Source organism: Bufo gargarizans, chromosome 6, assembly GCF_014858855.1.
Source record: "Bufo gargarizans isolate SCDJY-AF-19 chromosome 6, ASM1485885v1, whole genome shotgun sequence".
In the NCBI taxonomy this organism is placed as follows: domain Eukaryota; kingdom Metazoa; phylum Chordata; class Amphibia; order Anura; family Bufonidae; genus Bufo; species Bufo gargarizans.
In genome coordinates, this window is record NC_058085.1 from 308,296,843 (window position 1) to 308,441,021 (window position 144,179).

The 144,179-nt window shown below is 45.4% G+C and overlaps 2 protein-coding genes across 3 annotated transcripts; one reads left to right on the forward strand and one right to left on the reverse strand.

Moving 5' to 3' along the window:
* Nucleotides 1-5,864: 5,864 nt before the first annotated feature.
* Nucleotides 5,865-98,024, forward strand: STAMBPL1 (STAM binding protein like 1). Of its 2 annotated transcripts, none has more exons than XM_044297033.1 (12): nucleotides 5,865-6,225; nucleotides 40,502-40,585; nucleotides 43,321-43,431; nucleotides 43,539-43,756; nucleotides 43,843-43,918; nucleotides 55,119-55,214; nucleotides 58,707-59,076; nucleotides 60,417-60,541; nucleotides 84,659-84,796; nucleotides 88,023-88,135; nucleotides 94,128-94,227; nucleotides 97,674-98,024. In XM_044297033.1, exons 4-12 carry the CDS (start codon nucleotides 43,680-43,682, stop codon nucleotides 97,728-97,730), a joined length of 1,152 nt encoding a protein of 383 aa, XP_044152968.1. In that variant the 5' UTR covers nucleotides 5,865-6,225; nucleotides 40,502-40,585; nucleotides 43,321-43,431; nucleotides 43,539-43,679; the 3' UTR covers nucleotides 97,731-98,024. The 2 variants fall into 2 exon arrangements, with proteins under 2 accessions (XP_044152968.1, XP_044152967.1); XM_044297032.1 differs by lacking the exon at nucleotides 43,321-43,431 and having other exon boundaries at nucleotides 5,865-6,052; nucleotides 6,144-6,225.
* Nucleotides 98,025-104,940: 6,916 nt separating this feature from the next.
* ACTA2 (actin alpha 2, smooth muscle) lies at nucleotides 104,941-112,885 on the reverse strand. The gene is made up of 9 exons (XM_044296302.1): nucleotides 112,733-112,885; nucleotides 110,166-110,334; nucleotides 109,093-109,221; nucleotides 108,890-109,000; nucleotides 108,464-108,548; nucleotides 108,064-108,225; nucleotides 107,780-107,971; nucleotides 106,033-106,214; nucleotides 104,941-105,248 (listed from the first exon to the last, which is right to left on the reverse strand). The coding sequence occupies exons 2-9, from the start codon at nucleotides 110,292-110,294 to the stop codon at nucleotides 105,105-105,107; spliced, it is 1,134 nt and encodes a 377-aa protein (XP_044152237.1). The 5' UTR covers nucleotides 110,295-110,334; nucleotides 112,733-112,885; the 3' UTR covers nucleotides 104,941-105,104.
* Nucleotides 112,886-144,179: the final 31,294 nt, after the last annotated feature.

The window sequence follows — 144,179 nt, forward strand, 5'->3', positions numbered from 1 at the left end:
AAACCATAAGGCTGGGTTCACACCTGAGCGTTTTACAGCGCGTTACTACACGCGTACGAACGCGCTGTAAAACGTCCTACGCCCAAAGAAGTACAGGAGCTTCTTTGGGGCGCATTGTCGCGCGTTCCCGCACATAGACCTAGCGGGAACACGCGCAACAATGGGCGTTTGCTTGTTTCCTCGCACGTATGTAAACGCCCGATAAGCAAGCTTGTAAACAGTGCTTATCGGGTACGCTTATGTGTGAACCCGGTGTAAGCATTAGTGGTCACTGGAACCCAAATGTTCTTCCACCTGAAAATGTTTCACAGGAATAAGACCCCAGTCAGATGCCAATATGGCCGCCGTGACCATGTTGTGGACTGCAAACAGCGGGTCTGCAAAACACTGGCCGTATGAACTGAATGGGTCCACAATTTTCAGCATACAGAAAAAGATGGGACATGTCCTATTGTTTGCAGTGTGGAGGCACAGACCCGGAAGCCCCCACTCCGTGACATGTCCTATCTTTTGACATATGTTGCAGATCGTGGACCTATTCAAGTCAAGGGGACCATACAGCAGCATAGAGTTAACATGGCTGGTGTATTGTGGACCCGGGGCCTTAGTCTGAATAATGGGGTGATCTTTTTAAAGAGGTAGTCTTCAAGAGAGATTTCACTCTAGATACCAAAAGTCACTACATACTGGTGTGTCTTCAAACAGTTAAGGCGCTGTACACAGTTGCATCTAGAATCCAGTAGCCTTAGGCCTCATGCACACGACAGTTTTTTTTAGGGTCCACAAAAACGGGGTCCGTAGGTCCGTGACCGTTTTTTTCGTCCGTGGGTCTTCCTTGATTTTTGGAGGATCCACGGACATGAAAAATGAAAAAAAAAAATCTAAGTCAAGTTTGCCATTGAAATGATAGGAAAAAACGGACACGGATCACGGACACGGGTGACAATCTTGTGTGCATCCGTTATTTTTCACTGACCCATTGACTTGAATGGGTCCGTGAACCGTTGCCCGTGAAAAAAATAGGACAGGTCCTATTTTTTTCACGGCCAGGAAACACGGATCACGGATGCGGCTGCCAAACGGTGCATTTTCCAATTTTTCCATGGACCCATTGAAAGTCAATGGGTCCGCGAAAAAAACAGAAAACGGCACAACGGCCGCGGATGCACACAACGGTCGTGTGCATGAGGCCTTATCCAGCATTGCCAGATACCATCGTGTACTGCTGGATCCTCATTGATTTTAATGGGATCTGGAGGAGATCTGGCCGCTCTCAGACAAATATGTCCAGAAAAAACCCCTGCATGCAACGATTTTTGACTAGCTGATTCTCGACATATACACTGGAAAACGGCCTGGCGCTCCGCTGGATTCCATTATAGTCAGTGGCACACGGTCATATCCGGCAATACCATACAAGGTGGGCTCCAGTACCCTAAAATCCGGATCAGGCTACTAGATTCTAAACGCAACTGTGAACGGGGCCTAAATGATAAAATCAGAATTGCTACAGGGTCCAAGAGACTCCTACAAACATGTGCGGCTCTTACAGTAGTGCAGATGCGAATATACAAACCCACAGCATATTCTGGATGTGTTAAAGAAATTACTGATGCACATCAGACCCTAAGGCCCCTTGTAGACGAGCGTGTTCGGACTAGGTCTGGATGCGTTGCAAATGCGTTCAGTGAAAAATGCGTGATTTTGCAGGCAAAGTCATTCAGTTTTGCCTGCGATTGCGTTCAGTTTTTATTGCACGGGTGTGATAACAAACTCAATGTATACAAGCAACATCTCTTAGCAACCATCCGTTAAAAACGCATCACCTCCGTACTTGCGGATGCGATTTTCATGCAGCTACATTCACTTCCATGGGGCCAGCGTTGCGTGAAAATCGCTGAAAATAGAACATGCTGCGATTTTCAAGCAACGCACAAGTGATGAATGAAAACCAACGCACATGTACACAGCCCTATTGAAATGAATGGGGACAGATTCCGTGTGGGCGCAATGCGTTCGCATCACGCATTGCACCCGCGTGGAATACTCGCTCATCTGCAAGGGGCCTAACATTGCCATGTGACAGTGGCCAAAACACTGAGGCAAACTGTAGCCAAAAGTAAACCTTTAATAATTTTTTATGGAATAAATTAGACGTCAATGCTCAATAGGTTATTGTTGTTAATACTTCCTGCCGCCAGATGGTGTCAGGCTAAAAGAATATAGTGGAGCACAACGCCATGTGATGTGCTGCTTGCAAACTATGAAGGTTTCAGCTGTAGGAATTGCCATTTTAAAAATCCAAAGAGCATGTCAAAATCTTCTTTACACTGCCCGGTGGTACTGTCATAGAACATTATCCTGAGTGAGAGGACCATGGCAAGGACCACAGGGTTAGGAGGAGAGGGTCGGCTAGTACAGCTCTCGCCTAAGCGTGTTGCACTCATCATGGATACAAATAAAATATTCTATAATAAGGCATGGATATGAGACTTAGGGTACTTTCACACTAGCGTTTTTCTTTTCCGGTATAGAGTTCCATCCTAGGGGCTCAATACCGGAAACTAACTGATCAGTTTTATCCTAATGCATTCTGAATGGAGAGAAATCTCAGGATGTCTTCAGTTCAGTCACTGAACAGCGTTTTGGACGGAGGAAATACTGCAGCATGCTGCGGTATTATCTCCGTCCAAAATTCCGGATATTTTACATTTAAATGTATTAGTGCCAGATCCGGCATTAAAAATACTGCAATGCCGGATCCGCTATTCCGGTCTGAGTATGCGCAGACCTTTTAAAAATTTGAAAACAAATATAGAAACTGATCCGTTTGTCCGTATGACAAACGGAGAGACGGATCAGTTCTTGCAATGCATTTGTAGACGGATCCGCATCTGGATCCGTCTACAAATGCTGTCCGTTTGCATGCAGATTGCCGGATCACTCTGCCGCAAGTGTGAAAGTAGCCTTACATAGATCGATGTTACTTTTATTGATGAATAAAATTGAAAAACTGTTTATTCTCTAATTTTATTGCGTCTCTTTTTCTTGTAATTTTAAGCCTATATAACGCTTGCCTATATTAAAAGGGGTTTTTGTGATTTTTGAACTGATTAGTGGGGGTCCGACAAGACACCCAGGACCCCCTCCAATCAGCTGTTTGATAAGCCTCTGTACACCCGGAACAATGGCGTACATTACACAGCGCCTGCGCTTGGAATGGCAGCTCAGCCCCAATCACTTCCATGTGGCTGAGCTGCACCTAGGCCTTATGGCCGATGAACGTGATGTCACTGGCCTGCTGTGAGAAGGCTGCAGCGCTGCTGCGAGTGCCGGTGCCCTCTCAAACTGTTGATCCCAGGTGTCGGATACCCCCTATCCTGAGGTCATCAGTTCTTGGAAAACCCTTTTAACTAATATTTATTATTATCACCATGTTTATTCCTATTTCTGAGGCTCTCTTTGTAGTATATTGTCAATTAAGGAGGGGGGGGGGCTAATGATCGACCTTTTGTACCCTAACTGCATCTTGGAGGTAGCACCGTGACGTCTCTCTTCTTCTCTTCTGAACTCTTGTTTTTATAGAAATTTGATAAACACATATTTTAAGCATTTGTAATGTTCACTCTTACTGAGAAGTAACAACCCATGTTGTGACAATAATAATAGTGTGTGGCGCCTGTAAATGCCAGAATAAGGATATATTACGGTACGTATTATGCATGGATTGTTGTGCAGAAAATCTACAGTTTAAGGCCTCATGCACACGACCGTTGTGTGCATCCGTGTCTGTTGTTCCGTTTTCCGTGATTTTCTGCGGACCCATTGACTTTCAATGGGTCCGTTGAAAACTCGGAAAATGCACCGTTTGTCATCTGCGTCCGTGATCCATGTTTCCTGTCCGTCAAAAAAATAGGACCTGTCCTATTTTTTTGACGGACAATGGTTCGCGGACCCATTCAAGTCAATGGGTCCGTGAAAAAACACGGAGGCACACAAGATTGTCATCCGCGTCCGTGATCCATGTCCGTTTTTTTCCTATCATTTTCAAGGCAAACTTGACTTAGATTTTCTTTTCACTTTTCTGGTCTGGTGATTCTCCAAAAATCAAGGAAGACACACGGAAGAAAAAACGGACACGGATCACAGAACAACGGAACCCTGTTTTGCGGACCGTGAAAAAATACTGTCGTGTGCATGAGGCCTTAAGTAGATAAGATTCTCAGGTAGGTGAGCGCGATGATGTCAGCGCAGGTTCTGCAAGAAGAAGAAAAAAGACGATACCGGATGCTCGATCAAATGGATGATGTGATTTTTTTTTGTTTGTTAGCATTCTGTATTAAGAATAACCATGTTACAAGGGAAAATAATACAATCTACACAGCACCTAACACAAACCTGAACTTCAGTGAAGAAGTCCGGGTTTGGGTCTGGTTACCACATTCAGTTTTTTATCACGCGCGTGCAAAACGCATTAAACCGCTTTGCACTCACGTGGAAAAAACTGAGCAACGCAATGGCAGACAAAACTGACTGAAATTGCGAGCGCACTCGAGTGGGTTTCCCACAATGCATCTGGACCTCACCCACGACGCTCGTGTGAAAGAGGCCTAAGGTTTGCGGTGCCTTGTGTCCGGCAATGCCCGATCCAGTGAGCTCTGCCAGAACTGCCTGACGGATTTACAAAAGCTACCGTGAACATAGCCTTACTCCATTAACTGCTACATACTACTCTAACATAAAAAGGAACAAATATGAATGAAAAATGGACAACATAACAAAATATGAAGCAAATTGTAAAAAACTAAATTGCACATCGCATCCTCTTTTTTGATATGCATTTAAAAAAAAAAAAAAATGCGTTGTGAAATCCGGCAGAGGAACATCCTACCAGAGTTCACAGTATGTGCCACAGCCAGATAATGCCACTAACCACCGGCATATGGCCAGATCCCTGTCGTATCCCATTGTAGGATCCGGCGGGTTTGCAGCATTATCCAGCTACGCCGGATAAAGTGAACTCTAGCAATCTGTTCCTCTGCCGGAAAAACCTGCTGGATTTCACAATGCAGACTTACGGCTCATGCACACAAACATATTTTCTTTCCGTGTCCGTTCCGTTTGTTTGCGGACCGTATGCAGCACGATTCATTTCAACGGGTCCGCCAAAAAAACGGAAGTTACTCTGTGCGCATTCCGTATGTTTGTATGTCCGTATTTCCGTTACTCAAAAAAAATAAATAAATAGAACATGTCCGCATTACGGACAAGGATAGGACTGTTCTATTAGGGGCCAGCTGTTCCGCAAAATACGGAATGCACACGGACGTCATCCGTACTTTTTGCTACAAAATACGACAGTCATGTGCATGAGCCCTTAAAATTAATTCACACACGGCAGATTTATTGTAGAGATTTCTGCAACTGAAAATCAGCTCCATTCCTCCGCGCACAAGTGGATTTCTACGAGCCCCTAGACAGTCGCAGAAATGTTTGCAACCAATCTGCCGTGTGTGAATGTACCCTTAAAGGTCAGGTGTGGCACAGAGTTTCCAGCAGTTTTCTAACAGGACTATCATGAGCCAGCTGAAATGTAATCAATAGGTTATTTTTAATTCATCTGTTTTGCATAACCCCAATGACACCGTATTGATAAATCCCCCCTTCCCTTGTATTTAGAAGCCATCATGGCCACAGTCTTCTACATACGCAAAGCCTCCAAAGATGACAGTGAAGCTGTGTTAGTCCTGTGATGCTGGGAGGAAGTGTGAGTGATGCATTCCTCATGGCTCCTATTAATAATGCCACATGAGGCCAGCAATAAGCAGCTGCAGACATTGTGCTTCCTGGAGAGGCGGGGAGAGGCTTTCCTCCCCATGCTGCTCACTAATCATCAACCCCAGGTTGCATGATCCTCAGGACTAGGAGCTCAGCCCTTCTCTCCCATATCCCATCACAGTCTCATATCCTTGCTGTAGAGACCCCGCTCTCTGAGCCAGGTGCACATTACTGGTCCAGCATTGTCACAACGTGCACATGAAAGCAACATCTGGTAAACAAGCCATCATATAGGGGGCAGGAGAGAGGTGGGGACACACCACCAGGCTGCTGTCATCTCATTTTGTTCTATTACAAAACGCCAGGAGCTGCAGTTCTTTCCAGCAAAAGCCAGAAAAGCAAAGAGGCTGATGAGAAGCGAGGGCTGCACCGGGGGCTGCGGTGTTGGTAAGTCACTGGATTATCTTTATGATAAATTGAAGAATGAGCCTGAAGGCGCAGACGATTTGTTTCCTATGTATTAAGAATCTATTTCTGTATCACCAGCCTGCGTAGATAGAAAGCGACAAATATTGTGGAAATGGAAGAAGGAAGGGAACAAGACCCTGTCTCGTAGAGTACGGCCGCACGGTAAGGTTTCCTGATGCAGCTTTGGAAGACAAAATCAGGAGTGGATCATAAAAGGAGAGAAAGTATAAAGGACAGATGTCATGTCTCTTGATTTTGGGTTCCAAAACTGCATCCAGGGACCCTGACAGTGTGGCCGTATCCTTAGAGCTTACAGTCTAAGTACGGGTTTAAAGGCACCATCTGTGTCCTTCCTCAGTGGTGAGAAGATGAGGGGGGGGGGGGGGGGCTTTACATTTTACATCTGGTGCTGAAACTCGTGAAGATAAGTCAAGTACTGTAGGTGGTATGCTGAAAGCTCTTGATGTCTACGTAGTTGTCAGGGGACATTTTCTGTATGAAACTAATCTGGTGCCGCAAGGTCCTCTTTCTGTTCTCTGTCAGTGGTGACATTGGTAAGGACAATTAATTAAAGGGGACTTTCACTTAACACTTTTATAGATGTGAAAATTAGGAAGAGGGTTTGTTTGTTTGCACCACATGCATGGAGACGGCTCTACAGTATACAGTGATGTGCATAGAAATGGAAAGACATTCTAACCTTCAAAAACCCCTCTCCCTAACCTTCCCCACCACCACAGACCAGTTCTCCTGGGCCCCGTTTTTACATCTTTTATGTGGCAAGGTAAACAGAGTAGATGACTAGGTCCTACAGGTAACCAGAATAGATGACTAGGTCCTACAGGTAAACAGAGTAGATGACTAGGTGACGGGTTCTACAGGTAAACAGAATAGATGACTAGGGGTCCCACAGGTAAACAGAATAGATGACTAGGTCCTACAGGTAACCAGAATAGATGACTAGGTCCCACAGGTAAACAGAGTAGATGACTAGGTGACGGGTTCTACAGGTAAACATAGTAGACAACTAGGTTCTACAGTTAAACATAGTAGACAACTAGGTCCTACAGGTAAACAGGGTAGATGAAGAGGTCCTACAGGTAAACAGAGTAGATGACTAGGTGATGGGTTCTACAGGTAAACATAGTAGACAACTAGGTGACGGTCCTACAGGTAAACAGAGTAGACTAGGGTGCCTTCATGCCAAGCAGATTTTGTTGCAGAAACTACCTCTACTGAAAATCTTTTCTATTAATCTGAATGGGATTGTTTGGGCAGGAAGCACATTGATTTCTGCAAGCCTCATTCAGGTGAATGGAAAATATTCTGCAACAAAATCTCCTGCATGTGTAAGCACCCTTAAACTACCTGCACACGTTGTGGATTACGTACGGATTCTTGTGCAGAAAAAATGCAGTGTAAGGGCGCATGCACAGGACTGTTGTGCATCCATTCCGTGCATTGGGGACCGAAATTTGCAGTCCCCAATGCACGGGCAACGTCTGTGCGGTGGCTGGGACAGATCCAGACCTATTCAACTTGAATGGGTCAGTGATCCGTCCGCACCGCAAAAAAACTCTGTAGTGCTTCGGTGGGGTTCCGATCCGTGCTTCCGTTACGCATCTCCGTGATTGCGGACCCATTCAAGTGAATGGGTCTACATCCGTGATGCGGAGTGCACACGGCCGTGTGCATGAGGCCTAATACAGTACCAGCAAAGTGTATTGGATTAAACAAATCTCATGTACACTTTGCTTTTATCTTCCATGCGGAAATCGTCCTATCGACCTGTCGTGCAGATTTTAAAATCTGGAGCATGTCCACTGTTTGTGCATTTTTTTGTGTGCGGATTTCACCCTTTATAGTGCAAAACCCAATCAAATGCACACCAAAAACCTCAAGTAACAGCCAAATCACAGCTCTGAAATAGTCTCGTAACTTGCAGGCAAGTCGACAAAGTGTCTTCAGCTGCACAACTTTTCTGTGGCTTGCTGTCGCCATGTAGCCCCAGCCTCTTATAAAGAAAGTGAAACCTTTGATGTCCTTTTTATGGTAATGACAGGATGATGCACTGTGTATACGTAAAATTACACCCATTTTCCATTTGGTACTTTTTGGGAATTTCTGCGCTATACATTGTGTAACTTTTTAATATATTCTATGGTACAACTCAACACTGATCTCAGGTTATGGAGATGTTGAAAGGAGACAGTAATAATTTCTCACAGGCTTTATGAACTGCTCACTGGCATTGATTTTCCTATGCATATACATAGATTCACCTTTCCTCCTCAAGCTGGGGACATCAAGCTGTCTCCAATGGGGCTCACAATCTAAGGTCCCTATCAGTATGTCTTTGGAGTGTGGGAGGAAACCGGAGAACCCGGAGGAAACCCACGCAAACACGGGGAGAACATACAAACTCCATGCAGATGTTGTCCTTGGTTGGATTGGAACCTCTGACCCCAGCGCTAACCACTGAGCCACCGTCCTGCCTGTAGATCTATCCGGCTGCTTTTCTCAACTCATCTTATCTTCTGCACAGAGTACAGACACCCCCCCGGGCCCCCCCTTGACCTGAGACTGTCTCAGACGTGACCTGACCCTCCTCCTGACCCGGCGCTCGAGCCGCTGGCCAATCAGCACAAGGCAACTCTCTGTTGAGGCAACTGCTGATTGGCCAGTGGGCGGCGCAAGGGGGCGGGCGGGAGAATCGACTCGAAATTCGCCGACGGCGACGGCTGTCACCCCACCAGAGTCAGTGCCTGCCCTGCCCCCTGAGCTGAGGAGAGACGAGCTGAGTGCTGACTGAGCCAGAAGGAGAGGGAGGAAGTACGGAAGATTCTGAATCTGAAGTGACTTGAGGAGGGTGACTGAGCAGTGTGCACCGTCCGTGTCCCTGGCTGGCTGGCCTGAAGAAGTAAGTCACAGTCTGGGGGGGGGGGGCCCCTCTATGTTTGGGGGTCTCCTCTGGCTCCGCTCCGCCTCCTTCCCTTTCTATCTGTCCACTCCAGGCACTGTAGGAGGAAAGCACACTGTCCTCTATGAGCCCCCTCCCCTGAGTCCTCTATGAGCCCCCAACTCCTAATGCCCCCCAAAATGCCAGGGGGAGAGGAGTAGAAGGAAAGCACACTGTCCTGAGCATTTTGGGGGGCATTAAGGGTTTGGGGGCTCATAGAGGACAGTCTGCTTTCCTCCTACTCTGTCCTGTATGAGCCTCCCCCCCCCCCTGAATCCTCTATGAGCCCCCCTTATGCCCCCATTACCCCAAAATGCCCAGGGGGAAGGAGGAGTAGGAGACAAGCACACTGTTCTGAGTCTCTCCGCCCCCCCCTGAGTCCTCTATGAGCCTCCTGCCTCCCAACCCCTAATGCCCCCATTACAGCAAAATGCCCAGGGGGGAGATGAGTAGAAGGAAAGCACACTGTCCTGAGCATTTTGGGGGGCATTAAGGGTTTGGGGGGCTCATAGTGGACAGTGTGCTCTCCTACTCCTCCCCCCGGGCATTTTGGGGGGCATTAGGGATTCTTTAATGGGGGTGTGGCATGGGAGGAGCCAGGACAGGAGGTGGGACGGGCCAGGGGTGGGTAATGGGCGGGGTTAGGGGGCCCAATTCAGATGCTTGCTATGGGGCCCAGTGATTTCTATGTACGCCCCTGTTATTGACCCAAACAATAACACTGAAATAAAACTATAAGACAGCGGCCTGAGATTGGCCATAGGGATAGAATGTAACAGGATGTAATAGAGTTAATGAAGTAGTAAAATGATGCCATAGTGGGAATTGTCAAACATGAATCTATTTTTTTAATTAAAATATTTGCCGATCTACTAATACTTACATTCATGTGAGATACCATTGGGTTAATCTGTAATAGTCATTAATGGCTTAATAAGTCTGAGCTGACCTGCAAAAATGTTGCCAGACTTCCTTTTAATTGTTCGTTGCCTCTAGAGGAACACGGAGGCTGACGGGGTGAGAGCTGACACCTCGCTGTCCTTGTGACCTGGGTGACCCGAACTGTTAATGAAAACTGCATTGCTAGATCAAGCTATGTACTCATCAGCAGGCACGTGGTGAAGCCATTTCCCATGATATGAAATTCCAGATGCTAGTCTATTATGGTATAGGCTGCCAGTGTTTGATGTATAAAGGCCCGCCCAGCGATATAATACCCGCACGGCATGGCACTGAATTACAGGTGATTTACTAGAGTTACAGCTGACAGAAAAGGATATTACAAAGACTGGTGTCGTCGAGCAGACCCAAGATAGCTGATCAGTGGGTTATGACCTGTTCTATTGTCAGGTAATAAACTGGACTTTGATTCATGGGGATCCACTTCCAAAAGGTGGCGCTAGAGAGATGGTTCCCTTTCCCTGGGAGATACCCCTTTCCATACTTTTTTCCCATGGAGCATTGTCAATGTCTCCATACACAGCTGGTCTCTTTAAGGAGTTCTATTACCCCCTACCTCACGTAAGACACATTATGGTTAGAAAACCATAAAATTCAACCATTGTATTTACTGTACAGTGACCGTACAATACGGACTGTCAAGTCTTCTAGGAAGGGTAAGGAAGTACATATTTGTATTAGTGTAGGTAAGAGCCTCAGCCTGATGTCTTAGGTGTTCACCCCACAGAGGACCACTCAGCCTGGACACTTAGGGGAAGATTTATTGCACTCACAGCCCAAACCTATAGGGAAATTTCCCAGTGAGCCAATGCACCCCAGGAACATCAAGATCTGATGCTCTCGGCATCAATTAATGTAGGACCTGGCCAGAGGTCATAGGAGCCCTTCTGAATTCACCTGTATTGCCATCCTCAGGGCGATGATACAGTTTCATACTGTGGTGGGCGGTAGTATTTTGTTCAGCAGTGTGTTATTTGGTTCTGCTGAGGCAGTATTTTGTACTGCGCTCTATTTGTTTCTGCTGGGACAGTATTTTGTTCTGCAGTATAGTATCGCTGGCCCCGCTTACTTCTGTTGTCCCTTCCTACTTTTGTTGCCCCTGCTTCTGTCAATTTGGACCCATATACATCATGGGGTCAATTTTAGATTTTTTCCAGGGCCACTTGAAGCTCCCAGTCTGCTTTCCACCATTGTATCAAATCCTCAGATGTCTTCAGCTTCTGGATGTACAGTACATAAAATGAGAATTGTCTAAACCTGAAACTTTGTAGTTGTTTTGAGACAAAAACAGGTCAGGTTTCAGCCTCTCTCGTGAACAAAATGTTTCAGTTATCTGACAACAAGCAGAGATTTAGCAAATGGTACGTAACATTTGGGGATTTATCAGTTACATACCTTCATTATCCAATTGATGCACTTGATCTTCTGACTTGTGGCACGTGACGCATATGGTACATATCATTTTCAAATTTTAGCACTTCCTACGACTCCCCTTTGTCCTTCTATAGCCAATTTTCAAAATTGTTGATTTACAGTAAGTATTCTGACACCTTTTGTCCCATTGTATACTATAAAGTTGTAGAAGTTTTCATGGTAAAATGAATCTTACTTAAAGAGAACCTTTCACTACTGTACAAACTAAAAACTAACTAGATCAGTGGGCAGAGCGGCGCCCAGGGGTCCCCCTGCACTTACTAGTATGCCTGGGCGCCGCTCCGTTCGCCCGGTATAGGCTCCGGTGTCTGCGCTCCCTCTGACTGATTTTTTTGTAGGAGGCGTGTCCCTTGCTGCACTGCTGGCCAATCGCAGCGCACAGCTCATAGCCTGGCTATGAGTTGTGCGCTGTGATTGGCCAGCAGTGCAGCAAGGGACACGCCTCCTACAAAAAATCAGTCAGAGGGAGCGCAGACACCGGAGCCTATACCGGGCGAACGGAGCGGCACCCAGGCATACTAGTAAGTGCAAGGGGACCCCTGGGCGCCGCTCTGCCCACTGATCTAGTTAGTTTTTAGTTTGTACAGTAGTGAAAGGTCCTCTTTAAATTAGACTGGACATCCAAGTTTAAGTATTGTGAAGTGGATTGCATGTTCTTAAAGGGCATCTGTCAGCAGATTTGTAGCTATGACACTGGCTGACCTGTTACATGTGCTCTTGGCAGCTGAAGGCATCTGTGTTGGTCCCATGTTCCTGTGTCCTCGCATTGCTGAGAAAAATGATGTTTTAATATATCCAAATGAGCCTCTAGGAGCCATGGGGGCATTGCCTTTACACCTAGAGGCCCTGCTCTCTTGTAACTGCCACGCCCTCTCCACTTTGATTGACAGGACCAGGTGATGATGTTTTCACTGCCTGCCTATGTCAATAATGTGCTCCTGCACACAGTGGTAAGTTTTTTTGCGGTCCAAAAATCACAGATCTGCAAAACACAGATTCTGGCCACTTGCATGCCACCATTTATTTTTTAACTTCTGTAGAAATGTCCTATCCTTGTCCACAAAATGGACGAGAATAGCCTATGTCCTTTCATTTTTTGAGAGGCCGTGGAATGGTGTGATGTCCGCCGCTTTTGTGTCCCCATTGAAATGAATGGTTCATCATCCGATCCAAGCATACGGTCGTGTGCATTCGCCCTGGAAGTGCAGAGGGCGCGGCATGTGATATATTTGTCTCAAAGTACTGAAGCAAAAACTTACTTAAGAAATTACCCTCATGATAAAGTACCCCCGTAGTGTCTCTTTGCACTGGAGGACCTTATAGTCCATATCAAAGGGGTTTTCCCAAGATTTTCATATTGATGGCCTGTCCTCGGGATTGATCATCAATATCTGATAGTGGAGGCCCAACTCCTGACATCCCAAGCGATTAGCTGTTTGAAGAGTATGTGTCACTCCGATTGACCACTGCAGCCTCTTCCTAGGCTTGTGACATCATCTTCATCGGTCCCATTCAAGTGAATGGGGCTGAGCTGCAATACCAAGCACAGCCGCTATATGATGGACAGAGCTGTGAGGATGCTGCAGAACTCACTGGAGCGCCGTGGCCTCCTCAGAACGCTGATTGGCTGGGGTGGCGCATCCCCAGTGATCAGATATTGATGATCTATCCTGAAGATAGATGGAAGTGGTGGAGGAGGAGAAGAGGGGAAGGGGGGGGGGGGTTGCAGCCACTAATGCACTAATGTAGGTGGTGGCGGAAATCCTGATGGAAGTAGGACCCGCAATCCTTGGCGTCGGTAGCACCTGTGCCATCCCAGGGTACGACTCGCTCCTGGCCTCCACAATGTTCACCCAGTGTGCCGTCAGGGAAATGTAGCGTCCCTGGCCACAAGCACTTGTCCATGTGTCAGTCGTTAAGTGGACCTTCCCGATAACTGTGTTGGTCAGGGCATGGGTGATGTTACAGGACACATGCTGGTGTAAGGCGGGGACGGCACACCAGTAAAAATAGTGGCGGCTGGGGACTGAATAACGAGGGACCGCCGCCACCATCAGGCTACGGAAAGCCTCAGTGTCCACAAGCCTAAATGGCAATATTTCCAGGGCCAGCAATTTGGAAAGGTGCGCATTTAGTGCTATGGCCTGTGGGTGGATGGCTGGGTATTTGCGCTTTCATTCTAAGGCCTGGGGTATGGACATCTATACGCTGCACTGGGAGTGTTTCTTGTGCTCTGGCAGCAGGAACAGTTTCACCGCTCCCAGGGCCACTGCCTGCACCATCAGCAGCTCGGCCACTTTCCCATCCCTTACTGCTAGCCTTCTACATCCATCAGGTGGGACAAGACAGCCAATTGAGACGTTTCAGCACATGGACCCCCCCCCCCCTATAAAAGAACCCGATCTGGCAGCCAGCCAGTGTAGGGAGAGGTTGCTTTGTGGAGCAGGGACAGACTGTTAGGGACACCAAACTCTAGCTAATAGGGCCACAAAAGTCCTTTTAAGGACTGGTATAGGTGTGCTATCGATAGGTGTGATATACTTATAATATACCTTCTAACATAGAAAGTATATTATAGTGCAATTGTGTTGTGTGCGGTTCTGCTGCGATACCACAACTATATAGAGGAACAAATTCTATTGAAATAACTAATTGCAACTGGTGATATACCTGTTGCCCCCAAAAAACTGATTGAGGGGTTTGCTATACCTACTTCCACAAAATACTGATTGAGGGGTGCGATATACCTGCTTGTACCAAATATTGATTCAGGGGTTCTATATACCTGTTTCCACAAAATACTGATTGAGGGGTGCGATATACCTGCTTGTACCAAATATTGATTCAGGGGTTCTATATACCTGTTTCCACAAAATACTGACTGAGGGGCGCAATATACCTGCTTCTACAAAATACTGATTTAAGGGGTTTGATATACCTGCTTCCACAAAATACTGATTGATGGGTGCTACATACCTGTTTCCACCAAATAGTGATTGAGGCCTGCAATACACCGGCTTTCACAAAATACTGATTGAGGGGTGTGATATACCTGCTTCCACCAAATATTGATTCAGGGGTTCTATATCCTGTTTCCACAAAATACTGATTGATGGGTGCGATATACCTGCTTCTACAAAATACTGATTGAGAATTGCGATATACTTGCTTCCACAAAATACTGATTGAGGCCTGCGATACACCGGCGTCCACAAAATATTGATTGAGGGGTGCGATATACCTGCTTCTACAAAATACTGATTGAGGGGTGTGATATACCTGCTTCCACCAAATATTGATTCAGGGGTTCTATATACCTGTCTCTACAAAATACTGATTGAGGGGGGCAATATACCTGCTTCTACAAAATACTGATTGAGGGGTGCGATATACCTGCTTCCACAAAATACTGATTAAGGGGTTCTATATCCTGTTTCCACAAAATACTGATTGATGGGTGCGATATACCTGCTTCTACAAAATACTGATTGAGAATTGCGATATACTTGCTTCCACAAAATACTGATTGAGGCCTGCGATACACCGGCGTCCACAAAATATTGATTGAGGGGTGCGATATACCTGCTTCTACAAAATACTGATTGAGAATTGCGATATACTTGCTTCCACAAAATACTGATTGAGGGGTGTGATATACCTGCTTCCACCAAATATTGATTCAGGGGTTCTATATACCTGTCTCTACAAAATACTGATTGAGGGGGGCAATATACCTGCTTCTACAAAATACTGATTGAGGGGTGCGATATACCTGCTTCCACAAAATAAAGATTGAGGGGTGCTATATACCTACTTCCACTAAATATTGATTCAGGTGTTCTATATACCTGCTTCCACAAAATACTGATTGAGGGGTGCGATATACCTGCTTTTACAAAATACTGATTGAGGGGTGCGATATACCTGCTTTTACAAAATACTGATTGAGGGGTGCAATATACCTGCTTCCACAAAATACTGATTGAGGGGTTTGATATACCTGCTTCTACAAAATAATGATTAAGGGGTTCTATATACCTTCTTCCACAAAATACTGATTGAGGGGTGCGATATACTGGCTTCCACCAAATACTGATTGAAGCCTGCGATATACCTGCATTCACAAATACTGCTCTTCTCTAGGGACTTTGGCACAGGGTTATTTTGAAAATGACAGGCAGATGAAGAAGCAGGCCGTTCCACAGGGGTGGTAGGGGTCGGGCACCAGGCCGCAGCCTAAGTGGGAAGTTGGAGAAGGTGAGTGCGATTACGTCAAAGAATGCACCAGAGTTGGTTGAGTGGCTCACTCAGCCTTCCGTTTCTGCATCCTCCTCATCCTCTGTATCTCCTCACTATCTGCTGTGTGTATCCCCACCATCACCACCATAGTTCCTCCACTCGAGTCAGAGGAATTATTTTCCCATACATTTTCAGACCTTACCGATGCGCAGCCATTCTTGGCATCGGATGAGGAAGAGGAGGTAGCAACGGCCACCACCCAGCAGTCTGATGACATTACCCAGATCAGCCCAAGGAGGGTGGTCCCCGCTGTTGCTGCCTAATCCGAGATCTCTAATGTCAAATGTTCGAACATAAAAAGTTGATTACGCTGATAACCCTCCAGTGTTTGAAGAGGGACCCCCGTATAAAAAGCATAAAGGGCAAGGACCAGTACTGGGTGGCAACGTATTTAAACCCCCGGTACAAACACAAAATTGTGTACATGTTACCAGAATCACAGAGGGCTTTCAGAATGCAGCATTTCCAGGACTTGCTGCGAGACATTCTGTATTCTGCTGTTGCAGGCGCTGGCAGAGGAATTTACACCCACAGCGAAACAGGTGCAGGTACCAATCCTACCGCTCCGGCAATAAGAGGGCGGTTTGAAGATGTAGCACTTCGGATATGAGATCATTCTTGTAGCCAACCCATCGAGAGCCGCCCTCCGGATCCTGCCTCAGGGAACGCCTAGACCAACAGGTGTCTGACTACATCGGGTTAACGGCCGATGTGGACGCTCTGAGAAGCGAGGAACCCCTGGACTACTGGGTGTGTAGGCTTGACCTGTGGCCAGAGCTGGTACAATTTGCTATGGAACTCTTGGCTTGCCCCTCGTCGAATGTCCTGTCCGAAAGGACGTTCAGCGCAGCAGGGGGGATCATGACCGATAAGCACACCCAACTTGCTCACGACAGTGTGGCTACCTCACATTTCCAAAATTAAATGAGGCATGGATCTCGGAGGAATTCAAAATTGCCCCTGATTAAAATACATATTTTTTGTGAGAATTTTTGCCATTGATCCCCCCTCTGGTATGTCACTGTCCATGTTTTGGGACTATTTGTGCACTTCTAGTAAGTATTTGGGGGCTGCAAATATGACCTGAAGGTTTTTCAGGTTCGCCTACTATTAAAGTGAATGGGGCCCGCCACGAACGCGTGGTTCGCGAACATTTGATCGTGAAACGTCCCGGCCGATGTTTGTCCATCACTATTTGTAAGTGTATGCGCAAATAAATTAAACTGAATGTCACCAGCGGCTAATAAAACATTACAGGGAATGTCACAGCTATTTGGGATGCGCAAACGTTATACAGGAGATGTAGCGCAGGTAGTGTAACTGTCCACAGCGGACACTGTCTACGGAAAAAATTCACTAGATGTCACAGATATTTTTAGTATGCGCACACGTTAAACAGGAGATGTAGCGCATATAATGTCGCTGTCCGCAGCGTCTATGGAAAATGTACACTGGATGTCACCGGTATTTTTAGGATGCGCAAACGTTATACAGGGGATGTAGCACAGGTAATGTCACTGTCCGCAGCGGACACCGTTTACGGAAAAAGTACACTGGATATCACAGATATTTTTAGGCTGCGCACATGTTACACAGGAGATGTAGCGCAGATAATGCTGCTGTCTGCAGCGGCCAAACAATTGCAAGCTATTTAGCGCAGGTTGCGCTAAAATATATATTACTGCCAGATACAACAATTGTCCTTAAAAGGACTTTTGGGTCTCCTAACAATTGCATGCAATTTAGCGCAGGTTTTGCTAATATCCTATATTGCTGCCAGGACTTTTGGGTCTCTAACACCAACCCTGCCTAACAAAAAAATGTAATTCACTTCCCTACACTATCTGCCCCTTCTACAGCACAGCTCTCCCTCACTAAGACTGAGCCGAACCACGTGTCATCGGGTGCTTTATAGCACCCGATGACGCGTTCCGGCCAGCCAATCACGGTAAGGCCAGTAACCAACATGGCTATGGCATTACAGTGAGTGGCAGTACTTACCTGCACGTTTATTGGCTGTGTAGCAGCCAACAAATGTGCGTGGAGGAGACTCGAGCATCGCGCTCGAGCACACGCGGTATTCGGCCGAACACTAGCATGCTCGATCAACACTAATTTAAATAGATTTTTCTCCCTCCGGACAAATTTTTTATAGTCTCTAAAAACCCTGTTAAACCTGCATTTTACATGAAATATAAAAATGGACAGTTGTGTTGGGTGGGGAATAACGTGGCATGATTTATTTATTTATTTACGCTTTCAATTTTAATCAAAGAAGCTACAGAATGTCTTGTTTGTGGGCAACCTGAGCAGTAACGAAATATGCAGCGGATACGTTTACTATTGTAACTCACTGACTGGCTTACGTTACATACATAGAAGGCTGCACCTTGTGATACGTATCTGTAGCTTGTGTAACATTTTACACATTAGAAGTGATTTGTTAGACACATTGTCTTACCTTACTGTTTAGCCATGTCCTAAGGGAAACCTTTCAGTGGTTACCAGGTCCCCTGTGTACACGTTGATGTTACAAACTAATTGAATAGAATCTAACAATGATAACAGGATATAGTATAACCATAGTCCTACACCAACCCTCTCTGCTCGCCCTTTCTCTGAGTCTCACTGACATTGGGAATTTTTTTCCTAATGAGGGCTACAGAGGATCTGTCAGCATACCAAGCTGACATTCTTGTCATCTCAACCTATCCTTTCATAAAAGCAATCCAATGTGAAGATTGAAAGACATTTCAGTTCCTTAAAGTTAACCTGAACTGAAACAACATATGCCTTAAATGTCTAAGGCTGGGTTCACACCTGAGCGTTCTGAAAGGAGCGCTCTGTATGCGCGATTGTACCGGCGTTCCCGAAAGTCTATGTACGGGAACGCGCGACAAAACGCTCCAAAGAAGTTCAAGAACTTTTTTGAGCGTAGGGCGTTTTTCAGCGCGTTCAAACGCACTGTAAAACGCTCAAGTGTGAACCAGGGCCATAGGGAAGCATTGGTTTTCATGTGTTGAGCGTTTTACAGCGCGTTTGAACGCGCTGTAAAACGCTCAGGTGTGAACCCAGCCTCATACAGTAGTAGGTCCCACCTATCCCTGAAACCCTGAAATCACTACCTGTGGTAAGAACAGGTCTTCCCAGATGAGTAAGGCTAGGTTCACGTCTGTGGTTGAGCAATGACATTATATGTGAAGATCACTATTTCCTTGCATGTTCCTGACCTGTGTATAGGAGCAGCTTTGTTGCTATAAATTTGCCATCCAGATTTTCCAGAGTATTGAGTTTAGGTTACATCTGTAATCAGTATTTGCTTAGTGTATATTTGATGACAGTGACATTGTTTTCTGCTAATACTCAACAGGTGAAATGTAAAGTTTTTTTTACATGAAGCTAATATATATCACTCTAAAGGCCCCATACACACAAGTTAGTTTTCTTCCTAACCTGCGATTTCTGATGCAACCAGCTGACAGTCTAATGAGTATGTGGCGAGGAACTACTGACTCTACTGAACAGATGATATCGGGTGAGAAAATGATTGAGTGATTTGAATTTCCACACCCGACCCTGATATTCTTCCTAGCATTCAGCTGGCATTTATTAAAGGTGTATGGACACACTTAGACCCACCAGCAGTTCAGATAACTGTATGTTGGGGAGTTTCTTTATAAAGTATTTAATTTTACCAAAGCTCTGTGTTGGACTGGCTTACAAGGGTAAAGGTTGGCCCCTGAGCAAGGAGGGCCCCTAGTCCCCCCACCCCCTACACAAGTGGCACATGGCACAGTAGAGTGACTGTACCACTTATAGATATACAACATCTGAACCAGCTTATGTACATGTACAAATCTGGGTAGATTACTGTATCTTAAACCCTATAAGACGCACTTTTTCCCCCGGGGGGAAATGTCCATACATCTTAGGAAGTGATTACTAATGAGCTCTTGTGGAAGTGCTCATTAGTACAGCAGGACCAGGGAGCGGTGAATGCAGCGCTCCTTGTGCTAGCTATGTACTCACCGCTTCCTGGTCTTCTCCTGCAGGGCTCCGCACACTGTACTGTGACCTGCGCACAGCTTGAGGATGTCGGTGCTCTGTAATCTCACGCTGTGCTACATCAGTTCACAGAACTACAGAAAGACCAAGAAGAGTGCTGGATATTAGGATCATTTGCAGCGTCAAGAGCAGGAGAGGTAAGTTGAGCTTTGAGCATGGAGCTCTAAACAGCGGTCTGAATGGGGGTCATTCACATTGGGGGTCTGATCTGAGGTCTGAATGGGGGTCATTCACATTGGTGGTCTGATCTGAGGTGTGATTGAAGGTCATTCACATTTGGGGGTCTGATCTGAGGTCTGAATGGGGGTCCTATTCACATTAGGTCCCTGATCTGAGGTCTGAATGGGGGTCATTAACATTGAGGTCTGAATGGGGGCTTATTAAGATTGGGAGTCTTAGCTGAGGTCTGATTGCGGGTCTTATTAACATTGGTGGCCTGATCTGAGGTCGAAAAATATTTATTTTCTTATTTTCCTGCTCTAAAACCTAGGTACATCTTATAGGGCAATATGTAACAAGCTGATCAGTTGATTATTATAGATGCACTAGGTGGCTGAGGTGACTTGTAGGTACAGTGGAAGTCCAGCCTGTTCTCTCTTTTTCCATGGGCCCGCCTTCTTGAAGTCGCTGCAGGGACCCCCATAGTCAATCATCTTGTAGTATCTTGCTGCTGTGTGAGCAGGTACTATTTGCATGTATCTGTGCAGTGAGCACCCAGAATGAATTTTACTGGTGAGCCCTAGGCATTGTAGAATTGTAGAAGAATTCTTTAGGTTGTACATACATGCTGCTAAACCTGTTCTGACTGTACTTTGAAGTGACTTATATTAGATCGTCACCAACGTTTCCAGATATACAAAACTTCAGTCACCCGGATTGTCCCCTTCATGAACTAGAGAGATACGTGACCAGTACTGTGGCTCTGTGATTAGCATTGGTGCCTTGCAACGCAGGGGTCCTAGGATCAAATATGACCATGGACAACATCTGCATGGAGTTTGTATGTTCTCCCCATGTTTGCATGGGTTTCCTCCGGGTTCTCCGGGTTCCTCCCACACTCGAAAGACATACTGATAGGGACCTTAGATTGTGGACCCCATTAGAGACAGCAAGTGATGATAATGTCTGTAAAGAATATGCCAGTGCTATATAAGTGAGTAAAATTGGGAGAATATTAGCAGAATATAGGTCATTTAGTGTAGTCCATATTTTGCATATGGCACAGGGAACAGGTTGTTTAGAATATATCTCATTCTTGAAGCAATGGGTGACAATATATTTGACAAGAAGTCTACAATTATAGTACCTGAAGAGTATTACGGACTTCTGACTTGTACTTACTGTGTATATTTGTCTCTTTGTTAGGAGCTGCTATCTTTGTCTTTTGCGGCGTACGTTACACAGTATCTATGCTGAGCTGTACAGAATAGCCAAGGTGCCTGGGGAATCAATGAAAAACTCTGCTGAACACAGCTGGGCCCCATTGGTCAAACCAATAGGATTAGCCATCAATGTTAAAGTCCTGGAAGAAACCCTTAAAGGGGCTGTTTCAATGTTTTTAAAATGACTGATATACTTTTAGTATGATAGCTGTGCTGATCTTCCGATATTGGCCCGGATCCGCTCCACTTCCAGATTTGTTCCAGGACAGAAAGGGAGCCTCCCCATCCCCCACAGAGATGGCAGGTGACTGGTTATGTTCTTAAAGGGTGGCTCACTTCAGTAGCTAAGCCAGCCTCTCTGTTACAGCTGATACAGAGGCAGGGTATGGTATGGTATGTCACTAGTCATATGTTGACACTATGGGGGATGGGGGGGGGGGGCCTACCTGGAATTGAGACACAGCTATTGTAATAAAAATTCATCAATAAGTTTAATCAATTTCTAAATGATTGAAACAACTTTTTAATTTTGCTGAACAACCCATTTAATGACCATATTTCCTATAAGGATATATCTATTACATGTCAAAATATATGGGGAAATTGATTAAAGGGGTTGTCTCACTTCAGCAAATGGCATACATCATGTAGAGAAAGTTAATACAAGGCACTAACTAATGTATTGCGATTGTCCATATTGCCTCCTTTGCTGGTTGGATTCATTTTTCCATCACATTATACACTGCTCGTTTCAGTGGTTATGACCACAGTGCAATTCATCAGCGGTGGTCATGCTTGCACACTATAGGAAGCATCGGCCTATGCACTCCCACAGTCCTGGCCATCAGAGTCGTCTGCACGTCCTCTCCCCTCTAGTGGTGGTGTGGTGTAATTACAAGTACGCACTCCTTTTAAGTAAATAGAGTGAGTACTTGTAATTACGCTGCACTTCTGAGATGATGGGCAGTGTAATGAAGAGGAAGTGGTGCTCACATGGAGAGCCGCCTCCTCATCAATCAGTTGATCGACGGGGGTGTTGGGTGTTGGTCCCCGCCAATCAGATACTGATGACTTAACCTGTGGATAGGTCATCAATACAACCAGGCTGCACCACCCCTTTATCTTTGTCTACATGATAAATGCCATTTGCTGAGGTGAGACAACCCCTTTAACAGCTGAATTACGACTCCTTACAAATAGGTCTTACACTAGGATCAGACCATGACAGAGTCATGCAGCCTGCCTTATAAGACCACTTAGTCTATCTGGCATCCTTAAAAAGGTTGTCGCACCATAAGAACATATCCCAGGATATCAACAGGATAGGGATAAGCAGCTGATCAGTAGGGGTTACGACATCTAGGACCCCAATCGATCAGCAGAATGAAGTGTCGGAGACACAGAAGTTCATGGAGCGATGATCCTGCGTGCTCCGTTCAACTCAGTGGGACTGCCGAAAAGAAGTCAAGTGCAGTGCCCGTCTATCTCCGCAGTCCTATAGAGTTGAATGGAGTGGCAGTGTACATGCGTGACCTCTGCTCCATTCACTGTGGAGACTCCAGCATCTCATTTTTGTGATCAATGGGAGTCCCTTAGGTCAGACACGTATCCTCTACGTATCAACTTGATGTCAATCAATGGCTCTGTCCTAATAATAAAGATATTTTATTCATTTCTAAAATGTTTAAAATGAAATATTTTAAAATATCATGATTTTTGTTACATTTACATATAGATGTTTCATAACATCATCATTTTGGTTACTTTTACAGACATTTCTTCTGATTACAGCGATCTATAGTGCTGGTCATCCTGAGCTGCCGATTCATATATATATATTTGTGTGAGGCGCTTACGGTAGTACAGTGAAGAACCCTAGGAAATCAGGGAATAAGCGTAGTCGGTTGTGGTGTGCCGAAACCGAGGATGAGGTAGGCCTGAGAAAGAAGAGGGCCCACCCAAGGATAGAGATATGAAAGAAATGAGTTGTAAATGAGTGGAGTGGTGGGAGGGTCAAAGCTCAGACCTCGGACGGTGCAGGAGCCAGGTAAAGGGGGTGCCCTAAATAGGCTGGAGGCGGACCTCAGCCCCTCCCACAAATCCAGGCAAACTGCCTTCACACTTGTGTGAGGCGCTTACGGTAGTACAGTGAAGAACCCTAGGAAATCAGGGAATAAGCGTAGTCGGTTGTGGTGTGCCGAAACCGAGGATGAGGTAGGCCTGAGAAAGAAGAGGGCAAAAATGAAATAACCAGTTATTGTAGTCAAATATACATGAATAGCTCAACCCGACATGTTTTGGAAAGTATCTCTTAACTCTTGTGTTGGATTGGGAATGTATCGCGAGTAAGCGGATGACTTCCATCGCCCCAATTCCTGATGACATGAGTCGGGGCGTTTGCACTGGAGGCCGTGGACGCGGCTCCAAAGCGAAAGGAGTGCCCTGAGTAGTTGGCTGCGTTGAGGCCCAGTTGTGTGAGGGGTGACCTGACATGGGTCCTGAAGGTGGTGGTGGTGAGTACCGAACCATGTAGTGAAGTAGCGGTTGAGAGGGTAGAAACTTGTGACGTTGTCTGTAAGCATCCAGAACCCTGACTGGACACCCTCTGTTGTGCGTGGGGTGATATGAATGTTGACGGGTAAGTGCTGACTACTCTTGGAGTGAGGTAAGGTCAGGACGTAATGATCCATGTGTCTTGCCAAGTGGGAGACAAGAAGACAAGGTGTGGCTTGGGTCGTGTAGGTTGTAGTGAATTCCCCGGGCCTCAGGAACCGTAGAAGGCCAAGTAAATTGCTGTTTGGGAAGGAGTTGGTATCTGCTTCAGAAGGCTTGGCGTCTAGTAATTGGGATAATGCCTTGAAAATATGATTGTTAACGGGTAGCCTCTGGGCTGGACGCGCGGGTTCCGTTTTCTGAATACCTCTGAGTATGGTTTTGATTTGGTGAGAGGCCACGCAACTGATGTTATTAGGGTGTAAGATTAGCATGTGGTGTAAAATGCCAGTGAGATAGAGTATGATGGCGTTGTATGACATTTGAGTTTAAGGTGGCAAAAAGAAGCAAACCCCAGAAGAGAAGACATGACAAAAGTGGGCGTGATGTTATGCTCCAGGAGGAATCTGACAACCTAGAAATTAAAAGTCAGAGAAAATGATAACGTGAGAGAGACTCTAATGGCGCAAGCCACGCGTGCGAGTCACCACAAGATAATTGTATTGCAAGCCACAGATGACCGAGCCATGCGAGCGGGTCTGAAGGCAGAAAAGACATGGAACCTGCTGGTTGTGGGACCACGCAGCCGGCCTCGACTGGCGGAGTTATGTGTGTGGAATTTGAATGGGGAAGCGATACGTGAGACTCTAATGGCGGAGCCATATGTGTGAAAGTTGACAGAGAAGCCATGCGTGAGAGACTCTAATGGCGGAGCCATGCGCGAGAGAATCTAATGGCGGGGTCGTGTGTGTGAAATTGAATACGGAGAAGCCATGCGTGCGAGACTCTAATGGCGGAGCCATGCGTGAGAGACTCTAACGGCGGGGTCGTGTGTGTAAAATAACAAGGAGAAGCCATGCGTGAGAGACTCTAATGGCGAAGCCATGCGTGAGAGACTCTAATGGCGGGGTCGTGTGTGTGAAATTAATACGGAGAAGCCATGCGTGAGAGACTCTAATGGCGGAGCCATGCGTGAGAGACTCTAATGGCGGGGTCATGTGTATGAGATATATGCGGAGAAGCCATGCGTGAGACTCTAATGGCGGAGCCATATGTATGAACATTAATACGGAGAAGCCATGCGTGAGAGACGCTAATGGCGGAGCCATTAGTGTAAAAATAATACGGAGAAGCCATGCGTGAGAGGCTCTAATGGCGGGGTCATGTGTGTGAAATTAATACGGAGAAGCCATGCGTGAGAGACTTTAATGGCGGAGCCATGCGTGAGAGACTAATGGCGGAGCCATATGTGTAAATGCGGAGAAGCCATGCGTGAGAGACTCTAATGGCAGAGCCGTGCGTGAGAGATTCTACTGGCGAAGCCATATGTGTGACATCAACGGAGAAGCCATGCGTGAGACTAATGGCAGAGTCATATGTGTAACCTAACACGGCAAAGTGATGCGTGAGAGACTCTAATGGCGGAGTTATGTATGTAACACTGAACGGAGAAGCCATGCGTGAGACTAATGCGGAGTCATGTGTGTGACACTAAAACGGAGAAGCCATACGTGAGAAAACTCTAATGGCGGAGTCATATGTGAGAGACTCTAATGGCGGAGTTATTGTGTGAAACCAACGGCGAAGTGATGCGAGAGAGTCTCTAATGGCAGAGTTATTGTGTGAAACCAACGGCGAAGTGATGCGTGAGACTCTAATGGCGGAGTTATAAGTGTGACCTAAATGACGAAGTAATGCATGAGAGTCTATAATGGCGGAGAAATGTGTGTAAAACTAAACGGCGCAGTAATGCGTGAGAGTCTGTAATGGCGGAGAATTGTGTGTAGCCTAAACGGCGAAGTAATGCGTGAGAGTCTGTAATGGCGGAGAATTGTGTGTAGCCTAAACGGCGAAGTAATGCGTGAGAGTCTGTAATGGCGGAGAATTGTGTGTAGCCTAAAATGGCGAAGTAATGCGTGAGAGTCTGTAATGGCGGAGAATTGTGTGTAACTAAAACGGCGAGGTAATGCGTGAGAGTCTGTAATGGCGGAGAAAAGTGTGGGAAACTAAACGGCGAAGTAATGCGTGAGAGTCTGTAATGGTGGAGAAATGTGTGTGAAACTGAACGGCGAAGTGATGCGTGAGAGTCTGTAATGGCGGAGAAATGTGTGTGAAACTAAACGGCGAAGTAATGCATGAGAGTCTGAAATGGCGGAGAATTGTGTGTAACTAAAACGGCGAAGTAATGCGTGAGAGTCTGTAATGGCGGGGAAATTGTGTGTGACCTAGAACGGCGAAGTAATGCGTGAGAGTCTGTAATGGCGGAGAAATGTGTGTGCAACTAACCGGCGAAGCAATGCGTGAGGGACTCTAATGGCGGCGTTATGTGTGAAAACTGAAACGGAGAAGCCATGTGTGAGACTAATGGCGGATTGTATGTGAAACACTAAAATGGAGAAAGCCATGCGCGAGAGACTCTAATGACGGAGCCAGGCGTGAGACTCAAATGCGGGGTCGTATGTGTGCAACTGAACCGGAGAAACCATGCGTGGGAGACTAATGGTGGAGTCGTGGGTGCGTGCTAACCGGAGAAGACCCGCGTAGGACCAAATGGCGGAGTGCTGCGAGTGAAACTAAACCGGAGAAGCCATGCGTGGGCGACTAATGGCAGAATTAAAAAATTATTATAATTTTTTTTTTTTTTAGTTATTGATTTATAAATTTTTTTTTTTTTTTTATTTAATTTATTTATTTTTAATTATAATTTATTTATTTAAATTTTTTTTTTTTATTTTTTTTTTTTTTTTTTTTTTTCCTTTTCATATGGCGGGTTTAATATTATTTTTTTTTTGTGGGTTTGTTTTTTTTTTTTTCTTTTTTCCATATGGCGGGTTTCTTTGGTGATTGTGTGATGCGTTTGAATGGTGTGGATTTTTATTGTGGTACGAAATGAGCCCCCGTGACGTGTGATTCGCAGACGGCCGTTTTTTTTTTTTTTTTTTTTTTTTTTTTTTCCTATGGCGTTTTTTTTTTTTTCATATGGCGGGTTTTTTTTTTTTTTTTTTTTTTATGTGGCGGGTTTTTCTGTTTTTCCATATGGCGGGTTTATATATATATATATATATATATATATATATATATATATATATATATATATTTTTTTTTCCTTTTTTCGTTTCTATTTTCCCATGCGGGTTGTTCTGGTGGTTGTGTGTAGCGTTTAAGGTTTTATTGCGGTGGATTATGGTACATGGATGTGGCGCCCCCCTCCTGAATGTGCTGGCTGATGGAGGGGAGCGGTAGCCGAATCTTGAGGTGCCTGGTGCAGGGGTGTATGTGCGGCACCCCTCGGCTCCCCCTCCCCCCCGCACAGCGCACGCGCGCGGCATCCGGCCGGCCGCGGCATGCGCAAACCGGGCGTCGGGACGCGGCGGACGCCATTGGCAGCGTGGCAGGAGGACGGAGACGCGGGGAAGAGAGGGACCGTGGTACTGGTGTGGTGTGTGGAGGGGGAGCGTGGGGCAGTCGGGTTGCGGTGAGCAACTGGTGACTGTGGGAGGGCGGGCGTGCCCGCTGAGCTGGGCGAGGGGAACAACTTGGCCAACAAAGTGACAGATGGTGTGGATTTTTATTGTGGTGCGAAATGACGGGTTTTTTAAAATGAAGGGGGCTGTGGCCTGGTGTGGTGGGGGGTGTGGGTGTGATGGGGAACAGTCTGAGCCCCTCCTGGGTTGCGCCGCCTGTGGGAGGGGGGCAGTGGCTGCAGCCTGGGGCAGAGTATTGTGGTATGGACCGGGGCCGAGCGGACCTGTGGCGGCCCCCTCCCCACACACCAGCCGCACCAGCGGGCGGCCGTCGGGACACCGCGCATGCGCCGACGCCGCCGCGCATGCGCAGTACCCCGGCCGCGCGTGCGCAGACCAGTGACCGGGACGCGGCCGGCCGCCATCGGCAGCGCGGCAGGAGAAGCAGCGGGACGGGCCGGTGCAGCGGTGGGGAGAACGAGGGGAGGCATGATGTGAAATGAGCAGGAATGGGGGGGGGGGGTGTGAGCCCAGGAGACAACCAGCCTGCTTGCTGCAGGGGTACAGACCGGAGTGGTGGTGTGGTGTGACCAATCTTCATGTGAACAAGCCTGCTAGACATGAAATGATGGTGACTGTGACGAAAATTGTGACCTGAATGTGTGTGAGAGAGATGTTGGTGAGGAGGGAAAACGGCGTTGGTGGCCGCCATGGGAACCTGGTACATGTGCTGGTGGTGCTAGGAGTGGGGATGCGGTGTGGTACGCGTGCATGCATGACCGGAAATGGAGGCAGACATGAAAACCGTGACTTGGAGTGAAACTGTGACATGGTTGAAATGAAAATAGTGAAATGGATTGAGCTAGCACAGAGGGCAACCGTGAGGCCCTGTGCTGTACCGCAGACATGAAATGATAGTGACTTGTAACGAGAATTTGTGACATGAGTGCAAAGTTTGGTGAAATGAAATGAGCCGGTACAGGGGGCAACCGTGAGGCCCCAGCTGTACCGTATGGATGACTCATAGTATACTCAGCAACTCGTAGGTAACTCTCCAGTAACTCCACCAGCGACTTCCTCCTTCAAAGCTCAGACCTCGGACGGTGCAGGAGCCAGGTAAAGGGGGTGCCCTAAATAGGCTGGAGGCGGACCTCAGCCCCTCCCACAAATCCAGGCAAACTGCCTTCACACATATTTACACAGACGTAATAATAGGACAGAGGGATTGAAGTCAGGCTTCTTATAAAGCTGGATGACACGGCTATGGGCACAGTCATCTTGACTGGTTACTGCCCTGCATTATTGAACCGTCAGTACCCGCTGATTGATAGCCATGCAGGTGAAGAACACAGAGGTAGTTTTATTGCCGATGGTGGAAGAAGAAGTACAGCTTCCAGTGCCATACATCTGTCTAGCTGCTCACATTTCTACTTTACAAATATTGTTCTTTGCATGAAATGTCTTTTCCCGGGTTGGTATACTTTATGAATATTTAAATATAACAGGTGGCTTATATAGATGCTGGGAGGCACATCCATTTTTAGTGTTGGGAGGACTATCATTTTCTCTTCCTCTTTTATGTTCTGTTTTTACAAGAACAGGCTACAAGTTATGACCCCGATTTATCACGAAAATGGTGCGCTAAGAGTCTAATAAGAGAACTGAAGATCACTGTGTGATGTTCTACTAAATACTTGAATTCCCCGTGAAATAACAAGCCTGGAGTATCTTTCTTTAGAACTCTGTGTTCTGCCGTTCCTCTATTACTTCTCCTTGAAATGTATGAATAAATTGGCATGACTCGTTGGAGTTCTATCTGACCCTGTCCAGTATTTAGGACGAGTATCGGAGGAACAGCACAATGCAGAGTTCTAAGAAAAGGTATAGCAGGAGTTTTATTTCATGGGGAATGTATTTACTAAACATGTCAGGAGGGACAGGATCTCTTTAAAGAGGACCTTTCACCGGTCCTGACGTTACTATATAAATACCTGGCAGTGTGTAGAGTATGTTGATGAGATGTGATAGCGCAATTTTTTTTTTTGTGAGCTGCTCCATTCCCCTGCTGTGCCCCCCCGCTCTGGTTTCCCGCCCTGTATGTAAATCCATACCATCGGTACAAGGAGGAGGAGATGGCCGTGTTTCTCATGGGGCGTCTCCTGCTCCCTGGCTGTGAAGCTCTACACTGCGATTGGCCAGCTCACAACCAGGGAGTAGACGATGCCCCCTGAGAAACACGTCCGTCTCCTCCGGCCTGTACCGATGGCATGGATTTACATACAGGGCGGGAAACCAAAACGAGGGGCTACAGCGCCCCAACGCAGCGCATAGAAGAAAATATAAGCGATATTGCATCTCATCAATATACTCTACACTGCCAGGTATTTATATGGTAATGTCAGGACCGGTGAAAGGTCCTCTTTAAGTCTTGCTATTGCACTGGGTTCCTTTTCTTATAGTGGTGTGAACAGTCATCCATCTCATTCTACCACACTGTTGTAAAAAAGTATCAGTAATTGTATCGGTAAATAATTGCGTGTACATTAGCACAGGGGTGTATTGGCCATAGACCCTACAGCAAAATATGCCCAGGGGGCCACTCAAGCCCTCTTGATGGCCGCAAGCCAGGTAGATAATGATGCTCAACAGCTACAGGTGCCCTCTTGAATTGAATACTGTGGTTGGGGCAGTAGTATTTTGTGCTGCTCTGTGGTATTTGATTCTGCTGGGGTGGTATTCCGTACTGCACTACGGTATTGCAGTCCCTTTTGTTTTGTCCCGTCTTCTGTCAATTTGGACCCACCTACAACATGGAGCCTCTTTTAGTTTTTTTTTTCCCAGGGTCACTTAAGTTCCCAATCCGCCCCTACAGCAGCATATAAAACCTCACTAGGCTATTGGGCTAATGCCCAGTGGCTGCAGGTTTTGGCCTTACGACAGCCATGTCAATGCTACCTGTGTCGCCCTTCCCTTATTGTCGAATCACATTGAACATGATGCTTTTTAGCCATTCATTGCTTGGTTCCATTCAAGTCATCACCAAGACTTCATTTTATAAAAAAAAAATATATGTTGAAAGTTCCATCAAGCAACTTATCTTGGGCTAAAAAAATAATTTTCCAATAGTTTTTTATTAAACATTTTCAACAGTTTGTCTTCTACAGTCGCTGACTTTCACTGCATCTGCAGACTGTTTCTTCTCCTTCCTAATAAAACCTTTTAGAGTGCTGCTCTGATGGCTCAGTTTGTAGTCCTTATCTCTTCACTCCTGACAGCGCATAAACACTCATTTAAGCTAAAGTCTTCTCACGCTCATAAGAATTTAGCTTAAATGTTTGTTCATGAGATGTTAGGAAATGAAAGATAAGGTCTACAGATCTAGCTATCAGGGCGACGCTCTGACAACTTTAACTGAGAAGGAAAAGCAACAGTTTGCAGATGCAAGAAAACCCCAAGGAAAACTGTTAAGAATTTTTAATAAACAGCAAATGGAAAAGTGAAAAAAAAAAAAAGAAAAAAGGGTTTTCAGCCCAAGATAATTAGAATGCAATAATAAAAATTGCCCCCAATGGTGTTCATAGCCTATAAAAAATAGTACTCCTAATGATCACTGTCAACGGACATTAGTGCCTTTATAGGGGAATGCATTGCCTATTTTTGAATGTTAAAAACAATTGTAACCATGAGAGGTCGAGATGGGACTAAGTAGTTCTTTAATTAAGCTGTTACATATTCTAAATACAGGGTGGGCCATTTATATGGATACACCTTAATACAATGGGAATGGTTGGTGATATTAACTTCCTGTTTGTGGCACATTAGTATATGTGAGGTGGGAAACTTTTCAAGATGGGTGGTGACCATGGCGGCCATTTTGAAATCGGGCGTTTTGAATCCAACTTTTGTTTTTTCAATTGGAAGAGGGTCAATTTCACAAGAAAAACAATGGTGTGCTTGGTTTTAACGTAACTTTATTCTTTCATGAGTTATTTACAAGTTTATGACCACTTATAAAATGTGTTCAATGTGCTGCCCATTGTGTTGGATTGTCAATGCAACCCTCTTCTCCCACTCTTCACACACTGATAGCAACACCGCAGGAGAAATGCTAGCACAGGCGTCCAGTATCCGTAGTTTCAGGTGCTGCACATCTCGTATCTTCACAGCATCCGTCAGGCTTTCTCATAGACTTCTATTATGATGGGTCAAAATAAGATGCCTCTTAAAGGCTTCCATTTTGATTTCCGTCATATGGATTCCATTATTTTCCGTTATAACCATGTTATGACGGAAAGTCGTAACGGTGATGTGAACAATCCCTTATTTATCACGGTTTTGGTGCATTCTTTTTGTTGTTGTTGCGGGTCTTCTGTTTATGTAAACAACCTCATTGCCATCTATGGGGCAAACCACTACAGAAGGTGCAAAATAACATGAACACTTGACAAGCTGCGGTTTTTCAAAATCCGCACTGCAGGTCCATTTCTGCAGAGAAGAAAAATATGTCAAATCCCATTCAATTTGCTGATACTGTATTATGCTGCAGTTTTTCCTCACGAAAATAAAATAAAAGGAGAAAAAGTACGGTATATAGAGTGATTGAGGTAAAATTAAACTATTGGGTGAATGAACTTGTGAATTCAGCGTTAGGATTTGGCCTAGTATTGCTTGCACAGTTTTATTTTTTTATGAATCTCTCGCCATTTCTGGGCGAGTAGTCGAGTGTGATCTAAATTGTGCTACTTTTACACAGTAAATGTCAGAAATGGCTCCTTTCATGCATGACCCCCGACTGTGTTTTAGATGATAATTGATGTGTTCAGCTAATCCTGTGAATGATGCTATAAAAGTCCACAATATGTCGATCAAATACGAGAATGTGTTTGTAGCCTCCAAAGGAGAAAGCGATAATTGCTTTTCGTACAGATGACTAATACATGCCTATGACTCATTCATTTTTGGTAATGAGCTGCTATGTCTTGCTGGAGTGTAGAGATGGACGCCCCTCCCCCCTTTTCCATCCTTATCAGGCAGCTCGCTGTAACATTATACGAGAGCCTCGCGGTTTTTCTGTCAGTACCTTTTGTGTTAGCTTTATATATTTCTATATAGTGCCTAGTGACCTATGTACAGACCTAAAGATTACAGTTCTGCCATAAAATCTGAATATTACAAATTTGTCTCTAAATGGAATAAAAAGCACAGCTCAGTTAAAAGTGTATTGGGTGGGCTGGGAACTGCAGCTCATCTTCCCTTCACTTCAGTGGGAGAGGAGTTGCAATAACCCTGTACAGCCACTACTCTTTGAACAGAGCTGTTCCAGTGCCAGAAGCTGCAGGGAACAGCTAATTGGTAGGGGTGCAGGGTGAGTGGGTGACATACCCTTACCGAACAGATATTAATGACCTATCCTCAAGATAGGTCATCAATATCAGGAGCCCGGAAAACCCCATTATAAAGGGATTCTCCGGGAATTAACAAAATAAAATTACTGAAAATACTTAAATATTAATTACAAATATATTCATAAATACCTTTCATTAGTTATAATGGCTTGTTTTGTCTGGGGAACAATCATGGGAAATAAAATGGCTGACGTCCTATTAGTCCACACAAAACCTATCCTAATCACACAGGAGGACAAGTTACTTCAGAACACTGAGCTAAAGAGATGCCTCATCCTCCTCTCCACTGTCAGATTGCGAGGGCAACTCCTGTGCACAGCCCTCTTCAGATCACCCCACAGATTTTCTAATCAGATTCAGGTCTGGGCTCTGGCTGGGCCATTCCAAAACTTTAATCTTCTTCTGGTGAAGCCATTCCTTTGTTGATTTGGATGTATGCTTTGGGTCGTTGTCATGCTGAAAGATGAAGTTCCTCATCATGTTCAGCTTTCTAGCAGAAGCCTGAAGGTTTTGTGCCAATATTGACTGTTATTTGGAACTGTTCATATTTCCCTCTAGCTTAACTAAGGCCCCAGTTCCAGATGAAGAAAAACAGCCCCTTGGCATGATGCTGCCACCACCATGCTTCACTGTGGGGATGGTGTTCTTTTGGTGACGTGCAGTGTTGTTTTTGGGCCAAACATATCTTTTAGAATTATGGCCAAAAAGTTCATCCATGGTTTCATCAGACCATAACACCTTTTCCCACATGCTTTTGGGAGACTTCAGATGTGTTTTTGCAAAATGTAGCCTGGCTTGGATGTTTTTCTTTGTAAGAAAAGGCTTTCGTCTTGCCAGTCTACCCCATAGCCCAGACATATGAAGAATACGGGAGATTGTTGTCACATGTATCACACAGACAGTACTTGCCAGATATTCCTGCAGCTCCTTTAATGTTGCTGTAGGCCTCTTGGTCGCCTCCCAGACGAGTTTTATTCTCGTCTTTTCATCAATTTTGGAGGGGCGTCCAGTTCTTGGTAATGTCACTGTTGTGCCATATTTTCTCCACTTGATGATGACGGTCTTCACTGTGTTCCATGGTATATCTAATGCCTTGGAAATTCTTTTGTATCCTTCTCCTGACTGATACCTTTTAAGGCCTCTTTCACACTACAGTATGTTGAATTCAGTGTTTTGCGTTCCGTTTTTCACAGATCCGTTGTTCCGTTTTTTGCTTCCGTTGTGGTTCCGTTTCCGTTCCGTTGTTCCGTTCTTCCTTATGGCATATACAGTATACAGTAATTACATAGAAAAAATTGGGCTGGGCATAACATTTTCAATTGATGGTTCCGCAAAAAACGGAACGGATACGGAAGACATACGGATGCATTTCCGTATGTGTTCCGTTTTTTTTGCGGACCCATTGACTTGAATGGAGCCACGGACCGTGATTTGCGGCCAAATATAGGACATGTTCTATCTTTTCAACGGAACGGAAAAACGGAAATACGGAAACGGAATGCATACGGAACACATTCAGTTTTTTTGCGGAACCATTGAAATGAATGGTTCCGTATACGGACCGCAAAACGGAAAAAAAAAACGGTAGTGTGAAAGAGGCCTAACAATGAGATCCCTCTGATGCTTTGGAAGCTCTCTGTGGACCATGGCTTTTGCTGTGAGATGCGACTAAGAAAATTTCAGGAAAGACCAACTAGAGCAGCTGCACTTTATTTGGGGTTAATCACAGGCACTTTAAATGATGGCAGGTGTTTGCTGACTCCTATTTAACATGATTTTGAATGTGATTGCTTAATTCTGAACACAGCTACATCCCCAGTTATGAGAGGGGAACCACATAATTTTACTTTTTTTTGTTCCCTTTACCTAAAAGATTTCAGTTTGTTTTTCAATTGAGTTGTACAGCTTATAGGTCACATTAAAGGTGGAAAAAGTTCTGAAATGATTTATCTTTGTCTCATTTTTTTACAGCAAAGAAACCTGACATTTTAACAGGGGTGTGTAGACTTTTTATATCCACTGTATTAAATTTAAGTATTTACATGTTCTTTATCCCCTTTAAGCCCGTCAGATATTATTTCACATTCTGAGACTCTCATCACCAATGGAAGTTTCTCAGTCACTACCCTCGCTACCTGCATGTAAAGAGGTTACGCCACAAGAGTGAGGCGAACACCGGATTGTTTAAATATATGATATCACTGTTAAAGAGGACCTGTCACCTCTCCTGACATGTCTGATGAAGCTTAGTATGCTGTATTGCATGCCATGCATCACTGTGCTGTATCACAGAAAGGACCATATGACCTGTATTACATAAGGCTTAAAGAATGGCACCTGTTTAAAACGATTAGGGATTTGGATAATCAGAAGCAGGCACAGTCCTTATTCTATATCTGGTTACAAAAAATCTGCAGGAAAGTTTAATACATTTTAATATATTTTATAGCCCACTTTATTAGTGATCAGTACCATATTTTGTATCACATAGCAGAATGGATAAATCACATGTTCAATCATATATTATAGAGAGTCTCATCTTGCAGGTACCCAGTCCCGATACCTGGTATTACACGTGGGGCACAAATAATGGGCTTCTCACTCCACAGAACGTCAACATTCTAATATTTAAAACCATTTGTTTTTTTTTTATCTGCAAACTCTTAATCCCAGATGTTTCTGTTTAACCTTCAAGGGATGATGTCCTGCCGCCTGTAGACATGTTTCCGGTTATAGGAAGAAGACACATGGCTTATAAATATTAAACAGAGCAGGAACATTGGGATCACTGTGCAGATCATCTATTGATTTTTCCATCCTGATCCTTTTAAGTCACTTATGTATGGCTTTTATGCCTACATTCAGGGGCGTAGCTATTGGCTCATTGGCCCTGGTGCAAGAATTCATTTTGGGCCCCCCCCCCCCCTTACCTTCTATACCATTTCCTAACACCACCAGACCCCTGCACGCCCACCGTGCCCATGCCCATATTGATGATAATATGCTGCCACTTGTGCTGGAATCAGTCTATGGCCGAATGCACACGGCCGTGAACGGTCCGTGGTATTCCGGCCTGGATTCCTGCTGACAGCAGGAGCGCACTGACGCCGTGCGCTTCATGCCGCCACTGTACTACAGTAATGTATAGATCATACAAGTGTATTACTGTAGTGCAGCGGCGGCATGAAGCGCACGGCGTCATAGCAACCAATGACGCCGTGCGCTCCTGCTGTCAGCAGGAATCCAGGCCAGGATACCACGAACCGTTCACAGCCGTGGAACACGGCCGTGTGCATTCGGCCTATATGTGTCATTCGGCAGCATGGGAGGTACTTAATTTTCCTTCACTTATCCTTTCAGTTTGCTTCATCATATGCCAGCAGGGCTATTAACATTGCCGCCAAGCCCGCCATTATTTCTCACACAGGACTGGTCAGCACTGGAAATATGGGATTGCAAGCGGCAGCTATATCATTAGTCACTCACGGCAATATGGTGACAGTCACTGCTCCCATAGGTGTTGCACTTGCAATCCCATATTTCCAGTGCTGACCAGCCCTGTGTGAGCAATAATGGCGGGCTTGGCGGCAATGTTAATAGCCCTGCTGGCATATGATGAAGCAGTGATGATGATGATGATATAGCTGCCGCTTGTGCTATGAATGTGATGGTCTATGGGCCATAGACCATCACATGATTTATAGGACTCTGCTGTGACATCTACCAGTACTTGTAGGATAGCAGTAGTGGGTCCTCTTACCTGCAGAGCTCATTTGCAGCTGCACATGTGACTAGAACGGTGCTAGTAAGAGGACCCACTACTGCTATCCTATGTGATGCTAGTGTACTCTAGCTACTAGCAAGCAGCCAGAGCAGAGACCTTCTCCGAATCTCTGCTAGTCACGTCGCCACGGCCGCCCTCACCTCAGTCCCTCAGGCGGCACGCAGCTTCTCCTCCGCCGCTCCAGTCACGTCGCCACGGCCGCCCTCACCTCACTCACTCGGGCGGCAAGCTCCACTTCTCGCCAGTACTTCCAGACGGGACCACTCCCTCTCCTGGCTGAGCCTGCGCAGCTGCACGCACGGCTCTGCCTCCGCCCCCCCTGTGAAGTTAGCCGCCGGCAAGTACTGTACTCTGCAAATCAGGGGCCAGGGCTTCACTCCGTCTCTCCTGGGGGGACCCGTGGGCCCCCCTGGCTTAGGGGCCCGGTCGCAATTGCGACCGCTGCGACCCCTATAGCTACGCCACTGCCTACATTCCATTGATACAACAATGTTGGATTCCTTGTTTCTGGATTAAAAAAACAATATAGATAAGAGCTGCTTCAATAAGGGTGATACACTGAAACCACTGACTGATGGGGCTCCTTCAGTCTTGTACACATCAGTTAGTAGAAGTTTCTAGTATTTTTGCTTTTGTTTAGTTTCTTATTGTTTTTTCTTTTACCTTCTTTCTCATCTCCAATAAATAGCCATAAACTGAACCTATAAACAGTTTTTTATTCCAGTCATTAGGGGATCCCTATGACTGTATTGTATACGGTGCCATCAGGTTCCCCAGATTTGGATAGTTGCCGTTTGCCTTTGTATACATTGTTTATAGAGCAGTGTGCTATTAGTTGTTAGCTTGGAGATCTCTCTATTCCCAAAGCTCTCAAAATTTGTGTTAACCAGGTGAGCAGTGAGTTACAGGGGTTGTCCCATGAAAAGTATTACTATGCAATGAGCAGTGGATTTCATACAAAGTATTATTGCAGTATACATGTAATAAAAATACAGTTTAAAAAAAATAAATAAAAATAAAATGTACTTTACATTTTATTCTCTAGTAGCGCCCCCTGCTGTTTATCTTTCTAGTTCACCTGCTCCTGCATTCAGTGGTGGTCTAACATGATTAGTAGCTTCCCTGCTTCCTTCCTTCTCTGTGTTGGCATGGTGATCTTCACTGAAGCGGCCTAGACAACTTTTATTCATTCATCCATACTTCTAAATTCCTAGAAGTAGATGACTATAACTGTCTAGACAGTGGAGAAGAAAATGACACTGCATATTATAGTGCTATTTATTACTGGAATTTCTCATGCTTGTTTGAGGACCCTTTGCAACGTTGGGGAGGAAGGGGTCAACAAGAGCAGATTGCAATGCACTGCTGCCTTCTCTAGTCTCCTCCCTGGCAGAAGAAGGTTCTGTGCCTAGGAAAGGCCTGAACTAGCTGTCCCTCTCTCTCAGAAGGCTGTTACTCTGGTGAAAGAGCAGGTGGCCCAGAGTCTGAGGCTTATCATCTAGCTGGCCAATTTTTTTTAACGGTATGGTGACCCAGGATCTGTGGCAGAATATCCCTGTCAGTGTCTTCTTCTGGTCACTCATGCAGTCTGACAGAGTCTCTTGAACTAAACACTGGTGCCTATCTGCAGACAACTAAGGACTCTAACGTCTCTCCTTATATACAGTTTCTAACTGACCATGAACCTTTTAGTGGGAAAGGTGGAGTGGAGAAGCACAGCCTAAACAGAAACAATGTTGCAATTTCAATCCGTCATAGACTTGTATAGAGTTTCAATTCAAGTCTTTGTGAATGACAAAACAATTTTCCATACATAAACAAGTCTTTCTATGTACATAACAGTGCTAAACCAGACAGTCAAAAGGTCAGTGTGTCTGTTTTTCCCCTCCACAACTCTGAATAATTCCTTATAGTGAAAGATTTCTAACTTCTCAGTGCATAGCTAGAAAGTCCCCAAATATCTTAGTATAAGTTGGCTGTGCATTAACCCTTTCTACTGTGCAGTGCAGATTAAGTTCAATAACAGTTCAAACAGGATGTATTGCAATAAAAGTATAAAATTAAAAAATATTAAATAGTATGTGCACAGAACAGCATAAGTGATATTGCAGGTTTATCATTCAAAGTACAATAAAGTAGGGAGTTGATGGCCTTGCATAGTAGTAATGGGGGCAAATGTTCACAAGCATCCACAATACAAAGTATCCTCGGGCAGTAGGGCACTACACATACAATAAAGTATACTTTCTAATATTATTATTATTTATTAAAGTGACATTCATTCCATGGGGTGCACATACCAAATAATTGCAATAAGCATGAACAAGACAAGTTACAAAATGGTACAGAAAAAAAGGGGACCCTGCCTGCAAGGGCTTACAATCTACAAAGGGACACATACAGTAGGTGAGGTTAAATCTGGTCATACAGGGGTATAGTGGCAGCAGGGTTACTGTAGGTTGTAGGCTTGTCTGAAGAGGTGGATTTTCATGTTTCTTTTTAAGGATTCCACTGTAGGTGAGAGTCGGATATGTTGTGGTAGGGAGTTCCAGAGTATGAGAGATGCACGGGAGAAATCTTGGAGGTGACCATGGAAAGAGGAGATAAGAGGACAACAGTGAAGTCTTGTGAGGATTAGAAATTCTGTGTGGGAAGATACTTGGTGATAAGGTCACAGATGTATGGAGCGGACATGTTGTAGACAGCCTTTTATGTCATAGTGTTTTGTACTGGATTCTCCAGGTAATAAGGAGCCAGTGAAGGAATTGGCAGAGTGTAGAGACAGAGGAGTAACAGGGGGGAGGTGGTTTCGTTGGACAACAGAGTTGAGGATAGACATAACATGAGAACCTATGGCTGATGGATGGCGTCCATCACAGGTATCCAGTAAAGAAAAGTATACCTTAAATGCATGCATTTTCTTTTAACATAAAAACCTGTGGGTGACTGATGTCAAAGGGAAAGGAACATTTGAGGCATCCGATGAGTTTATATCTTTATCCTTTCTTGTTTCTTTAATATCTTGTGCCATTTATCTCAGGATAATGCATGTCTGGTTTAGGGGCTAACAGGACAATTTCATATAATTATGGCAGTAATATACACAAGATTGACAGATGTGGAGAGAGGAGAGCATAGGACAGTCTGTGTATATCTGTTAACTGTTAGGTTACTTGGTGACCAAAGGCAGCTCAACGTAGCCTTCATAAGGCTGACCATGTTTGCCATCTCCGTAGAAAAAAGTAAAGTACTAGGTAAATTTACTAAGCAAGAACATTCAATGGCAACAGTTTATTATTTGCATTAGTAGAAATGTTTTTTTCTTGTATAGTGCCAACATATTCTGTAGAACTGCAGTATACCCAGGTGTGTGGGCGGAAACACACGAGAAGAAAGGGCAAACTTGATGCAGCTGCTGCCCTTGGTAGGATTCATGCCTAGGACCAAGGCAACAGGGTTACCATCTCACAGAAGAGATACCGTATTCCCTCGGTGCTAATGCTGTCAGGGATATTTCTATTCCTTCACTCTTCGTCATCTCCCCCTACGTTTTCTGTAAATCCATACATTTTATTTGAATCAAAGCAGTTTCTAATGAGCGCAGAATACGGTGATTGTATTTGCTGAACATCGGTGTCATGCCGCTCCTCCTGCATCTGAGGCTTGAGACCATTAAGACCATTATAATTTCGGGGCCACTGTATCGACCAATGATTCATACAGAACTGAGGAACTGACGTTATTTGATACTTGTGAAGCATTGATTTCCTTTGTTTCTCCTCTGGTTGCAGATGGACGGATTGTAAAGCTATTAGCAGCCCCTTCCCATCAACTCTGAAGGCAGCATGGAGCAGTCCATCTCCATTTCATCACTGGTGAATCATTTTGGTTTATTCTCTATATGTAGCATTATAATATGCATGTATTATACTGTATAGTTTATAGATGTAATATACTTTTCAGCAAGTTATGATGCAATCTCTACTTTCTACTTCTGGTTTGCCTTTACTCGCTTGTACTATTTCATTTCTATATAAAGCAACAGACCTTCTAGATGTGATGCACAGAGGTAGGAGGGCTATATTGGATGCAGCAGAGCTCAATTTGGAAACGCTTTCCTTGATGCACTCCTTAAAGAGTTAAAACGACAGCCAGATTTGTAACATCTGTATGTGGAGGACTGGATTGTGCAGTGTATAATATGCAATAGATCCAGAGATATTTGGGGGGGGGGGGGGGCGGAATGTATCTTCTCCTGTATTCCCCAAAACTGGTGTGCATAATTTGCCTGCTGGCCCAAGAGTTTCCAACGTTTTGGGGGTTTCAAGCCCCGTTTGCCTCTTTTGCCAAAAAGTGGGTGGAAATGGGTGATGTGGGGCCAGGCAAAACTTGTTTGGCATATTTATTACAATCAGGAAAATGGTGTAGATGATATCTGACAGCCGGTTCAGACCTGAGCGTACTGACCTGAGCGCTGTGTATGCGCGATTCTCCGGCGTCTCACATACGCGGCTCTGGTAGTATGCGAACGCCCATTGTCGTGCGTTCCCAGAAGTCTATGTATGGGAACGCGATCGTACGCGCTGTAAAACGCTCAGGTGAGAACCATTCCCATAAGGAATCATTGGTTCTTGCCTGTTGAGTGTTTTACAGCGCGTAGGAACGCGCTGTAAAACGCTCAGGTCTGAACCCAGCCTGAAATCTACACCAGCTCTCTTGCACAGATCTACAGAGATAACCCACAATTATTATACAGCGCCTCTTAGGGAACTTTCAGCGGTTTTCTTTTCCGGCCCTGAGTTACGTCAAAAGGGCTCAATACCGGAAAAGAACTGATCAGGCATATCCCCATGCATTCTGAATGAAGAGCAATCCGTTCAGGATGCATCAGGATGTCTTCAGTTAAGTCATTTTGACTGATCAGGCAAAAGATAAAACCGCAGCATGCTACAGTTTTATCTCTGGCGAAAAAAACTGAAGACTTGCCTGAATGCCGCTTTTTCCCATACGATTATATTAGTTCAAAATACCGGAATGCCGTATCTGTCCTTCCGGTCTGCGCATGCGCAGACCGGTAAAAATGTAAAAAAAAAAATACAAGACGGATCGATCTGTCCGCATGACAAGCGGAGAGACGGATCCGTTCTTGCAATGCATTTGTGAGACGGATCCGCATCCGGATGCGTCTCACAAATGCTTTCAGTCACATCCAGATCGGCGGATCCGGCGGGCAGTTCCAACAACTGAACTGCCCGCCGGATCACACTGCCGCAAGTGTGAAAGTAGCCTTAAATGGGTTGTCCAGAATTAGAGAAACATGGAGGCTTCCTCCAAAAACAGCCCTATGAGCTGAGCTGCAATACCCAGACACATACCATGGGCAGATGTGGCACTCTCTTTGCTTTCCTAACATAAGACAACCCCTTTAATAATTGTACCGCATCTGATGACAGCAGGGGATAGATTACCCCTTTAATAATTGTACTCCATCTGATGACAGCAGGGGATAGATTAAGAGTGGTGTGTAAAATGCCAGACTTAATAAATGTCCCCCTATGTTTCTGGCCTGATGAGCTTTAGTCTGTATTTTCAGAACATCATATGTTTGTTGTGGTTGCTTGCTTTGATTTTTGATGTGTGGACCGCTTTTAATAGTTTTTATAAATATATATATAAACAGCCATGCATATCGTATTTCTTAACTCTGACCCTGAATTACAGCCTGTCCAGAGCTCTATTCAGTTTTTCTAATCTCCGGAAACTGTCATCAAGCAACAGATGCAATCTGTATAAGAGGTTTCCAAGGAGAATGGAAAAAAATTGCCTACATTTGTAAAATTAATAAATTCTCAATATACTACACTCACCTAAAGAATTATTAGGAACACTATACTAATACGGTGTTGGACCCCCTTTTGCCTTCAGAATCAGAACTGCCTTAATTCTACGTGGCATTGATTCAACAAGGTGCTGATAGCATTCTTTAGAAATGTTGGCCCATATTGATAGGATAGCATCTTGCAGTTGATGGAGATTTTAGGGATGCACATCCAGGGCACGAAGCTCCCGTTCCACCACATCTGAATGGTGAATGGAAAGCAATCCGTTCAGTATGCATCAGGATGTCTTCCGTTCTGTCCCTTGTACGGCCAAAATCCCGGAGCAATACCGCACTTGCCGGATCCGGTATTAATTTCCATAGAGATGTATTGATGTCGGATCCGGTACCAAGTGTTCTGGAAATTGCCGAGTCGCCGGATCCGGTTTTCCAGTCTGCACATGTGCCAGGATATAGAAGGAGCTGCTTTCGCTTTTGATCTTTGAAAAAATTTAAATACCGGATGTTTGCATACTAACAATGCTAGTGTGAAAGTAGCCTAATCCGGCACAATACACTGTGATAGTAACCTACTCCAGTGTATTGTACTGTTAGTTTTACACTGACGTTTCGTCTGATCAGATCTTGCTTCTGGCAGAGCCTGGAAGGCTTCCATAAGTGGTATTTGGAGACATTTATTATTATAGTGTATTAAGAGACTTTAACATTTTTATTTTTATTTTAGTTGCTCTGATAATGGGGTGGGACAGTTATATTTTTTATCTACTTTAGATTTCTGTACAGTGCCTAGTATACAGTGGACATTTCCAAACATGCCTATCATCTGAGATAGCTCTTTGAAGATGGTTTGTCTCCCCACATTGCAGATAAACCCAACATACTGTAGGTTTTGGTCATTTACGTTGAAATATTACATTATTTTATTATCAAATTGTTTCAATAATGTGTTTATATATTTTTGTATTACTTTTTAATTGCATTTTTTGTAGAAAAAGCTGGCAGCTATACCAGATCACACTGATGTATCTTTGAGCCCAGAGGAGCGTGTCCGTGCCCTCAGCAAGCTGGGCTGTAACATCACCATCAACGAGGACATCACTCCCAGGCGCTACTTTCGTTCTGGAGTGGAAATGGAGAGAATGGCCTCTGTGTACCTGGATGAAGGGAATCTTGAAAATGCCTTTGTTCTCTACAACAAATTTATCACGTGAGGGTTTAGGGTGTGTTCTGTTTTACAGCTTTACGTCTTTAAGTTCTGCCGTAGGCTTTAAAATGTTTTTTTTTGTGCTGCAGATTGTTTGTTGAGAAACTTCCTAATCACAGAGACTACCAACAATGTGAAATCCCAGAAAAACAGGTTATATTAAAGGTAAGCAATATTTATAATTTCATTTATCATGACCTATGTATTTCTTTATATTCATAGGCTCTGGAAACATTCTATTTGCCCATTTAATTTGAAGGAATTAAAGCACCTGTCGGTAGGGTCAATCCTATTAAACCAGGAATACTGCCTGGTAGGGTTGATCCCACTGATAAAAATGATTCCTGTTGTGTGAAAATTGGTTGTGGCACTCCCAAGAAAAAGGACTTTGTTCTTTATTTTATAAGTGCGCTGAGAGGCGGGGCCTGGCCCCTCACCTCTCCGTTTTCAGTCACGCCCCTTGGAGCACTGAAGCCCTCATTTGCATATGGAATAAAAAAAATTTCAGAAACACCACAACTAAAGATTAGCAAATTTCTCCCAAATTCGATTCGGCCACTTCGCCGAATTTTAAAAAAAAATTTGGTTCAATCAGAAATATATTAGTGGTGAATCGCGTTAAAACACGGTTATTTCCACTTTTTATAGTGGTGTAGAACACCGTGCCTTGCAGTAACACCGCATAGTCAGTATGACATGCATGAATCCGTATGACATGCAGATGACAGGCATTGCTCTTAGAATCATTGCACACTTCACTTATTTGGGAAGTTGCGGGGCCAAAACTGAATAACAAGAAGAAGCGCACTCCTTTTACACCATCGGCAGCTGATTCCAAATAGATGTCTACAGAACCTGTTCTATTAAACGCTTATACAAGTAGAGCCCCCCGATGGAGTGGAGAGGGTGTCAGCAGTAAGTTTGTGTTGACGCCACTGATTATTTTGCCCTTCCTCTGATCTGTCAGAACAATAACCCCTAAAAAACGGATCTTGTCTGTGGAGCATCCGCCTTCACTCGGTCAGAATTTGATCAGTAATCCATCAGTATTGCTTAAGCCAAAAAAAACAGGAGTGGATCCAAAACAGAGATGACACGTGAATGGAATATTTGCATGTCTTTTGTACCCACTCCTGCTTTTGGCTACCAAATCATAAGCCAATTCTGATGCAAAATAGGCACCATGTCATGCAGGCCTTACAGCTGTTACATAGACATTATCCATTGTGCATCTCATTTTTCCTTCCTTCTGACAGATCAGAAGAAGGGTCAAATAAATGATGAGGTCAGCCAGGCCGAAAGGCAAAATAGTGCCCATTCATGAAGTGGAGAAGGTGGTAACAGCATGAGAAGTCCACAGAGTGGCCCTATGACATAGTGGTGAGGTGGAAGCAGCATGATGAGACCACAGAGTGGCACAATCACAGTGTGGAGGTGGCAGCAGCATCAGGAGGAGGCCACAGAGTTGCACAATGACATTGTGGAGGTGGCAGCAGTAGCATCAAGAAGCCACAGAGTGGCACATTCACAGTGTGGAGGTGGCAGCAGCATCAGGAGGCCACATAGTGGCACAATCACAGGGTGGAGGTAGTGGCAGCATCAGGAGGCCACAGAGTGGCACAATGACAGAGTGTGGAGGTGGCAGCAGCAGCATCAGGTGGAGACCATAGGGAGGCACAATGACAGTGTGGAGGTGGCAGCAGCAGCAGCATGAGGAGGCCACAGCATGGCACAATAACAGTGTGGAGGTGGCAGCAGCATCAGGAGGCCACAGAGTAGTAAGGTGACATAGTGTGGAGGTGGAAGCAGCATCAGGAGACCACATAGAGTGTAAATGGCAGCAGCATCAGGAGACCACAGAGTGGCAATGTGACATACCATAGTGTGGAAGTGGCAGCAGCACCAGGCGACCACAGAGTGGTAAGGTGACATAGCGTGGAGGTGGCAGCAGCATCAGGAGACCACAGAGTGGCAAGGTTACATGGTGTGGAGGTGGCAGCAGCATCAGGAGACCACAGAGTGGCAAGGTGACTTAGTGTGGAAGTGGCAGCAGCATCAGGAGACCACAGACTGGCAAGGTGACATAGTGTGGAGGTGGCAACAGCATCAGGAGACCACAGGGTCACCCGGTGACAGAGTGGGGAGGTGGGTGGCAATGCCAGTACCAGCTGAAGATGGTGGGTGAAAGAAGGAGTACTTGGCATCAGATGTCTGGCATCAGGCGGGTGGCAGTGTCAGAATATTAGCTCAGGCAGGTAGCCAGAAGAAACCGGTCTCTTTTGTCAAAGTGTTGGTGTGGCACCATGGATGATCTAGTCTGATGCATCAGACATTGGTGGGTGGAAATCCTGCCTGATCCACGCCTGATTCATCTTCACATCTTCAGTCTCTGCACATTTTGGGTGGATAGGTGAGTTCTTCTTGGGGTAACTATGGCCCCCTCCGCACTAAACACTCGCTCTGATGCCACACTACTGGCCGGGCAGAACGGCTTTTCCAGGGCAAACTCTGCTAGTTGTGGCCACAAATCCAGTTTGGATTCCCAGTAGTCCAGCGGATCTTCAATGTGGGGTGGCAGGGTGCTGTCCAAGTATCCCACCACCTGCTGGTTCAGGTCCTGCTCCAGGTCTAGCTGCTGCTGCTGAGTAGTTTCTTCACAAGGCGAGTGAAGAAAGCTGCTCAGCAGTGACTCTAGACTCAAGTTGCTGCTGATGGAGCTGGACCTGCTCCTGCCCCCCCACCCTGCCACAGCAGCCATGGCAGAGGAACGTCAGCGCAGAGAGCCCCCCCGGTCAGAGCTGCGAGAGGATGGACGATGGCGCAGATAGGCCGCCGCAAACTGGCTACATAGGATGTCTCTATAGTAGTTCAGTTTGTCCTCCCTCTCAGCGGGTGTAAAAAAGGCCCCATTTTGGACCAGTAGCGAGGGTCCAACAAGGTGGAGAGCCTAAAGTCAACCCTCTGCTGAATGGTGACAATTCGGCTGTCACTACGCAAGCAAGTGAGCATGCAGCGGGCTATTTGTGCAAGTGACTAGGAGGGACTCCACGCCTCCATCTCCACTGCATACTGCCACTGTGTGTCTGGGTCCTCTGCCTCATCTTCCTCATCGCCCTGTAGCTCCTCTGGCTGCTCCTGCTCCTTTTCTCCTGTCACCTGTGTAGAAACACCACCTATTTTGCTACACATTGCTTGTGCTCCAATGTCCTCCTCCTCCAGTTCAGCCCCCACAGGGCTCATGTGGCTGTGAGATCTAGGCGTGGCATGGCGTGACGTGGCGTCTCCAGTCCCCTGACCAGACAGATTTACCAGCATCTGTTCCAGTACATGAAGAAGTGGAATGCTCCCTTAGTCCTGGCGACTGACAAATAACGTGGCCTCCTCAAAGGGCCTGAGCAAACAGAAGGTGTCACGCATGAGCTGCCACTGACTGACATCGAAGTTACATTGGGTCATCAAGAAATTGTTTATGGCTTTGCTCTGTTTGTGTAGTCGGTCCAACATATGGAGGGTGGAAACGTTGCATATCAGCATATGTTGGGGGATGCCGTTCTGCCACTGCAGCTCAAGGAGGGTGTGCTTTGCAGTGTACGAAAGGCTAAAGTGCATGCAAACTTTCCTGGCCACTTTTTAGGATGTCTTTCAGATGGGTAGAAGACTTCAGGAACTGCTTGACAACCAGATTGAACACGTGTGCCATGCGGGGTGCATAGCTCAGCCCTCCTTGACGCAGCACAGACGCTATGTTCTTCCCATTGTCGGTCACCATGGTTCCGATTTTGAGTTGTCGTGAAAGAAAGCCAGGATTCGATTTCTTGATGAAGGACATGGAGCAGTTCCTCCCCTGTGTGACTTCGTTCGCCAAAGCAAACGAGGTGCAGAACAGCATGCACTGCACATGTGGTATGCTGGAGGGGCACTGTGAATTGTCCCTCCAGTGGAGGCTGAGGACACGGTGGAGGATGAGGAGCTAGAGGCGGACATTGTCGCAGGACAAACGGTGTGAGAACGTGGAGGAGGAAGCGGCGTCACCAGGCCAAGTTGCTGGTGTGGCTGTGCAGAAACCACATTCACCCAGTGGGCCGTAAAGGACATATATTGTCCCTGACCGTAGTTACAGCTCCACACGTTGGTGCTGCCGTGTACTTTGGCAGACACCGACAGGCTCAAGGACTGGCCCACCTTCTTTTCTACATACGTGTGCAGGCCTGGTACTGCCTTCTTGGCAAAGAAATGATGGCTTGGGACTCTCCACCTCGGCCCGGCACAAGCCATCAGTTCTCTGAAAGGTGCAGAGTCCACCACTTGGAAAGGGAGGGACCGCAGCACCAGCAACTTGGCCAGTAGCATATTCAGCTTCTGCACCGTTGGATGAGTGCAAGCATACTGTTGTCTCTTGGCAATCGCTTCGTTGATCGATTGCTGACGGAATGACTGACGAGGAGTAGGAGGAGGATCAGGAGCATTAGGACAAGTAGATGATGGGAAGGACAGACAGCTCCCTTCGGCTGAGGTGGTGCAGCCTTGACTGCCTGAAATTGGGTGTGTGCCACTGGGTGATGCAGCGGTTGCTGCGGCAGGCTGGACCACCACATCAGAGCCACAGTTCTCCCAGGCCATTTTATGGTGACGCTGCATTTGTTAACACAGGGCCATTGTGCCAACATTGGTATCCTGGCCACGCTTTACCTTCTGCCCACAGATTCTACAAATAGACATGTTCACCTCCTCCGGCCACATAACAAAAAACTGCCACACCGCCGAGTAGGTGATTTTTATCCCCAACACTACGCACTGTTTGACTGCTACCGCCGCTGCTTCCGTGAGCCCCTGCACCACTACTTTCTGGGCAGGTGGTCTACCCCGGGCACATTGTACTCCCAACCTCCCACTGCTGCTACCCTGCTGACTTCCGGCCACGCTAGCAACTTGCTGGCTCCACCGCTGCCTCACAGGCAAGCTGCCACCCTCTTCTCCCAATGATGATGAGGTCCCGAATTCACCTGGCTCCCAAGTGCAATCAGCTACATCATCATCATGAAGTACTGTCTGCATGTCACTGATGTCGTCCTCAACAGTCTCTGGGTCAGGAGCCTGACCGCTCGCAACACCAGCTCCCACGCCACTCTTCTCATCACTACTTGCCCGCCTACCGGAGGAATCGGCAGATGTCTCCTCCACATCTTGGCTGGCCATTAGCTGTTGACTGTCCTCTAGTAGCTCGTTCTCACTGTATAGTGGAGCTAAGCCCATAGCATATAATACTTCTTTGGCTAAGGGAACAGAAAAGGACAGAGGCAGGTTGAGGACAGGTGAGGGCAAAGGGCTTGCTCCCGGGCCATGCCAACTAAGGGTTGTGTCTGACGAACCTACCGACTCTTGGCTGGGGGTGTCTGATGTCACTTGGGATGAAGTGGATGACCGAGTCAACTATTCAGGAACAGCTGGGTTGCTGGTCAAGACATGACCCCTAGATGACACGGGGAGCGCAGGCCTCTCGCTGCAACGACCTGCACCAGAAACATTTAGGCCTCTGCCACGCCCCTGTGCAGGGCCTGTCACTTCTCTGTCTGACATATTGTTAGATCAAATAAAAAATACCTAAATAAATAAAAAGGAAATTAAAACACCCCAAAATAGTCTGTAATTTTCTAACTTCACCACACAACGGCTAATAAGCCCTTTTCTTTCCACTAATATACGCCAAAAAGGACACTAGACATGGTATAAATTTCACGGGCCAGAACCAGGTAGCTTTGCAGAATGAAATGCAAACACTGTGAGGGGGCACGTGTGAGCATTACTACTGTGAAGGGACAGATATCTGGGTATTTTTTCTGTAAAGGGGGAGCATCTGGGCATTTTTACCGTGAAGGGGGCACAAGTGAGCATTGCTACTGTGAAGGGGGGGGGCATATATGGGCATTACCCCTGTGAATAGGGCACATCTGGGCATTACCACTGTGAAGGGAGCATGTGAGCATTACTGTGAAGGTGACACATCTCTGGGCATAGCAACACTAAGGAGTGGAATGCAGGAAACTCTTTCTGGAAAAGCCTTGTGTTGCAAAATTATGAGTCTCCTCACACAGGCACGAGACATAGTAATCACATATTAAGGCCGAATGCACACGGCTGTGTTCCGCGGCTGAGAGCAGTCCGTGGTATGCCGGACTGGATTCTTGTTCAGAGCAGGAGCGCACGGCGTCATTGGTTGCTATGATGCCGTGCGCTTCATGCTGCCGCTGAACTACAGTAATACACTCGTATAGTGTATTACTGTAGTGCAGCGGCGACATGAAGCACATGGCGTCATGGCAACCAATGATGCCGTGCGCTCCTGCTCTGAACAGGAATCCAGCCTGGCATATTACGGACCGCTCTCGGCCGCGGAACATGGCCGTGTGCATTCGGCCTAAGAAATAGGCTCAGGTCCAATCACTTCCACCAGTACCACACCTTGCCAGTCACTTCCTCCACAGACCTCCTGCTCCCATCTGACTCATCCTCACCTTCTCCTTCGACGTGCTCTGATGCCTAGCTGAGAGTCCAGAGAGGGTCTGTACGGGGCGGGTGTGGGGAGATTGGGTCTTCAGTCGCCGCAAAACCAATAATAGTACTGCCCCACAGTATAATTAGGAATGGTGGCACAAGCGCGTCTCTTCTGCAACTGTGCGCAAGTTCCACCCTTCGGTCACTGCACCAGCCACATGACACAGCTTTGCGGGCCGGATGTGGCCCGCGGGCCGTAGGTTGGGCATCACTGCTTTAGAACATATAACAGCAGCACTGAACAGCAAATATATACAGTATATTTTTTTTACCACTGATACACGCCAAAAAGGGCTGTAATTTTCTCACTTCACCACACAACGGCAAATACTTTATTTTTGTGCCACTAATACACGCTAAAAAGGGATTTAGAACATATAACTGCACCGCTGAATGGCAAATAGGCCCTTATTTTTTTCCACTTATACACTCCACAATAGGCTTTAGAACATATAACTGCACCGCTGAACAGCAAATATATATATTTTTTGCCACTAATACACAACAAAAAGGGCTTTAGAACATATAACTGGACTGCTGAACGGCAAATATATAATTTTTGCCACTAATAAACGCCAAAAAGGACTGTAATTTTCTCACTTCACCACACAACGGCAAATACTTTTTTTTGTGCCACTAATACAAAGGACTTTAGAACATATAACTGCACGGCTAAACAGCAAATAGACCCTTACTTTATTCCACTTATACACCCCACAAAAAACTTTAGAACATATAACTACACAGCTGAACGGCAAATAATATATATATTTTTTGCCACTAATACATACCAAAAAGGGCTTTAGATCATATATGGTAACTGCACTGCTGAACGGCAAATAAACACTTATTTTTTTCCACTTATACATGCCACAAAAGGCTTTAGAACATATAACTGCACCGCCGAACTGCAAATATATATATTTATTGCCACTGATCTTTATCAGCGAAATTTCAGAAGGCCTCGATGGAAAGGTGTGTCTTTTTGCTGATGACACAAAGATTTGTAACATTGATGTTCCTGGAGGGATACACTGAATGGAAAAGGATTTAGGAAAACTAGAGGAATGGTCAAAAATCTGGCAACTAAAATTTAATGTTGATAAGTGCAAGATAATGCACCTGGGGCGTAAAAACCCAAGAGCAGAATATAAAATGAGTGATACAGTCCTAACCTCAGTATCTGAGGAAAGGGATTTAGGGGTCATTATTTCCGAAGACTTAAAGGTAGGCAGACAATGTCATAGAGCAGTAGGAAATGCTGGCAGAATGCTTGGGTGTATAGGGAGAGGCATTACCAGTGTAGAAAGAGGGAGGTGCTCATGCCGCTCTACAGAGCACTAGTGAGACCTCATTTGGAGTATTGTGCTCAGTACTGGAGACCATATCTCCAAAAGGATATTGATACCTTGGAGAGAGTTCAGAGAAGAGCTACTAAACTAGTACATGGATTGCAGGATAAAACTTACCAGGTTTATGCAAGTCAACAATTCTTAATTGTAGGTCTTCTGAGAGCTCTTTTGTGCGAGGCATCATTCACATCAGGCAATGCTTCTTGTGAAAAGCAAACCCAGAACTGGTGTGTGTTTTTTATAGGGCAGGGCAGCTGTAACAAAAACCTCCAATATTATTTCATTGATTGGACTCCAGTTGGCTGACACCTCACTTCAATTAGCTCTTGGAGAGGGCATTATTCTAGGGGTTCACATACTTTTTCCACCTGCACTGTGAATGTTTACATGGTGTGTTCAATAAAAACATGGTAACATTTAATTATTTGTGTGTTATTAGTTTAAGCAGACTGTGATTGCCTATTGTTGTGACTTAGATGAAGATCAGATCACATTTTGTGACCAATTTGGGCAGAAATCCATATCATTCCAAAGGGTTCACATACTTTTTCTTGCAACTGTATAGGGCTGTGACATCACAGGGCTGGCTGGCTGCTGATTGGCTGCATGCATGGCATTGTGGGTGATCCATCATTCCCAGAGTTCCTTGCTCCATGTCCTAACACTTACAGTAGCCATTTTAGGAAAAAATGCCATTCGTTACCACGAAGCAGGAGGAAATTCGGATTCGGTGCAAATCAAATTTTTCCTGAAATTCCGATTGAATTCCACTTCGTCAACTTCGATTCGCTCATCTCTAGCCACAACCAATTTTCACAGAACAAGTTTCATTTTAATCAGCAGAATCAACACTACCAGGCAGTATGGTTTAATATTGTTGATCCTGCTTTTTAACCAAAGAAAATACACAAAATAATAGAAAAATCTCCCAGCAATTCCTTTCTTCCATCATATTGTAACCAAAACTATTACTAAATATTCTTCTATATGTGTTTGAGATCAGTCAGCCACCTTCCCCTCTGTCCTGTCTGCACCAGAGGAGGACCCTCATTGATCTCTCTTCAATAGGTCCTGCCCCTCAGCCTCTAGCCGCTGATAGGGATCGGAGGAAATCGACATCTGTGCTCTCTATGGATAGGGGATAACTTGATTTAAATGGAATATCCCTTTTGGATGCTTCACATGTGGCAGATTTTGTTGCAAAAATTGCAAAACAATTCTATTTATGGCATTGTTTTGGTGGCAGGTGCATGGATTTCTGCAGGCCTCGGTCAGATGAATAGAAGTGATCTTTGCTTGCAGTAATTTTCTGTAACAAACTCTACCACATGTAAAGGCACCCTAGGGGGATATTCCAGTTAAATCAAGCTCTCCCCTATCCACAGGATCAATGGCAATAGTGTATGACTTATAACTAGAATACCCCTTTAAAAGTATAAAAGTCTGGCTTCCTTCAGCCGCCACTAGAGGGACCCCAATAATAACAGTGTGCGCCCTCTAGTGGCTAAAAGCAGGGGAATTGGAAAAACAGAGATCTCTCTTTAACCCCTCATTGACTTTCATTGTATATATCTGTTTGTGAGCGGGTGCTAGTTCCTGCACTAAAATGGATTATATTAAAAGGAGGAGAAGATTGAAGACAGCACCAGTAGTCTTTCCTACCAATGTGGTACACAGCAGAATGTCACAGTAAAATGGTGACATTAGCTAAGATATCACCCCAATGTCTGATAGGAGCCTACAAAGTGCTGCCCTTCATTCATTTGTATGGGAGAACCGAAAATAGCCAAGTGCTGGCTCAGCTATTTCCATTAGACCCATAAAAGTGAATCGAGCAGTGGCTGCACTTGCGCAGTGCGCTTCCCATTCATTTCAATGGGACTTCTGCTAGGCTATTTTTGGCACCCCCATAGGAATGAAGGGCGGTCTTGCATGCGCGGTGTGCCCGCTAGCACTTTGGGTACTCCGTTCTAAGTATAGGTGTGGGTCCAACTTCTTAGCATTATGCCCCCAATGTCTGAGCTGGGAATACCCCTTTAAATAATATGTAGCTCAAAGTGGTATGTCTATTGAATTGCAATGATACAATATGGTTTTATTGTGCAGAAGTACTAAAACAATAAAAATACTTTATGTATTTGGTATCACTGCAATCCTATTGAACCATCAAATAAACTTAAAGGGGTTTTCGGAGACTTTAATATTGATGACCTGATTGGGGGGGTTTGACACCTGGGAGCCCCGCCGATCAGCTGTTTGAGAAGGCACTGGCACTTGCTATAGCACCGCGGCCTTCTCTCAGCTTTCCCTAGGACAGTGACGACATGTTCATCGGTCACGTGGCCTAGGAGCAGCTCAGCCCCATTGAAGTGATTGCGGCTGAGCTGCAACACCAAGCACTTCCACGATACAATATATGGAACTGTGCTTGGTGAGCACGGAGAAGGCCACAGCGCTCACAGGAGCGTCGGTGCCTTCTCCAACAGCTGATCGGCAGGACTCCTGGGTCCATCAGATACTTTGATGACCTATCCAGAGGTTAGGTCATCAGTATTAGGCCTCTTTCACACTACCGTTTTTTTTCCATTTTGCAGGCCGTTTTTTGCATTCCGCATACGGTACCATTCATTTCAATGGTTCCGCCAAAAAAACAGAAAGTACTCCGTATGCATTCCGTTTCCGTATTTCCCTTTTTCTGTTCCGTTGAAAGATAGAACATGTCCTATTATTGCCTGCAAATCACGTTCCGTGGCTCCATTCAAGTCAATGGGTCTGCAAAAAAAATATATATATTTTTACCACACAATAAACAGTATGAAAAAAAACTAGAAAGAAAAATGTTGCAATTGCTGGGGGTTTTCACATTCTCACAAAAAACTGAATAAAAACTAAACTCAAAATGATAAAAGCTACCATGAAAGTTCCAAAAATATTTAAAAAAAACTTGGTCCAGGCCTGCTCAGCCTGGTCATTAAAGGGTTAAAAAGGTTTCTCGTAAAACATTTGCTCTGTTCAGAGTAATGAATGTAAGGCCTCTTTCACACGTGAGTGAATCACAGGCGTGTGCTATCTGTGCTCTCCATGGACAGCACACATACCCATTGATTTTAATGTGTTTATTTACATATCAGTGATCTTTTTTTAATACCACAGAGACGTACCATTTAGGTCTGTGATGTGGACCAAACACGCCCATGGAAGTCTATGGGTCCGTGAAAACCACTGATTCATCACGGATATGCCTAGCCTAGATGGACACACAGACCAAACACTGATCCTTCACGGACATCTTCACAGATGAGCCGCTGACCATCTTGCCACAGATGTCATCACAGACGTGTGAATGGGGCCTGAGACCCTCAGCGTTACACGACGGCACTAGTCACTCCCATGGTAGAAGGATATTACGCGATGTCATGTATTGCAAAGTAACTTCTTTATTTTTTCTGCTTTTCTTTAAGAAATTGAAGGAGGTTGCATTTCCAAGGACAGATGAGCTAAAAAAAGACCTTCTCAAGAAATATAACCAAGAATATCAAGAATACTTTAAAGATATAGTAAGTTTTATAGAAAGTCAGTATTACATTGGATAACTTTTTTTGTGATTGCTGTTACAAGGCTATCGATGTGCAATGTGATACAAACCTATGTATTGTATTAGTGACAGAGATCATAATGTCCAGGCTGAGAATAGAAATTATCAAAATATAAAAGCTAATTGCCCCTGACCTTTGTTTTGTTACTGACTGCGGCATCTAACTGGTTACATGTCCAGGGTGAGAGCATTGTGCCATCATAGCCAATGCCATGAGTGTGGAAGTCCTGCAGTACATCCAGATGTCTTCTACGTCCTATGTCCAACTTGTCTGACCCTTAATGGTGGCGTCTCTGAGGTGACCATGCTGATTTCAGTGGGTTGTCACTCTGTCTGTTAATGTGTTGTAGAACTCAGATCCCGCTGGTAGTGCTGGCTGGGTGCTACTAGAAGAACGGCACCACATTAAAGGGCATCTGTCACTGGAAAATTCATTGATAAACCAGGCACAATGCCTTGTAGGACTAGTTCAGCTGATACCCATCACTTAGTGATCTGTTGCTTCATTCCTGGGAAAAGTACTTTTCTTCCATATGCAAATGATCAGTTAAGTGCACCAGGGGTGGTCCCAAGCCACTCTGTGCACCCTCGTTCCTCCTGCTCCTTAAGCCAACCCCTCTCTCTCTCTCCTTCTTGATTGACAGGACCAGGTTCCCACATTTTGCCTGGTTCTGTCAATCAAGAAGAAGAGGAAGGGGCAGGCTGAGGGAGCAAGAGGAGCCAGGTTGCACAGAGTGGCCTTGGTGCACTTAACTGCTCATCTGCATGTGTAATAAAAAAACTTTTTCTCCAGAAGTTAACAACGGATTGCTAAGTGAAAAGCGCATTGCATTCAGCTGAGCTAGCCCTACAAGGCATTGTGTGGTATAACAATGAGTTAGGCTACTTTCACACTGGCGTTTTGGCGTTCCATTTGCGAGACCCGTTCAGGGCTCTCACAAGCGGTCCAAAACGGATCAGTTTTGCCCTAATGCATTCTGAATGGAAAAGGATCCGCTCAGAATGCATCAGTTTGCCTCCCATTAGTCTCCATTCCGCTTTGGAGACTGACACCAAAACACTGCTTGCAGCATTTTGGTGTCCGTCTGATGAAACTGAGCCAAACGGATCCATCCTGACACCCAATGCAAGTCAACGGGAACTGATCAGTTTTCACTGACACAATCTGGCACAATAGAAAACGGATCCATCCTCCATTGACTTTCAATGGTGTTCAAGACGGATCCGTCTTGGTATGGTAAAGATAATACAAACGGATCCGTTCTGAACGGATGCAGACGGTCCATGACGGATTCACAGAAAAAGGGAGTGTGAAAGTAGCCTTACCTGGTGACTGACTCTCTTTAATGTGCTAGTGACCAACCACTGAGATAAACATTTCTGTCATTTTTTATTTTGCAGGCTGTGAGGGCAGCATGAAGGGTCCCAATGCTGTGACTTATTGCTGTGACTCCCCTGGGGATGAGCTGTAGTCTTGGGGGAAACCTAGCAGCACATATGCAGCCACTCAGCCAGAAAAAATAAAGGCTATGTACACCTTAGAGGACAATTTTTTTTATTATTGCATTTTACCAACTTTGGGTAAAAAATATTTTTATCAATTGGTCTTTATTAAAAAATATTGAGCTGTTTTGTCACAAAGGGTTTACTGTTTTTGTAGCTGTGTGAATGTGCCGGTCATCTAATAAACCAAGAGGTCATAAACATGTATTTAAGCCACATTTGTAACAGTAAGATAAGAACTGAGCTACAGTATGATGAGTGTTTAGGAGATCAGCGATAAGGAGCCGGTCAGATGAGCTGGCTGACAGAAGAGAGAGAAAATTCAGATCCTGCTACTAGAGAATGTCAGGCCTGTACTGAGAAAATGGCTGCACATTTTTAATAAAGACCAATTGAAAAAAATGATTCTTAGCTTAAAATGAGTGCAATGCATTAACAAAAATAGCCTTTAACCATAAAACAGTTTTAATTAAAATCAGTGTCTACGCAATGAATGTGTCGGATCTTCTAGACTCTACAGGTTCCGGCACATTTATTGAATGAACATTGAGTTTAACTGGAATTGAGGACACTGCTCTAGAGCAAGGGTGCACTACCTGTGCAATGCAAGGACAGGTGTGTACTAATGCACTGTGTAACCATGGAGAGGTGGCTTCACATAAACTACAATAGAGCGAATTATTCATGCAGGGTCTCATTCTTTCTGAAGTGTGAATGGGTAAGAAGGACTCCCACATTCTCTAGATAAGTGGGACTTTTGGAAGTTGAACCAGCGCCTATCAGACATTTATGGCCTATCCTTTCTATATAGAAAGGTAGGGATAATCCCTTACATTTTGTTGTGACCCCTGGGTATGGTTTAGCCTGACAGTATGGTCCTTGGGCCAGAAAGGTTGTGCATCCCTACTCTAGAGGAGGGCATGTTCTTTATAGTCACATGAGGGTCCAGAACAGGGACTCTACTCTAATAACATGCAGTTTTCTAAGGGCTCTTTCACACTTGCGTTGTCCGGATCCGGCGTGTACTCCATTTGCCGGAATTACACGCCAGATCCGGAAAAACGCAAGTGAACTGAAAGCATTTGAAGACGGATCCGTCTTCAAAATGCGTTCAGTGTTACTATGGCAGCCAGGACGCTATTAAAGTCCTGGTTGCCATAGTAGGAGCGGGGAGCGGGGGAGCAGTATACTTACCGCCCGTGCGGCTCCCGGGGCGCTCCAGAATGACGTCAGAGCGCCCATTGTGCATGGATGACGTGTCCATGCGATCACGTCATCCATGCGCGTGGGGTGCCCTGACGTCACTCTGAAGCGCCCCGGGAACCGCACGGACGGTAAGTATACTGCTCCCCCGCTCCCCACTACACTTTACCATGGCTGCCAGGACTTTAGCGTCCTGGCAGCCATGGTAACCATTCAGAAAAAGCTAAACGTCGGATCCGGCAATGCGCCAAAACGACGTTTAGCTTAAGGCCGGATCCGGATTTATGCCTTTCAATGGGCATTGATTCCGGATCCGGCCTTGCGGCAAGTGTTCAGGATTTTTGGCCGGAGCAAAAAGCGCAGCATGCTGCGGTATTTTCTCCGGCCAAAAAACGTTCCGTTCTGGAACTGAAGACATCCTGATGCATCCTGAACGGATTTCTCTCCATTCAGAATGCATTAGGATAAAACTGATCAGGATTCTCCCGGCATAGAGCCCCGACGACGGAACTCTATGCCGGAAGAAAAGAACGCAGGTGTGAAAGAGCCCTAATAGGGGTATATTTCAAATGAGTTTTCTAAATCAGAAAACCTTTTTAAGTTCCCTCATTCCCTCAACCCTACATATGAATGCACAGGAACTCTTTGCTTCTAATGGAAGTGTTCTGATTATATCACTACAACAGATCATTGCTAACTGCGTTCTGAGTGGTGCTCATAAATGCACCTTCTTACATTTTATTGCTAGAATGAGAGAAAAGCAGAATGTCTGAAGAAAATGGAACAGCAGCAACTTTTAGAGGCAGAGAAGAAGCGAGTGGCACAGCTCCGACAGCAACAAATAGAAAATGAGCAGTTCAACTTTTTTGAAGACCAGCTCCGGAAGCAAGACCTGATCCGAGACCAGCTTAAACACCAAGGGAACCTTAGCCTTAAGTCTAAGGTGTCTGAGCAAACAGATGGCACCATGATATCTTGTTTTCCCACATCCAAAGGCAATTCATTGGCTAATGCAATGTCTGGGAAAGCTGTCAAAAATGATGCAGCTTTGTATGCTGGACAGTCTCCCCCGATAAGCCGGTCTTTAAAGCCAGCAGCGACTCTAAGTGCCGTACAAAGTAAGTGCTTGATACCCAAGACTTTATAACATGGATGTGTATGATAATGATGGCAGACTCCACTTACACAGTATAGATTTCCATCCACCTCTCAGTACAGTGCAGGAAGTAGCAGTCCATTGACCTATCTCCAGCAGGAATGGGGCATTGACACAATAGTTCATTAATTTTCCAGCAAATATGGGTGTGTGACCTGTGGCGTCACCAGCCATTGCAGATGGGTGTGCAACTGGCTATGATGGCATAGGCGCTTGGAACTAGCTGGTGCCTTAACCTATGACAAGGCAGTTGCACAGGAGTGAAAGGCTATGAACACTTTTGGGGGCATTTTTTTTAATTAGTGCATTTTTTTCATATTTCTTTATTAAAAATATAGAGTCCTATTTCTGTACATAGCTGAAATGCTCTAGTAGCGGCCTCTGGATTTTCTGTGTTTTCCGTCAGTTGGGGAGCTAATGGGCTCCTTATCTCTGCTCTCCGAGATGCTCTAATATAGGAATCTGAATTTTCTCTCTGCTCCGTCAGCCAGCTAATCTGACAGCTCATTATCTCTGCTCTCTGACATTATAGCTCAGTTCTTATCTTTCTGATAAGAACGTGGCTTAAATAAGTGTTTATGACCATTTAGTAGTTTAGAGATAAGGTTTATTAGATGACCGTCAAAAAGTGAAAATGCCAGTCAGACAGTTAGAAAAACAGTTAACCCTTTGTGACAGAACAGCTCAATGTTTTTAATAAAGGCCAATTGAAATTAGGATTTTTAGCCAAAAATTAGTAAAAGGCAATCATAAACAAAAATTACCCCAGAAGGTGTACATAGCCTTTAACTTCAGGTCCTGGTGTTTATTGGACAGTCTTAATTAAAATTGGATAGGTCATTAATATCTGATTGTTGGGGGGTCTGTCTCCCGATACCCCTGTCGATCAGCTGTTGAGGATGCAGTGGTGCTCTGGTGTGCAGTAGTGCACAGTGTTGTACATTGTATGGCGGCTGGCCTTTGTACTGCAGCCAAGGTCTATTCACTTGCATGGGGCTGAGCTGCACCGAGGCCATGTGACCAATCTTTGTGTTGTCAATGGCCTAACAAGAGGCCACAGGAATCAACATCTGATCGGCAGAGGTCCTGGGAGTTGCACCCCCCACTCCAATCAGATATTGATGACCTATCCTGAGGATAAGCCATCATTATCAAAATCTCATTCAAGGGAGGGGGCTCAATACAGTTCTGCACATGTTGCCATCTGACCTACAACTGGTCCTGATGTCAAGGCTGAGCTGGGGACATAATTTGTGTTCTGATGAGCAGCTTTTACTAACCATTTTTATTTATCTCTATCAGATGAAATTGTGGAAGGATTAAGGATAGTTGTTCTGCCCAAAGATCTCTCTAAAAAATTTCTTCAGCTAGCCGAAGCAAATACAAGTAGAGGAATTGAGACATGTGGGATTCTTTGTGGTAAACTGGTAAGAATTTGTATTTTTTATTTTTTTACAATTTTAAGAAACACATAATTAAAAATAAGAACTTGGGTACAAAAGATGCCTCACTGGTATATAATATGTCTGGTAGCTGCCGTATTTTTTTACTTTATAAGACACATCTAGGTTTTAAAGGAGGACAATAAGAAAAAAGTATTTTTCATTAGACCTCAGATCAGACCAGCAATCAGACCCCCAATGTTAATCAGACCTCAGCTCACAGCCCCATTTAGAGCCCCAATGTTAATAAGACCCTCAGATCAGACCCCTCAATATAAACAAGATCTCCATTCAGACTTCAGCTGAGGCCCACATGCCTCAGATGAGACCCCATGCCTCATATCAGCCCCCATGCCTTAGATCAGCTCCCAGCCTCAGAGTACATCAAATTAAAATAAGCAACTTTCCTCTCCTGTTCCGGACGCCACAGGATCCCAGGATCCAGCTCTCTCTCTTCTTCTTGCCGTGGCTGGGCTACGATGCACACAGCATGAGGTCACAGAGCGTCCTTATTCTGTGCGCAGTCACAACACAGCCGACGGCAAAGGACCAGGAGTACAGAGACCAGGGAGCACTGCATTCACCGCTTCCCGGTCCTTTGGTACTAATGAGCACTTCCATAATAGAAGCACTCATTAGTATTCGACCTATAAGACACAGTGACATATTTTTTCTCCACTTTGGGGGGGGGGGGGGGGGTGTCTTATGGGGCGAAAAATACAGTATTTACACATTTAGTTAAAGGCTACTTCCAAGTATATAGAGTCTGTCATCAGCAACGTCGCTATGCAACCTAGCAGAGTGCCAGAATGACTGAGGCCGAGTTCACATTTCAGTTATTTCCATCAGTGATTGTGAGTAGGGATGAGCGAACTCGAACTGTATAGTTCGGGTTCGTACCGAATTTTGGGGTGTCCGTGACACGGACCCGAACCCGGACATTTTCGTAAAAGTCCGGGTTCGGGTTCGGTGTTCGTCGCTTTCTTCGCGCTTTTGTGACGCTTTCTTGGTGCTTTTTGAAAGGCTGCAAAGCAGCCAATCAACAAGCGTCATACTACTTGCCCCAAGAGGCCATCACAGCCATGCCTACTATTGGCATGGCTGTGATTGGCCAGAGCACCATGTGACCCAGCCTCTATTTAAGCTGGAGTCACATAGCGCCGCCCGTCACTCTGCTCTGATTAGCGTAGGGAGAGGTTGCGGCTGCGACAGTAGGGCGAGATTAGGCAGATTAACTCCTCCAAAGGACTTGATTAACTGATCGATCTGCAGCTGTGGATCATTGAGCTGCTGATCCTCAATTGCTCACTGTTTTTAGGCTGCCCAGACCGTTTGTCAGTCACATTTTTCTGGGGTGATCGGCGGCCATTTTGTGTCTTGTGGTGCGCCAGCACAAGCTGCGACCAAGTGCATTTAACCCTCAATGGTGTGGTTGTTTTTTGGCTAAAGCCTACATCAGGGTGAAGCTGTCACACCAAGTGCATTTAACCAGCAATAGTCTGTTTATTTTTTGGCCATATACTACATCAGGGGCAAGCTGCGCCTGTCACCAAGTGCATTTAACCCTCAATGGTGCGTTTGTTTTTTGGCTAAAGCCTACATCAGGGTGAAGCTGTCACACCAAGTGCATTTAACCAGCAATAGTCTGTTTATTTTTTGGCCGTATACTACATCAGGGGCAAGCTGCGCCCGTCACCAAGTGCATTTAACCCTCAGTAGTGTGGTTGGTCAAGCTATCACACCAAGTGCATTTAACCAGCAATAGTCTGTTCATTTTTTGGCCATATACTAAATCAGGGGCAAGCTGCGCCCGTCACCAAGTGCATTTAACCAGCAATAGTCTGTTCATTTTTTGGCCATATACTACATCAGGGGCAAGCTGCGCCCGTCACCAAGTGCATTTAACCCTCAGTAGTGTGGTTGGTCAAGCTGTGACACCAAGTGCATTTAACCAGCAATAGTCTGTTCATTTTTTGGCCATATACTACATCAGGGGCAAGCTGCGCCCATCACCAAGTGCATTTAACCAGCAATAGTGTGGTTATTTTTTGGCCATATCCCAGTCTAATTCTGTCACTAAATCCATACCGGTCACCCAGCGCCTAAATACTAGGCCTCAAATTTATATCCCGCTAAATCTCTCGTTACCGCTGTCCTGTTGTGGCTGGGAAAGTTATTTAGTGTCCGTCAAAGCACATTTTTTGTTCTGGGTTGAAATACAATTCCCAATTTAGCAATTTAAAAATTTAGTGGTTTCTGCTGTATCAGAGCTATTTGAAATCTATCCCTAAAAGGGTATATAATATTCAAGGTGCACATAGGGTCATTCAGAATAACTTCACACACCCGCTACTGTGCATTTCCAAGTCTAATTCTGTCACTAAACCCATACCTGTCACCCAGCGCCTAAATACTAGGCCTCAAATTCATATCCAGCTAAATCTGTCGTTAGTGCTGTAGCTGGGCGAGTTATTTAGTGTCCGTTCAAGCACATTTCTTGTTCTGGGTTGAAATACAATTCCCAATTTAGCAATTTCATAATTTAGTGGTTTCTGCTATATCAGAGCTATTTGAAATCTATCCCTAAAAGGGTAGATCATATTGAAGGTGCACATAGGGACATTCAGAATAACTTCACACACCCGCTACTGTGCATTTCCAAGTCTAATTCTGTCACTAAACCCATACCTGTCACCCAGCGCCTAAATACTAGGCCTCAAATTTATATCCAGCTAAATCTGTCCTTAGTGCTGTAGCTGGGCGAGTTATTTAGTGTCCGTTCAAGCACATTTCTTGTTCTGGGTTGAAATACAATTCCCAATTTAGCAATTTCATAATTTAGTGGTTTCTGCTATATCAGAGCTATTTGAAATCTATCCCTAAAAGGGTAGATCATATTGAAGGTGCACATAGGGACATTCAGAATAACTTCACACACCCGCTACTGTGCATTTCCAAGTCTAATTCTGTCACTAAACCCATACCTGTCACCCAGCGCCTAAATACTAGGCCTCAAATTTATATCCAGCTAAATCTGTCCTTAGTGCTGTAGCTGGGCGAGTTATTTAGTGTCCGTTCAAGCACATTTCTTGTTCTGGGTTGAAATACAATTCCCAATTTAGCAATTTCATAATTTAGTGGTTTCTGCTATATCAGAGCTATTTGAAATCTATCCCTAAAAGGGTATATAATATTCAAGGTGCACATTGGGTCATTCAGAATAACTTCACACACACCCGCTACTGTGTATTTCCAAGTCTAATTCTGTCACTAAACCCATACCTGTCACCCAGCGCCTAAATACTAGGCCTCAAATTTATATCCTGCTAAATCTCTCGTTAACGCTGTCCTGTTGTGGCTGGGAAAGTTATTTAGTGTCCGTCAAAGCACATTTTTTGTTCTGGGTTGAAATACAATTCCCAATTTAGCAATTTCATAATTTAGTGGTTTCTGCTATATCAGAGCTATTTGAAATCTATCCCTAAAAGGGTATATAATATTCAAGGTGCACATTGGGTCATTCAGAATAACTTCACACACACCCGCTACTGTGTATTTCTAAGTCTAATTCTGTCACTAAACCCATACCTGTCACCCAGCGCCTAAATACTAGGCCTCAAATTTATATCCTGCTAAATCTCTCGTTAACGCTGTCCTGTTGTGGCTGGGAAAGTTATTTAGTGTCCGTCAAAGCACATTTTTTGTTCTGGGTTGAAATACAATTCCCAATTTAGCAATTTCATAATTTAGTGGTTTCTGCTATATCAGAGCTATTTGAAATCTATCCCTAAAAGGGTATATAATATTCAAGGTGCACATTGGGTCATTCAGAATAACTTCACACACACCCGCTACTGTGTATTTCTAAGTCTAATTCTGTCACTAAACCCATACCTGTCACCCAGCGCCTAAATACTAGGCCTCAAATTTATATCCTGCTAAATCTCTCGTTAACGCTGTCCTGTTGTGGCTGGGAAAGTTATTTAGTGTCCGTCAAAGCACATTTTTTGTTCTGGGTTGAAATACAATTCCCAATTTAGCAATTTCATAATTTAGTGGTTTCTGCTATATCAGAGCTATTTGAAATCTATCCCTAAAAGGGTATATAATATTCAAGGTGCACATTGGGTCATTCAGAATAACTTCACACACACCCGCTACTGTGTATTTCTAAGTCTAATTCTGTCACTAAACCCATACCGGTCACCCAGCGCCTAAATACTAGGCCTCAAATTTATATCCTGCTAAATCTCTCGTTAACGCTGTCCTGTTGTGGCTGGGAAAGTTATTTAGTGTCCGTCAAAGCACATTTTTTGTTCTGGGTTGAAATACAATTCCCAATTTAGCAATTTCATAATTTAGTGGTTTCTGCTATATCAGAGCTATTTGAAATCTATCCCTAAAAGGGTATATAATATTCAAGGTGCACATTGGGTCATTCAGAATAACTTCACACACACACGCTTCTGTGCATTTCCAAGTCTAATTCTGTCACTAAATCCATACCGGTCACCCAGCGCCTAAATACTAGGCCTCAAATTTATATCCCGCTGAATTTGAATACAATACATTGGGCCAAATAATATATTTGTTGTTGTGGTGAACCATAACAATGAGAAAAACATCTAGTAAGGGACGCGGACGTGGACATGGTCGTGGTGGTGTTAGTGGACCCTCTGGTGCTGGGAGAGGACGTGGCCGTTCTGCCACATCCACACGTCCTAGTGTACCAACTACCTCAGGTCCCAGTAGCCGCCAGAATTTACAGCGATATATGGTGGGGCCCAATGCCGTTCTAAGGATGGTAAGGCCTGAGCAGGTACAGGCATTAGTCAATTGGGTGGCCGACAGTGGATCCAGCACGTTCACATTATCTCCCACCCAGTCTTCTGCAGAAAGCGCACAGATGGCGCCTGAAAACCAACCCCATCAGTCTGTCACATCACCCCCATGCATACCAGGGAAACTGTCTCAGCCTCAAGTTATGCAGCAGTCTCTTATGCTGTTTGAAGACTCCGCTGGCAGGGTTTCCCAAGGGCATCCACCTAGCCCTTCCCCAGCGGTGAAAGACATAGAATGCACTGACGCACAACCACTTATGTTTCCTGATGATGAGGACATGGGAATACCACCTCAGCATGTCTCTGATGATGACGAAACACAGGTGCCAACTGCTGCGTCTTTCTGCAGTGTGCAGACTGAACAGGAGGTCAGGGATCAAGACTGGGTGGAAGACGATGCAGGGGACGATGAGGTCCTAGACCCCACATGGAATGAAGGTCGTGCCACTGACTTTCACAGTTCGGAGGAAGAGGCAGTGGTGAGACCGAGCCAACAGCGTAGCAAAAGAGGGAGCAGTGGGCAAAAGCAGAACACCCGCCGCCAAGAGACTCCGCCTGCTACTGACCGCCGCCATCTGGGACCGAGCACCCCAAAGGCAGCTTCAAGGAGTTCCCTGGCATGGCACTTCTTCAAACAATGTGCTGACGACAAGACCCGAGTGGTTTGCACGCTGTGCCATCAGAGCCTGAAGCGAGGCATTAACGTTCTGAACCTGAGCACAACCTGCATGACCAGGCACCTGCATGCAAAGCATGAACTGCAGTGGAGTAAACACCTTAAAACCAAGGAAGTCACTCAGGCTCCCCCTGCTACCTCTTCTGCTGCTGCCGCCTCGGCCTATTCTGCTGCTGCCGCCTCGGCCTCTTCCTCCGCCTCTGGAGGAACGTTGGCACCTGCCGCCCAGCAAACAGGGGATGTACCACCAACACCACCACCACCACCTCCGTCACCAAGCGTCTCAACCATGTCACACGCCAGCGTTCAGCTCTCCATCTCACAAACATTTGATAGAAAGCGTAAATTCCCACCTAGCCACCCTCGATCCCTGGCCCTGAATGCCAGCATTTCTAAACTACTGGCCTATGAAATGCTGTCATTTAGGCTGGTGGACACAGACAGCTTCAAACAGCTCATGTCGCTTGCTGTCCCACAGTATGTTGTTCCCAGCCGGCACTACTTCTCCAAGAGAGCCGTGCCTTCCCTGCACAACCAAGTATCCGATAAAATCAAGTGTGCACTGCGCAACGCCATCTGTAGCAAGGTCCACCTAACCACAGATACGTGGACCAGTAAGCACGGCCAGGGACGCTATATCTCCCTAACTGCACACTGGGTAAATGTAGTGGCAGCTGGGCCCCAGGCGGAGAGCTGTTTGGCGCACGTCCTTCCGCCGCCAAGGATCGCAGGGCAACATTTTTTGCCTCCTGTTGCCACCTCCTCCTTCTCGGCTTCCTCCTCCTCTTCTTCCACCTGCTCATCCAGTCAGCCACACACCTTCACCACCAACTTCAGCACAGCCCGGGGTAAACGTCAGCAGGCCATTCTGAAACTCATATGTTTGGGGGACAGGCCCCACACCGCACAGGAGTTGTGGCGGGGTATTGAACAACAGACCGACGAGTGGTTGCTGCCGGTGAGCCTCAAGCCCGGCCTGGTGGTGTGTGATAATGGGCGAAATCTCGTTGCAGCTCTGGGACTAGCCAATTTGACGCACATCCCTTGCTTGGCGCATGTGCTGAATTTGGTGGTGCAGAAGTTCATTCACAACTACCCCGACATGTCAGAGCTGCTGCATAAAGTGCGGGCCGTCTGTTCGCGCTTCCGGCGTTCACATCCTGCTGCTGCTCGCCTGTCTGCGCTACAGCGTAACTTCGGCCTTCCCGCTCACCGCCTCATATGCGACGTGCCCACCAGGTGGAACTCCACCTTGCACATGCTGGACAGACTGTGCGAGCAGCAGCAGGCCATAGTGGAGTTTCAGCTGCAGCACGCACGGGTCAGTCGCACTACAGAACAGCACCACTTCACCACCAATGACTGGGCCTCCATGCGAGACCTGTGTGCCCTGTTGCGCTGTTTCGAGTACTCCACCAACATGGCCAGTGGCGATGACACCGTTATCAGCGTTACAATACCACTTCTATGTCTCCTTGAGAAAACACTTAGGGCGATGATGGAAGAGGAGGTGGCCCAGGAGGAGGAGGAGGAAGAGGGGTCATTTTTAGCACTTTCAGGCCAGTCTCTTCGAAGTGACTCAGAGGGAGGTTTTTGGCAACAGCAGAGGCCAGGTACAAATGTGGCCAGCCAGGGCCCACTACTGGAGGACGAGGAGGACGAGGATGAGGAGGAGGTGGAGGAGGATGAGGATGAAGCATGGTCACAGCGGGGTGGCACCCAACGCAGCTCGGGTCCATCACTGGTGCGTGGCTGGGGGGAAAGGCAGGACGATGACGATACGCCTCCCACAGAGGACAGCTTGTCCTTACCCCTGGGCAGCCTGGCACACATGAGCGACTACATGCTGCAGTGCCTGCGCAACGACAGCAGAGTTGCCCACATTTTAACCTGTGCGGACTACTGGGTTGCCACCCTGCTGGATCCACGCTACAAAGACAATGTGCCCACCTTACTTCCTGCACTGGAGCGTGATAGGAAGATGCGCGAGTACAAGCGCACGTTGGTAGACGCGCTACTGAGAGCATTCCCAAATGTCACAGGGGAACAAGTGGAAGCCCAAGGCCAAGGCAGAGGAGGAGCAAGAGGTCGCCAAGGCAGCTGTGTCACGGCCAGCTCCTCTGAGGGCAGGGTTAGCATGGCAGAGATGTGGAAAACTTTTGTCAACACGCCACAGCTAACTGCACCACCACCTGATACGCAACGTGTTAGCAGGAGGCAACATTTCACTAACATGGTGGAACAGTACGTGTGCACACCAATCCACGTACTGACTGATGGTTCGGCCCCATTCAACTTCTGGGTCTCTAAATTGTCCACGTGGCCAGAGCTAGCCTTTTATGCCTTGGAGGTGCTGGCCTGCCCGGCAGCCAGCGTTTTGTCTGAACGTGTATTCAGCACGGCAGGGGGCGTCATTACAGACAAACGCAGCCGCCTGTCTACAGCCAATGTGGACAAGCTGACGTTCATAAAAATGAACCAGGCATGGATCCCACAGGACCTGTCCGTCCCTTGTCCAGATTAGACATTAACTACCTCCCCATAACCATATATTATTGGACTCCAGGGCACTTCCTCATTCAATCCTATTTTTATTTTCATTTTACCATTATATTGCGAGGCTACCCAAAGTTGAATGAACCTCTCCTCTGCCTGTGTGCTAGGCCTAAATATATGCCAATGGACTGTTGCAGTGGTGGCTGACATGAAGCCTGATTCTCTGCTATGACATGCAGACTAATTCTCTGCTGACATGAAGCCAGATTGTCTGTTACGGGACCTCTCTCCTCTGCCTGGGTGCTGGGCCTAAATTTATGACAATGGACTGTTGCAGTGGTGGCTGACGTGAAGCCTGATTCTCTGCTATGACATGCAGACTGATTCTCTGCTGACATGAAGCCAGATTGTCTGTTACGGGACCTCTCTGCTCTGCCTGTGTGCTAGGCCTAAATATATGCCAATGGACTGTTGCAGTGGTGGGTGACGTGAAGCCTCATTCTCTGCTATGACATGCAGACTGATTCTCTGCTGACATGAAGCCAGATTGTCTGTTACGGGACCTCTCTGCTCTGCCTGTGTGCTAGGCCTAAATATATGCCAATGGACTGTTGCAGTGGTGGGTGACGTGAAGCCTCATTCTCTGCTATGACGTGCAGACTGATTCTCTGCTGTCATGAAGCCAGATTGTCTGTTACGGGACCTCTCTGCTCTGCCTGTGTGCTAGGCCTAAATATATGCCAATGGACTGTTGCAGTGGTGGGTGACGTGAAGCCTCATTCTCTGCTATGACATGCAGACTGATTCTCTGCTGACATGAAGCCAGATTGTCTGTTACGGGACCTCTCTGCTCTGCCTGTGTGCTAGGCCTAAATATATGCCAATGGACTGTTGCAGTGGTGGGTGACGTGAAGCCTCATTCTCTGCTATGACATGCAGACTGATTCTCTGCTGTCATGAAGCCAGATTGTCTGTTACGGGACCTCTCTGCTCTGCCTGTGTGCTAGGCCTAAATATATGCCAATGGACTGTTGCAGTGGTGGGTGACGTGAAGCCTCATTCTCTGCTATGACATGCAGACTGATTCTCTGCTGACATGAAGCCAGATTGTCTGTTACGGGACCTCTCTCCTCTGCCTGTGTGCTAGGCCTAAATATATGCCAATGGACTGTTGCAGTGGTGGCTGACGTGAAGCCTCATTCTCTGCTATGACATGCAGACTGATTCTCTGCTGACATGAAGCCAGATCCTCTGTTACGGGACCTCTCTCCTCTGCCTGTGTGTGTGCTGGGCCTAAATATATGCCAATGGACTGTTGCAGTGGTGGCTGACGTGAAGCCTCATTCTCTGCTATGACATGCAGACTGATTCTCTGCTGACATGAAGCCAGATTCTCTGTTACGGGACCTCTCTCCTCTGCCTGTGTGTGTGCTGGGCCTAAATATATGCCAATGGACTGTTGCAGTGGTGGCTGACGTGAAGCCTCATTCTCTGCTATGACATGCAGACTAATTCTCTGCTGACATGAAGACAGATTCTCTGTTACGGGACCTCTCTCCTCTGCCTGTGTGTGTGCTGGGCCTAAATATATGCCAATGGACTGTTGCAGTGGTGGCTGACGTGAAGCCTCATTCTCTGTTATGACATGCAGACTGATTCTCTGCTGACATGAAGCCAGATTCTCTGTTACGGGACCTCTCTCCTCTGCCTGTGTGTGTGCTGGGCCTAAATATATGCCAATGGACTGTTGCAGTGGTGGCTGACGTGAAGCCTCATTCTCTGCTATGACATGCAGACTGATTCTCTGCTGACATGAAGCCAGATTCTCTGTTACGGGACCTCTCTCCTCTGCCTGTGTGTGTGCTGGGCCTAAATATATGCCAATGGACTGTTGCAGTGGTGGCTGACGTGAAGCCTCATTCTCTGCTATGACATGCAGACTAATTCTCTGCTGACATGAAGACAGATTCTCTGTTACGGGACCTCTCTCCTCTGCCTGTGTGTGTGCTGGGCCTAAATATATGCCAATGGACTGTTGCAGTGGTGGCTGACGTGAAGCCTCATTCTCTGCTATGACATGCAGACTGATTCTCTGCTGACATGAAGCCAGATTCTCTGTTACGGGACCTCTCTCCTCTGCCTGTGTGTGTGCTGGGCCTAAATATATGCCAATGGACTGTTGCAGTGGTGGCTGACGTGAAGCCTCATTCTCTGCTATGACATGCAGACTGATTCTCTGCTGACATGAAGCCAGATTCTCTGTTACGGGACCTCTCTCCTCTGCCTGTGTGTGTTGGGCCTAAATATATGCCAATGGACTGTTGCAGTGGTGGGTGACGTGAAGCCTCATTCTCTGCTATGACATGCAGACTGATTCTCTGCTGACATGAAGCCAGATTGTCTGTTACGGGACCTCTCTGCTCTGCCTGTGTGCTAGGCCTAAATATATGCCAATGGACTGTTGCAGTGGTGGGTGACGTGAAGCCTCATTCTCTGCTATGACATGCAGACTGATTCTCTGCTGACATGAAGCCAGATCGTCTGTTACGGGACCTCTCTGCTCTGCCTGTGTGCTAGGCCTAAATATATGCCAATGGACTGTTGCAGTGGTGGGTGACGTGAAGCCTCATTCTCTGCTATGACATGCAGACTGATTCTCTGCTGTCATGAAGCCAGATTGTCTGTTACGGGACCTCTCTGCTCTGCCTGTGTGCTAGGCCTAAATATATGCCAATGGACTGTTGCAGTGGTGGGTGACGTGAAGCCTCATTCTCTGCTATGACATGCAGACTGATTCTCTGCTGACATGAAGCCAGATTGTCTGTTACGGGACCTCTCTCCTCTGCCTGTGTGCTAGGCCTAAATATATGCCAATGGACTGTTGCAGTGGTGGCTGACGTGAAGCCTCATTCTCTGCTATGACATGCAGACTGATTCTCTGCTGACATGAAGCCAGATTCTCTGTTACGGGACCTCTCTCCTCTGCCTGTGTGTGTGCTGGGCCTAAATATATGCCAATGGACTGTTGCAGTGGTGGCTGACGTGAAGCCTCATTCTCTGCTATGACTTGCAGACTGATTCTCTGCTGACATGAAGCCAGATTCTCTGTTACGGGACCTCTCTCCTCTGCCTGTGTGTGTGCTGGGCCTAAATATATGCCAATGGACTGTTGCAGTGGTGGCTGACGTGAAGCCTCATTCTCTGCTATGACATGCAGACTAATTCTCTGCTGACATGAAGACAGATTCTCTGTTACGGGACCTCTCTCCTCTGCCTGTGTGTGTGCTGGGCCTAAATATATGCCAATGGACTGTTGCAGTGGTGGCTGACGTGAAGCCTCATTCTCTGCTATGACATGCAGACTGATTCTCTGCTGACATGAAGCCAGATTCTCTGTTACGGGACCTCTCTCCTCTGCCTGTGTGTGTGCTGGGCCTAAATATATGCCAATGGACTGTTGCAGTGGTGGCTGACGTGAAGCCTCATTCTCTGCTATGACATGCAGACTGATTCTCTGCTGACATGAAGCCAGATTCTCTGTTACGGGACCTCTCTCCTCTGCCTGTGTGTGTGCTGGGCCTAAATATATGCCAATGGACTGTTGCAGTGGTGGCTGACGTGAAGCCTCATTCTCTGCTATGACATGCAGACTAATTCTCTGCTGACATGAAGACAGATTCTCTGTTACGGGACCTCCCTCCTCTGCCTGGGTGCTGGGCCTAAATATATGCCAATGGACTGTTGCAGTGGTGGCTGACGTGAAGCCTCATTCTCTGCTATGACATGCAGACTAATTCTCTGCTGACATGAAGACAGATTCTCTGTTACGGGACCTCTCTCCTCTGCCTGGGTGCCGGGGCCTAAATATCTGAGAATGGACTGTTCCAGTGGTGGGTGACGGGAAGCCAGATTCTCTGCTATGGAACCTCTCTCCAATTGATTTTGGTTAATTTTTATTTATTTAATTTTTATTTTAATTCATTTCCCTATCCACATTTGTTTGCAGGGGATTTACCTACATGTTGCTGCCTTTTGCAGCCCTCTAGCTCTTTCCTGGGCTGTTTTACAGCCTTTTTAGTGCCGAAAAGTTCGGGTCCCCATTGACTTCAATGGGGTTCGGGTTCGGGACGAAGTTCGGATCGGGTTCGGATCCCGAACCCGAACATTTCCGGGATGTTCGGCCGAACTTCTCGAACCCGAACATCCAGGTGTTCGCTCAACTCTAATTGTGAGCCAAAACCAGGTGCGGGTCAAAAACACAGAAGAGATGCCGATCTTTCCACTATACCTGATCTCTGTAGGCCTCCCTATGGGTTTTGGCTCACAATAACTGATGGAAATAACTGATCATATAACTGAAGTGGGAATTGAGTGTTAGCTGACCTAATTCCAACTGTGCAATTCTTATAGCAATCCGTGGCTCCATTGCAGATAACATTTGGATTTTTAGAAATGCAAACTATGCCTATAATTGCAGTGAGGGTGGCACTGTTGGAGGGCCAGACAGTAGGAACGTAATCTTTCTTGGCCCTGTCAATCAACTGTCCAAGGGAGGGGCTGGGTAGTAAATGGAGCAGAGCTATTGTGCAATGTCCCACCCGATATTATCTGCAAGGGAGCCGGTGATTAAATATGGCAAATTTTGAATTTGTGAAGCCTGTCTGGCACTATGCTTGGCCACATAGCGATGTTGTGATGACAGAACCCCTTTAAAATCACCGGCACTAATAGGCAGGCTTTAGCGTTGCCCTAACTATTCTACAGGTTAGGGCAATGCTAGAGCCAACCCATTAGTGCTGGTGACGTCACCGGGACCACTGATAGGCGGAAGCTTCCGCCTAGCAGAGACCCAGTACATCACCAGATCTAATGAAAAAGCCCTTGTCCTGCACGATACTTAGCATGAAATGCTCGGATGCTTATCTCAGAGGGGCTGCCTGGGGGAAGAAGGGGATATGTCTGGGTTCAGCTCTGAAACCCACAACCCCTTTAAATTTGTGGGTGTAATGTGGAAAAAAATGTGTAAAAGTTCAAGGGGTATGAATACTTTTTCAAGGTACTGTGTGTGTGACTTGTCTACAACTTGCTGTCATGTGACTATTTTAGAAGGGACATGTCGTGGCTTTAAACTGCCGCTCCGATTTTCAGTTCTGCCTCCCACTGAGATATAGACGAAGCAGAAAGGACGTGGCCACTGGCAAGTTTTCTACGGAATTTCAGCATGGCTGTATGCGCCAAAATTCTATAAAAAAGCTAGCGTGTGCACGTCCCCATATTCTCTGCCCGCTTTCATTGTCCTCCAGATTGTCTTTCATGAAGTTGCTTTTTCTGTTACTAAGATAGAGCGGAGGGACTTTCTCCTCAGTCACATTGATACAACCTTCGTCTCCCATTCCGCTTTCTGTGCAGACATGTTTAATTACTGGTGGCCGTGCTGTTGGGACCCCCACACTAGCCCTATAAAGGGGTCTAGAATTGTGTGCGCGACTGCACTTTGGATTATTTTTAGTGTTGATCGAGCACCAAAGTGCTTGTGTGCTCTTGTGCTCTGGCCGAACACATCAGTATGATCTACCGAGCACCCGAGCATAATGGAAGTCAATGGGAGAACGCCAGGCACCCCCTGCTTGGAAGAGAAGAGGGTGTCTGGTTCACAAAAAAAGGTTAGACATTGATGGAAAACCCATCAAAATGGTTTGGAAACAGCATTAAGAGGATGACTGGATGCGTCTTGGACTCCTATATGCCAAAAGCCAGGTATGTGGAAGCCAACAATCTATCCATGAGACAGATAACAGTCAGCACACCTTACAACGTCAGCCTTGTGCACTATGAGACATTCCAAACCAGCTCTCATCTGACTGAGAGCCAGTAAGCCTCAAAGTTGCTTCACATCTGTTGGATGGCTTGGGTGGACCTGCGCACCTAGATCAATATCATTAGGGTGACAAAAAGTTTTCTGATTGTCCTAACATAATATTCAATAACCTTTCTATACAGTTTTGTCATGTAAAAACTCATTTGCATAAACATGGGCATATGGGAAAGACATGCAAATGAGCAGAATCTGCCTTGTTTTTCAGCTGAAAAACCATTTGCATGGTTGTTGGGGCGCTAGTAAGTGGGGCACCCTGCTCAACAGAGTATACACACCGTGTAGCCCTCAGCCTATAATAGCCTGCGCTAACACTGAGGTGTATATCGGATTGCTGCTATCATTTACACATCTTCTAGCACTTTATCTGCGGTAAGATAGGCTTGCTAGGGTGTATCTGAGGACTATTGCCCTGCTTGTAATGACTCTTGAACAGCGCCATCTATTGGTCTCATAGTCTTATGACAAGACTGTGAATCCAATAGATGGCGCTGTTCATAAGTAGTGTAGATCGCGAATATTCGAATCGTGAATTTTTATCTCACATTTTCCATGTAAAAGGCTAAGTGTTACATGGTGTGTAGCGCCATCTATTGGTTTCATAGTCTTATGACAAGATTAATAGTCTTGTCATAAGACTCATAGTCTAATAGTCTTGTCATAAGACTACGAAACCAATAGATGGCGCTATTCATGAGTAGTATAGATCGCAAATTTCTTGCCCATATTCATTGGGGGACACAGAAACCGTGGGTATAGCTATGTCCTCTAGGAGGCGTTGACACTAGTAAAGGCTGGTAGCTCCTCCCCTGGCAGCTATACCCCCTCCAGCCTGGAGAGAGAGCTTCAGTTTTTTCTAGTGTCAATAGGAGGCAAGACCTCCCTGCTCTGCAGGGAAGCTGCTGAAGATTTTTTATTTTAGTTTATTTTTTTCTCTTCTTTTATGTGGGAAACAGTGGACGCCTCGCCTCGCCTCCCTGTTCTCCTGGAGGGAGCACGACAGCGTTGGTCCACCACGCTGCCTCCTCCCCCCACAGGAAGACAAGGTGGACCAGGGCAGCCTCGCTCCCTTGCATCCTGCCAGCCAAGGGGTCACCTAGGTCCGCCAAAGAGAAGACCCTCCAGCCATACCAGACTCCTGCCACTCCGGTGCAAGCTGCTGAGGAGGTGACCCTGCTGGAGAAGGTGACCTTTGGGCCCACTTAGGGAGTGTGAACAGAAAAGGAGGAAGATAAGGTGACTAGGTGAGTATTGTTAACCTTCTCCCTCCCTCCCTCCCTCCCTCCCTCCCAATTTGGCAAAGCACCGGGCTCTCTGCTTCCCCCTCCCCACGATAACTGGACCAAACATCGGGCTTCATTTATTCCAGCCCTGGACCTCTGGTGGATTCCCTCCCCTCTGTGCCGACACTACACATGCACATAGGGGGTTAATGACCCTTTCTCTTGCAGGCGCTGTTAGGCACAGCGTGCTGCTGAGCGCACCGCTGTGCTCAGATTTTTTTTTACCTCGCTACAGAAGGGGAGCGGAGGAGGTTCCCGCTCCCCAGCACCATAATCCGCCCTTCTAGGCAGCGGGCGCCAAGCGCGCTGCTCCAGAAGAGATCCGGCAGCACTGTGTCTGAGAATCGTTAAATTTAGGCCCCTGCTTCACTTTGGGCCTACCCCTTCCTTCTTTCTCCGGCTCCGGCTGGAGGGCGCATTCTATTGTCACATACGTCCCGGGCGGTGCTCTTCCCCCTCTGTGCCCCCGCCGGCCTGACAGAACAGCGGGGGTGCATTCTGGTCGGCCGTGTCCATAACTTAGGCCCCGGCTTCGCGGCCTACTAGGCCGCAATCTTTCATCCCCGGGTATGGGGGGGCTTCGGTCTGGTGCAAAATCTTCCAGCCTTACTTACCCCCTCCCCCAGTAGCCCGCAGAGCCTCGACCCCGGTTTTCAAGGCAGTTAACCCTTCCTGGCCAGCCATCTCTTAAGGCTGGCGCGGGATTATGCCTATCTGCAAGGCAATGGGTTTAATGCCGCTGATTTAACCCCTTCCTGCCTCTTGTCATCTGAGGCTGGGCATCCCAGTTTTATTAAAAATAAATAAATTAAAATTAAAATAAATAAAGTCCATAAAAGATTCGGGTCCTGCCCCATCAGGCCTCATCGCCGCAGGACCGCCCTGTCCGTGTCAGACTGTGCCAGTGTCCTAGCACGGACAGAGGAGGACCTCTCAATTCCCAATCCACTCTCCGGGGTCGCTTGATTGGTATTCTCCACCTGCGTAATCCAATGGTGGACCTCCGGACCGTCCCAATCACCCTCCGGGCCGTTTAGTTGATAGGCACCACCTGCGCAATGCAATGGTGGACCTCCGTACCGTCCCAATCACCCTCTGGGGTCGCTTGGTTGATAAGCATTGCCTGTGCAATCCAATGGTGGACCTCCGGACCTTCCCAATCACCCTCCGGGCCGTTTGGTTGATAGGCACCACATGCACAATCCAATGGACCTCCGGACCTTCCCAATCACCCTCCGAGGTCGTTGGGTGATATGGCACTACCTGCGCAATCCACTGGTGGACCTCTGGACCTTTCCGATCACACTCCGGGGTCCTTGGTGCACAATCCAATGGACCTCCAGACTTCCCAATCTCCTTCCGGCGTTGTTTGGTTGATAAAGCACCGCCTGCACAATCCGGTGAGTGAACCTCTAGAAGTTCCCATTCCACCCCTGGGTAGTTTGGTTGATAACTCCCACCGGCGAGCCTGCGACTGTCATGGACAAGATTCTGAGAGGTAAGACTACACACAGAGGGCCAGAGCAGGATATATTCCTCCTCGGTCACCTCCACACCACCACCCGTACTCCCTAGGGTCACGCTCAGACGCACCCTCCCTCCCTGGAGAGGTTCGGTCCGAAGGGGGGATCAGTGGTTCTGTCTCTGTCGTGATTTCGGCGTCCGAGGTAGACAGCAGTACTTGTATGCATTACCTACCTCGTTAGGCGGGTTATTTGCACTACTACTTGATGCAGTATTTTCTTGGATATTACCTCCCTCCATTGGGGTCAACCGCACTAGAATTTTTTCAGTGCCGGCAGTAGCCGTTCCCCCTTTAGTAGGTGGCAGAACTGCATTCCCACTGGGGACAGTACTTACTGTATGCATTAGCCTCTTCCATAGGTGGCGCTATGGCATTATCTCTGGTTCAGTGTTTACTGTCGTTTTTCCACCTTACGTAGGTGGGGTATTGATACGGGACTCTCCATATGCCTTGCCCTTTCTGTAAGAGGCGTATTCTCTCTACTTGGTTTCAGTTCCTGCTAGATGCATTACTGCATTGCCACCCTTCATGGTGGAGTACTTGCACTACGACTGAGTGCAGTGCTTGCTGTAAGCTTTACCCCCCTTCTTTGGTGGGATAATTGCAACATTGCCCCTTCCACAAGTGATCCACTACCGTGGGGAATGAGTACACATCTTGGATGTTGCACTTCAACTACGCCACAGCTATAGGTGCCTTAGCTTCTTCTACAAGTGGAGTGTAGCGAGTATCGATACACACTGGTGCCCTCTATTCTTTTTCTAATGCTATTTCGGTGCCGCCAGTGGATACTGTGGCTGTTTCCACGTTGTGTCCTTTTCCTTCGGTGCCGGTTTGGGGCATGAATATGACAACCTCTCTCCTCGGGGGGTTGCCCAGCGTCACTCATGTGTCCTAGTGTCCCCCATCTCCATGGTCCTCCACTGTTCCAGGCGGAGTATGGCACCGCCACTATCATCCAGGGGCTACTTCTGTGTAGTGCCAGTCTCAGATGGGCAATGGGCTTCGCCCTGCCCCTTTTTCCTTCCGTCTTTTCCTTCTCTGGCTCAGGGTTCACGGCCACTCCGAAAACCTTGGTTAGCTCCTATGTTACTACTTCCCCTCATCTACGTTGATGCAGGGTATTGGTTCTGTGTTTTTTTCTTCCAGTCTTGTTCCAGACCGACTGTTGGGCTGACGTTTTCCATATTCCTCCTTCTACAGGTGAATCCTACCCGTTGGTCCTGGGTGTACTACCCGTATCTTGAACTACCTCTCTTGAGACTTGACTAATGACTGCCATGTCAGTCCGATGGTAGTCATGCCTTTTCATTGCACATTCCGTGGCTAGACTACGAGACTCACCACGCCAGGCGGAGCAGGATTTGCTGTCACGACTCACCACCGTTGATGGAGCGGAACACCCCTTCTATTCTTCCTCTTCAAGGCAGGAGTTTTTCTCTCATCTTGGTCTACACCGTCGCTGACGAAACTCCACCGCCGGTGATTCTCATATCGTCTCTACTTCTACCTATCCAATGTATTGATTCCTTGGCTTGCAGTTGGACATGCCTCATTCAGGGCGTTTTTTTCTCTGTAGTTTATCAGCCAGCTTCTCGGTCTCCCCACAAGCCCCTTCGGCTCAGGGGACATTGGTGGACCACTAACCGTTTCCATGGAGCACTTCCCTTTAGTAGGGGTGGATCCTGCGGTCCTGGGTTTTTGGTTTACGAGTCAGGTTGGGCACTTTCTATCCTTTTCCAGCGTCCACTGACTCACCCGGGCCCGTAATAACCTTCCTTCAGGGAATGGCACATACGGTTCCTCCGTACATCCTCCTTTACCGCCTTGGGATCTGAACTTAGTCCTTTCAGCGCTCCGGAATGCTCCCCTTGAACCCTTGCGGGAAATGTCACTCCGACTCCAGAAGGTAGTTTTTTTCTTGAGGCTATCACATCCATCAGACGGGTGTCCGGGTTGAGGCGCTCTCTTGCAGAGAACCTTCCTGGTTCTTCACAGGGATAAGCGGTTCTCCAGCCCGTTCATTCCTTTCTCCCGACGGTGGTCTCTGATTTTCATTTCAATTAAAAAATTGTCCTTCCATCACTGTGTCCCTCCCCTTCACACCGTAGGGAAAGGGAGTTATACCATTTGGATGTTGTCAGGGCTCTGACGATTTATTTGCCAGCCTCCAGTTCCTTCCGGCGTACAAACTCCCCTTTTTTGTCACCCCGGAGGGTCCTCGCAAGGCATTGGCGGCCTCCAGGGTGGCAATTGCATGTCTGCGATTGCGGAAGCATACTGCACCCGAGGCAGGGTTCCGCCCTTCGGTGTCACGGTTCACTCCACCAGAGCAGTGGGCGCTCTTGGGCTTGGAGGATTCAAGGTTCGGCCGCGCAGTTGTGCAAGGCGGCTACTGTCCTCCTTACGCACATTCACAAAATGTTGCTAGGTGCCTACTTATGCATCGGCGGACACTGCCTTAGGCCGCATGGTCTTGCAGGCGGCAGTTCTTAGTTGCTTTATGGGTCTGTGGTTTTCCCTCCCTGTGGACTGCTCTTGGACGTCCCACGGTTTCTGTGTCCCCCAATGAATATGGGCACGAAAACGAGATTTTTGTATAACTTACCAGTAAAAGCTCTTTCTCGCTCTTCATTGGGGGACACAGCACCCACCCAGTATTGTTGTCCGGCCAGTTGTGGCTGTTGCTGGTTAGAACCCCGTTGGGTCTTTTGGCATGGTTGGTGTTCCATGTTTTTTTCTTTGGTTGGCTTGCTTCTCCTACTGCTTCTACACAAACTGAAGCTCTCTTTCCACGCTGGAGGGGGTATAGCTGCCAGGGGAGTAGCTAACAGCCTTTTCTAGTGTCAACGCCTCCTAGAGGACATAGCTATACCCACGGTTTCTGTGTCCCCAATGATGAGCGAGAAAGAGATCTTACTGATAAGTTTTACAAAAATCTCTTTTTTCCATGCAGATGGTTTTTCAGCTGAAAAACAAGGCAGATTGTGCTAATTTGCATTTCTTTCCCATATGCCCATGTTTATGCAAATGAGTTTTTACATGGCAAAACTGTATAGAAAGGTTATTGAAAATTATGTTAGGACAATCAGAAAACTTTTTGTCACCCTAATGATATTGATCTAGGTGCGCAGGTCCACCCAAGCCATCCAACAGATGTGAAGCAACTTTGAGGCTTACTGGCTCTCAGTCAGATGAGAGCTGGTTTGGAATGTCTCATAGTGCACAAGGCTTCTATTGTAAGGTATGACGACTGTCATCTATCTCATGGATAGATTATTGGCTTCCATATACCTGGCTTTTGGCATATAGACTTTGTGTGGTTGTCTATTGTATGTCATTGATAATAGGAGTCCAAGCCATCCTCTTAATGCTGTTTCCAAACCATTTTGATGGGGTTTCCATCAATTTCTAACCTTTTTTTTTGTGAACCAGACACACTCTCTTCTTCAGAGCAGGGGGTGCCTGGCTTGATGCTCGGGTCTTCCATTGACTTTCATTGTATTAAATTGTATTCGGGCATCCGCAGTATTCGGCCGAGCACTGCAATGTGCCGAGCATAGCGATGCCCGAGCCGAACAGCAGTTCGGCCGAGCATGCTCACTCAACACTAATAATTTTGTAAGGAGTGAGGATCGAGCACTCGTGGTGCTGCTGCTCCACTCATACATACATTTGCATAGACAACAATCATATTTCAGGTGCACAAATTCCCCCCCAAATTCCACTTCACCCAGTTACAGTTTAGCGAAGACGGGATTGTAATGGTTGTGAATAATTTAGTGAGTCGCAGTGTGCAGTAATAGTCTGGTAGAAATTGTGGTTTCCATTAAATTACGGTTCTTAATGTTTTCCTGAAGCCATTAGGATAATTAAGCTAATTATTAAATAGTCATATAACAAGTAGTTATTGTCGTCATAGAAGGGTATGCGTCCCTCGGCAATAGATCGGCAGCTATTTGTACTCAATTATTTGTCTCTGATTAGGATTATCTGTGATAAAATAGAACACGTAAATTAGGACGAAGGTTACATAAATTGTGTCACTGAAACAGTGTAAATTATCGCCATGATTTGCTGGTAATTATGTGTAATTTCATAAGTGACATCTGATCAGCCTTGTTTAGCGTTAGGGCCTATAATGCATTTGGGAAATTATGGAGGAATAATATTACAAGTACACATGTAGTGCGTGTAACGTGTTCCCATAGGTAATGGTACATGTGATAATTTAGCCCTGGCCGTATAGAGGACCTGTCTCCTCTCCTCACATGTCTGCTTCAGCCAATACTTTTTTTTCTCTTATAGAATAACCATTTAGAACATATTTTTTTTATATATCCACTATTATTACTCATGGAAATGCATGAAACAAAAATGACAACTGGGTGTTACGGTAACACTCCTCTTTTCTGGGAATCAGGCAGAAGCCAGTTCAGCTTTTTTCTTGCCACTGGGCATCCATGAATGGAGCTGTGTCGCAGTTCTCCGGCCCGGAGGGTGGCTGAGAGAACCACACTGCAGGGATTGACTTTGAAGATCTGTGAAGGTTCCTGACTGTCCGAACCTCACCAATTGGGAAGTCCTGGCATCTCCTAGAAATATAAAATGATACCATTTCACGGGCAAACCCCTGTAAATGATATTACCATAAAACCAGTTTTAGAGATAGACAAAACAGCAGCACAGTCAATAAAGATGTGGGTGCCATCCCTCAGGGGCAATGGGTCCACTAAATATCCAGTAGTAAAGAAAGACATGGCAGCACTCCAAAATTTGGTGATAAAAGGAGGTGTTGGGCCCAGTTTATTCCCCTGCATGGGGATAAACCAGGTTCACCCCCTCTCCTCTTTTTTTTTAACCAAATTTTGAAGTGCTGCCTGGTTTTTCTTTATTACTGGATGTTGCCAGATTTAGGCATAGCAACCAATACTATTGGAGGCTGCACCCTGCTAATACAAACCGGATTCCAAAAAAGTTGGGACACTATACAAATCGTGAATAAAAACTGAATGCAATGATGTGGAGGTGCCAACTTCTAATATTTTATTCAGAATAGAACATAAATCACGGAACAAAAGTTTAAACTGAGAAAATGTACCATTTTAAGGGAAAAATATGTTGAATCAGAATTTCATGGTGTCAACAAATCCCCAAAAAGTTGGGACAAGGCCATTTTCACCACTGTGTGGCATCTCCCCTTCTTCTTACAACACTCAACAGACGTCTGGGTACCGAGGAGACCAGTTTCTCAAGTTTAGAAATAGGAATGCTCTCCCATTCTTGTCTAATACAGGCCTCTAACTGTTCAATTGTCTTGGGCCTTCTTTGTTGCACCTTCCTCTTTATGATGCGCCAAATGTTCTCTATAGGTGAAAGATCTGGACTGCAGACTGGCCATTTCAGTACCCGGATCCTTCTCCTACGCAGCCATGATGTTGTGATTGATGCAGAATGTGGTCTGGCAATATCTTGTTGAAAAATGCAGGGTCTTCCCTGAAAGAGATGACGTCTGGATGGGAGCATATGTTGTTCTAGAACCTGAATATATTTTTCTGCATTGATGGTGCCTTTCCAGACATGCAAGCTGCCCATGCCACACGCACTCATGCAACCCCATACCATCAGAGATGCAGGCTTCTGAACTGAGCGTTGATAACAACTTGGGTTGTCCTTGTCCTCTTTGGTCCGGATGACATGGCGTCCCAGATTTCCAAAAAGAACTTCGAATCGTGACTCGTCTGACCACAGAACAGTCTTCCATTTCACCACACTCCATTTTAAATGATCCCTGGCCCAGTGAAAACGCCTGAGCTTGTGGATCTTGCTTAGAAATGGCTTCTTCTTTGCACTGTAGAGTTTCAGCTGGCAACAGCGGATGGGACGGTGGATTGTGTTCACTGACAATGGTTTCCGGAAGTATTCCTGAGCCCATTCTGTGATTTCCTTTACAGTAGCATTCCTGTTTGTGGTGCAGTGTCGTTTAAGGGCCCGGAGATCACGGGCATCCAGTATGGTTTTACGGCCTTGACCCTTACGCACAGAGATTGTTCCAGATTCTCTGAATCTTCGGATGATGTTATGCACAGTTCATGATGATAGATGCAAAGTCTTTGCAATTTTTCGCTGGGTAACACCTTTCGGATATTGCTCCACTATCTTTCTGCACAACATTGTGGGAATTGGTGATCCTCTACCCATCTTGGCTTCTGAGAGACACTGCCACTCTGAGAAGCTCTTTTTATACCCAATCATGTTGCCAATTGACCTAATTAGTGTTAATTGGTCTTCCAGCTCTTCGTTGTGCTCAAATTTACTTTTTCCAGCCTCTTATTGCTACTTGTCCCAACTTTTTGGGGATTTGTTGACACCATGAAAATTTTAATCAATGTATTTTTCCTTTAAAATGATACATTTACTCGGATTAAACGTTTGATCTGTCATCTACGTTCTATTACAAATAAAATATTGACATTTGCCATCTCCACATCATTGCATTCAGTTTTTATTCACAATTTGTTTAGTGTCCCAACTTTTTTGGAATCCGGTTTGTACATGCAATTGTGGGACATTGGACTACTTTATAGACCAGGGATCAGCAACCTTCGGCACTCCAGTTGTGAAACTATAACTCCCAGCATGCTCTTTCCACTTTTGTGGGAGTTTAGAGAGCAGCCAAGCAAGTGTGCATGATGGGAGATGTAGTTTCACAACACCTGGCGTGCTGGAGGTTTCTGACTAAATGCATGGATTAGATCATCTGATATTTTTCTACATTTATGTCTGCATTGCACCACTGCCCCTGCACTTTAAATGTATGGGGCTTGTGTCAAGGCCCACCCGGCATCCATGTACAATTACAGGGCAGGAAGGGGTGCTTTCAGGCAGGTTCCATGATTTGTTCCATTATTTGCAGCAGTTGCTTTCCTTCTCTAGATGGGATGACAGGCAAGTTTAATTCAGATCTCCTAAATTAGATTACACTGACAGCGAGTTACACAAATAGAAGATTATTTGCGTTCCTGGGTTGTCGAGGATTGCTGTTTTTTATTTGACCAGATATATATAACACAATGGGGGAGAGTTATCAAAACTGGTGTAAAGGAAAACTGGCTTAGTTGCCCATAGCAACCAATCATATTCCACCTTTCATTTTCCAGAGGTCCTTTTGAAAATGAAAGGATCACTCTGATTGGTTGCTATGAGCAACTAAGCCATTAGTTTTTCCTGGAGTGTTCCCAATAAATAATGGATAATTATATTGCGGCATTGGACAATCATGACTTATTCTGACCCATTCATTCTCCGGTACTTGGCTACTTTAGACCAGGATTATATGTAGCACATGTCCTTTTATGTATTAGACTGTGTGGAGTTCCTCATTGATGTTTTTTCATGTCTGGCAGACCCATGATGAATTGACCATTACACATGTAATTGTACCAAAGCAGTCTGCAGGGCCGGACTATTGTGACATGGAAAATGTGGAAGAATTATTTAATGTACAAGATCAGCACAATCTTCTTACCTTGGGCTGGATCCATGTAAGTGACAAATGTAGTAAATTGTTCTGATAGTTCTTGTCTAGCTAAAGCTGGCCATACAGATTAGATGTATGGTGGCCAAACTGGACAACTATCTAATATGTATGAGGGCCTACCAGCTCTGTCCCTCCAACGTCACATATTGGGGATGTATAGATTGGGCAGTTGTATTTTAAAGGGCATCTGTCAGCAGATTTGTACCTATGAAACTGGCTGACCTGTTGGCAGCTGAAGGCATCTGTGTTGGTCCCATGTTCATATGTGTCTGCATTGCTGAGAAAATAGTTTTAGTATATGTAAATAAGCCCCTAGGAGCAATGGGGGCGTTGCCGTTACTCTTAGAGGCTCAGCTCTCCCTGCAAATACCACGCCCTCTGCACTTTGATTGACAGGGCCAGGCAGTGTAAACATCACCACACCTGAGCCTGTCAATCAAAGTACAGAGGGTGTGGGAGTTGCAGAGAGAGTAGAGCTTCTAGGTGTAACCGCAACACCCCCATTGCTCCTAGATTTTCATTTGCATATAATAAAACATCCTTTTTCTCAGCAACGCGGGCACATATGAACATGGGACAAACACAGACGTCTTCGGCTGCCAAGAGCACATGTAACAGGTCAGCCAGGTACCAATCTGCTGACAGATGCCCTTTAAATGCCTGATCCTGTTTTCTCAGGATAACTAGATGCTGTCAGAGAAGTCAGGCAACAGCTTTCTCCTCCGTCCCCCTAATTAGAACTTGTACCTGCTCGGCCAAGTCAGGTAGGCATGTGTATGAGGAGATCAAGAGTGATAGCGACGTACACCAAAGACGCATTTCTAATAATTTCTAATTACTGGGAGGTGTCATGAATGGTTTGCATCCATTCCGCAAAAAAATGTGAATCGGATGCGGACAAAAAAATCTGGTTTTGTGCATGGGGCCTAAAGGCATTTATTCATGTTGGTGTTATCAATCGCCCCGATTCTCCTTCAGAGGGGACCATGGTCATTGGATCCTTTCCAAAAGATTTTTATGTCAATCTATAGAGTAAATGATAGAAATGCCCTCAAACAATGTTACCTTCAGTAATAGTATATCTGATATTACAACTTCAAGAGGACATTTTGGTCCAGAACCATGGAGGTTCTCAAGCCATTTGAAGCTGATTACCAAATGTGGAATATTAGCACATTGTGTTTTGTAAGTATTGCAAATGCAAAACCATTCCTGGTGCCAAAGTTCTGCTAGTAATAGATCATGCTGACGGGTGGTGCTACACCATTGAACCATACGGTGTTAAGTCAAGATGTCTAAAGTTGGCAAGATGTTTGATGGCTAGGCTCCAGATTCCAGTTCTAAATGTGACTTAGTACTTTAATGCAACATGGTATATCAGCAAAATATAGACAACATTTTGGACTTAAATCATAGACATTTTGCTGATGTAGCATATTGCGATAAAGTAGTAAAACACTTTTAAAATAGAAATCCTGTGCCTCCCCTACTTCTTTGATGTTGTTTGGGGATTCGATGGTGCACGGTATGGAGTCAAAAAAGTGAGAAAGCAAAGCAGGAACACAAGTGGTACTGGGGACGCCTAGTGTTCCTTGGGGTTTTTTGGTGGCTGCACATGCTTCACATAGTAGATGACAGTTGAGCCTCCATCTTTCTAATAATGACGTGGATGGACTATAGTCTGATCATTATACAGAAGGGAAGTCAATGACTTCAATGGGAGCAGCACTGTAGTAACAAGCTCTTTCCACCTCAAGGTTGATGCAGCTAATTGTTGGGGGGTGTGGTGTTAAGTCCCCCTCCTATAAGCTAGTGATGGCCTATCCTGGTCTATCAGTGAAGGCTGGGGAACCCCTTTAAATGGGTTCTCCGGGATTTACATATTGATGCTCTATCCTCAGGATAGGTCACCAATATGAGATTGAGCTGTATGAAGAGGCCTCTGCACTCCATGAGCACTTAGGCCTCTTTCTAGATTACACAACATCACGTTCATTGGTCAAATGGTCTAGGCACAAGTGAATGGGGCTGGGCACAAGGTATGGAGCTGTGCTTGCTGAGCTGTGAGGAGGCCACAGTGCTCACAAAAATGCTGCAGCCTCCTCAAACATCTGATCAGAGGAAGTGCCTGGAGTTGGACCCTCGTTGATCTTAAATTGATGACCTATTCTGAGGATAGGTAATCAATATGTAAATCCTGGGGAACCCCTTTAAGTTTGACACCTGAAATTTATCTAGGTACCAGAATGTATTAAATGTTATGTACACCTTCGGGTATTTTTTTTATTATTGCATTTTACTTATTTTAGGCTAAAAATTATTTTTTCAATTGGTCTTTATTAGATATATTCAGGGTTAATTGTTTATCTAGCTGTGTGAATGTACTTTTTACTTTCACTTTCTGTCGGTCATCTAATAAGCCTTATCTCTAAATTACTAAAAGGTTATTAACACTTATTTAAGCCACATTCTTATCAGAAAGATAAGAACTGAGCTATAATGAGTGTATAGGAGGTCAATGATCAGAGATAAGGAGCCTGTCAGGCGAACTGCCTGACAGAACAGAGTAAGGCTACTTTCACACTAGCGTTCTGCTGTCCGCTCGTGAGCTCCGTTTGAAGGAGCTCACGAGCGGAGCAGAACGCTTCCGTCCAGCCCTGATGCAGTCTGAATGGATGCGGATCCGCTCAGACTGCATCAGTCTGGCGGCGTTCAGCCTCCGCTCCGCTCGCCTCCGCACGGCCAGGCGGACAGCTGAACGCTGCTTGCAGCGTTCAGCTGTCCGCCTGGCCGTGCGGAGGCATGCGGATCCGTCCAGACTTACAATGTAAGTCAATGGGAACGGATCCGCTTGAAGATGACACCATATGGCTCAATCTTCAAGCGGATCCGTCCCCCATTGACTTTACATTGAAAGTCTGAACGGATCCGCTCAGGCTACTTTCGCACTTAGAAATTTTTCTAAGTTATTAATGCAGACGGATCCGTACTGAACGGAGCCTCCGTCTGCATTAATATGATCGGATCCGATCAAACGCAAGTGTGAAAGTAGCCTAAAAAGACAGTGGTTCAATAATTATTTTTTTTTTTTATAAAGATGATTTTTAGCTAAAAATGAGTACAATACAATAATAAAACAAATATTGCCCCCAAAGGTGTGCATAGCCTTTAAATAGCTTATATGTCTTGTGTCAGTCATGAATTTATTTTTCCTCACTCCTCTTTTGCAGACTCATCCAACACAGACAGCTTTCTTGTCCAGCGTAGATCTTCACACTCACTGCTCCTACCAGCTCATGCTACCAGAAGCCATTGCTATTGTCTGTTCACCAAAGCACAATGAGTATGTAAATTGCAAAATCAAAATGTGTCACCGTGTGTTTTTGAATTTCTGACTGGGTGTTATAGAAAACATTATACACTGATATTTAAAGGGTATGTTCACCTTTGCTGCACCTTTATAAACCGTAAAATGCTGCTCAAACATTAACTTGACACTTAATAAACTGTATTTAATGATGTGTCAAGTTACTACATTACCACATCTTGTATGCAGAAATGATGTACCGTACATAAAAAGTTGAGTAACTTAGTAAATACATTGCTTGAAGCTTGTTAAATTGATATTTACAGTTTGTATTAGGATGCCTGCACACGGTGCAGGTTTGTGTGCAAAAAACGCATGAAATCTGCACAAGAAGTGCACATAAATCTGCACTATTTCTTGTGGTTTTGATGTGTTTTTATGCAGTTTATGGTTCAGATTTTCAGATTTTATTAACCTCACAGATGTCTATGGAGAAAACCACTCTACAGAAAGTGCAGAATTGCACAAACAATTGACATGCTGCAGATTTTAAAATCCATGAATCTTATTCACTTTGCTGGTACTGTATTAGGCCTTATGCACACAACCGTTTTTTTTTAAGGTCCGCAAAAACGGGGTCCGTAGGTCCGTGATCCGTGACCGTTTTTTCGTTCGTGGGTCTTCCTTGATTTTTGGAGGATCCACGGACATGAAAAAAAAGTCGTTTTGGTGTCCGCCTGGCCGTGCGGAGCCAAACTGATCTGTCCTGAATTACAATGCAAGTCAATGGGGACGGATCCGTTTGACGTTGACACAATATGGTGCAATTGCAAACGGATCCGTCCCCCATTGACTTTCAATGTAAAGTCAGGAGTCCCTTTTATACCATCGGATCGGAGTTTTCTCCAATCCGATGGTATATTTTAACTTGAAGCGTCCCCATCACCATGGGAACGCCTCTATGTTAGAATATACCATCGGATTTGAGTTAGATCGTGAAACTCAGATCCGACAGTATATTCTAACACAGAGGCGTTCCCATGGTGATGGGGACGCTTCAGGTTAGAATATACTAAAAGAACTGTGTACATGACTGCCCCCTGCTGCCTGGCAGGTGCTGCCAGGCAGACCCCCCCCACCTCCCTCCCCTGTAGTTAACTCATTGGTGGCCAGTGCGACCGGCCCCCCCCTCCCTCCCCTGTAGTTAACTCATTGGTGGCCATGGCGGCCGGCCCCCCTCCATCTCCTGTAGTTAACTCATTGGTGGCCAGTGCGGCCGGCCCCCCCTGCCTCCCCTGTAGTACTGTAGATTCATTGGTGGCCAGTGGGCCCCCTCCCTCCCCCTCCAAATTAAAATCTCCCCCCCTATCATTGGTGGCAGTGGATAGTACCGATCGGAGTCCCAGTTTAATCGCTGGGGCTCCGATCGGTAACCATGGCAACCAGGACGCTACTGCAGTCCCGGTTGCCATGGTTACTTAGCAATTTGTAGAAGCATTATACTTACCTGCGAGCTGCGATGTCTGTGACCGGCCGGGAGCTCCTCCTGCTGGTAAGTAACAGATCATTAGGCAATGCGCCGCACAGACCTGTCACTTACCAGTAGGAGGAGCGCCCGGCCGGACACAGACACCGCAGCTCGCAGGTAAGTATGAAGCTTCTACAAATTGCTAAGTAACCGTGGCAACCGGGACTGCAGTAGCGTCCTGGTTGCCATGGTTACCGATCGGAGCCCCAGCGATTAAACTGGGACTCCGATCGGTACTCTCCGCTGCCACCAATGATAAGGGGGCAGATTTTAATTAGGAGGGGGAGGGACCCACTGGCCACCAGTGAACCTACAGTACTACAGGGGAGGACGGGGGGCCGGCCGCACTGCCCACCAATGAATCTAGGGGGGGGGCCAGCCGCACTGGCCACCAATGAGTTAACTACAGGGGAGGGAGGGGGGGGCGGCCGCACTGGCCACCAATGTGTTAAATACAGGGGGGGGAAGGGGGTCTGCCCCCTGCTGCCTGGCAGCACCTGCCAGGCAGCAGGGGGCAGTCATGTACACAGTTCTTTTAGTATATTCTAACCTGAAGCGCCCCCATCACCATGGGAATGCCTCTGTGTTAGAATATACTGTCGGATCTGAGTTTTCACGAAGTGAAAACTCAGCTCTGGAAAAGCTTTTATGCAGACGGATCTGCGGATCCGTCTGTGTAAAAGTAGCCTACGGCCACGGACGCGGGTGCCAATCTTGTGTGCATCCGTGTTTTTTCACGGACCCATTGACTTGAATGGGTCCGTGAACCGTTGTCCATCAAAAAAATAGGACAGGTCTTATTTTTTTGACGGACAGGAAACACGCATCACGAATGCGGCTGCAAAACGGAGCATTTTCAGATTTTTCCACGGACCCATTGAAAGTCAATGGGTCTGCGAAAAAAAAACGGAAAACGGCACACAAAACGTATGCACGCAACGGTCGTGTGCATGAGGCCTTATACTGTGTTTTATCTGCACGAAATCCGCAGAAAAAATGTTGTGTAATCTGCATCTTATGCCTCATTCACACATCAGTGTTCCGTCAGTGATTTCAAAACCAGGTACGGCTCTAAATACAGAACAGGTGCAGATCTTTCCCTTATACCTGATTTCTGTGTAGCCTACACTGCTGGTTTTGGCGCACAATCACTGATGGAAATCACTGACCAAAGCACTGACGTGTAAATGAGGCTTTATAGTCAAGAGCTACATTCATAAATCTACTCGATACTATAGCAAACAGTTTAAAAGCTTGGCGTCAGACATCGACTGACCATACACATTCAATAACTCTTAGCTAAATGATTGTTCGGCTGACAGCTACCTCTCCCGACTCCCTCTCAGCCTCCCCATAGACATACACATTTGGCTCGTAGGTGTATTCTGTGGGGAGAACAGAGAAAGACACTGCCAGACACTTCTCTCCCAGGAGAACAAAAGAATCAGGCAAAAATATTCATTTCGTACGATCTTTGTCTCCCCCTACATCATCTGGTGGGGGAGAGTTGGGAGCTACCGATAAATATTGTGTCGGCCGAACCCTCCTTTCTCAGTGAGTTTGGCCGACAAAAGACTAATGTGTGTGTGGGTGAGCCTCTAGGTGAGGCGATTGGAAGTGTTCATCTTCATATTCAACAGTATCGCTATATTAACTAGTATGTTTTGTAGCACTATATGTAATTTTTTCCAAATATTCCATTAAAGGCGTTGTCCGGGTTCAGAGCTGTACCCAGACATACCCATAATTTCACCCAGGCAGCCCCCTTGTTGTTAGCATCAGAGCAAGGGCAAGGGCTCTTTTATTTACAAAAACACACTGCTGGGTGGAGGCTTCCACCCAGCAGTGTGTTCGGTGACGTCACCATCTCTGATAGGTGGGCTTTAGCGCTGCCCTAGCCGTTTTACAGGCTAGGGCAGCACTAAAGCCCGCCCATCAGTGCCGATGACGTCACCGGGCTCACTGCTGGGCGGAAGCCTCCGCCTGGCAGTCCTATGGATAGCCCAGTTCATCACCGGAACTCCAGAAAATACCTTTGCCTTGCACAATTTTCTCAAGTCAAGGGGTTGCCTGGTTGAAAATGGGGATATGTCCGGGATCAGCTCTGAACTCGGACAACCCCTTTAACCGTAAGGCCAGAGGGAAGGGGTTAGGTTGAGAATTTGGTATGGGGGGGGCCTCATTTCAGTTTTCGCCTCAGGCAGCAGAAAGGCTAGGTGCACCCCTGCTCTACAATGTATTGGGACAGTTACTGAACAGTGCCTGGTGTAAATATTAAATTCCCTAAAATTCAGACCCCCAAGTATAGATATAGAGGTAGCATGGGAGAATTTAACTCTGAAACCTGCATAACTGTGAATGCTGCTCTGGAGTATAATACAGATTGTAACAAAGGATCAGACAGTGAATGTATTTGCAATGTTACTTATCCCTTTATGAGGGTCCATTTTATATATGAAGTGTAATCTGTTCCAGTTGAACTTTTGGTATCGGCGCTATTGCAGAGCAGCTGATCACCTGGACTGCGGGGTGTCAGATCCCCGCCAATCAGTTATTGATGGTCCATCCTTAGGATGGGCCATCAATATAAAAGGACTGGAAGCCTCCTTTAAACATGGCCAAATGAGTCTCAATATCATCTGCAGTCATTTTCTGCATTGACAGTAGTCCTTGTATTTAGGGCTGCAGTAGGCTTTTGTCATCTATGCAAGCCTCGTGGAAGTTATCTTTTGCTCAGCAAGTATTTGGTGTTTTGTTGCTGATCCATTCCCTGCCAGTGCTGAAGTTGCTGTTATAAACTGAACTGTCCCAGCTGCTTAGCTACTCCTTTAATGGCTTGTGAGTCTGCATAATTGGCCTATTCTATTAGGCTTTTGCCCTCAGTACCCTGCCAGCATCCTCCATCAATTGTCAGAACCACAGGAGGAGAACAAGTCACATAAGCAATTTGTTTAAACTCAAGGTAACACAACTGAAAAGGTTATGTTCAATTCTGTTCGGAGCCTCTGACTCAGATTTCCCCATTTTTTCTAAACAAGACATGGACATCTAATTGGACCAGATCAATCTCATTAAAGGTTGATGAAGGTCACATAAGTCTGGTAGATCAGTCCCACTGCCTCCATCCCCTTATACATAGTGATTCCTGCTATTGACCTCCAGAGACAAACGCGCGATGATCTTGGCTCTTAAAGTAAAGGTTAAGTTTTCTGCATTTTATTCTCTGTATTCCCTGTGCCTACCCATGACTACAGTTACACCAGGCCAGATAGTAACAATCTAGAAGCAGCTCCTTCTCACCACCACTGGACACCCTTCAACGAGGGGGACGTGCTTGGATCTACTTTGCTGCCATGCAGGGCCGGGCCGATACAGAGGCTGGGGAGGCTCAGGCCAGGCCAGCTACCCAGCCTCTGGGCGGCAGGCAGGCCACTGACCACGTCGCTGCTGCTGCCGCGCCTGCCGTGCTGGAGGACGGAGGGAGTAGAGAGCACTTGGCACTGACTTACGTGCTCCCTCCCCGCTCCGCCTCCTGGCTCGGCCGCTCCGCTGCTCTGGTCTCTGCTCAGTCGCTTGCCTGACTGGCTGCGTACAGCGTGCACTTTGACCTGACGCGATGTACGCAGTCATGTGCGCCCTCTGGAGACCACGAGCAGCGCGGGCAGCAGCAGGCAGCAGCACAGCACTGTGTCACGACCCAGCCCAGGCCCCAGCAGGGATAGAGCGTGAGAGTCTGCCCTGAAGTGAAGTAAGATAGTTTTTAAATAAAGATAATATTCTTTTCCGTCTGATCTGAAGTCTGATGGGGTTCTGGATGGGGTAAAATTACAAGGAACGCCCCGGGGGGGTTGGGGGAGTTGGGGTGGATGATGATGAATAACAAACAAACATACATCTAAATTGCGGGGGGGGGGGGGGGGGGGGGCTTGACTTGAGTCATCTACTGATCAGTGATCATCAGAGCATTAGAGCTGCAGGAATAAATGACATCTAAATGTCTGGTGGGGTAGATGGGGGGGGGGGGGGGGAGGGTCGAGGGCTGATGGGGGGGAGGGGGTTAGATGATCTAACCCAGCCCCCCTTCCACCATCAGCTCTTGTCCTACCACCCCATCTACCCATACCCCTGCAAAGCTTGCTAGTTTTTATTTATTCTGTCTTGTTGACAGGATTGTGTTTATTTATATTACGATTATGTGGTTATTGTCTTATATGACTTGTTTTTGCACTTTATTTCTATCTTTATATGGATCTAAAGAGGTTGTGCATTTGTTTACAGCTATAGTTAATTGGTACATTAAACTGTGCATATTTATGTGTGATTACAACAGTAAGTATTTAGTAAAGACTCCACAAGTTTGGGGGGGGGGGGGGGGGGGACGCGCACTTGGGCAGCTCAGCCTCTGTTGGTGGTGGACCATTATTTTTCGGCTTTAACATTTTTACAGTTTATGGTTTTAGCTTTATTGAGCTTTTTATCTGTTTCCTCTCCCTTGTTCAGTACTGGGATCTTTCGGCTCACGAATGCAGGCATGCTGGAAGTTTCTGGATGTAAAAAGAAAGGGTTTCATCCACACAGCAAAGAACCAAGGCAATTCAATGTAAGTGAATGCATACACATTATATACATTTACAAAGCTATGTGTGCTATTCTGCCTACAAGCGGATAAAGAGAATAAATATTTTCTGAGGATGGAATATCAGGTAGACGCTGATGCTGTGACAGACCAAGTTGCAGAGACTGCCTTGCTTTCTAGCTTCCTTTTGAGTTGCTAAGTAACACATCGTGAAATAGCGTGGGGTAGATTTTCAGATAATGCCAAATATATCTCTACGTTGCCATGCATTATTCCCTTGTAAACAGCTTGTTCCAAATATCTCCAGTTCTGAGCATTGTGTCATGTAAAAAAAAAACATATTGGAGCAGTGGGGCGTCTGGACTAGGAGAGTCGTCTTACTGAGCACCTCCTAACCAAATCAACTAAATGTTATGTATTTTAATGTGTAAATACGTTTTAAAATGATATGTTGTAAATGTATGTCGATTTAGGCGAGCACATCGAAGGTTAACTCCTCCTGCTTTGAAGCTGCCAGGCAGGGGTGGATGTCCACCCCGCTTGGTTCAACCTCCTCCCTGAGTGAGTCTGCAGTTGGCAATCAAGGAACTTCAGGAACGTGGGTCCTGTGAGGACATACCGCCAAGTAGTTGAGGCTTAAAAGGGGTTGTCCGGTTTCAGCCATCCATCCAGAGAGTACAGGAAGTACTGTATTTTTCGCCCTATAAGATGCACCGTTCCAAAAAACTCCCCTTGGTTTTAGAGGAGGACAATAACATAGTAACATAGTACATAAGGCCGGAAAAAGACATTTGTCCATCCAGTTCGGCCTGTCATCCTGCAAGTTGATCCAGAGGAAGGCAAAAAAAAACTGTGAGGTAGAAGCCAATTTTCCACACTTTAGGGGAGTAAAAAATTCCTTCCCGACTCCAATCAGGCAATCGGAATAACTCCCTGGATCAATGACCCCTCTCTAGTAGCTATAGCGTGTAATATTATTACGCTCCAGAAATACATCCAGGCCCCTCTTGAACTCCTTTATTGTACTCACCATCACCACCTCCTCAGGCAGAGAGTTCCATAGTCTCACTGCTCTTACCGTAAAGAATCCTCTTCTATGTTTGTGTACAAACCTTCTTTCCTTCAGACGCAGAGGATGTCCCCTCGTCACAGTCACAGTCCTGGGGATAAATAGATAATTAGAGAGATCTCCGTACTGACCCCTGATATATGTATACATATTAAGAAGATCTCCCCTCAGTCGTCTTTTTTCTAAAGTGAACAAGCCCTAGTTTTGATAATCTTTCAGGGTACTGTAGTCCCCCCATTCCAGTTATTACTTTAGCTGCCCTCCTCTGGCCCCTCTCCAGCTCTGCTATGTCTGCCTTGTTCACTGGAGCCCAAAACTGTACACAGTACTCCATGTGTGGTCTGACTAGCGATTTGTAAAGTGGTAGGACTATGTTCTCATCACGGGCATCTATGCCCCTTTTGATGCAACCCATTATCTTATTGGCATTGGCAGAAGCTGCCTGACACTGGCTTTTGCAGCTTAGTTTGCTGTTTATTAAAATTCCTAGATCCTTTTCCATGTCAGTGTTAACCAGTGTTTTACCATTTAGAAGAAGAAGAATAAGAAAACAATATTTTTCATTAGACCTCAGATCAGACCAGCAATCAGACCCCCAATGTTAATCAGACCTCAGCTCACAGCCCCAATTAGACCCCCAATGTTAATAGGACCCTTAATCAGACCTAAGATCCGACCCCCAATGTTAATAAGACCCCAATAAGACCTCAGATGAGACCCACAATCAAACCTCAGCTCAGACCCCCATTTGAATCATCCTCAATCAGACCACAGATAAGAGCCCCAATATAAATGAGACCCCGCCATGCCTCAGATGAGGCCCCCCATGTCTTTGATCGGCCCCTAGCCTCAGATCAATCCCCAGCTATACATCAGCCCCCAGCCTCAGATCAGCACCAGTCCCCAGTCTCAGATCACATAAAATAAAATAAATATCAACTTACCTCTCCTGCTCCGGATGCTGCTGCTCCTCACCTCCAGTGCTCTCCCTTCTTCTTCCTGCCATCGGCTGTGCTGTGACCCAACGCGCACAGCGTGAGTTCACAGAGCGCCCTCACACTTTGTGCAGCCATAGTACAGCCAACGGCAGAGGACCAGGAAGTGGTGAGTACAGAGCCTGGGGAGCACTGCATTCACCCCTTCCTGTTCCTCCAGTACTAATGAGTGCTTCCATAATGGAAGTGTCCATTAGTGTTTGCCCCATAAGACACAGTGAGACACCACTTTGGGGGGGAAAAAAGTGCATCTTATGGGGTGAAAAATACAGTAGGTCTGTTGAAAAGGTTTAGCAGTCATATTGGTTGGTGAAGGACGACTGCATGTGAAAGTAACCCATGAATGTTGGCTTGGGACTTCACACCATTTTGACTAGCAGTAGAAGCCTCAGGTCCCTAGTCATATTGGAAAGAGACATATATCTGTTAAAGGACTGTGCCCCTCAGTGGGCATTGTAGAAGCACCATTTAAGAGGATTCTGACTTTAAAGAGGACCTTTCATGTCTCCAGACTCGTCTGTTATAGTAACTACTTGCATTCCCCATGTAATAACGATCCGCTATTCTTATGACTCTATGTTATGCCGTTCCTCTTTTATTTCTACCAGAAGTTATAAATGAATTGCCAGCAGCTTGCAGTAAATATACAGATGGGTGTTCCCATTTGTGGGTGTGTCCCTGCACATTCTTCCACCAGCAGCACTGATTGGACAGAGTCAGACACACCCACTACTGGAGTACCTTTACTGCAGACTACTGGCAATGTATTTGTAAACTTCTAGCTGAAATAATATCGGAATGTCAGAACACAGTCATAAAATAGATGCTCTAGAATTGTTATTAGAGGGGAATGCAAGTAGTGACTAAAACAGACATGTCAGGAGAGGTGACGGGTCCTCTTGAAGAGTATAATGTACCACCAGGCTGAACTAGATTGAAGCATAGTAATATTGAAAGACTGTATCTGAATGTGACCTTATGAGAACTGTTAAAAAGAAATGTACCTACTCCCAAAAGTACGTGTATTTGCACTTTGCCAAAGGTTTCTGTAAAAACGTGGTTACTGGTTTCATAAAAGCCAGCCTATTCATTGTGTATTCACCATGCCCGGATCCCTGCCATCACCTCTAATGCCAAGGGCACCCCAACCGCCATCAGGCAGTAGACCCCAAACGAGGGTGTGACCTGAGGGGAAGAAAGGGTGTGCCCCTCCCTTCACTGTGTGATCCCCTGTGAGTGTGTCAACATTGGCTCTTCAAGCTAACAACAAAAGAAAGGTATTGTTTTAATCATCATGATCAACACTACCAGGCAGCATGGCTGGTTTAATAGGGTTGATCATGCTGACAGAGACTGTTTAAAATGTTATTTATGAGATTATAACCCCATCTTTTATTCCTTCTCAGACATGCAGACACGTGATTGTAAAGGATGCAAACATTTCCGTACTGGATCTGAGGTGATCAAGGAACGTCGGTATCCACCTTCCACAGATGGATGACAATAAGGCTGCCAGTTTTCTTAACCCATTTCCACAATGAATCCATGGACTTTTTTCTAATTTATACATTTTAAATGTGATGGTTTATTTATTGCTCCTGTACATTTTGAAATTTATTTTGTTTACTTTGATTTCTGTGACCACACAGGCCATAATAATGAAAACCCGTACCATCCGGTGTATGTAGATTCTTACATCAAACGAGGCCTGTAATTAAAAGTGCGCTTCAGATAAATCCATGTCCTGTGTTGAGGTCTCCTGGTGTACAGTACTCTTGTGGATGATGATTCAGGAAAACCAATGGCTGCTATTAGGATATGTATTTGCAGAAAAATAAACTAAAATTGCAGACATCTATTACGTTCCAAACAGTAACAATGCAATAATAATTTACATAAGCAGGGAAGTTACAAACCGGATTCCAAAAAAGTTGGGACACTAAACAAATCGTGAATAAAAACTGAATGCAATGATGTGGAGATGGCAAATGTCAATATTTTATTTGTAATAGAACGTAGATGACAGATCAAACGTTTAATCCGAGTAAATGTATTATTTTAAAGGAAAAATACGTTGATTAAAATTTTTACGGTGTCAACAAATCCCCAAAAAGTTGGGACAAGTAGCAATAAGAGGCTGGAAAAAGTTAATTTGAGCATAACGAAGAGCTGGAAGACCAATTAACACTAATTCGGTCAATTGGCAACATGATTGGGTATAAAAAGAGCTTCTCAGAGTGGCAGTGTCTCTCAGAAGCCAAGATGGGTAGAGGATCACCAATTCCTACAATGTTGCGCAGAAAGATAGTGGAGCAATATCAGAAAGGTGTTACCCAGCGAAAAATTGCAAAGACTTTGCATCTATCATCATCAACTGTGCATAACATCATCCGAAGATTCAGAGAATCTGGAACAATCTCTGTGCGTAAGGGTCAAGGCCGTAAAACCATACTGGATGCCCGTGATCTCCGGGCCCTTAAACGACACTGCACCACAAACAGGAATGCTACTGTAAAGGAAATCACAGAATGGGCTCAGGAATACTTCCAGAAACCATTGTCAGTGAACACAATCCACCGTGCCATCCGCCGTTGCCAGCTGAAACTCTACAGTGCAAAGAAGAAGCCATTTCTAAGCAAGATCCACAAGCTCAGGCGTTTTCACTGGGCCAGGGATCATTAAAATGGAGTGTGGTGAAATGGAAGACTGTTCTGTGGTCAGACGAGTCACGATTCAAAGTTCTTTTTGGAAATCTGGGACGCCATGTCATCCGGACCAAAGAGGACAAGGACAACCCAAGTTGTTATCAACGCTCAGTTCAGAAGCCTGCATCTCTGATGGTATGGGGTTGCATGGGTGCGTGTGGCATGGGCAGCTTGCATGTCTGGAAAGGCACCATCAATGCAGAAAAATATTTTTAGGTTCTAGAACAACATATGCTCCCATCCAGACGTCATCTCTTTCAGGGAAGACCCTGCATTTTTCAACAAAATAATGCCAGACCACATTCTGCATCAATCACAACATCATGGCTGCGTAGGAGAAGGATCCGGGTACTGAAATGGCCAGTCTGCAGTCCAGATCTTTCACCTATAGAGAACATTTGGCGCATCATAAAGAGGAAGGTGCAACAAAGAAGGCCCAAGACGATGGAACAGTTAGAGGCCTGTATTAGACAAGAATGGGAGAGCATTCCTATTTCTAAACTTGAGAAACTGGTCTCCTCGGTCCCCAGACGTCTGTTGAGTGTTGTAAGAAGAAGGGGAGATGCCAAACAGTGGTGAAAATGGCCTTGTCCCAAATTTTTGGGGATTTGTTGACACCATGAAATTCTGATTCAATATATTTTTCCCTTTAAAATTGTAAATTTTCTCAGTTTAAACTTTTGTTCCGTGATTTATGTTCTATTCTGAATAAAATATTAGAAGTTGGCACCTCCACATAATTGCATTCAGTTTTTATTCACGATTTGTATAGTGTCCCAACTTTTTTGGAATCCGGTTTGTACATATAATTATCCAGCAGCTGCACATTGCCCCATTATTAGCTTTTTATGTGTGATATTGTTTATGGACATTTAAGTTTGCTGCTTAAAGGGGTTGTTTCACTTCATCAATAAACATTTATTATGTGGAGGAAGTTAATACAAGGCACTTACTAATGTATTGTGATTGTCCATATTGCTTCCTTTGTTGGCTGGATTCTTTTTTCCATCACATTATACACTGCTCGTTTCCATGGTCGTGCCTGCACACTATAGGTAAAAGCACTAGCCTACGTGTGGTCCCAAAGTTCCAGCCACCAGAGAACCTGGCGCTTTTTTCTATAGTGTGCAAGCATATGACCACCACTGCAGGGTGGTCGTAGCCATGGAAATGAGCAGTGTATAATGTGATTGAAAAATGGTTCTAGCCAGCAAAGGAAGCAATATGGATAATAACAATACATTAGTAAGCGCCTTGTAATAAATTCCTCTACATAATAAATGCTATTTGCCGAAGTGAAACAACCCCTTTAAGTAGATCCATTCACAGTCACTTTAAATCCAAGCAATAGGGAAATGTTGAAGAATCTTTGTGGTTTTATGTAAATAAGACATGTATTATACATCCACAGGATTAGCCAAAAATGTCTGATAGGTGGAGGACCTATTTCTAGGTCCCACCATGACGCCAAACCATGACCATGACAACAAAAACTGTGAGAGCTGTTTATGTTGGTGGATTGTCTGGGCCGTCTGGAGCTTTTCCGCTGTGTGTGCAGGCCCTAATGTAATCCCTGCTCTCAACACCTCCCAGCTAGGTCACAATGGCGTAGATCAGTGGTGGCGAACCTATGGCACTGGTGGCAGAGGCCACACTCAGAGCCCTCTTTGTGGGCACCCGCACCCTGGAAAAAGTCTAAGGCGTATCAATATGCCCTAGACTATTCCTGCCATTCATCAGCGCAGGGTGCCCTATGAACAGCACAGGCAGCGCTCTGAATGTAGACAGGATATTATAGCTAAATGGTAAAGTACATGGAAGATATACTATACTGGTATTCAGGTTAAATTGCTGTGTTGGCACTTTGCGATAAATAAGTGGGGTTTGGGTTGCAGTTTGGGCACTCGTTCTCTTAAAGGTTCACCATCACTGTCCTAGATGGTGGGCAATTCTTAAAAATACCCATCGTGGTTCTCTCCGTCCAATGATGCACCCCCTCTGTCTGTCAACTGGGCAAAAAGTGTGTTGCAGAGGCATGTATAGCAGTCAATGATCTCTCACCAAAAGGTAAACAATTCAAAAGTAGCCCCTGAGAGGGCAGCGGAGAAAGCAGTTTTACGCCTGCTTGTAATTGCAGTTTCACAACAGCTGGGCTGCAGGAGGTTGCTGACTCTTGGTATAGCAGCACCATAAAGAGGCATACTCAGTTGTATGGAGCCACAGGAACACCATATGCCTCTATTCAGCCTCTTACACATGGCTCTGGTATCTGAAGTTGTGCCAGAATGTAATATACTAGAATAAAAAAAGGCTGCACAGGTAAAACGAGGACAAATGCCCGATATAATAGATACAAGGAGAATTTGGGGTGGAGTAGCCTTGTACCTATGAAACATTTACTGATATCACAGCCCATTCATGGTAATTGTGCTGTAGTACAGAAATATTAGTATCTTGTATAGAGTGTACTGTGGGTGCCCTTGATAAGATTGTTTGAAAAACCACATTTCATTGGCAGGTCAGATAGACTGAGGTCACCCAGCTCTCATTCTGTAGTTGCATATTAACTTTAATGGACTTTCTAGTAACAATCAGATTACTTACTTCCCACTGACGCCCAAGCTATGGAGCAGGAATGCAATTTTGTAAATTATTTGCGAAACCTCTCCTATATATTGTAGTTAGCACCCTGATGTATTAGTCAGAGGGTGCATCTACAAAGAACGTCTTTTTCTGGAGGAACCATCAGGTCTTTACATTACATGGACAACTCAATGAGTTAAATGAGAAATGTGTAATGCTTCATTTTCCCTGTGGAGGCGCTTTAGGGAAAATAAACACTTGCTTTCAGATTCCCCTACAGATTAAAGCTGGTTATTGGGGCTCAATGGCAAATTTTCCAATAACTTATTATACACCAGAACTGTGGGGCAATTTTGGTGCAAAACAAAGCATCTTAGGCACCATCCCTTTCCTATGAAACTCTGTCCTGTCCTATGAAGCTCTTTTCAGACAAGTCAGAAATAGTCTAAGAATCCTACTTGAAGCAAATTGTGCTACTTTTTAGACAGATTATAAGCACAGACACATTACAAAATGTGGCCCAATATCTGGTAGACCATTTAGCTGCTACATGCACATGGAAGGAGGACCAGATCTGGCTGGTCCTATGTCCTTGGTGAGCAAGAAGGTGGGGAACTAGCCCAAGTGTCGGGGAAAGGGTGTGGAGAGGGAAACAAACAGCAGGCCTGTTGCAAAATTCATCACCATAATGGGAGCCAATTTTGTCTTTTGTTACAGGGTCCCTGTCTTCTGTGTACGCCGTTGCACCTCATGTACATATCCTGTTCATCAGTAGTTTTATCAGTAGAGCCTCATCACATACGTACTGTATAAGCTGAACAGCCTGAATCTATGATGAAACCTCTTGAAGTGGTTGTACACGTTCATCCTGCAATACTCTAGATCAAGGGTGCACAACCTGCGACCTGGAGACCACATGTGGCCCTTGATACTATTGATGCGACCCTCAACCATCTGGTAACAGACGTATGTCTATATTTTGTGGCAACTCACGTGTGTTTTTCATATATTCTTTCATTAGATGGAAGTCCTGGAAGTGTAACTAGACATTTACAGTATATACTGTATGTTCAATATGCCATAAATAGAGTAATTAAGAAATAACCCTTTTAAAGGCTATGTACACTTTAGGAGGCAAACTTTTTTATGATTGCATTTTACTCATTTTGGGCTAAAAATTATTTTTTTTAATTGGTATTTATTAAAAATATTGAGCCTTTCTGTTACAAGGGGTTAACTGTTTGTCTAGCTGTGTGAATTTAACTTTTTACTTTGACTTTGTGCTGGTCATCTAATAACCCTTATCTCTAAATTACTAAGAGGTCATAAACACTTATTTTAGCCACATTCTTATCAGTAAGATAAGAACTGAGCTAATAATGTCAGAGAGCAGAGATAAGGAGCTGTCAGATTAGCTGGCTGACGGAGCAGAGAGAAAATTCAGATTCTATATTAGAGCATCTCGGATCTGAACAGAAAAAAGGTTCCATATTTGTAATAAAAATAGTAATAATAATATAATTGCCCAAAAGGTGTACATAGCCTTTAAGTTTTATTTTCAGCCTTTAGAAAAGGTTGTGCATCCCTGCTCTAGAGATTATTACAGATGTAGCAGGGCTAGCACTCAAGCTCTTAACTCAAATTTCTTAACTTATCAGCATTATCTTGAGACAAAAGCTATTGAAAAGCAATTGAAGGTGTTTGCTTAACGCATTTAGTTTAGATAACACGTCTCATAAATCGATGAGTGCTAATTCTACTACATCCATACATGGGGAAAAGGGGAAGAGAGTGATGGTATTGTCAGTCTTAGGTATTTTCCGGTTTACTAACACAATGTAGAGAATGACCATAGAGTTTTTCTACTGGATATAAAGGAAATCCTGAAAATTATCTTGCCCATGATCACTACTGTGTCTCACATTTCCAGAGCTGATTTCCAGTAACATTATATACATATCTGCAGTATAAGGAGTTGTATTTTTATGTTTTTACAACTACTGAATACTGAATAGGATTTTAGCAGAGGCTGGCGACTTGAGGTTGCTTGACTCACCCACCATTCCTGGCTGCTGCGATAAGCACTTCTCTGCAGACACAAATACCTGTTTCAATCCCCTGCCAGAATCAGATGATGTCCATTTGAGCCATGCCCCATTTGGATCCTACTGCCCTGAATTTATATTCTAGACCTAAGTCCAGGAAAGTGTAGGGTCCCATCTAAAAGGGCCACACTTTTGAAAAAATGTGCGCAAAGTGCCTTAACTTTTCATGCATGGTAGGTGCAGCAGTAATGCAGTTCAGAATAATATGTGCTTTCAATGTTTGCGTACGCCAGTACCAAATTTAACTATGTAACATTTAACGGAGATATGTTTATTGGTCTTTTTTATGTATCTTGTTATTATTGTTGCTTAGTAAAACTGTTAAGAGACTATGGCTGTTCCATGCTGTGTGTTCTCTTAGCGAAATTGCATTTCTATGACACTTCAGTCACTGCATGAAATAAAACATATGGACCTCATAGATAAATAAAAAAAAATCTAACAACCAATCAATAAGAGCCAATTCAATTACTTTTCTGTACAAATTAAATATAGGCAATCAGGAGAGTATATCTGTAGGGGGTTGCACCTGGACCATTGAGCTCATCAGATACCTCTGCTGTTTAAGAGGAGACCAGGGTGGCTTGTTACAGTTGGGAAGACCAGAGTTTTCATTGGGGCCCAGAAGATGAAGATTATGCTGATGGTGACAAAGCAATAAGTGCTAGTGCTATGTTCATACATGCAGGACTGCAATAGATTTACATCAGCCAGGGTGTAGCCAGGGGAGTGCTGGCAGAACAGGTGACCCAGGGACAGGACACTGTCTTGACCTGGGTGGGTGGGGGGAGTGCTGGCTGAGCAGGTGACCCAGGGACAGGCCACTGTCTTGACCTGGGGGGGGTGAGTGCTGGCGGAGCAGGTGACCCAGGCACAGGCCACTGTCTTGACCAGGGTATTCAGATATGGGGTTAGGGCAGCAAAATGAATATTTGCTCTTGGTTTAGAAAACCCAACCTATGACAGTGCTGTCTGACTTATGTGATACACAGTACAGCTGCTGCAGAGGCTTTTTGAATACAAAAAACGGAACTGAAGGTCAGCAAATCAGCTATTGACATGACCCCACAGTTCTTTTTCAAAAGAGGTTCTGCAGCAGCCTTCAGCCATCTGCTATGACCTGTAATTTTTTTTAACAAAATTGCTTGATTACCACCTATTTATATTCTATCCGTTTTTTTTGTCATTCATAGCTAGTCCACTAGGTGTCACTCTAACTGCGTGTCCATATACAGTACAGACATATCCGTTATACAGTAGTAAAACCACTACATAATACATTTGTAGAATAGATTAAGCTTTATTCATAACAAACAAAAACAAAAAAAAATACTTTATCGAATTACAGCCTAAGACATATTTTGGAATGAAATGGTGGCCATGTACTTGGAGTACACTTGAAGATATATGTTGGAATTGAAGACAATATAAAAAGAAAGAACATTTAAAAGCATTTGCGGTGCACAATGGAGGGGCCAGCTTCATCGTATTCTGGTTTGCTGATCCACATCTGCTGGAAGGTAGACAGGGAAGCCAAGATGGATCCACCAATCCAGACAGAGTACTTGCGTTCTGGAGGAGCTATGATCTAGAAGAACAGCAGAACATGGTCAGTCACTCAAGGACATTCATAATTCATATTATTTATTGATGTGTTTTAATGGTGCATAGATATCCAAAAATAGTTAAGTAATTGGACTTTATTGTGCAATATATAGGTCAACCAAAACATTTCTATTGGTATGTGATTTACTTTGTTTACAGGTGTAGCAAAGCTAAATAAGTCATTTACAGGGGATGTCCCATGAAGGATAGTTTAAAGTTAAATCATCAAATTGTGCACATTTGAGATGCTGAGCAACTGCCATTGTGGCGACACTGTCTCACTCTTACCCCTTGCTCAGCATCTCCTCTGACAAGCAGAGAAAACACTGCAGCTTCAGGGCTAGCCGCTCATCCAGTATTAGGGTACAGTACATTCAAATGCTTAGATTTGCTGCTGAAATTTCTGCAACTGAAAATCAGTTCTTTTCATCTGAATTGTTTTGGCGGCAAACGCAAGCATTTCCAAACTCCCCTTTAGTAAAAGTGAAAACAAAGTCTCACTTCCACTGAAAGGTGGAAACCCCCATTAACAATACTGCTTGATCTTCTCTTCATATATGTGGTCTACAGATGTGCGTGTTAGGTTATTTGTTCCAACATTTCTGTTTCTAAATATTAAACCTATAGAATTCACACATACTAGACGTATGGCTTTAGACATGGCCATAGAGATATGTATATGGGTGGAATATTTATTCTGTAGTGCTTTCGGTGACCAACAAAGCGCTGACAACTACTATAGCATTCCAATGATGTGAAACAATTACCTTGATTTTCATTGTGCTGGGGGCCAAAGCAGTGATTTCTTTTTGCATTCTGTCAGCAATACCAGGGTACATGGTGGTACCTCCTGACAGTACATTGTTGGCATACAGATCCTTCCTGATATCAATGTCACATTTCATGATGCTGTTGTAAGTAGTTTCATGGATACCAGCAGATTCCATTCCTGTGAGTTTGTAAGGGATTTTATAGGTTAGTACACAAATACTGTTTACTACTCTCAACCTAAAGATATAAAAAAGCCAGTGGTTGCATCAATGACAAAATAGCCTTAAAGGGAACCTGTCACCCAAAAATCGCCTATTAAGCTGTTTACAGTACCTTATAGTGCTGTATAGTCGTTTCCTGATGCACTTTTTGTTAGTGTTGCAGCATGTATGCTCAGTCAGAAATCGATGTTATATTCAGCTGCTGCCCCGTGCTTCAAGTCAGGCTTGAAGTCACGGGGGCAGCGGCCTCGGCGTCTTACATGGCCCTCTCCCCGCCCCCTGCCTCTGTGACTGACAGCCGAAATCCGATTCCGGGACCGCGCTCAACGGCCGCATGCGCAGTAAAGGGCGGCAGGAGCGCGGTCCCGGCTGCCGCGCGTACTACGCGCCGTCTTACTTTCGCCGCACTGCGCATGCGCCCGACATCCTGTATCAAACGCGCCCGCGCCCGGCATCTGGGCACGGGCGCGTTTGATACAGGATGTCGGGCGCATGCGCAGTGCGGCGAAAGTAAGACGGCGCGTAGTACGCGCGGCAGCCGGGACCGCGCTCCTGCCGCCCTTTACTGCGCATGCGGCCGTTGAGCGCGGTCCCGGAATCGGATTTCGGCTGTCAGTCACAGAGGCAGGGGGCGGGGAGAGGGCCATGTAAGACGCCGAGGCCGCTGCCCCCGTGACTTCAAGCCTGACTTGAAGCACGGGGCAGCAGCTGAATATAACATCGATTTCTGACTGAGCATACATGCTGCAAAACTAACAAAAAGTGCATCAGGAAACGACTATACAGCACTATAAGGTACTGTAAACAGCTTAATAGGCGATTTTTGGGTGACAGGTTCCCTTTAAGAAGTAAGCAAGTGACCTTTAGAAACAGCACATTTGAAGCCCTCAATAATATTAAAAGTCTACATTATATTTGTGGTCATGGCTACGGCCAAGAGATATCCTAAGAACCCTAGGGAGAGAAACAACGGGAACAGCCTAACCCAGCTAGGCATGTCTTAGCTAACCTGACTAAATGGCTTGTTGTATGCCCTAAGCCATGATAGTGGGTAGGCCTATAAGTGGGCATACCCTGTGGAAATGAGAAGATAAGGGAGGGAGGGTGGGGCACCTAAGAACACACGCCTATGAGTGAGGCTGTGGCTCGTATATGAAGAGCCTCCGCTCCTCCCACAAATGCAGGCTGACTAACCAGCCTTACCAACATGTACTTTAAGTTGTTCAGTGATCACATGTGAAATTCAATTTGTACTAGTTATTTAGCCAATATCTCAGCCCCCTGGTAGCATACCAATAGGAAGCTTATAGGACACTTGTCTGATAGGTTCAACTACCTTCTAAATACTGTAGGTGTGTTCCATTTATCTGTAGATGAACAGACACATCTGAAAATGTTTAGTGATAGCATGAAGGTTTATCTTAGAAGGTAATTTTTGGAAGGTACTAATGGTAAGTGTGTCAATAGTCCAACTCCATATAAATTCATCACGACACAATGTAAATTCATTCATTGAGCTCACCAATGAAGGAGGGTTGGAAGAGAGTTTCAGGGCAGCGGAACCTCTCATTGCCAATGGTGATGACCTGACCGTCCGGAAGTTCATAGCTCTTTTCAAGGGAAGAAGATGAGGCAGCAGTAGCCATTTCATTTTCGAAGTCCAGAGCCACGTAGCACAGCTTCTCTTTGATGTCACGGACAATTTCACGTTCAGCTATATACAGGAGAGAAGGCAACCATTAGTCTCTTGTTTCTAGTCCCTATCGTTGGTTCCATGGTTGCTTGTCGTGAAACTGTTAGCCTTACCAGTAGTTACAAAAGAATAGCCACGTTCAGTCAAGATCTTCATGAGGTAGTCTGTTAGGTCACGACCAGCCAGATCAAGACGCATAATGGCATGAGGGAGGGCATAACCTTCATAAATTGGTACATTGTGGGTGACACCATCACCAGAGTCAAGTACGATACCTAGAAAATAGGCAAATGTTGGTCAACTGCTGTCATCTAGGAGTAACCATATATTTGTTAAACAGTAATGTCTCTCCTACAGCAGATCTTTATTGCTTTTATACCCTTGTATGTGATTATGCCAGAAGTCCTTCCGTTATTGGTTTTATTGGAGTTTCTAGCTGAGCTTCCCAATTTAAATGGTCTATAGCTCTATGGGCCTTACAGTTATATGATTCTAGTTCTACTTTTTACTTACCAGTTGTACGGCCAGAAGCATAAAGGGATAGCACCGCCTGGATAGCAACATACATTGCTGGTACATTGAAGGTCTCAAACATAATCTGCAAGGAAAGCACATGTTTTGAGGCATTACCCTAAATGCACATTCTGTAAACCTTGAGAACCACAACATGTCAAAAAAATATGGACATATATGTATAAAGAAAGGCATGAAATAGCCACAGTTTTTTGTGTGTGTCAGGGATGTAGTTATAGGGGGCTGGCAAAGCATGGAGCCTGGGTGCTGGGGGAACATCACTCTCCCTTCATTAAATTCAGAACCAGGGTAGCAAACTTATTTGTCATATTGGACTTCTTGGAATAATTCCTGGACTGATTGGTCTAAAGGTACAAGTATGATTGTAGATGGAATATGATGTACTACAATAATTAGTATTTTTACCTGGGTCATTTTTTCACGGTTTGCTTTGGGATTCAATGGAGCCTCTGTGAGAAGGGTTGGGTGTTCCTCTGGAGCCACACGCAATTCGTTGTAGAAACTGTGATGCCAGATCTTTCAGAGAAACAAACAAAAAAAAAAACATTGAATAAACTACAGAGGACTGACAAATAGTTTATATTACATATGAAAGTGGTCAGCAGTACCTTCTCCATGTCGTCCCAGTTTGTGATGATGCCATGTTCAATAGGGTACTTCAGTGTAAGGATACCTCTCTTGCTCTGAGCTTCATCACCAACATAGCTGTCCTTCTGACCCATACCTACCATCACACCCTGTGTACGGAGGAAGATAGGTTATCCATATGAACTGTTTATACAGTAAGTGATCAAGAGGTGCTGGTAGTAGATGTTGTAGAGTCCTCTTTAAAAAAAAAAAAAAAAAAAGGGGGCACGTTTATTAAGACCGAAGTTTTAGATGCCGGTCTTAATAAACCCCTAAGCTGGAGGTGGTTCAGCCGACCTCTTCATAACTTTGGTGGATTCTCCGCTAGTTCTAAATGTAAGCCAGCTTCATAGCTGTCTTACATTTAGACCTTCTGAAACGCCCCCCACCCCACCCCACGCCACACCACGCCCACTTATTTAGACCTGGCATAAGCGGATAGAAGTCGCAGATTGCAGCACAACTAGCTGTTACGCCGCAGTCTGCAACTGAAATACTCCTAATATAGGCATATTTCAGCTTAATGAATGACCCCTCCATATTCATTATAGTTTATCTCTTGGAAATTACAGTTTCTCCTTGTGGAGATCCAGATGTTGTAGGGAGTCTGTCATAAAATGATCCCTGGGAAATGGTATGCAAATTAGCTCTCCTCTAGAAGGAAGAAAAGTGTCTCTACTGCCAACTATAGGTAGTCACCCTGTAAGTCAATATCCTCATTAAAGAGGCTTGAATCACGACCAAGAATATTTTTCTAATAAACCTATCTCCAGTCAGTAGAGCAAATAATTTATATACAGTATGTGTGTGTATTAATATCAGTCTACTGTCTGTCTAATGTGGAGATCATAGGAGAAGCCTAATGACATCATACGACATCCAGAGTGTGATGGAAAATAGAAATGTAGGAAGGTTTCACTATCCTATAGGAAAAATTATATAGGGGACAAGCAATAATGTGCAATAAAGAGTATAAAACTATTACTATTACTGTAATAAGCTGATATAATTCTCAATGATACACTACACTACAAGGAAATAGAAATCTTTTTACCTGATGCCTGGGGCGACCCACGATGGAAGGGAATACTGCTCTCGGAGCGTCATCCCCAGCGAAGCCAGCCTTACAAAGTCCAGAACCATTGTCGCACACCAATGCAGTAGTATCTTCTTCGTCGCACATTTTGCTGTTATAACTTACTCAAGCCTCTCAAACAAGAAACCTGTGAAGGGAAAATACCAGACATATGTATATATACAGCAGATATATATCTTCATAACTACTAACAAGAGTCTACTTAAAATACGGTCAGGATCTTACTGCTGCAGTGATCACTTTTGGATCTACATGAATATTATTTAGATTTCAGCTATGATCTGAAGTTGAAGGGGTTGTCCAAGAAGTTAATATTAGAGAGTCCCACTGCTGGGACCCACACTTGACTTACCCAGCTAATCTTGGCCCCTGAAGATACCTGAAGTTCAACAATGAGGTGGCCAGATTTGTTCTCCAATAGGGTATATTCAGATGGAAGATTTGGGTGTGGATTTGGTGCCAAAAAAAGGCCCAATCTGTGCCGAAACCACCTCCCAATGTTTTCAATGCAAGTCTACGCTACTGTTCTGTAATGTGCTCAAGGGTTTTTGCAGTATGGTTTTCAAGACCACGCCAAGAATGTACGGTACAGGTCCATTCTTGGTGGGATTACCGTGTGGACCCCTGGCAAAGCAGCAGCGGGAGCCTGCTCACAGCTTAGCTCCCTTTAATAGAGCTAGATCTAGAGTGGGTCCACATGAACACCCACGGCAGAACCCACAGGACCTGCAGCACACCAGTTCCTGCTGTGGGATTTAGCCATGGACATAATCCTCCATGTGGGCATACTCACAGTCTTCCCATTTATTTCTATAGAACTAACCATGTGTGGTCAGCTATCTAATATGAACAGGATTGGCTTCTCAGACTGACGGTGGTTTTGGCTGCCAGACCCCTTCACTCTAGCTTTTTGACATGTTAAAAAAGTATATTCGGGATGATCACTTTAAGGCCTCTTGCACACGAACGGTTTTTTTTTCCTTTTCCGTTCCATTTTTTGCGGACCGCAAAATACTGAAAAAGCCATACGGTCGTGTGCAAGAGGCCTAAGTAACAGTAAACTATAGCTGATAAAAAAATATATATAAAAATTGTACTTTAGGTGCATTTCAAGTGAAGTCTTCGCTAGCATTACTATTGTCCCAGAATTAGGACAAGCTAACCATTCTAGAACAAACATTGCTAAAAGGGTATGCTGGGATTTATAGTCCCAGGCCAGTGTACCAGAAATTCCCTGTGGGAAATTCCTATGTGATGTCACCTGCGCCCTTACCACACCCTCCCATGGTTTTCTCATTATGACCACCCTGCACTCTGTAACTCTAAGATACATTTGGAACAAAAAGTCAAGAGTGTAAAATAATAAAATAATAAACTGCTTCAACACGTTACGGCATTCTCCTTTCACAACAGGAATGAGTCATCTAGAAATCCCTGATTTCCTACTCAACATCTGTTGCTGTCTTACATTTGCACAAAAAAAAGCTAAATAAAGTTAGTTTTTTCCCGTGCACCCATATTTGAATGCAGAGGTTTGCAGGGAGTAGGCAGGCACTGCTGTGATAGGTGACCCACATGAATGAAGTGGCTCATAAGATCCATTTCCTAATTAGGAAATATTCTGTCAAATCTCTGTTTTGGGAGCAGGGGTTTTGTTCGTTCAAACTCACATCCAAGACATACTGCCAGCTAAAAAAAAAAAAAAAAGGAGCCTGGGAGGGGCAGAGACTTTACAGAACTACTTTAAGCACAAGCCATATTTAGTCATAGACCCCCAAACCGATGAGTGCAGTTGTAGCAGAGTTGTGTTTGGTATTTGGCATAATCAAGATATCCCCACAGAACTGCAGATAAACCTGTTAAGCTGCCAGAACGTTGACTATCCATGCATGCAGCCGCACACAGTTAAATGGCAAATTCAGCACTGCTACATCTATAGTTAAGATCCTGTAAAAGCATGTTCTGCCTCCTGTCAAACTGCCTTATACGATGCAGGCCTCCACTAGCTGTCAGCAGGCAGCCAGACAGATAAAGAACATATCCATTAGCCTCCAGCCTAGTCCACATCACCCATATCATTTCCAGCATCCCAGTTACTTCCAGGCAACACATGGTTAAGCCTCTGCTTCCAGATTTCTTTCCCAAAGGACATGAAAAAAATTGTCTCACCACACTGACACTGACTTTGTGTAGACTTTACAGATGTAGCAGGGCTGAGTATGTCATTTTATCACTTTGGGGTGAAATGTTTTTTCTCCCTTTAGTTTAGTGCAGTTCTATGTGAAATCACAGAGTGATTTCACCATGGTTCGCGCCCTATGGCAAACTCAGCTCTGCTATGTATTTTTTTTCTTCTGTAATTCAAAAATGTTTCAATGCATAGAAAATTTAAAAAGGCAAGTAAGACAATGGAAAGTATGATCTAGAGAAAGAGGTGAGACTAATCGTCAGAAATAATGCATTCTGCCTGGTAGCTAATCCCATTGAGTGCAAGCTGAGTGCACAAGTGACTGGGCATCACTTACCCTGACGGTGCTTTGCTGGGGTTAGCTGCTCCGGGATGGTGCAGTGGAAATCTGGAACATGTTTGACTATATAGTCTGTTGGCCTGTTCCCCTCCCACCAGCTTCCCAAAGAAGGAGCACAGACAGACTTCTACCCCATCTCTCACTCTAACACATCCATATAGGGACCTCAAGACAAAAACCTCTAATCTGGGTGGATGAGGACCCTGGGTCTCTTCCATTGCATTCCATTATAGTACTCAAGGAGCAGGAGGAGATTTCAGCTGTGGAATATAAACAAATGTAAAAATTCAGGACAACTGGTAAAATACCGTCATACTGTACTACTGACAGGCCGCCCCTGGCATCCAGTAAACATTCTTCCATACAGGGCAGACGCACTGTACATCTGATGGAAGAAAGGTAATGTGTGCACTGGGAATGTATCACTTCATATACTGTAGGGATCTGTTCTCCAAAAAGGGAGTGACCCAGAAATCCCAGCCACAGAGCAACAGCCAGGAATTGGGGGGGCCAATACATACAGTATAGGTCATCTAGGGCTGGTCTGTAGGCTTTTTAATAAATCTATTTTTAATAAATCTTTAATACATTACATCTACAGTATAAGATGCCCTAATAAAGCTAAGACGGAAGGCAAAGTCACACCCTACCGAAGATGGAACCAGGGGATCAGAGCTGTAGGGCACGCTACACCATATGTACCTACCTTGCTCCACTTGTCAGTGAGGCCTTCAACCCATTCCTAACTGTTGGGATGACTTTTCTGTTGGCTTCTTATTTTGTGTAACTTGCTCCCTCTCTGACTGGGTAATACTGATGGGAGGTTCAATATTTGCACCTCCATTGGCATTTTGGGACCTGGTGTGGCATGCACTCTAAAACGTATGGTAGCTTGTAAAATCTATAAACTAATATAATATTATATCCTAGCAGTGTCGGACTGGGGTGCCTAGGGCTCATCAGTCAAATTAATTCCACTGTAAAGCTACATACAGGTACAACCTGCTCACATAGCGTCAGGCAACAATAAGACACTCAAGATGATTGATTAAGGAGGTCCATGTAGCAACTTGTTGGGTCTCTGGGGAAAGAGAACCCTGGCTAGCCTGCCTTTGTGCCTAGAAGTCATCTTAACCACCTGATGCATCTCTAATAATACATTGGGTAGTCCATTTAATAATCTACCTCATTTGTCCAATGGATATAGGCTGCTTTAGATACTGTTCTTGGGGACTGGCAGGGGCGGACTGGAAACTTAAAGTGGCCCTGGAAAAAATACTAAAAGTGACCTTGTTTTGTAGTTGGGTCCAAATTCATGGAAGGCGGGGCCAGCAATACCATATTGCGGCACATTATACCGCCCCAACAGAGACAAATACCATATACCGCCCCAACAGAGACAAATACCATAGTCCATCACAAAATACTGCCAGCAGCACAAAATATATCCCCAAAAACTTCTACTGGGTGGCTGTGAGGAGGGCTCAGGCAGCCCCCTGGGCATCGGCCCACCGGGAAATTTCCCTGTTAGGTCTATGGCCAATCCGCTCCTGGGGACTGGGGGTCCACCTGGCTCTGTGGGCCAGTCCGAGCCTGTATCCTAGTCTTAAAAGGTCTGTCTGTTCATAGAATGAATCCTATTGTTTTTTAAAGTGGCCCTCCGGTTCACATTTAGGCCTCATGCACACAACCTTTTTTTTTTCCTCATCCTATCAAAAAATTTTGTGAATTGGAATACGGACCCGTTCATTTCAATGGGGCCACAAAAAATGTGGACAGCACACCGTGTGATGTCCGCATGTCTGTTCCCCCCCCCCCCCAAAAAAAAACAGAACATTTCCTATTCTTGTCCATTTTACAGACAAGAATAGGCAATGGGCCCTGAGGAAATTGCAGGATGCACACGGCCGTATTTTGTGGATCCACGATTTTACATATGGTGGTGTCCCGGAGGCCTAACTGGGTAATGAACAGAACACTTACATGGTGACCTCCTCTTCATCTTGTCATCTGCAGAGCCACCGATTCCCAGGCTCCTCTTCTACCATCCAAGTGCATGGGTAGCCCAAGACACTCCATGCTTGTCCAGCCCTGCTTCTGGATTGGGCACTTTATTGTCCTCAACTCGTTTGTTTGAACTAATATAGATCGGATACCTAAACAATTTTTTGAAGGATTTGGATACACCAACTTAGATACTAGCTTGGTCCAAGCTAGAGAGGGTGCAGAAATAGCAGTCACACCCGGATCCTGGTGTCTGAGCGGGTCCCTCTGCTGTATAAGGCTGGAGCTTCACCTAAACTTTTTGGTGCACTTTTAATTGATCTAAGTACAGCTGTAGTGCAAAGCAGCTAACCGATGGGTATGCAGTCATGTGCCAGCAACTGTCACTCAACAACAGTTAAAGGGTAACTGTCATATGTTTTTTTAATGTAATTGGATTGGTCTGACTGACGTTTACCTTAGTTTCCTAGTTAATACTTTTGTATAGGTATTGAATTACCTGGTAATTGCAGCATGTTCTTTTCTCCCCCAGGCATTTCAGTCGTGCGGCTAAAACAGCGTTGCTAGGGGTCCTCCGTCTCTATATACAGAAAATGTAGTAGTGGGCACTCCCGAACGCTGCGTGCGCGCTCCCGTCAGACCTGGATAGTGCTGATATTCGCGATAAAAATGCGCAATTACATATTTGCGATCAATTACTCATGAGGAAGAGGGCGTGTTTAAGCCTGGAGAAAGCCGATTGGTTGGAGTGAGGCTGCACATTCCCGAGATGAGCTGAATGAATTGTGGGTAGTTAGGGACGGAGGTCTTAGCCTCAGGGTAAGGGCATCGGCGGACATCTTGAGAAGATAGTCAGAAAGAAGTCTTGTGAGGAGCGGTTGCTATGGACGGAATCTTATTAAATAAGTGGTATGTGAACACAATAATTAGTGATTATGGATTATCACCACAGCAGCAACAACATACTGTATATGAAAACTAAATTTTGAGTGAAAATACAACAGTTATCCTTTAAAATCTATTAAAAGCGCTACAAAATGTCTAGGTGTAGCCAGAGCCTTATACAGGTGAAACTAAAAAAATTAGAATATTGTGCAAAGTTCATTTATTTCAGTAATGCAACTTAAAATGTGAAACTAACATATGAGAGACTCATTACAGGCAAAGCGAGATATTTCAAGCCTTTATCTGTTATAATTTGGATGATTATGTCTTACAGCTTATGAAACCCCAAAGTCACAATTTTGAGGTCCCCTTTGCTCAGGGGATATGGATTAATTAGCTGACTAGAGTGAGTGTGAGCCTAGAATATTGAACCTTTTCACAAAATTCTAATTTTAAGCTGCATTAATGCAATCCCTTTTAATTTGCATTACTGAAATAAATGGACTTTTGCGCGATATTCTAATTTTTCAAGTTTCACCTGTAGATAGCTCATGGTAGATGGAGAGTCATGTTACAGACTTGCAGCTTCAGGCCTCTGGACACCGCTATAGTAATGTTTGATTTTTACAGCCTTGGTGATGTCTTTGTGTCCCTACATCAAGGTACGACGACGTCATACTGAATTCTCTGACCTCCAAACAGTGCTGTTAGGATCTCATCTCTGGTGCTATGTTCTCACCATGTAGGTATGCCTGCAATGTTCTGCACGCAATACGCTCCGGCCATTTCCTTATACCAGTCTTACCTTATAGATATTTATTAGTTTTACTGTCAAACGAAGAGAACAAAGCAATCAGGGCGATACAATCATTGTGACTGGGGCTCAGCCCACTAGGGATCTGGTCCTTTGTTACATATTTGGCTCACACACATTACGTCGTTACATTTGACCGCATAGCGTATACTTTTTGCATTTACTGTATCTATTTAAAATAAAGGGGTCGTCCAGGATTTAAAAACAATGGTATAACAGGAGGGAAGTTGATGAAATAAAAACAGCCAACAAACGTACCTGTTCAGTCCTCTGCCGATCCAGCGTCAAGGCTCCAGGGTTCCCCACAGATCTCTGATTACTTCCCTGCAGTGAAGAGATGACATAAGCACATTGCGATCACTGGCCTTGGCGATGATGATGGCTTACACACTGCAAGACCGCTGGCTGCAGCGATCATGAACATGTATGGGACGTCATCGCTGCAAGGGACTAAACCAGAACCAGTGGGGACCACTCTAGGGGTGAATATAGTACTATTTCAGTGGATACGTAAATTACTGTTGCACTATACTATTTTTTTTTGTAGCGTTGACTGTCTGCCACAAGGGTTACTGAGGTTTGATAAAATGTTGATATATATCAAAAGTCTCAATCGGTGGGGGACTGAGACCCCCACCGATTGCTAGAAGGAGGAGAGAGAAGCTCTTTCAGATCATGCTCTCTCTCTCTTCGCTGCAGAGGACGAAATCGAGACGGGCCCATAGACTTTCTATGGAACACATAGAACTCTCCTGCAGAGAGAACAGAGCACTTCTCTCTCCTTCTTCTAGAAATGAATGGGGGTCTCAGTGCCCAGACCCCCACCAATCAAAACTTTTCATGGTTGAAACGTCGCTGTCACTATGCTGCTGATTTAGAATAAATAAGACTGGATTTTTCATAAACGGAATAGTGCTGCAGATTTTTACATATTATTGAACTTTGACCCATGACACATCCATCAGGTGGTACAGGACAGCCAATTGAAACGTTTCAGCACATGGACATACCCCCTACCTTATAAATAAATCCGATCTGGCCGCCATTTTATATTTAGTCTTTTGCCAGTGTAGGGAGAGGTTGCTGTGTGGAGCAGGGATAGACTGTTAGGGACACCAAACGCTAGCTAATAGGGCCACAAAAGTCCTTTTAATGACTGGTATAGGTGTGCTATCGATATATGTAACTTACTGAGGGGTGTAATATACTTATACTTTCTAACATAGAAAGTATATTATAGTACAATTGTATTGTGCAGCAGTTCTGTGCGGTTTTGCTCCGTTACCGCAGCTACACAGAGTGAAAAACGCTATTGGAACAAATCATTTCTACTGGTGGGATTTACCAGTTGCCCCCCCAAAAAAATGATTGAGGCAGGGGTGTGATATACCAATAATATAGACCTGTCCTAGGCTGCTAGTGTAGCTTATACAGCTAAACCTGCCAATAGCCTCAATACAGTTCCTATGTTTATGTGTTAAAGACAAAAGCAGAGTTATTTACTGGGTCATGATGTTTTGGATGTTATATAACTGTTATATATTTGGTGTTCACAGAAGCAGAAAAAGATAATATGCCTTTAAGGCCTCATGCACACGACCGTTGTGTGCATCCGTGGCCGTTGTGCCGTTTTCCTTTTTTTTTCGCGGACCCATTGACTTTCAATGGGTCCATGGAAAAAATCGGAAAATGCACCATTTTGCAGCCGAGGCCGTGATCCATGTATCCTGTCCGTCCAAAAAATAGGACCTGTCCTATTTTTTTGACGGACAACGGTTCACGGACCCATTCAAGTCAATGGGTCCGTGAAAGAACACGGATGCACACAAGATTGGCATCCGTGTCCGTGATCCGTGGCCGTAGGTTGCTTTCATACAGACGGATCCGAAGATCCGTCTGCATAAAAGCTTTTTCAGATCTAAGTTTTCACTTCGTGAAAACTCATATCCGACAGTATATTCTAACACAGAAGCGTTCCCATGGTGATGGGGACGCTTCTAGTTAGAATACACTACAAACTGTGTACAAGACTGCCCCCTGCTGCCTGGCAGCACCCGATCTCTTACAGGGGGCCGTGATCAGCACAAATAACCCCTTCAGGTGCGGCACCTGAAGGGGTTAATTGTACTATCATATCCCCCTGTAAGAGCTCAGGGCTGCCAGGCAGCAGGGGGCAGACCCCCCCCCCCTCCCCAGTTTGAATATCATTGTAATAATAGCTTGGTGGCCAGTGTGCTCCCCCCATCGGGCCCCCCCCTTCCTCCCTCTATTGTAATAAATCGTTGGTGGCCAGTGTGCGCCCCCCATCGGCCCCCCCTCCCTCTATAGCAGTAACAACATTGGTGGCCAGTGTGCGGCCTCCGATCTCCCCCCCCCCCCGATCATTGGTGGCAGCGGAGTTCTGATCGGAGTCCCAGTTTAATCGCTGGGGCTCCGATCGGTAACCATGGCAACCAGGACGCTACTGCAGTCCTGGTTGCCATGGTTACTTAGCAATAGTACAATAGTAGAAGATTTATAGTTACCTGCTTGCTGCTGCGATGTTCGTGTCCGGCCGGGAGCTCCACCTACTGGTAAGTGACAGGTCTGTGCGGCGCATTGCTAAAGAACTGTCACTTACCAGTAGGAGGAGCTCCCTGCCGGTCACAGACATCGCAGCAGCAAGCAGGTGAGTATGAATCTTCTACTATTGTACTATTGCTAAGTAACCATGGCAACCAGGGCTGCAGTAGCTTCCTGGTTGCCATGGTTACCGATCGGAGCCCCAGCGATTAAACTGGGACTCCGATCGGAACTACGCTGCCACCAATGATCGGGGGGGGGGGGGGGAGATGGGAGGCCGCACACTGCCACCAATGTTGTTACTGCTATAGAGGGAGGGGGGCCGATGGGGGGCGCACACTGTGCCACCAACAATTTATTACAATAGAGGGAGGGGGGGCGATGGGGGGTGCACACTGTGCCACCAACGATTTATTACAATAGAGGGAGGAAGGGGGGGCCCGATGGGGGGCGCACACTGTGCCACCAACGATTTATTACAATAGAGGGAGGGAGAGGGGGGGCCGATGGGGGGCGCACACTGTGCCACCAACGATTTATTACAATAGAGGGAGGGAGGGGGGGCCACACTGGCCACCAATGATATTCAAACTGGGGAGGGGGGGGGGTCTGCCCCCTGCTGCCTGGCAGCCCTGATCTCTTACAGTAGGATATGATAGTACAATTAACCCCTTCAGGTGCGGCACCTGAGGAGTTAATTGTGCTGATCACGGCCCCCTGTAAGAGATTGGGTGCTGCCAGGCAGCAGGGGGCAGTCATGTACACCGTTTTTCAGTATATTCTAACCTGAAGCGTCCCCATCACCATGGGAACGCCTCTGTGTTAGAATATACTGTCGGATCTGAGTTTCACGATGTAGCATATATCCGACAGTATATTCTAACATAGAGGCCTTCCTATGGTGATGGGGACGCTTCAAGTTATGTTCGGGTGTCCGCCTGGCCGTGCGGAGGTAAGCGGATCCGTCCAGACTTACAATGTAAGTCAATGGGGACAGATCCGTTTGAAGATGACACACTGTGGCTCAATTTTCAAACGGATCCGTCCCCCATTGACTTTCAATGTAAAGTCTGGACGGATCCGTCTGAGGCTACTTTCACACTTAGAAATGTTTTAACAATATAATGCAGACGGATCTGCTCTGAACGGAGCCACCGTCTGCATTATATGAACGCAAGTGTGAAAGTAAAGGGACTCCTGACTTTACCTTGAAAGTCAATGGGGACGGATCCGTTTGCAATTGCACCAGGCGGACACCAAAACGACTTTTTTTTCATGTCCGTGGATCCTCCAAAAATCAAGGAAGACCCACGGACGAAAAAACCGGTCACGGATCACGGACCTACGGACCCCGTTTTTGCGGACCGTGTGCATAAGGCCTAAGATTCATTTTGTAATGTAAGGTAAGTTCAGTGACACAGCAGAAACAACAGAAAGTATAGTGTTAATCTGTTATTACTGAGCAGAAGTCTAGACCAATCACAGCCAGCTTCTCATACAGCAAGAGTTTTCACCAATCATAGCCAGCCTCACAGACAGCCTGTATGGGAATTCCCCCAGCTCTTGCTGCTAGAATTATTATGCACCAGAGAAGCTAAAGAGACATTCACGCCAGTGAGAGCTGAGTTTTATGGGAACAAGAGGCCAATATAGGTATTTAAAACAAGTTATATAATGTTCATATTGTTAGTATTGTTTTTAGAACTGTATACTGAACTAGATATATATGTGTTTACTTTACAGTTCCACCAATTGCAACCAAATTCAATTGCAAAGTACAAATACAAATTGCAAGCTACGGTTCCAAACTGTGAACTACTACAAATACCATACAAACATATTGCAATCCAAATTGCATACAACCGTACCAGATCATACTCAACCAATCTGCAATTAGTCACTGCTAACTGCATACTGCAAGTGAACTATTAGTTAGACCTCAGATATACCTCTCAAAGAGATCATAAAGTGCTTAAATAACTTAAAGTGAGAATACAGATACTCAAGAGAGAAATATGTCCACCACTTTATGTTGAATGACAAGATTTAACAGTTGAACCACTATCTTAATCATACCGCCATTTTGTTATATCTTTTCAACACGTGTTATGTACACAGACTATCTGCTGCGGAGGCGGCAGTGTTATATATGAAGAAAAGTTGAAGTTAATAAAGAAGTTATTTGAAGCATTTGGTGTGCTCTTTAACCCCTTAAGGACATAGGACGTACCGGTACGCCCCATTTCCCGAGTCCTTAAGGACCCAGGACGTACCGGTACGTCCTAATTTTAAATCGGGATTCCAGCGCCCCAGGGGTTAATCTGAACAGGATGCCGGCTGAAATCATTCAGCCGGCATCCTGTCACAACGCCAGGGGGGTCATGTAACCCCCCCGTGTCGGCAATCGCAGCAAACCGCAGGTCAATTCAGACCTGCGGTTTGCTGCGCTTTTTGCAGTTTCTGATCAGAAACTTTAGAGTGCCTAAATTAGAGATTTTGCACCCCCCCTGCACCCCTGCATGATTTGATGGCGGCGGGTGGTGCAGGGGGGGTGTCGCAGGCGGTGGGGGAGTTGCGGGAGGCGGGCGGTGCGGCAGGCGGGATCGCGATCCCCCGCCCGCCTCCCCTTGAATAATCGATGGTGTACAGTGGGTATACCAGGGTGCCAGCACATTGCTGGCACCCTGGTATAAACGGCTGACATCGTTGATGCGATGTCAGCCGTTTAACCCTTTCCATACATCGGTCCGTACGGACCGCTGTATGGAAAAGGTTAACAGCGCAGAAAGCTCCCTCCCTCTCCGATCAGGGTGCTGCTGTGCCTTTGCAGCCCCCCGATGGAGAGGGAGAGAGCCCCTAGGCAGCGCCCCGAAGCCCCGTCCTCACCCTTCCCCGTCTGCGAAGTTGTGGCAGACGGGGAAGGTTCCCATGGCAACAGGATGCCTGCTCAGGCGTCCTGCTGTCCATGGTGCTGAGCAGATCTATGCTAAAAGCATAGATCTGTTCAGTGTAAGTAAAATACAGTACAGAACCCTATAGGGTTCTGTACTGTATTTTACAGACATCAGACCCACTGGATCTTCAAGAACCAAGTGGGTCTGGGTCAAAAAAATGAAATTTAATGGGTCAAAAAAATGAATAAAAAAACATTTATCACTGAATAAAAATTAAAAAAATTAAATACACTACACATATTAGGTATCGCCGCGTCCGTAACGACCTGATCTATAAAACGGTCATGTTACTTTCCCCGCACGGTGAACGCCATAAAAATAAAAAAATAAAAACTATGAGAAAATTGGAATTTTGCCCACCTTACTTCCCAAAAAAGGTAATAAAAGTGATCAAAAAAGTCGCATGTACGCCAAAATAGTACCAATCAAACCGTCATCTCATCCCACAAAAAATGAGACCCTACTTAAGATAATCGCCCAAAAACTGAAAAAACTATGGCTCTTAGACTATGGAAACACTAAAACATGATTTTTTTTTTGTTTCAAAAATAAAATCATTGTGTAAAACTTACATAAATAAAAATAAAGTATACATATTAGGTATCGCCGCGTCCGTATCGACCGTCTCTATATAAATATCACATGACCTAACCCCTCAGGTGACCACCGTAAAAATAAAAAAAATAAAAAGTGTAAAAAAAGCAATTTTTTGCCATTTTACGTCACAAAAAGTGTAATAGCAAGCGATCAAAAAGTCATATGCACCCCAAAATAGTGCCAATCAAACCGTCATCTCATCCCGCAAAATATTAGACCCTACTCAAGATAATCGCCCAAAAACTGAAAAAACTATGGCTCTTAGACTATGGAGACACTAAACAATTTTTTGGTTTTAAAAATGAAGTTATTGTATAAAACTTACATAAATAAAAAAAATGGTATACATATTAGGTATCGCCGCCTCCGTGACAACCTGCTCTATAAAATTACCACATGATCTAACCTGTCAGATGAATGTTGTAAATAACAAAAAAAAAAACGTGACAAAAAAGCTATTTCTTGTTACCTTGCCGCACAAAAAGTGTAATATAGAGCAACCAAAAATCATATGTACCCTAAACTAGTACCAACAATACTGCCACCCTATTCCGTACTTTCTAAAATGGGGTCACTTTTTTGGAGTTTCTACTCTAGGGGTGCATCAGGGGGGCTTCAAATGGGACATGGTGTCAAAAAAACAGTCCAGCAAAATCTGCCTTCCAAAAACCGTATGGCATTCCTTTCCTTCTGCGCCCTGCCATGTGCCCGTACAGCAGTTTACGACCACATATGGGGTGTTTCTGTAAACTACAGAATCAGGGCCATAAATAATGAGTTTTGTTTGGCTGTTAACCCTTGCTTTGTAACTGGAAAAAAAATATTAAAATGGAAAATCTGCCAAAAAAGTGAAATTTTGAAATTGTATCTCTATTTTCCATTAAATCTTGTGCAACACCTAAAGGGTTAACAAAGTTTGTAAAATCTGTTTTGAATACCTTGAGGGGTGTAGTTTCTTAGATGGGGTCACTTTTATGGAGTTTCTACTCTAGGGGTGCATCAGGGGGCTTCAAATGGGACATGGTGTCAAAAAAACTGTCCAGCAAAATCTGGCTTCCAAAAACCATACGGCGCACCTTTCACTCTAATGGGCACCGGATCACTCACATTACCCCCTCCAGGGAAACTACGAGATAGTGCATCAGCCTTGGTATTTTTTGCCCCAGGACGATAGGTAATCACAAAGTTATACCTGGTAAAAAATAGCGACCACCTAGCCTGTCTAGGGGTGAGACGCTTAGCTGATTCGAGGTACAGCAGATTTTTGTGGTCCGTAAACACAGTGACGGGGTGGACTGCCCCCTCTAAGAAGTGACGCCACTCCTCAAACGCAAGTTTAATAGCTAACAGTTCCCTATTGCCAATATCGTAGTTCTGTTCTGCTGCAGATAGTTTTTTAGAAAAGAAAGCACAAGGACGCCATTTGCCAGGAGACGGACCCTGAGACAGTACAGCCCCCACTCCCACCTCTGATGCATCGACTTCAACAATAAAAGGCTGAGAGACATCAGGTTGGACTAGTACAGGTGCTGAGGTAAACCTCTCTTTTAGAGAGGAAAAAGCAACTTTAGCGGCGTCAGACCATTTAGAAAAATCAGTCCCCTTCCTAGTCATGTCAGTAAGGGGTTTTACGATCACCGAATAATTTTTAATGAACTTCCTATAGAAATTCGCGAAGCCCAAGAACCGTTGTAGTGCTTTGAGGTTCTCAGGAAGATCCCAATCCAAAATTGCCTGGACCTTCCTAGGATCCATACGGAAACCTGACACAGATAAATAATAACCTAGGAATCTCCTGAACGGCAAAAACACATTTTTCAATTTTAGCATATAATTCATTCGTCCGTAGGACCTGTAGTACTTGTCTGACATGCTCCTCATGTGTTCTCAGATCAGACGAATAAATTAAGATATCATCTAGGTATATTACCACAAACCTGCCGATTAGATGACTAAAAATGTCATTAACGAAATGTTGAAAGACGGCAGGAGCATTTTCATAATGCCCCTCAGGGGTGTTAAAAGCTGTTTTCCACTCATCCCCCTCTTTAATACGAATCAGATTGTAGGCCCCCCTAAGATCGAGTTTGGAGAACCACCTAGCACCCGCAATCTGGTTAAACAGGTCAGGAATGAGAGGAAGAGGGTATGGGTCTCGGATGGTTATCCGATTTAATTCACGAAAATCTAGGCAAGGACGCAGGCCCCCATCTTTCTTTTTAACGAAGAAAAACCCTGCAGCCACGGGTGAAGAAGCGGGTCTGATGTGTCCCTTAGCCAAACTCTCGGAGATATAATCCTTCATGGCTTGTCTCTCTGGACCTGAAAGATTATATAACCTGGTCTTGGGTAATTTTGCGCCGGGAATAAGGTTAACCGGGCAATCATAAGGACGATGAGGTGGTAACTTCTGACAACCCTTTTCAGAAAAAACTTCCTCAAAGTCCGAAACAAATGTAGGTAGGGTAGCTATGGAGGCGACTAAGCAATTGCTATTTAAGCAATTTTCTCTGCACGGCTCACTCCACTCCAATATCTCCCTGGCCTGCCAATCCACCACTGGATTGTGCGCTACCAACCAGGGAAGACCCAGCACTACCGGAGCGGGAAGCCCCTCCAGAACAAAACATGAGAGCATCTCGTTATGGTGATCCCCTACCCGAAGGTGTAAATTATGAACAATGTGGGTGAGATTTCTCTGAGACAGAGGAGCAGAATCAATAGCAAATATGGGAATAGGTCTCTGTAGTGTACAGAGAGACAAACCCATAGTGCGGGCAAAATGGGCATCTATCAAATTTACCCCTGCTCCACTGTCTAGAAAGAAAGAAATAGTCTCTGTCTTATCACCAAATACAATAACCGCTGGCAACACAAATTGTGATGTACGTATGGAGGAAACGTATACCCCCCGGATGACATCCTCCACACAGCCTGGGGTTAGTAGTTTTCCGACGGTTTTTTGTTTCTGAGGAAAGAAGGACAGACATTAATGAAATGACCCCTCTCCCCACAAAAAAAACAAACCCCACGCCTACGGCAAACCACAGGAGGACGGACCTGACGAGTAGTTCCTCCTAGCTGCATAGGCTCGTCTAAGTCCGTACAGACTAACTGCTGCTTGGGAGGGGTTACCAATGGCTCCGGTTTTTTCAACCTGTCCCTAAGGCGTCTATCTATATGGATAGAAAGGGACATAACAGCATCAAGGGAAAAGGGGGTCTCATACAATGCAAGCGCATCCTTAACCCTTTCGGATAACCCAGAGCAGAACTGACTCCTGAGAGCTGGGTCGTTCCATTGGGTATCCGTAGCCCACCTACGGAAGTCAGAGCAATACTCCTCTACCGGCCGCTCTCCTTGTAGGAGTCTCCGTAATTTTGATTCAGCCAGTGCGACTCGGTCAGGGTCGTCATATATGAGACCCAAGGCCCCGAAAAACTCATCCACTGACCGAAGCGCCTGAGAATCAGTAGGTAAAGAGAACGCCCAGGACTGCGGGTCCCCCTGCAGCAGGGAAATAACAACCCCCACCCGCTGTTCTTCATTACCAGAGGAGTAAGGGCGCAGTTTAAAGTATAATTTACAGGCCTCACGGAAAGTCAAAAACTTGTCCCTTCCCCCAGAAAATCTGTCAGGGAGAGGGACCTTGGGTTCCGCAACAACCTGGTTACCAGTAGCAACCGCTGGGCTTGCGGTCTGTTGTAATTGCTGCTGTTGCTGGAGGACCGACGCCTTCAATCCTGCCACCTCCAAAGACAGGCCATGAAATTGTTCGGACAGAGCAGCAATTTGATCCATACTGGATTCTAAGTAGGTAAAAAAAAATATATTTTTTTTTACCTACACAAAAATAAGGGCCAGATATAATGTAATGACCGGCAACATGCACAGGGAGGAAAAAGGGAAAGTCCTGCCCAAGGGAGAGGGAAAGGTGGTGACCCCTAACTCTCCTCGCGGCTGGCACCTGACTGCCCTGACGTCCCTAGACGGATTCCTCACCCGTGCGGCGATCACGTGCCTAAACCCTGGCTTTCCCTGAAATGAACCCTAGATAATGAACGGGCCGGTGGGATCGCTAGTCCTCACCACTGCACTAAGAGGGAAACACCAGGGAGAGGACAGACAAACACAGACAAACACAAACACCCAGGTGGACGACAACACCTGTCCACAAAGGTCCAACAGGGATCCGGAGGGTAGCGTTCTAAAGCAACAATCAGAGAACAGCAGCAACACAGCTCCAGTGGGTCAGAATAGATGTCCAGGCAGGAAGCTCTATATCTGGCAACCAGAGAAGTGTGAGAGGGGAATATAAGGAGGATTGGGAGTGCTGGACAAGGAACAGCTGAGAGAAGGAGCTACGGATCCCTGAGTGAGCCAAAAGGGTTTGCAAAGCAAACCCAGAAAGCTACAATAAGGAAACATCCCTATCTTACATAGAGCGTGCAGCCAACCGCTGCGACCTCCTGACCCCGGGTACAACGGAGTCAGGCGTGGCTCTTGACACCCTCGTGACAATTTGGCTGCTTATGAGCAGGTAATATTGCCCGAAACACTTCAGAATTCATCCTGCTGCTTATTTTCAGCAGTCACATCATCAATAAATACAAGAGAACCAGTTCCATTGGCAGCCATACATGCCCACGCCATGACACTACCACCACCATGCTTCACTGATGAGGTGGTATGCTTAGGATCATGAGCAGTTCCTTTCCTTCTCCATACTTTTCTCTTCCCATCACTCTGGTACAAGTTGATCTTGGTCTCATCTATCCATAGGATGTTGTTCCAGAACTGTGAAGGCTTTTTTAGATGTAGTTTGGCAAACTGTAAACTGGCCTTCCTGTTTTTGAGGCTCACCAATGGTTTACATCTAGTGGTGAACCCTCTGTATTCACTCTGATGAAGTCTTCTCTTGATTGTTGACTTTGACACACATACACCTACCTCCTGGAGAGTTTTCTTGATTTAGCCAACTGTTGTGAAGGGTGTTTTCTTCACCAGGGAAATAATTCTTCAGTCATCCACCACAGTTGTTTTCCGTGGTCTTCCGGGTCTTTTGGTGTTGCTGAGCTCACCGGTGTGTTCCTTCTTTTATGTTCCAAACTGTTGTTTTGGCCACGCCTAATGTTTTTGCTATCTCTCTGATGGGCTTGTTTTGTCAGACTAATGATGGCTTGCTTCACTGATAGTGACAGCTCTTTGGATCTCATCTTGAGAGTTGACAGAACAGATTCCAAATGCAAATAGCACACTTGAAATGAACTCTGGACCTTTTATCTGCTCATTGTAATTGGGCTAATGAGGGAATAACAATCACCTGGCCATGGAACAGCTGAGAAGCCAATTGTCCCATTACCTTTGGTCCCTTAACAAGTGGGAGGCACATATGCAAACTGTTGTAATTCCTACACCGTTCACCTGATTTGGATGTAAATACCCTCAAATTAAAGTTGACAGTCTGCAGTTAAAGCACATCTTGTTCGTTTCATTTCAAATCCATTGTGGTGGTGTATAGGGCCAAAAATTTTAGAACTGTGTCGATGTCCCAATATTTATGGACCTGACTGTATATGCTTGATAGGCTGCTCCAGCAGAAACATGCAGTTAACAACTACCTGTACGAACTCTGCGGCAGGACAGGTTCTGGGGAGATTTTTTTTTTTCACCGCACCAGTGGCTGCTCATGCGCGACGCATGCAGACTTCTGCAGCCATTTGATGAGATCACCAAACTGGTCAGTCGCAGCCAGGGCGCCATCAGTGACATTGTACCTTACGCCTTCTTTCCGGAGTGTGCATTGCGTCGTGTCATTAATCAAGCTGTCGAGGAGCAGGAGCAGGAAGATGAGGAAGTCGCAATGCTGGATGAATTCCCAGAGGGGGCTACTCCATCTGAGACAAGTCAACAACAGGAGTCTAAAGAGGAGTCAGAGGAGGATGGTGCCGGGGTGGAGGAGGAGCCAGAAGAGCATGCTTTAAACGTTTCTGGGATCCCTGGTGTTGTCCGTGGCTGGGGGGAGGAGAACGAGGATGACATTATCCTGGATGATGAGCAGAAGCCAGACCACTTCCAGTTTAGTGCAAATGGAGACCTTTGTGCTCCAGTGTTTGAAGAGCGACCCCCGTTTAAAAGGAATAAAGGGCAAGGACCAGTACTGGGTGGCAACGCACTTAGACCCCTGGTACAAACACAAAATGGCGGAAATGTTACCACCATCACAGAGGGCTGTCAGAATGCAGCACTTCCAGGCCTTGCTTCGAGAAATGCTGGATTCTGCTTTTGCGGGCGCTGGCAGAGGAATTTCCATTCACAGAGAAACAGTTGCGGGTACCAATACAACAGAGCCTGCAAGAAAAGGGTGATTTGAAGATGTGTTGGCAACTTCGGATATGAGATTATTCTTGCAGCCAACCCATCGACAGCCGTCCTCCGGATCCAGCCTCAGGGAACGCCTAGACCGATAGGTGTCCGACTACATCGGGTTAACGGCCGATGTGGACGCTCTGAGAAGCGATGAACCCCTGGACTACTGGGTGGGCAGGCTTGACCTGTGGCCACAGTTGGCACAATTTGCCATGGAACTGTTGGCTTGCCCCTCGTCCAGTGTCCTGTCCGAAAGAACGTTTAGTGCAGCAGGGGGGATCGTGACCGATAAGCGCACTCGCCTAGCTCACGACAGTGTGGACTACCTCACATATCTAAAAATGAATGAGGCATGGATCTCGGAGGAATTCAACACATGTGACGAGTCTACCACGTTTGATTGAATTTTCTCATGACAGCCCACAAATATCTGCCACCACCCAGAACAAATCATGGTCCCTGTCTTAGGTAAATACAGCAACATAAAAGGCCTTTTATGTCCGTTGAATGCGTAATTTTTAGGGCCTATACTGGCCGACAGTTACATATTTATCCTGTGACCGCCTAATGTACCTCCAGCCACAGAATCCAAAGTTCTTTGCCATCAGGTGAATGCCTATTGCCTAATTTTTGGGGTCTGTACTGGCCGACAGTTACATTTTTATCATGTGACCGCCTAATGTACCTCCAGCCACAGAATGCAAAGTTCTTTGCTGTCAGGTGAATGCCTATTGGCTAATTTTTGAGGCCTCTACTGGCCAACAGTTAATTTTTTTATCTCTAGCCACATAATCACACCCTTGTCTCACTCCTCTGCCTCTCATTATGGTGGCGTATGAACCGCATTCACCATAAGGACCTTCTAATTTCACAGGGTCATGTGACTGTGCCCCCCACCGTATACTGTGCCCCTCACCCAGTACTGTGCCCCCTTATACCCTGCATTGTGCCCTCTTACCACACCCTGTGCAGTGCCCCTAGTCATTCCCTGTACTGTGCCCTCTTATATTCTTTTATCCGGTCACGGTATGGCGGTGTTATCCGGTCACTGTGCAGAGGTGTTATCCGGTCAATGTATGGCGGTGGTATCCAATATCTGGATGGCCATAACTGTATCCCTTTCCCTGCCCACGCCATCCTTTTTTAGACCTGGCATGAGCGGGAAAAATATGCAGATTGCAGTGCTATGGACCTTTGCTGCTACGGACCTTTGCGGCACAATCTGTGTCAGAAATTTGCCTAACATAGACGTATTTCTATATAATAAATGATCACCTAATTGTATTGTCATTCGGGGGTAGGGCTAATATCTTTATATTATATAGATTCTAGTGTATTATACTGTGCCCTGTATTTCCCAGTAGAAAATGATCCTTGGGAAACGTAGTCCTCATCCCTGACCACCAGGACCAGGTAGTGCTCTGTCAGTACATGGCTGCCTCTGCCCCACTGCTCCACTGTGTACTGGTGCTTATTCTGACACTAGGACTGGGTTCACATCCTATTTTTGCCATCCATTTAATGCATACCAAAAATGTCTGCGTTAACAGATGCCTCAGACTGATGCTGTACAGTGGCGTCCGTTTACCATACAGTTCCATGGTAGATTTTTTTTTTACGTTAACGGATGCATTTTTTAAATAGACTCTGCAGGATACAAAAACGTGGAGTGCTGCACATTTTTATAAATGTGGCTCCAGAAGGGCACATTTTTGAGAGTTTCCCTTTAAGACGCATAAAAATGGCCCCTGATTAAAATACATATTTTTTGTGGGAATTTTTAACAATGATCCTCCTCTGATATATCACTGTCCATGTTTTGGGACAATTTGTGTACTTCTAGTAAGTGTTTGCTGGCTGCAAGTATGAGTTGAAGGTTTTTCAGGTTCACCTGCCATTAAAGTGAATGGGGCCCGCCGCAAACTTGCGGTTCGCAAACATTTGATCGCGAACCGTCCCGGCTGATGTTCGTCCATCACTACTTGGAACAACCAGCCTGATTAGTTCCTTCAAAAACTATGTGTAAGTGTACCTAGAAGAACTGATACTGTTTTGAAGGCAAAGGGCGGTCAAACTGAATATTGGTTTGATTTAGGCCATCACCGTTTTATTTTCTGTTCTTCTGATCCAGAAGAAAAATAGAAAAAAAAGTATCCTGTATTTTGAGCATCCGTTTTTGGTAGTTTCATCAGAGATCCGTTTTTTTAGATGGGAGAAAAAATCCTACTTGGGGGACATTTTTTTCCATCTAAAATAACGAATCTCTGGAAAATTACAAAAATGAATGCAAAATTAGCACAATGGATGCTCAACATTAAAGATTTTTTTTGTTTTTTTTGTTCTTATGGATCAGAAAACAAAACGGTGATGTGAACGTGGCCTTAGACTTCTCTTCTGTTCAGTCACTTCGCGTTTTGTTATTTGATAAAAAATAAACTAAAAACACTTCTATTTTTGAAAGCGTTCTTCTTTGCAACATTTTCGGCTGACTAAGTCCCTGAAAGCTGATTTAAGAGTTTGGGGGACTTTTTTGCGCTTGTATAACAGCCATACGTGTTATATTTCTAAGGAAGTTCCGAATTAGGTTTTGGCCCTGTGGTCTGATGAGGCAGGCTCCTGCGGTTTTGGGACGATTTTGGTTAACGAATGGTGTGCTTATCCCTGGCCGGAGTCATGGCTGACATCGGATTTCTGTAAGAATTTAACGTTACTGGAGTTGTTTCCTATTATTGTTGCAGTGGAGATTTGGGGTGATAAATTAGCGAATGCATTGTATCAATAGTTTGTCCTCCTTGTCCCTTACGGTCTTGTGTTGTGCTGCTTAGAGCGGAATATTTATTTCATGTTCTGGGGGTAGATAACAGAATCGCTGATGCTCTTTCCCGATTCGATTGGCAGGTATTTCTGGAGCTTCTTCCGGAGGCAGAGCAGGATGGCAAGGAATGCCCACAGTACCTGTGGCGTCTGGTGGACAGCAGCTGATGTCGCTGATCAGCTCATCGGTATCTCTGGCTACGTGGCAGGCGCATGGCAAGGCCTGGTCTGAATGGTTGTCGGGGGTGGGCTCGAGGGATGTTGCCTCTCGGGACGATCTATGGATGGAAGCCACGGTGGAGTGGTTGATTAATCTGCTAGCTAGGAGCGTTTCTGCGCCGGTGGCTCTTTACTGGTTGTTGGGTGTAGCTTTTTATTTTCAGTTATGCGGGTGGTCCGACGTGATGAAACACTTTATAGTTAGGCAATCTATGCGGGGTTGTCGGAAGGAGTATGTAGTCCGGGACAGTCGTCATCCCATTTTCTTCAGCTTGTTGTGCAGGCTGATTGATAGTTGCCGTGGAGTGTGTGTCTCGCCATTTGAGGCCGCAATGTTTTCCTCCAGTTTTAGCTTACCATTTTTGCTGCACTCCGTGTTGGTGAGTCATTGGCCCTGTCTCTACGCAAGCCAGGTGTTTTTTATACCAAAAATGGAGTATGGATTCCCCTTCACCCATCCGGGCCTGGCCTGCACGGTTTGTTTGGCATCTAAATACAGCGATCTGCGGGCGGAGGGTTCTAATTTCTTTTCTCATCAGGATGAATCCCCCTTGACGAAGTTCCAATTTACCGCAGTTTTTCGCAGGTGGGGGCTGATCCTTTGGCACCCACTCATTCTGTATTGGTGCTGCTACGGAGGCGGCTAGGGCCGATTTGTCTAAGGCCGAGGTGATGTGAATTGGCCATTGGCGGTCTTTTTTTTCAGCGAGGTATATTCGCCCGGATTTGCTGCAATAAAAAAAAAAAGTTTGCGTTTGTTCATACTAACTCTTTTCTCTTTCAGGTTCGGGGCGCCCATCGGAATGGCTGGTCGGATATTCATATGTTTTCTGGGCAGCGCAGAGAACGGAATGCAGGCCTGGTGGGAGCAATCTGGGCTTCCGGGAGGTGGATGTCTTCTGGATAGGGATTTGTGGTCTCGGGTGGTCTCAAGTACTTATGGAAGTGGTTGACATAGGTTTGCGTTCCGCAGGACCAGTGATACTAGTGATCCACATGGGTGGCAATGACCTTTGCCTTTTACGTATGGCGGAACTTATGACTCTCATGCGTTCTGACATTTAACGCTTCCCGTCCTTTTTCAAAGAAATAGTGTTAGTGTGGTCTAAGGTTATTCCATGGGTGGTGTGGCATGGTGCCAGGGATGGGGACGCATTGGAGAAATGTAGGTGAATGGTAAATGCTTGTATTTTCCGTTTTGTACGTTCTAGGGGTGGTGTAGTAGTTTGTCACTGTCAGCTGGAGGGCGATCATTGGTCTTTAATGAGACCTGATGGAGTTCATCTATCGGATATAGGTTTGGACATCTTTCTGTCAGGTATACAGGATGGTATCGAACAGGCCATGTTCTTGCTGGGTGGTGATCGGAGTCCCATTTAGGAAACGGTTCTCCTCCGTGGCAGCATTTGAGTTCAGCGGAAATATAGTGGTGGCAGATGGTGGACCACTGGCATACCGCGCAGTGGTTTAAGGTTATTAAGGTTTTGCCGTTTTAATAAAGAAAGCTGTGGCAGATCACCATTCAGCAATAAACTTAAACAGTTGTCTGTGTTTTTTGTTAAGGTTTGGTATTAGAGAGGGGCCAATAGGAGTTAAAAGTGGTACCCCCCCCCCCCTTTTCCCTGGTTACCAGCAGTCTGGCAAGCACCCGACTATATAAGGAGGGTGCTCAGGGACTAGTGGTCGTCCCTTCCCAGGTAGGGCATATATGACTTTCCCCCCTGCTGTAGCGTTTGATGGAAGTTGGGAGGCATTTGGAGCAGTAGGGGTTAAGTTAATAGAGTTCCTTCCTTGGACTCTGAGGGGGCAGTGCAAGTTATATATACCCCCTCCTGGGCTCAGGCACGTCCTCTTGATAGCGAAAGCGAAGTGGCTCTCCCGTCCTCCCAGATAGTTGTTATTTGGGGAGGACTTGTTTTAAGAGGTTACTGGCGGTTATGGGTAATTTTTTATTTTGTTTTCTTTCTACTTTAAAGTATTTCGGTTGAAGTTATGAAGTCACAGCTGACGGCATTTGAGTTCAGTGGAAATATGGTGGTGGTAGATGGCGGATGTGCCCTCTGGGAGTCCAGCGGCTGGCATCCCATGTCGTGGTTTACGGTTATTTAGGTTTTGCCGTTTTAATTAAGAAAGCTGTGGCCGATCACCATCCAGCAATAAAACTTAAACAGTTGTCTGTGTTTTTTGTTAAGGTTTGGTACTAGAAATGGGGCCAATAGGAGTTAAAAGTGGTACACCCCCCCCCCCCTTTTTCCCTGGTTACCAGTAATCTCAGCCACATGGCCTAGTCAAGTGAATGGGCTTGGACTGCAATACCAAGCACAGCCACCATACAATGTACAGCAGTGTGCTTGGTATGCTGATCAACTGGAGTGCCTGGCATCGGATCCTCCCCAATCAAGTATTGATGACCCATCAATACTGTACTCCTGGAAAACCTATTTAAAATTTAAACCAGAATGCGGTGTGAATGTAGTCTAACTTTCAGGCACCTTTTTTTTTTTTTATTGACGTGTGGGATCTTGTCATTTGGAATGCTATAACCTTCTTCGCTTATGAAATTTTGTTTTGTGCAGAAAATTTCCACACCCCGTTGTTTTATGGATTTGTAAGATAACTGCTCTCTGGATTTCTCACTGTGACACAGCTTTAAATCTAAAGGACTGATTTCAGTGGGTTGAAATTTTTTTCACTCATCTATGTCGACATCCGTGACAAGATGGTCAGTGGTTCATCCATAAAGATGTCCGTGAAGGATCTGTGTTTGTTCTGTGTGCCTGTTTTTTACCCTTCATGTGTCATCCGTGTTCCACGGACAATACTAGACATCTCCTTTCTATGATTTGTGAAAATGGCAGATGGCATTTGCGTTGGGTCCATGGTTTTCATGGACCTATAGACTATGATGTGTGTAAGGGATCTATAATAGGGCATATTTCCATGGTGTCACCAAAAAATCATGGGGACAACCACTGATCACGGACAGCACATGTCGTGAAAAAAGTGGCCTTACAGTAGGCACCTTATGCAAGGTCAGACTGGGCCACTAAATCCAAGAGAAAAAACAACAACATTTGGCTGCTTTTGGACCTAATCACTTGCCACTAGGGCCTATTTCTTTGATTCAAAACCTATTAAACATTATTGATGATATCAGGGGTTGGGCCTCGCTAATAATTTACTCCGGGGGCCCCAGGAACCTAAGTCTGACACTGGCTTCATGCCTCAAATTCTTGCATTCACCCAGTTGCAACTATAATGTCAACAGTGGCCCTTTTATCATGGTTTTTGTTGCATTTTGTTTGTGTGTATGTCTTTTAGTAAAATGACATAAATATATTTTTTTGTAATTTTTACCAAAGAAAGACATATGTGAACTTAGTTTAAGGGCTCATGCACATGACTGTATGCCCCCCGAGACATACGGTCCATGAGCGGGCCATATCTCCCGGAGCGGCATACATCGTGCGCACGGGAGCGCACAGCATCATAGGTTACTATGATACTGTGCGCATATAAGTGCAGGACAATAGTCCCGCAGGCGGCCCGATGCGCACGGTATCATAGTAACCTATGACGCAGTGCGCTCCCGTGCGCACAATGTATGCTGCTCCGGGACATATGGCCTACTCACGGACCGTATGTCTCGGCGGGCATATGGTCATGTGCATGAGCCTTAAGAAGGAGAGAGGTAGCTGTATGCCACAAATTCTGTAATATAACCCTTTTACTGCCCAAAAATTTTGTTATTTGTTCAGATAACAGGAAGACTTTATCTAATCACATATTTTTTATGTCGACATGAATAGTAAAAGTCACTTTTGTTTTGTTAACTGCACAAAAATAATTGCAATAAAAAATAAATTCTTCTAATATACTTAATTGAATGGCATAGACATATCTTGTATCCGTATAACTATAAAACCCGCACAATACAGTGCAACACAATGTTTATGCTGATCATGTGTAGTACACCAGACCAGAGGATACTACAATATTGTATATAATGTTTTATATTATTATGTATTGTTATGTATTATATATGTTCACTACTAGTGAGGGAATGGATGGCAAATCGTTTACAAAGAACAGGGCTAACCAACCTGTTCCTCCCCTCTTGGTAGGAGTGGACTGGTCCTGCTTCCTGCCAGGACTGAGAGTTCCTGTGTAATCAGAGAGGAGTAAGGAAGACACTTCAGAGCTCCTGCTCCTAAGGTTCTACACAGAGATCAACTTAATTGTGCCTCATGTGAATCCTTGAGAAGACAGGCAGCAGAGTGAACAGCTACTGTACATCCAGAATTTAAAGACACTGCTGTAGGGTGAGGGACTACGTCTAAGACAACCATCACCTAGTCTTCTACTAGGCAAGTGCAGAACTAGTGCTGCCTCCATCATCCTTACTGGTACCAGAAAATTGCACTTAAAATCTGCTGCTATTGAATGTATTTGAAGTTCTGTTTAATGTCGCACTTATAAAAAAAAAAAAAAAAAGGCTGTGGATGCCGGGCCGCCCGTGGGGCTATTGTCCCGCACTCATATAATTTCTGAGTGCAGGACAATAGCAACGCGGGCGGCCCGACATCCACAGCATCATTGTAATCTATGATGCTGTGCTCTCCCGTGCGCACGATCAATGCCGCTCCGGGACATATGGCCTGCTCACGGACCGTATGTCACAGAGGGCATACGGTCGTGTGCAAGAGGCCTAAAGGTCATATATAGAAATGGCGCAATTGTTTTTTTTTTTGCATTTAACCAATAATAAAAGTTGATATAAATTAAATACTTACTTATGTGTATGGCAAAATGGCACCTAGAACAATTGCAAATCATCTCGCAATAAAAACAATACCTGTGACTCAAGAACTGTGACTCTTCTCCTTATTCCCAGCATGATTGTATGTTTTCTCTGAAAACATGTCAATGTTTCAGAGTAAGGCTACTTTCACACTAGCGTTTTCTGCGGATCCGTCATGGATTTGAAAAAATGCTTCCGTTACAATAATAAAACCGCATGCATCCATCATGAACGGATCCGGTTGTATTATGTCTTTTATAGCCATGACGGATCAGTCTTGAACACCATTGTGCCAGATTGTGTCAGAGACAATGGATCCGTCCCCATTGACTTAAATTGTGTGCCAGTACGGATCCGGTTGGCTCCGCTTCATCGGGCAGACAGCAAAATGCTGCAGGCTGCGTTTTGGTGTCCACCTCCAGAGCGGAATGGTGACTGAATGGAGGCAAACTGATGCATTCTGAGCGGATCCTTTTCCATTCAGAATGCATTAGGGCAAAACTGATCCGTTTTGGACCATTTGTGAGAACCCTGAACGGATCTCACAAACGGAAAGCCAAAACGACAGTGTGAAAGTTGCCCTAATCAAATATAGCTGTTTATAACCAAGATGCCTCTTGGTATCACGTGTTTCTCACGGCTCTGGTAGCGTGAAACTCCTCCTGACAGGTTCCCCTTAAAATAGATATAAGAGTCCATACGAGTTCACCTTCACAAGTCTCTATGTAGAGAACAAGAGCAAATATTGGAACAGTGCCTCCAACTTTGTTTGCCAAGGTTGTCGTGCCTATTTCAAGTAACAGCAAGTTCTCAACACAGAAGGAGAAAGATAGATGGAGCAACCTGAGCTTGTGCCTCTAGTGTGTGCCTTTGCTGCCCTTGCTATTTTATAATGTTCTTGCTTAGGTGGGTTGAACATAGAAAAGGATGTTAAATTTTTTCCTTCAGCCTATTTTCCGACCTGCACAACGCTATGTGTGAAAGGTCTGGGAGGAAAGCTGAGTCACTAGAGAATAAAATATTTCTAGCGAAAGGAGTCTCATATTCAGTCATTATGCACTGACTAATGGATACCTGTTGAGAGCGTGCAATACACATACACCCTGTGGGGGTTCGCTCTAAAAGGTAGGTGAGCAGACGCAGTATAGAGGCAAAGGCCAGTTTATAACTCAAAACTTTCAGTGTTTATTCACACTTGTTGCAAGTACACAGTATGATAGTTCAATTGCAGTATTGGTGTTTGTTCACACCCAGACAGTTCCAAAAGCAAAAACAGTCACCTTTTATCCTGGGTGTTAATCCACACCCGGTCAGCATAGCACAGGACATAGCAGTCCTCCTGGATTCAGGCCTCCAGCCTGGCACAAGGCTCAGATCCCACAGAGATTGCCAGAGCTCCAATGTCAGAGATGGATTATCACCACCACCTGACACTGCTGTCTGTTTTTTTTAGGCCTCTCAAAACTTGGCCAGGAACGTGGGGAGTAGTCACCCACCCAGCACTTTGACTACTCCCAGTAAGAGCCGTTCCGGATCAGCTATTTACAGCCATACTAGATAGCAAGGTGTAAAACAGCAACTGCTGCTGACACATGAAAACTTACTCCACCGAGGCCAGGAACCTCGCTGACACATTTATTTTCTCCTTGGGGTTGTAAGAAGGTACAAGGAATCATCGTGGATGATATATCCACGATGATTCCTTGTACCTTCTTACAACCCCAAGGAGAAAATAAATGCCAGATGTCCCTGAGAGGGTCATCACAGTGGCATGCACAAACACCCGACCATCTTTTCTCACAATAGTATGCGGTCCCCTCAAAAATTCAGACCTCAATACTAAACCTTGGATCTCTTCTGATCATTTATGGAAGCATTCCTTCACATTTCTTGTCATAAAGTCTTTCTGAGGCTGGGTTTACACGTGCAGGTCATTTTTGAAGCCAAAACCAGGTGTGGATCATAAAGGAATAGTAAGTATAAAGGATAGACATCATCTCACCTATTTTTCTGAATCCACCCTTAGTTTTGGCTCTAAAAACTACATAAGTAAACATGGGAATGCAATGACCTGCTGGATCACTGCTAAAGGGTTGCTGTCATGGTTTACACTTTAAAAGCTGTTGAAATGTCTACTAAGATGATCTGTGCGCAATGTACCCCAAACGCTAATTATAGTTACGAAATATTAGTTAACTGGCAGTCATTAGTTACAGTTCCTGGGTAGAGGGCTGGTCCCATGATCCGCTGATTATTTGGTAGAGAGTCTGTCCACATCAGCATTTGATGCTGTCCACATCAGCATTTCCGGAGCGCGCCGCCGATCTTCTGGTTCGCGGCTCCTCAATTGCGGACAAGAATAGGCATTTTCATAGGGGTGCCGGCCGGGTGTATTGTGGATCCGCAATGCACTACGGACGTGTGAATGGACCCTAAGCTAAACACACGTTTATGGCAATAGACTTTACTGCAAGTAGAACCGCTTCTGGTGCCTACCGCTCTTCCAAGACAGACTTGCCATACGATCTAAGTTTGTGCCCTACAACTGGGTACTGAAGAAAGTATATTGCGAGTAATTGCAAACCTTTGATCATTTTGGTAGGAATGCTACAATATAGAAAGAAACTTAGAAACTTAGGGAAAACCACCATCATTCCAGCCACCCCCTATGTACACCTCTTCGTTAAAGAGGTTTTCCAAGAGTTTTTTTATACTGATGATCTATCCTCTAGATAAGTCATCAGTATCAGATCAATGGGGGTCCCACACCAAGGACCCCTGCCAATCAGCCATTTGAGAAGGCACTGGTGCTACCAAAAGTGCTGTGGCAGTCTCCAGCTTTGCCTAGACTATGTGACATGGCGTTCATCGGTCACATGGCCTTGACGCAACTCAGCCCTATTGAAGTGAATGGGGCTGAGCTGCGATACTAAGCACAGACGCGGTACAATGTACAACTCTGCGCATGGTGAGCTGTTAGAAGGCCATGGCACTACTGTGATCATTGATGCTCCTCAAACAACATTGATTGACAACATTTGATTGACAAAGGCCCTGGGTGACAGACCCCCACCAATCAAATATTGATTATTGATGACCTATGCAGTGGCTAGGTCATCAGTGAAAAAACTCTCGGAAAACCCCTTTAAAGATAGACCATTCATTCAAACTAAATGGTAATGGTCATTGCCTCCACCGTATGCCGGCCCTCCGCCCGCTTTTCTGCCTTGCACCCCACTGTTTATTCTAACATGAAAGGCACCCCAGCCACCACCAGACAGAAGACCCCAAAAAGTCCAGGGTGTGTTCCAAGGGGAGCAAAGGGGGTTCCCTCCCATTCACTGCCTGCATGGCCCCGGAAAGCACTGGAGTCGGGATTAGCCACAGTGAGGACTACAACCACCCTCATTGCCTCAGCCATCACTCCCATCCAGCTCCACTCCCTGCACTTCCCCCTGCGGTTGCGGCATAAACCCAGCCTGAGACATGGACCGTGAATGCAAATGTTTAAAATTAGCATCTGGGACAAATCATCTGAACAGTTATTTGGCATCAAGGAAATTAGTTATGTAAAAAGACGTTTTCCCTTAAACGTTCTAAAATAAGAACAGTTATCCACCATGAATGATCTACAAACAGAACGAATGACACTTAATAGGGGCAATAATAGGGTGGCTGGGAATTGTGCAAATCTGACATCACCACAAACTGGAAAAAAATATAGAGTTTTATGCAGTTTGTTTTAATTTTCTTTAAAAAGCACCTTTAGGAAATGCCCTTAGAACTGCTTCTATCAAACGGCATTCTGGTAGATAAAGACAGCGCTTCTACTTCCTCTGCGTCTTTTACATGTGTAAAACAAACAACCATAGCATGCTCAAATAATAATCCCCAGACACCAAGCTACATATGTGAGATTATAAGACTGGAGCCTGAAGGTGACAAGTCTCAGAGAACTTGCATCATGATCAATGAAGGCAAAGTCGTGTGTGACATGCAACCAAAAATCCAACAGGGTTGTCACGTTGCAGCCGCAGTGTATCGCATGTCCTATCATAACACCATTGACAATCATTAGATGTGATGTTGCCATTGACTTAAAGGGGTTCTGCACTTTGTTTTACCGCCGGTCCAGTGACGTCACGACTAGTATCAACTTGCCTGGGCGGGGCTAAGCTCCATTCAAGTGAACAGAGGTTAGCCCCACCCAGGCCAGTTGATACAAGTCGTGACTTCACTGGGCCGATGATAAACAGTGAGAAGGCTGCAGTGCTGCTGGAGCGCCGCTGCCTTCTCAAACAGCTGATCGGCGGGGGTCCCGGGTGTCGGACCCCCGCCGGTCAGATGCTGATGATCTATCCAGAGGCTAGATCATCAGTTTAAACAAAGTGCAGAACCCCTTTAAGTCGCATCCATTAATTTTGCGACTTTTTAACTTGAACAGCGTCGCAAAAGATCCAACTAATCGCACCTACATACACCAGCCAGGAGCTGGAGGAGTTTTTTGCATGTCAACTAATCAAATGTAGACATTAAAAAGGCGCACTTACATAAATCACACTAGTCCACTGACGAGACCGTTATCTCGATCTCCAAAACAAACAGAAAAATCAAACATGCGCAAATACGATGTAAAGTCTAATACAAGGTGCAAACCAACAATAAATGCGATTAAATAGAAAATCCTGCCCTACACAGATAAAATACAAGTGAAACAGGCGCAAAACCTCTTGATAAATGTGCCCCCCTGTGTAAGGCCTCTTGCACACAACCATGTGCTGGCCGTGCCCGTGCTGTGGACCGCAAATTGTGGTCCGTAATGCATGGGCACTGGCCGTTGTGCAGCAGCATGCGGATCGCAGACCTATAAACTTGAATGGGGTTCGCGATCCGTCCATTCTGCAAAAAGATGGAACAAGCAACGGAAGCCCACGGAAGCACTCCGTCGTACTTCCGTTGTGCACGGCATCTCCGAATTTGCGGATCCATTCAGATGAATGGGTCTGCATCCGTGATGCAGAATGCACACGGCCGGTGGCCTGTGTATTGCGGACCCCCCGTATGCGGGCTGCAATACGGCCGTGTGAAAGAGGCCTAAGGCTACTTTCACACTAGCGTTTTTTGTGGATCCGTCATGGATCTGCAAAAACGCTTCCATTACAATAATACAACCACATGCATCCGTCATAAACAGATCCAGTTGTAATATGTCTTCTATAGCCATGACCTTTAACACCTTTGAAAGTCAATGGGGGACGGATCCGTTTTCTATTGTTCCAGATTGTGTCAGAGAAAACTGATCCGTCCCCTATTGACTTACATTGTGTGCCAGGACGTATCCGTTTGGCTCCGCTTTGTCAGGCGGACAGCAAAACGCTGCAGACAGCATTTTGGCGTCCGCCTCCGGAGCGGAATGGTGACTGAACGGAGGCATTGGACCGATCAGTTTTGGACCGCATTTGAGAGCCCTGAACGGATCTCACAGAACGCTAGTGTGAAAGTAGCCTAAGCTTCCCCCATCTATAGGATTAGTAAATCTGGGCCATAGTTCTTTTGTAACATTTATTTGCACATGCTTTTTAGGGTGTTTTTTTCATAACAAAAATGCCAGCTCCAAAAGTCAGGTGATTTTGAAATGCAAGACACACATCTGTTTATTTTGCTAGTGGTGTTTTTTTCATTTTGGGTAAATTTTTTGTGTCTGGTGGTTTTTTAAACACACAGAGGGGCGCATTTACTAAAGTGTTTGCGCCTGTTTTCAGTATAAAAAATGCCGTTTTATTTTTTTGTCACATTTACTACTGAAATTGTGCTTCATTCGACTATTTAATTTTTTTTCTGTAGGTGACTTTTTTTATTGTGAATTTGTCTAATTTCTTTGCAACTCCAGGGCTGGTATACTTTTCGTTGTCTGTTTTTAGTAGTGAATTATGACTTTTTTGCATTAAAAAAAATCACACTTTCTGGGAACTTGATTAATGGTACATAACATTAATCAAGTTCCCAGAAAGTGCGATTTTTTTTAATGCAAAAAAGCAAGTTGAAGCAATGGCTTGTTCTCAGGCATATTTCCATTCCTTTCCCTATAAAGGAGAAAAGACCTGAAATACCATAAGGCCTCATGCACACGGCCGTTGTGGCCCATTAACAGCGGGTCTGCAATATGCTCCCCACATCACGGATGCGGACCCATTCACTTGAATGTTCTATTTGTTTTGCAATGCGGACGGATCACTGACCCATTCAAGTTGAATAGGTCTCGATCTATCCCGGCCACCACGCGGACATTGCCCGTGCATTGGAGACTGCAAATTGCAGTCCTCAATTCACGGAACGGCCCGCACGTGCATAAAGCTTAAAACTCTAAAAATACATGTGTGCAAAAACATACATGGGGTTACAACAATGCTTTAAGCGGTAAATTCGTGCAGATCTTATGTGCGTTCAGTCGTTCACCTGCGCCTGTGTGTAGGAGGCCTTAAAATATTTTTTCTCACAGGGTATGCAATAATTGTCTGATCAGTGAGAGTTCAATCTCAGGAGAAAGGGCGGGGAGAAAACTGGTGTAAAGGAAAACTGGCCTAGTTGCCCATAGCAACCAATCAGATTCCACCTTTCATGTTTCACAGTTCCTTTAGAAAATGAAAGCTGGAATCTGATTGGTTGCTATGGGCAATGAAGCCAGTTCTACTTCACACCGGTTTGATAAATCTTCCCCACCAGTTTGATAAATGTGCCTGGACCGTACCAAGACTGATACTGATTGGAAAGATGGTCACACACATACTGTATGCTCTCTAAGATTTACTGAAAAATGTAAACAGCTTTATTGGAAAGCACATAAGATCAACACAAATGTCTGTGCAGAATTATGTGCATTTCTCCAGCATACCCGCACCGAAATCCGCAATGTCTAACAGCGTATTTTGGTGCCGATTTGATGTGGTTTTGCCTAAACCCCCCCCCCCATTCCATTGAAACGGGTGAAATCCGCAGCTAAAACTGCAAACATAATAGACATGCTAATAAATTTGAAAACTGCGATGCAGGTCAATTTCCACACTGAAAAAATCCGCCAAGTGTACGAGATTAGTGTAATCTCATACACTTTGCTGGTACTGTAATAGGCGGTGGTTTTTCCATGTCTAATGTGGGAAAACCACTTCAGACCTTCGCACTCTTGACATGTCTGCTTTAGTATACATCTGCATTCCTTACAAAAAGAACTACTCTGGAGGATCTTTCCTAGAAACCTGCTTTTCTGAAGTCCTCTGTTATCCTTCTTGGAAATCTATGAATACATTGACAGCTGGATGCTTCCATTCCCCCTGTCAGTGGGGTGTGCTCCTACCTAATATTACATTGTCCGCTCAGTTCTGACAGTGCCTGACTTTGTAGGTAACAGCCAGTTTTAAATGAATTCAT

What these genes read in the sequence shown, in the direction of transcription:
- STAMBPL1 (XM_044297032.1), top strand. Translation starts at nt 40,556, where the DNA reads ATGGAGCAGTCCATCTCCATTTCATCACTG. An exon ending in GACTCTAAGTGCCGTACAAA is followed by an intron (nt 59,077 to 60,416) that starts GTAAGTGCTTGA and finishes TATCTCTATCAG; the next exon opens with ATGAAATTGTGGAAGGATTA. An exon ending in TTACCTTGGGCTGGATCCAT is followed by an intron (nt 84,797 to 88,022) that starts GTAAGTGACAAA and finishes CCTCTTTTGCAG; the next exon opens with ACTCATCCAACACAGACAGC.
- ACTA2 (XM_044296302.1), bottom strand. Translation starts at nt 110,294, where the DNA reads ATGTGCGACGAAGAAGATACTACTGCATTGGTGTGCGACAATGGTTCT. An exon ending in TGGGTCGCCCCAGGCATCAG is followed by an intron (nt 109,222 to 110,165) that starts GTAAAAAGATTT and finishes CTCCGTACACAG; the next exon opens with GGTGTGATGGTAGGTATGGG. An exon ending in ACTGGGACGACATGGAGAAG is followed by an intron (nt 109,001 to 109,092) that starts GTACTGCTGACC and finishes TTTCTCTGAAAG; the next exon opens with ATCTGGCATCACAGTTTCTA.